Genomic DNA, 144179 nt, shown 5'->3' on the forward strand with positions numbered 1-144179 from the left:
AGGCTCAGTGCAACAGCTGGTGAGGAAATGCGCTCATTACCTTCTCCCAACATGTTCCAGTGTTAATGGGAGAGAAAACTTCCTCTGATTATTAGACATGATTTACAGCTGGCAGGAACAGACTTCCCTGTGATTTTCTCCTAATGGCCCTAGATTTTTCCTCTTCCCCTTAAAGGTCAGTCATATATTTGGAAGGTTTCACTTAGTTAAAACATCTACACTTTACTGAAATATTTCTCATAATGAGTTTTTAATGTCTTCTTTATCCTGGGCACTTTTCCTAGGTGGTACAGTTTTAAAATTGATCCTTAAATCAAAGTGCATTAAACTGGACACAATATTCTAAGCATGGTTGGACAAGAGCAACATGAAATAGGAGATATTTTCCTCTGAGCACCGTTACTTCTGTTAGTACAGTATTCCTTTCTAATATTTCTCATTAACATATTACATCAAAATTTGACACTTATTCTTGTCTATACTGCCACCTGGCAATACATCCAGGTATCTGATCACTTTTTCTCTACTTCTATTCCTTTTTGTATCCCTTTTCTTATCCTTTATATCATGTGTGATCTTCTTAATAAAATCTATGTAGCAGAGGATGAGCTTAACTAGAATAATTCTCCACTATGTGAGGAAGGAATGAGGACTTGAAAAGAATGGATCAGAGTCCTTTAATTATCTTTCTTTTTATCATTTATATTTTTCTTTCTATAGTCTTTATCCCCTTAAATAAATTCAAATTTCTTTTATTTAAAAAAATCAGCATAATCCTCTTTTTAACATAGGCACTTCTACCTGTGCATTCAGTTTTCCCTTCGTGTGAAGCTGTTTGCTGAAGTGAAGAATCTCTGACAAGGCAATCAGTCCTCCCTGTGTTTGTTCACTCCTGGCCAGCTGTCTCCTTGTCCTCCCACATTCTATTTCTTTCTTCACATGAAATTGTTTGCTAGGATCACGAATGATTACCTAATTGCCAGATGCAATGGATAATCTCTTTCTCACATTGCTGAAATTCTTTATGTGAGCATGTCTGTCCACTCCATTTGATTTTCAATTATGTCTCTGTTCATTCCTTTTCAGTTTCCTTGCAATCTCTTTACCTCTTCTGGTCCTAAGATTAAGGGTAGATGTTTCTTAGAATTTCATTATCATGCTTTATTTTAAATTTACATTTAATTAGGGTATGAAAGACTCAGAGATTGTCAGCTTCTCTCTTTGGTTATTCAAGAAAATTGGCATAAGCATCCCTTTTTTACAGGCTAAGACAGAGATTGGGCTCTCCGGAACCAAACAAAGTCAGAGATAATTCTTATTTGCAAAATTCCATTGGGTGAAAGTAAGGGCCACTATAATTTAATCTCTTGTTTTCATCAAATATGATCTTCTTTGTCCTCCGAAATATCTTTTGAATGTCAAATTGCAAATATTAGATGAACTAAAGCTTCAGTTGGGAAACAGATCTCTGCTAACTGTGGAGATGGATGATGTTTATGCAGCCACAAATCCAACCATAAGCCCAGCTAGAGACAGTCACCCTTGCTAGCCCTTGCTTTCACTCTATGGAATTTTGACCTGGAGGTTGTGCTTGCTTAGCTTCGTGAGAAAAGGTTTATAGTTACATGGTCTTCCCTAAGACAGTCTCATTAATTCTGGTCACACATCTGTTTGCACACACAAGAAAGAAAGTTTGGGTAGACTTTCAGCTTAAAAACATTCAAATGCAATTCTTAATCCTGAAGGTCCTGCATTAGTTGAATTTCACTTGATTTTCCATTTCTGGATGCTGCTGCCCTTTTCTTATCCTAAAATTTATTTTCATGACATATTTTAGATACGTTTTGGAGTCCCCAAATCATTCTGACCTCAGGTTCCTAGAGACGTATATTTTCTTTCATTGTGATGCATAGTCCTTCTAAGGTATGAAAGCTTCAGCTGTGAAATAGAACTCTATTTTATTTTATTTTTTTTAGACAGAGTTTCGCTCTGGTTGCCCACGCTGGAATGCAACGACCAGATCTCAGCCCACAACAACCTCTGCCTCCCGGGTTCAAGAGATTCTCCTGACTCAACCTCCTGAGTAGCTAAGATTACAGGCATGTGCCACCATGCCTGGCTAATTTTTGTAGTTTTAGTAGAGATGGGGTTTTACCATGTTGGCAGGCCGATCTAGAACTCCCAACCTCAGGTGGTCCACCCACCTCAGCCTCCTGAAGTGTTGGGATTACAGGCGTGAGCCACCGTGCCTGGCCTGATCTCTCTTGACTGTGGAGAAGGATGAGGCTTATGCAGCCACAAATCCAACCATGAACCCAGTGAGGAGAAAAGAGTTAGACTGTGCTTTGATCTGCTGGTATAGCATGATTTTATATACTCAAGAGGGACTTTAGCTGGTCAATATGAAGTAACAAGAACTAGATTACCCTGTCACTTGAAATAACTAGAAAACTGAACAAAATATGTGAAATAATGGTTCTGAAGGCATGGGACATCAGGCAATGGAGGACAGTGATCCCCAAGAGATAGGAAACAAAAAAGATGAGTCTTATTTACCGGAAAGTGATTGTTCCAATTATTAGGGAGAGATTCCAGGCTATATCAAAGGGAGGGCAAACTCAGCTGCAGCCTGGCAATCTTTCTGTGTCGAGGAGAAGGGGAAGCGAGTCCAAGGAAGCTAGAGTTCACAGGGCACAGTATTGAGGAAGAGAAAACTGCATCGAAAGAGAATCCCAAAGATTTATAAAAATTCCCCCTTGAGTGTTCAGCAATGTACTGATTAGCATATGCATGTGAGAGAACTTCATGAAGGGCTAGATATCTGAAATAAATTGGATATCTTCTATCAAGGAAGAAATGGAAAGGGGATGATAGTGAGATGGAAATGGGTGTTGGAAAGACAACTAACAGAGTCAAACATATAAGAAAACTGTAAAGTTCTGTATAATGTTCTGATTAACTTTTATGCCAATGAATTTGAAAAACTAAAATTGAAAAATCATCAGTAACTTCAGATAATAAAACTCAAATATATAAATAACCATTAAAAATTTGAAATATTAATCAAAGACTTTTTGCCAACAAAAGCTTCAGTACACTATGGGTTTATAGGTGAGTTATAAAATTTTAAGAAATAGATCATCTCTATCATGTATACATTCTTCAAGATAATAGAAAAAGATGGAAAATTTTTACCAACTTATTTTATGAAGCTAGAGTGACCTTGTCTCTAAAACTGGATAATGACAATTCAAGCTATACAGTGTTTCCACCATGCATTTCATTGCAAGGCAACCCACAGCCAATCAGTCTATTGTGTAATCAGCCCAATCCCCTGAGAGTCTCACCTCTCAGTAGGAGGTGTTTCCATATCTTCCAGGTGGCCAAGAGCAAGCTTCTCTGATCCAGGCATGTAAAGAGCCAAGTATCCCTCCATAGCTGCCATTAGTCATCCCTTAAAGTATATTGCCTACCTACTTATTACATACCAAGGCTAAAAGCTTTCCCATGACTCAAAGTAATTTTTGATACCCCCAAAATTCTAAACTGTCAGATAAAACAATGCAAAACAGTACAGTGTCTTAGATTTTTGAGAGGGATCTATTCTCTTTCCATTCTTGGGCTTCTGTGAGGAAAACAGAGGTTTTTCCTAGAATGGGGTCTGTGGTGCCTCCTCTGCTTTTCCCTAGGAGTCCCAGGCTGTTAGAATTTATCTTAGGTTCTCTCATGTGGGCATCAAGAGTGGGATGAAGACAAAATGGAGAAAAGCAATTCAGTCTACTGAGAAGAAAAAAACTTTCAGAAGAACAGATTCAAGAAGAGGAAAAAGATAAAGCCCTCTGAAATACATTTAACTTGGATATCTGTTTTTAACTAGGCTGATTTTAGCCATAGAGCTATTTTTTTCTTAAAAAAATTCATTTTAAATCTTCTATTACCAGACTCTAGTTAGGGCAGCCAATATTTCTTGCTTTTGAATTCTACCATAGGTAACTTCACACATGAAATCAATTAATAAATTTTAACTAAGGTTAACTTAGCTATGTATGCATAAGATATCTTAAAGAGATGGTAAGTAGTTTCTATTTTTACAAGATTTAGAATCTCCCCAAGGATAGTTCAGGTAAAGGAAAATTCAAGACAGGAAATCAGAGACTATCCATGGGGAAAAAAACCCTCAATAAATGGCAAAGTTACACAAATAACAAACCAGGAAGGAATACTTCTGGAAGCCAAGAATTGAATCCTTGCCACAACTGTCAAAAGATAAAGCCTTAGCTACTGAGCTACACAGCATTGAGCAGTTTCTATTGCTCTTTCCAGAAGTCTAGAGCAGCCAATTTCAAGCATGAAAATGCTTTTAACTGCTCAAGACAATTTTTAGGGCTAACTATAGTGTGAAGCCCCAAATTTCTGTCCTCTAGATAGTGGAGACCAAGAGAAAGTATCCCCACATAGTCCCAAGGTTAAGCTCTTAAGGACACAAAACAAGACAGAAATTTTATTTGGTATTGGTTTCAGGGACATGCAACAAAGTTTGTAGCTGATTAACTTGCTGGCTTGGTTTGAAAGCAGGCTTATAGGGATCTCAAACCTACATTCTATGCTGTGATACCCCTGTCTCCATTACAGAAAGAAAAATTCTTAGCAAAATGTGCACCAGATTTGCTATAGCCTAAGACTAGTCTCACAAATCCTTTTTTCTATCAATCAAACTCTTGCAGAGAAGAAATATAGTGACATTTACCATTTACACACACACAAACACACACAGAGAGAGAGAGAGTCAGAAAGAGAGTCAGAGAGAGAGATAGAGAGACAGAGACAGAAACAGAGACAGAGACAGAGAGAATGAATGAGTCGAGAAACTTGGCTGGTAAGAATTTCTTACCCTTTTTGCCAGCATACCAGGTTTCCGGGTTCCCTTTCTCTGTAGCTTCCAGAAGAATGGAGCAGCTTTTGATGATCCTGCTCTCTGTGCCATAGCTGTGGGGGTCAAGCCACTTTATAAAATAAAATTCTGTTAGATGAAGCCATGGGGAAAAGATTCTCACTTTTGCAAGATGTTCCCCAATGGGCTACATGGGGAAATGAATTAACGTCTTCCATTCCAGCAAAATACACATAACCAAACAGATGTTAAGCACCTCATTCAGCATCCAATATCAACCTGGCAAAGCTCAAACTTTCTCCTGATGGTCCCTGTGGTCTTTGATCCACTCCAAGTGAGAAGGGATGACCTCTGAATGGTAACTCACAATGGGTGGTCTCTGGGCAAGGCACAGAGCAAATAGTCACCCTAAGACAGGCCTGTTGAGCTTCCTTTAGGGCTCAGTGAATGTGACCAGAGGGTTCTCTGAGTTAGGCCTGCTGAACTTCCATCAGCAATTCCTTCTGAGGTCCCCTCCACATATGTACACATATACAAAGACAAGACTGACAGAAGGACTTCCAAATCAGATCCCTAACCAAGAACTCCAAGTGTATCCCTTCCAAACTATCCTGCTATTCTCTGTTTAAGAAATCTCTGCAAAATCTTCCTGAATAAGGAGAAGTCTCCCAAACCAAGACTCTTTTTACTAGTTAGGGAGATCCATCCAAACCCCCCCAGGTTCTGAATTGAGACAGACATCCAGCAATGGGACTACAGACAAACTGAGACCCCTGAAAGAGCCAAACCAAGACAGACACCCAGTGGTGGAGCTGGTGGAGCTACAAACAGACACCCCACCATGGTGCTACAGAACCAGGAGAAGGAAGGAGGCATTGGCAGCACGTAGGATACTCACCAACCCAGACACACTGCAACGGGGCTACATACACCCCACCATGGCGCTGCAGTCAGACACCCTGTGATAGGGCTACAGTTATGGGAAATCTCCCCAGGACTATTTTTCCATTGCAATTAAATCCATACACATTGGGTCAGCAGTACCCTGCTGGCAGAGATGGTACCAGAGTCAGCCTCTAGTCCAGGAGAACTAGGCAGCTGCTTGGGCTGGCCTCTAGATCTGTTGCCAGAGGGGAGACTATGGAACCACGGGCAGGTAGCCACAAGGAGTATCCCAGACAAGCCCTCAAATTTGTCACCACCCAGTGGGTTCACCTTGCCCACTGCTTAGAGCAGATTTATCAAGACAGGAGAATGGCAATGATAACAGGAAATGGGTAATTCCCACAGCCGGCTGTGGAGGAGACTGGAGTTTTGTTATCAGTCTCCATTATTTTAAAATTATGTTTAAAGTATTTAAGTGAAGATTGGTGGGATTTTGTTGGATATTAAATGATATACAATATTATATAATTTGCATTTTAGAATGTTGACATATTATTTTGTAATCAGAGAAAAAATTAAAAATTATTGATTGTGCTGTATTGTTCAGAGTGGTAGTTCGAAGGATGAGTATTGGACTGATGAGAGAAATGCATCAGTGTTTATAAGTAAACAAGTGTAAGAACTGAATGAATTCATGGAGACATTTAAAACTCTCTAACTTGGAACTTGTGGAAAACAGAAAAAAATAAGAATGGGAGGACTGATAACTATAAAGCAGCCCTTTCACTTTTTATTGGCTCGATTGTAGCCTCCCTTTTGAAATTTCAGTTTTGGTTATCAGTCTGTTCCAGCGCTATCTCTGCACAGCCCCATTATGTCCCAGAAACATACATCCCAGCAAAAAAGAATAGGGCTGTGCTACTAAGCTCTCTGCAGAAACAGCTCTTGCCCTGCTTGCCCACTGAGTTGTTATCACTGTTTTCCTCTCCGTATCTATTGTGCTCCTGCACAATAGAAAGGGACAGAGAGTTCCGCCGAAGCAGCAGGTGGCTACAATTACATCAATTACAAATGAATTTACAAAAGCCAGCAGGAGAATAATTTTCTTCCCATTTTCTAGTTCAGGTATCTTCCAGGTTATGATATCTATAGGTGGATCAGACGAGACAACAAAGACATTAAATAAATTATTACCTAACAAAATAATTTGTCTGAAGTCAGTGGGATATACTATAGACTAAGCATTAAAACACATCTAAAATTGTTTCTGAACATATTATTTGCTGAAGTTTAAACCACTTCCAAACTCCCATTAGATTTACCTTAAATTAAGTAATTTTACTGTATGTGGTTCCTCCTATAATTATAAATTAATTTATATGCATTTCTTTTTCTTTTTTTTCAACTTTTAGTTTCAGGAGTACATGTGCAGGTTTGTTATACAGGTAAATTACATGTCACAGGGGTTTGGTGTACAGATCATTTTGTTAACCAGATAATAAGCATTATACCCAATAGGTAGCTCAGTGATCTTCACCCTCGTCCCAACCTCCGCCATCAAGTAGGCCCTGAAGTCTGTTGTTCCCTTATTTGTATCCACGTGTGCTCAATGTTTAGCTCTCACTTATAAGTGAGAACATGTGGTGTTTGGTTTTCTGTTCCTGCATTAGTTTGCTCAGGATAATGACCTCTAGCTCCTTCCATCTTGCTACAAAAGACAGGACCTTGTTCTTTTTTATGGCTGTGTAGTATTCCATGGTGTATATGTACCATATTTTCTTTATCCAGTCTACCACTTATGCTCATCTAGGTTGATTCCATATCTTTGCTCTTGTGAATAGTGCTGCAATGAACATACAAATGCATGCGTCTTTATGGTAAAACTATATATATATATTCCTTTGGCTCTATACCCAGTAATGGGATTGCTGAGTCAAGTGGTAGTTCTGTTTTAAGTTCCTCGAAGATTTGCCAGACTGCTTTCCACAGTGGCTGAACTAATTTACATTCCCACTGATAGTGTATAAGCGTTCCATTTTTCTCCACAACCTTATCAGCATTTGTTATTTTTTGACTTTTTAATAATAGCCATTCTGACAGGTGTGAGATGGTATCTCATTGTGGTTTTTTTCTGCATTTCTTTAATTACTAGTGATATTGAGCATTTTTTCATATGCTGTTTAGTCACATCTTCTTTTGACAAGTATCTGTTCATGTCCTTTGCCTACTTGTTAATGGAGTTTTTGTTTTTTGCTTGTTAATTTGTTTAAGTTCCTTACAGATGCTGGATATTAGACCTGTGTCAGATGCATAGTTTGCAAATATTTTCTCTCGTTCTGTAGGTTGTCTATTTACCCTGTTGATAGTTTCTTTTGCTGTCCAGAAGCTCTTAAGTTTAATTAGGTCCCATTTGTCAATTTTCATTTCTCTAGTATGCATTTATTTTTCACCAGAATGTCATTTGATGAAATGAGAATGCAATTGGAGTACCATTGCTGGTAAAACTGGAAAATGTTTGTGTGCTTAGTTCAGTTCAGCCTGTACCCAAAACTTAACTTTTCTTGTTTATACTCCCAATCTTGCTTATCTCATCTTTGTGTTTAGTTCTCTCCAAAACTTAGATTTGAAACACTGTACACTTTCTAACTTCAGGCTCAATTTTTCAGAAATCCCTAGCAAAATTGCAATTGCTAAATGTCAAGACTACTAACTCATCCTTCTCTTGTCTTGAAGTTATTTCTTGCTTAGCTTAGATTGTATAGCCCACCATTTCATGACTCTCCTGGAAATAGCCTAACTTTTTTTTTTGCTCCCTCCACTGTATTATTTGAAAACATCCAAATTCTGTTTGAATACAAATACCTGTCTCCTCTGTGAGAGGAGTTTGAAACTTGTCAGAAAAAAATCCCTTAATAAAGTTACTAGTTTCACATTAAATATATCATCACGAACTTCAGATGTAAATTCAACACTATTCAGAAATCTTACTGTGTGATGTCATTAAGGTAAATGGGCCCATATCCACCAAGTTTCCCAAGACGGAATCTGAAGAATCATATTTGATTTCTACATTAATTTCTTTGTTTCTTCTTTACCAGTATATCTACTTGACTGTTCTCCCCCAATTTGTCTACTCCCTTTCATTTCCTTTGTCACCAACCTACTCCAGGCCATCTCTTGCCTGGATTAAATGACAGCCTTGCCCTGGCTGCCCTGCTTCTGCTCTTTTTTTTTTTTTTAAATTTATTTATTATTATTATACTTTAAGTTGTAGGGTACATGTGCATAACGTGCAGGTTTGTTACATATGTATACTTGTGCCATGTTGGTGTGCTGCATCCATCAACTCGTCATTTACATCAGGTATAACTCCCAGTGCAGTCCCTCCCCCCTCCCCCCTCCCCATGATAGGCCCCTGTGTGTGATGTTCCCCTTCCTGAGTCCAAATGATCTCATTGTTCAGTTCCCACCTATGAGTGAGAACATGCGGTGTTTGGTTTTCTGTTCTTGTGTTAGTTTGCTAAGAATGATGGTTTCCAGCTGCATCCATGTCCCTACAAAGGACACAAACTCATCCTTTCCATGTCTCTCTGTGTTAAGGCTTTTTTGACTCACTTGACCTGAAATGATCTTCCCATCAGGATTTTGTATATTTCCTTTTGTATGATTACCAAAGGTTTCTGAATTTAGGTGTTTTATATTTTATTTCTATTATCAAAATAGTAAAATCTAAAAAATAATTTAAAAATACATAGTATATGCACATGGTTCTAATTTTAAAAGCTGAAAATGTTATTTATTAAAAGTAATTCATTCTCTGTATTAGTTAGTATTATTTTTGACTGCACATAATAGAAAGCCCAAATAGTCATAGCTTAAACAAATTAAACTTTTCTTCTCCTTAATGTAAAGGACGTTCAGGGGTGGACATCTAGAGCCAAAATTAGATCATCACAAAGACATCAATGGCCCCAGTTTATCTGTTTCTTCTTCACTCTGTTTAGAAGATGGTGAGGCATATAATCTTCATTTCCCAGCTGAGTTAGTTCACATCAAAGAGTCTTCTTGGAGGCTCCATCACATGACATCAATTAACATCTGGAGTCTGGGAAGTGTCATACTTTTGCAGTATACCTGGGTACCCCAAGAAAATCATGATTTTTGTTACTAAGGAATAATAGGGAATATTGAGTAAACACCGATCTCTAATATACTGTTCTATTTCTGTCTTTGAAGCACACATTTGTCCTTCCCAGGGGCAACTACTATAAATTACTTGTGTCTCCTTCCAGAAGCAACTTGATTATACATAAGAATATATACACACATACTTAGGTATTGATATATTGAGTATATAAATATTTATATGTATTGGATGTATTTGTATCTATGGATAAATACACATATGAGTTCATTTGTACAGCATTACAATATAATTTTGTTAAGTTTTCTATGCTCTGTTTGTTCTTCTCGCATCTCCGCTGAACAATATATCTTAGAAATTATGCAAATATATTTAGAGGTACCTATTTTCTTTTAAAAATCACATAATTAGAATGAAATCTTATTGAAGGTAGGAGCCATGCTTGTCTTATCACCATTGTATACAATGTCTAAGTTTGAAGAGCTTAGTACATCATTTCAGAACTGGGATTCAAATTTGCATTCAAATTGAATGACTTTACTCCTATGCTTATCCACAACCTCAATATAATAAAAAAGTTTGGCAGATTTGTCTGTATTCAACTCTTTTCACATTCCTTAGGAGATAAAAATATTTGTTAGTTTAGAAAAGTTAATAGTTTACTGAACTTGATTTTCTAAAATCTTGTTTAGAATTGCAATACCTATAGCCATATTCATCAGTGTAAGTGGAGACTAGAGAGGAGTCATTTAGAACACAGACATTAGACCAGGTAGAGGAGGTTTGAATGTGGCTGGCTATGTGATTTGGGGCAAGGCTTTCTCTCTTTCTCCCCTATACAGTGGGGATAATAGTTTCTAACCTGAAGAATTGCTTTTTCATATCTAAGGGAGATGATTGAATGAGAAAAAAATACATAAAACTTCAGTAATTTAGGGCACTCAGAAAGCACCCAAAACATTGGAGTTATTATAAAGTTAATATAAATTATTGTCTCTTTTTCTGTATTTTCATCTATGTCTGTGTGTCAGACTTACATACCAGATTCCTGGATTCTGGGTTTTAGAAAATTTATTATCTTAGTTTCAAACCACTTCATCACTAACACCCCTACTTCCTACCTGTTGGGACACAATAAGACAGGCTTCCCCAGGGACTCAGTTCCTCCTCCTCCAAGTCTCTGCTTCCCAAGCCATGTTTTCCCATCTGTGTCTAAGAAGGCAGGTAAGAGAGGGTAAAGAGTTCATAAAACCCTCATGATTTATTCACCAAAATCCTAGCATGGCCACCCCTACAGCAGTTACAACACAAAGAGCTCATTCTTCTGCATCCTCTGTAAGTCCCAGGGCCAAGGGAGGGGAGCCTAAGTTATATTGGACCTAGACAGGAAGAGTGACGGGGAGGATACAGGCAGGCAGGGATCCTTTCCTTATAGGCAGAGAGGTGGGAAGTGTGGCAACTCGATCCATTATGATCCTGAAAGCTTCAGTAAACAGCCTCCTAGATTGCATTTCTTCCTTCTGCCTACAGATAGGAGAGTTTGATTTTCTTACTTGGGTAGGGTATGTAGTGCAGGTGAAAGACTGGGCTTCATCTTGCCTGGCCAGGAACAAAAGGTCTATAGATATCACAATGGGATAAAGGGCATAGAGATAGAGCAGAGCCAGGAATGCTGGGTTAAGTTTGTCACCACTGGTTACCTGGAACATGGGTTCAAAGAAAGTACTGATGAAGAAGCTGGTCAATATTTCCCTGAACTTTGTCTCAGAAGAACAGTTTAAAATAGAAAAATATAACTTTCTTTAGACTCTTAGAAAATTCTTCATATTTAATCAATATCTTTTTTCTGTGATTTCTCTCTGGTGGTCCTTATTTTGTCCTTTTCCCCTAAATAGCCATTTGTAAATTTTAATGTAATCATTGATATTCTTGTTTTCTGGAGGCCACACACATACAATTTGTAAAAATGACCCCCTCCTTCAGTAGAGAGCAATGCCTCTTATCATCCTGTAACTCTATGACTGTGTCTCAGTTTGACAAAAAACTTTTTAATGCGTAGTGCCCTGTCTTGGATAGTACAGTCTAGATGTACTCATAGGAACAGGATTGAGAAAGATTCTCAACTACTTTGCTCTTGGCATTGTACTTCTGAAATTAAATTAATACACATAAAATACTCAGAAGAGTGTCTGGTACATACTAGATACTTGGTTCATGTTGGTTAATATTGTCAATCAAGTTTTAGAAACAATAAATTAATTTTTACTCTATGGACCACATTATTGGCTTATGTTTATATATGTACTTCCACTTGCTGGAACATCTAGACATCTGTTCCCTTTTCTTTTCCTCCTGTTCCAGACTTTCTCACTCCTCCATGCCCATTTTCCAATTTTCGGTAGTGAAGAAATGGACTTTAACAGAGTTAGAGCCTAGGTGATAACACTGGATGGGTGGAGGCAAGTGTCCTGGGCTCATTCAGGCAGTAGAGCTTTGACTCTTCATGAGCAAACAGCTAAAGTATGATGAATGGAAGCAGATAGGAGGATTGATCCGCAGGTGTCATCTGAGGAGCAAGAAGAGATATGAAGATTATGTCAAACAATGCTAGAAAAGGACAGAGCATTAATGGGGATGTACATCAGGGATGGTAAAATAGAATGTTGAGGGATGAGGTTCAAACAGAAGGAAGACTCATGTAGGAAGATGAGATTCCTGCTTGGATAAATTGGTAATGATCTTGACAGGATGAAATTAAAACAATTCTTACCAACATTAGGAGCAAGTGGATCATTTTATGTATGTATTAGGAAAAAGAGAAGACCCATTAAGTCAGAAACCTAGCAAGGGCTTTTTCATCAAGCAAGTGGGTGAATCTCGGGGGGCACCAGTGAGCAGTGGCATAAATAGATCCCTGAGTTCCATCATGTATTCTGTGCCATGCCCTGCTTCCCTCTAGTCCACCACACAACCCTCCTGTGGCCGCCCTTTACAATATTGATCAGAACTTCCCTTTCCCCTCCTCGTGCACCTCTGCCCACTGAAATTGTGGTTAATTCTCCTTTCTCACTCTTCCTCCTTAAAATTTTCCATCTGTGTAAAACACCAAGGCCGATAATGCCAAAATGTTTTTCAGTGGACTTTTATTAAGAATCTGTGGGGTGTCAGAGCACGTAGTATGTGCAAATGGAAAAGTACCCTTTATCTATCCTCAGATATTTCACAGTAGAGTGGAGGGAGATAGGTACAAAAACAATGTGCTAAGGTTTACAGAGAAAATTTAATAATAGTAGAAGTGGCTTGCTCAGTGAAGTAGCTACCTCAATTATCTTACTTTCCTTCTGAATATTTAGTCTTTCCCTGAACATATAAATAAACATACTGCAGTATCTTTCATTTCTGCCTTGCTTTTTCCTCTATTATAAGCTTGAAATGAATTTCTTTAGTTACATAGTCAACTTTTCCTATCTACACTTCCTTACTTACTAGCTCTCCAGCTCCTTCATTCTGGTTTCCGTTGCTACCAGTCAAATGAATCTCTCTTGGCCAGGTTACCAATGACACACCTTTATTATAATATTTAATGAATATTCACTGTCCTTATGTTATTAAACTTCTACTTGACTAACAAGTTGGTAAAACCCTTCTTGAAATTTTCCTCTTGGTTTTTTTGTAGGGTATCTTATTCTTAAGATTTTCTTTATACCTTTCTAGCCCTTCCATTTATGTCTCCTTTTTCCAACCCTTCAATGTTGCTATTTTCTAGGGTTCCAATCTTAGCCTTGTGCTATTCCAACTCTACAGGCTATGTTCTAACGCTTTCTGAATTTATGTCCTAAACTATAATCCTTCCAATTTTCTCAAACTCTTCAGTTTGAAACAAACAAAAACAAATCTATGTGTGGCGATTATAAACACCTCAGTCTTGACATATCCCAGAACACGCTAATCTTACTCATTTACCTGTATTTTACATCTTGGTGATGCAACTTATATACTCAAGCCAGTAAATTGGGGGTCACTCTGGGCTTCTCACCTATTTTCTCCTTTACAACAAATCTGTCAATAAACTCTGTCTATGTGACTTCTGGAAGACGCCCCTTCTCCCTATCCTCAGTGCCTAAGCCTTTGTTCAGTTGCACATTATTTCTCACCTGGGCTATTGCAGCCACCATTCTTTCTATTTCTGCTCTCTTGCCTTACCCAAGTTCATGAATAATAATGTGTCCAGAGTGATCTTTCTGTATGAACCCTAAATCTGGTCATGTCTCTCTTCTAATGGCAATATTTTTTTTCCATTTCTCTTCATCCATATGACTAGTTCTAAAATCTTCAGTATAGAAAACATACTTAAGATCTGGCTTTTTCTTTTATCAACTCCATTTTTGGCTCTTTCTTTCAACTCCTCATCCTTTTGGCTCCAGTCCGATTAAATATTGCATAGAATTTCCTTCCAAAGTTATTCTCAGACTCATCTCCATACTTTCACATAATCCATTTTTTTGTATCTTCGGTACACTACACAGATTCAATGCATGTAAATCATCCACATCTATTTAAACAAAACTCAACTAAGTTGTTAGCAACTTTAGGAAAGCTTCTCTTTTCCTCTATGGTTGAGTTCAGAAATTTTCCTTTGTGCCTTCCTATTATTCTGCTCATATGCCTAATTAACTCATTCTACAAATATTTTTAGCCATTTCATGTCAAGCACTGTGCTAATTGATGTTATTTTCATGGCATGAAATGTCTAATTGGGCATTGGAAGAAGGAGTATGTAAGCAACTTATCATACAAATGTGTAACTACAAACGATGAGGATGGTTCAAAGTACTACAGAAACATAAAATAGGAGAACTTGATCTTGTGTGAAGGGGGTTAGAACAAACCTCTCGGAGAAGAGAGTATTTGAATTGAGATGTAAAGGATGAGTAGAAAGTGTTGTGTAGAAGCATAAGATGCACAGCCTTCCAAGAGAAGTGGGATCAGAAAGCTCACGTAATGTTTGAAGATCTGAAAGAAGGACGGTGTGGCTGAAGCTCAGGGAGCAAGGGAGATGGGGTGTTAGATGGAACTGAAAATGAGGAAGGAGGTAGATAATATACGGCATTGCCTGCTTTCTTTCCTTCCTTCCCTTCCTTCCTTCCTTCCTTCCTTCCTTCCTTCCTTCCTTCCTTCCTTCCTTCCTTCCTTCCATAATGATGTAGTCAGTTAACTATGTGTACTATCAAGCAATCTATCTATATCCTATATATATAGTGATGATAAAAGAAAAACCGCACATGGTTTCTTCCCTCGTGAACTTATGGTCTGATAAAGTTCAAGTAAAAAATTTCCTTTTTATAATATTAGCAATGAGAAGTCACTGAAATATTTTAATCATATGACTGGTAAGATTTATATTTAAAAACATTTATTTGATTTCAATGTAGAGAATGGTTTATAAGGAAACCTAGAGTGCATTAGCAGGCAATATCTACTTTTTTACTCGAGGTAATAGTACTTGGATGGTGAGAGTGGATATGGAGAAGTGGATGGATTCCAGGGCTAATTAAAAGGGAAAGTGACAGGTCTTAGTGGTTTCATCATGTACTTCGTGTCATTTTTAATGGGTAGAATAAATGTTCAAGATGTTTTCTGGGCGCTGGTTTCTAAAACTGACAAATATTTACACCAGTCACTGAAATGCTGGCAAAAGATCAGGTTTTTAAATTTTGGACTTGGTGAGCTTTGAATATCTTTGGGAAACTTAGGTTGATACATAAAGTAGGCTTCTGGAGAGGTCTAAGTGAGAAACGTATTTCAGTAATCATTTAATAACAGAGATGGTAATTGTCTAATGACATAGACAAGATAAAAGAAGTGGAAGAAAGGGGAAAACAGAGTATCAGAGAGGAAAGAAGAAAAGCAAAGAAAATGTAGGACTGAAGCTTTAAATTGACATCAATGTAGTGGATGAAGGATGTGTTCGAGAAAATGAGAGGGAGTGACCAGGAGGTATAAGGTAAACTAGAAGATTGTGATGTATAAATTAGGCCAAAGAGAGTGTTTCAAGGAAGAGGATTTGATCAACTGTTTCAACAAGAGTTAACAATAGGTAAGCTGTAGGTGATTTCTGAGAGCTGCTTTGTGGAACTAATGGAGATGGAAGCCAAATTGAAGTTAGTTGTGGAATGGATGTGAGGTGAGGGAAAGGAGACGGTGAGTGTAAATGCTTGTGAGAAGTTTATGCATGAAGGGAAGGGGAGAGTTAGAGAAAGAGCCAGAATTCAAAGCTGGGAGGGATGGGATCCATTTTTGAAGATGGGCAGATTATTTATTTTAATGAAAGGAAACAAGAAAAGGATGAGAGTATACACACATGATTTATAAGTCTTACAACATTTTATATAAATTTATAGGATCTAAGTGCAATTTTGTTCCATGCATAGATGGCATAGTAGTTAAGTCATGACTTTTACGGTATCCATCACCTGAATAATGTACATTATTCTCATTAAGTAATTTCTCATTATCCACCACCTCTTTTCCCCGTTACCCTTCCAAGTCTCCATTGTCAATCATTTCACTCTCTACATCCATATGTACACATTTTGAACACATACTTATGAGTGAGAACATGCAATATTTGTCTTTTTGTGTCTGGCTTATTTCATTTAAGATAATGGCCTCCAGTTCTATCTATGTTGCTGCAAAAGACACGATTTCATCCTTCTTAATAGCTGAGTAGTATTCCATTGGGTGTATGCCATATTTTCCTTATCCTATCATCTGTTGTTGAAATTTTGGGTAGATTCCATATCTTTGCTACTGTGAATAGTGCTGTGATAAACATACCAGTACAATTATCTTTTTGATATATCATTTTCTTTTCCTTTAGGTAGATACCTAGTAGTAGGACTTTTGGATCTAATGGTAGTTCTATTTTTATCTCTTTCAGGAATTTCCATACTGTTTTCCATTGAAGCTATACTAATTTACAATTCCCACCAATTGCATATAAAAGTTCCCTTATACATGTTAGCATCCTTGCGAACATCTGTTATTTTTTGTATTTTTGATAATAGCCATTCAGACTAGGATAATACGTATCTCACTATGATTTTTAGGTTTGTAGATTTTATTTTGAAAAGTTGAGGAAAACTTCACTGATCCCATTTTACTTTCTCCATGAGGTAGTAGTTGATGTCATCTTCTGAAAAAAGTAATGTTTGAGGTTTGAAAAAATGAAGACATTTGGAAAATATTTTTTTTTTCTAGAGAAGAAAGTTGATTAGGGAAGATTTGTAGGGTGTAATACTGAAGGCACATTTAAGGTTAATGATCACAAATTTATAGTAAAACCAGCCTTTTCTTTCTTTTTTTTTAAGTTTTATTCCAGGAGCACTAGGATGCTCAGGCTCAGGTTGTGGGAAATGAATAGTTATGTTCATATAGATTGAAATTTTAGCAAAGGGATGATTTAACCAAATTTACATTCTATTTTCTTCTAGTATACCATGAGTTTGGATAAGAGATGTAACAAAAATATCCATCTGAAATTATATTGGTGTATAGTAGAAAGCAAAGACCTAATTAAAGCTATTTTTCTCCAAAATGGTTTATTAAAAAACCTTCTCATCTACCATTGCTTTTCTTACACTGGTAACATACTGGCTTAATTTGTTGCGCGTTTATAATATGTTTTAATGTATACTGAGGTTACTGCATGTCAGTACCCTTTTTTCAAAACTTCATAGGTTTTTCATTCATTCATTTTTCTTCGTAGACCACACAATTATTTATCAAGTCTCACAATTCTACCTTTAGAATATTGGCTGAAATTTGCCTTACTTGGCAAAAGTGAACCACCTATCATTGGCTTCCTAAAGAGTAAGTGCAAGGGATAATTTTTAAAGCAATTTGTAAAAATAACCTCTTGTATCTGCCCATACACACAGTCATGAGAAGCCTACTCAGCTTACGATTCAGCCTATGGCATCACCCAGCAATGACTCCGCTGCTCCAGTCTCTGAATTCCTCCTCATCTGCTTCCCCGACTTCCAGAGTTGGCAGCACTGGCTGTCCCTGCCCCTCAGCCTTCTCTTCCTCCTGGCCATGGGGGCTAACACCACCCTCCTGATCACCATCCAGCTGGAGGCCTTGCTGTACCAGCCCCTGTACTACCTGCTCAGCCTCCTCTCCCTGCTGGACATCGTACTCTGCCTCACTGTCATCCCCAAGGTCCTGGCCATCTTCTGGTTTGACCTCAGGTTGATCAGTTTCCCTGCCTGCTTCTTCCAGATGTTCATCATGAACAGTTTCCTCCCCATAGAGTCCTGCACGTTTATGGTCATGGCCTATGACTGTTACGTGGCCATCTGCCACCCACTGCGGTACCCGTCCATTATCACTAATCAATTTGTGGCCAAAGCTAGTGTCTTCATTGTGGTGCAGAATGCCTTTCTTACTGTACCCATTCCTATCCTCACTTCCCTGCTCCATTACTGTGGGAAAAACGTCATTGAGAACTGCATCTGTGCCAACCTGTCTGTGTCCAGGCTCTCCTGTGATAATTTCACCCTTAACAGAATCTACCAATTTGTGGCTGGTTGGACCTTGCTGGGCTTGGATTTCATCCTCATCTTCCTCTCTTACACCTTCATTCTAAGAGCCATGCTTAGATTCAAAGCAGAGGGGGCAGCAGTGAAGGCCCTGAGCACATGTGGCTCCCACTTCATCCTCATTCTTTTCTTCAGCACCATACTGCTGGTTTTGGTGTTGATAAATGTGGCCAGAAAGAAGGTCCCCATGGACATCCTGATCCTGCTCAATGTCCTTCATCACCTTATTCCTCCTGCATTGAACCGTATTGTGTATGGGGTTCGGACCAAAGAGATAAAACAGGGAATTCAAAAACTACTGCAGAGAACGAGGTGAATACGTAAAACATTTCTGATACCTCCTGTTCTTCCTCTTCAGTGATTTTACTTATGCAGTGAAGTAGAGAAATGTCAGTGAGTATTTATTGCATGCACTGAGACTCCCTTCATTACTGAACCAGATTCCTTCTTTCACTTTCCTTGCCTGGTTCAGGTGGAGGTAGGCAAGGGGAAGAAAATTGTATTTATTGAGTGGCTGCTTTGAACCTCGACAATTACATTTAAGTAATTTAATCTTCAGCGCATCTTTGCAGGCATTGTTACTTTCATTTCACATAGTAGAAAAAAGAGATGCTTTTAGGAAGGGAAATGACCAAAGATCACATATGTGGGAAGCAAAAAGAATAAAACCTAGGCTCTTTCTACATAGTTGAAATGTCTCCTCAATTGCAATTGAAGCTGAAGACCAGCCTTTGCTTTCCTTTGACCTGTATTTTGTCTTTCTGGATGTCCACAGGTATTTTCTGACTATTCTTACTTCTTTGAGACCCAAGGGACTTCTCAGAGAAGGCCGAGTCTTGCCTGACAAAACTTCTGCTGGGCAACAAGAAAGGAGCTTGACAACAATATAAATCAATGCCAGCTTTCTATTCTATCCTACATAGCCTCATCACCTTAGAGAGAGTCTTGAAAGTGAGGATGGATGCAGACAGGGAGAAGGGACTCAAAGAGGGTAGAAAACAGGAAAGCTGACTAGGACGTTGTGTTAACCATTTTCCCTATATGTTTAAGCTACACATTTAGTGAACCGAATATCAGGTCTTATTTGATCTGTCGACTGCCCAAGTACTGTAGTTGAATGTGGGAAGATATGGCATAGTGTCAGGTTTCTGGATAATAATGGTTCCAGTTAGGTGAATAAAGAACCTACACTGTTTATTTACAGATAATTTAATGTAAACAATCATTTAAATGGTATTGGAGTCAATGATGGAAAAAAGGAGGCTCAAGTAGCAGAGAGATAGTATCTATGGGAAGAAAATTCCACTTGGAAAGAGGTTAGGTCATTAGAACCTAAAAGATTAGGAAGTGGCCCATAGAACTGGATCTCAGATATCTGAGGAAGGATGCTGTCTCTAATTGGTACTTGAGCCATAGGACCTCAGAGGATGTGGCCCTCAGAGCTGGGACTAAAATCTTTGAGGATGGGGCACTACCTTGATGTTGCTGGTATTTTTGAGGGAGTTCAATGAGGCTGATTTTGGGAGTTAAACAAAAACCAGAACCAACCAATCAACCAATCTGGAGACTAGAATCAATTTCACTTCAAGGATAAAGAGTTGCTGCTAAGGAAGACTGACAAGACAGGAAGAGACAGAAAGAGCAAGTGTCCCTCTCCGTGTTTCAACCTTCTAATGTTTTCATTGCTCTCTGTAGGTAGAAACTCAGAGACAGCTGGCAAAGAAGGATTTGACTCCCAGTGCCAGTATGACAGAGTACAGTATGGATGGCAGGCTTGGTACTGAGAGGTAAGTGTTATTAACAGGCACAGCTCCAATCTTCCTTGGGTCTGAAAGCTTGTGACTATGGAGGAGCACCAATAACATCACCCTGCAGTGCACTGTTCCTACCAGGGAACTAGAGTCAGAATCAAGTCTGCTAGTGTGGGTAGGTGGAGAAACATGACATCATGTTTAGAGTCAGCATTCATAGCTATGAAGGAATTGACGTGAAGCTGGTAAAAGGAGTAAGATCAACTGCCCCACGTTGTAGGGATTAGATAAAGTAACTCCAACCCAATGCCGGTGTGGGCTCTAGGGGGAGAGTTTCTTCCAGTCACTCAACAACAGCAGGAAAGAAAAATTATACCCATTGGCTTACAGGAAGGGGCTCTTAGTACCTTCAGGGTTGGCTCTCATTGTTTCAAGCCAGAGCCACAGGTGTAACTCAGTATCTGTCATTTTTTTTATTTAGAAGAGAATTCTCTAATAGAACTTCTCTCCATCTCACAGTTGCTAGGAGAGTTTTATCTCACTGCTTTCCTATTGTCCCTCAGAGGATATAAAGGCCAACTTCATTACTGATTTTCAAAAATAATGCTCATAATGAAAATCAAACTTCTTGTGTTTTGAGCACTTGCAATATACCAATGTCTATGAATAATAATATTTACTTTTCATAAGAGCCTTCTATACATGATTATAAAAGTGAGTTTTTAAAAAGGAATCTAATAGGATATAATTCATAGAAATATAATGTGTCTGTAATCAGGTGATATTTTCAAGCATTTGGTCAACTCCATTGGTCTTTCCAGGAATTCCTTCCCTGCATCTGCCATGATTTCACCCAGGAGCAAGCCCAGAATGAACACAAAGAGGAATCTATGCTATTTGGGCCAAAACTCAGATGTTAATTCCTAAACCAGGCTTCTGTAGATCAATGCAAATGGCCAACACAATTATGAGACGCTTGACTCAAACTGGGTGTACATAAGGATAGGAACTACCAACTTTGTTGTAGGGATTTGTAAAGGTTGGAGTGACCAAGAGAGCAGTGGGACAACAGTGGTCACTCCTCACAGTAACTAGCACAGCTCTCGCATATTGAGGGGCTCAGTAAACATTTCCTTACTTATGATATTGAATTAGCTAAGTGAAGAGTTGAAAAATCATGTCTAATTTTAACCTCTAGTTTCCCAGTAGTAGAGTCCTAAATGTAACAAATGGATAAGCCACATACTTCAAGTTGGCTCTCTGCTCTGGTTCTAAGTACAGAGGTTTAGAGTACCACAGATTTCTCATAAAATTGTCGCACTCACTGCAAGTGGTGAAGTAACTGGTCTCAAGGTCTTAGATAGGCTTTGAAGTAAAGCCTCATACAGATGATAAAGGAGCAAGATAACCAAAGAATCCGACTTTGAAGAGCAGACCCAACTCTGCTGTGAAGTTCCCATAGCAAAATGTTAAAACATGTCCTCTCTGTAAAGGTTTTCAACCACTGTCTTGAGTGGATATAATGAAGTAGTATAAATTAAAGGCATTTTAAATGGATGGGGTACAGATGTTTTGTCAATTTTTTAAACTGAGAAAATCTATGAAGATTTGGTTTGCTGGTACAATCTGAATATGTTCCAACTGCATTGGAAGAGGGTGCATTCAGAGCATGAGAAGAGAGACAGGAGTAGCTTTCCAAAGGTCACTCCCCTCACTCCCTGGTTTGCAGGTTAGTCACATTTGCATGAGGAACACAGCCTCTTGAGAAGGAAGATCTGATATCATTGAACATTGCTATTCAATACCATAGCTGACTTAAATCAAGGCCAGTGGAAAGAAAGAATAACAAGTCCTCTGGAATTAAGTTGGAGGAAGAAGGGACCCTATGTTGGTAGCCAAAGCTCAAAACAAAGACCTAAGTATTGCTGAGGGAACAATACTACATTTTCCATTTATCACAGAAAGGTTTTTAGTGCCTAGCCATCCTGATACTTTATTATGCTTTGGTGTATATTCTAGGCAGTGAGAGTTCTGAGATATCAGAGACCAAGTTTAGGGCATCAAGACTGTGCAACTGTAGAACCTAAACAGCAACCTCTGAAGTTAAGCAAACTCTTCATAGTTGGCAAGTCAACATTGCCCCTTTGTGGCTCTTTGTAGGAATAGCAGTACTGTAGTGAATGCCGGTTCTCAATCTCAGGTGTTTGAAAGAGGATGGGGAAGTCTGTTTAGAAAACTCCTGTACTTCCTGCTCATAGGGCACATAGGGACTTGAGAGATTAATTTAACAAATAAAAGAGACATACCAATTTATACGATGATTTTCTTTCCTTCAGCAACATTTAAAAGTCAATACCAAATCACTGACATGAGTCAGGTATTCATAAGGATAGTAAATATCCTTGGTGTTTCATACCATATTACATTATCAGCATTTGGCTGAGTACTGTATATAATAACAACATTTCTTCATGTATTCAACCAAAAATTAGTTATTGAGTTCTTTATGTGTGATTAGCACTATGAACATACAGGAAAACTATCTTTTAGAGAGATTATTGTCAAAATAGCCCATGAATTATAATTCCCATTTTTGCAGATGAGGCAACTGAGTAAAATGATAAATTATGCATAGTCGTTTAATGAATAGGGACCAGAGTCAAAATTGAGAGTTAAGGCATTTTGCTACATAAACCCATTTTTTCCTACTTCAGAGTCTAGGGATTGAGGTATATTTTTGATTTTTCACTGAATAGATTTGTAGTTTCCTAAGTTTTTCCTGCTCCAGATTATAGATATCAAAGGCAGAGTACACCAAAAACTCATCAAGCATTGAATTAGTCAATGCAAGTAAAGTTAGTTACTATAACAATGATAGCACAGTGGCCAACACAATAAAAGTTTACTTCTCATCCACATCTCATTCCCATGCATGAGGGCTTTGCTCCACATCAACATTTAGGGACCCATGCTTTTTTTATTACATGGATCCTCCATGTTCTGCATTCTTAGAGAACTTCACTGGTGCTTTTAAATCTGGCTGGCGAGCCAGAAAGAGAAAGAATATGCAGGATCTTGTAAGCTTTAGGGCCCCAAACTAGGAGGGACATCATTTTCTCTATCATTTCATAGGCCAGACTCCTCACATAGATCCAGCTGCTTGCAAAGCTGATCATAAATTTTCATTTCTATTTTTCCTACATATGCAATATGCTTACCTCCTTACCAAGGGAGACCACCCAAGCTCTCGTCTGATCACTCTATGAAGCAAAAAATCCAAGACCTACAGATGCGTGTGGCCTTCTCCATCAGATCCCATTGTGATTTCTCTTTCACCAATGATGTTCCATCTCTCTATTAATGGTGGAGCAGATGATTTCCAACTGAAAATGAAGCATAGAATTCAGTTAGCAGTAACTTAATAGTAATGTGAGACTACTTTAGGAGCAGATATTGCAATATTTCTACTTACTGAGAGTGGGACAAGTTTCTTGATTACACATTGTTTGTGTTCTCTAGGAGGAACTCTCCTGATCATTGTTTTCAATGTCCTGACAACTGCTTTTTATCGTTTCTTTAATGCCATCTGCCTTTGGGGGTTTGTGCCTTTATTAATATTCCCATTATCCCAAATGTGCCTTTATTAATGTTCCCATTATCTTAAATGAAGCAAGCATCAAACAATGTGACTTCTTTTGGAGTGACACTGCATTTGAACCTACTTTCTACTTACAAAATATTAGTATCAGTACTTTAAATAAATTTTTATTTAATTGTGCATTTTTAAATTGATACATAATAATTATACGTATTTATGAAGTTATATACAGCATGTAGTGAGCAGGTCAGGGTAATTAGCATATCCATCATCTCAAACACTTATCATTTCTTTGTGTTGGGTAGATGCGATATTCTTTCTTCTAGCTATTTGAAAATACACAATGTATTATTGTTGACTATTATCATCCTTTAGTGCTGTAAAACAATAGAACTTGTTTCTCCTTTCTAATTGTAATTTGCGTAGGATCAACATATTTTTAAATTCTAAATCAAAAACTTTCTTTAAAAGTCAAGTTCGTGTTTCTTTGGCAATAAACCTCCTCAAAGGCCTAATAGGTTCTTGATCTATCTGTATCAGGTCAGTTCAATGTGCTAGTGATCACACTCAAAGGATTTTCTTAGGCATAATTTCCATACTTTTCTTTTCTTTATTGTCTTCTCCCTTTCTCCATGCCACTCTTTTTCTACTTAATGATGCTTATCTTAAGGCCGTCAGACTTGAGAAGGACTGCTATACACATCATCTAACTTTTTATCAGGCTGGATTTCTATCAGTCTTCTTTACTCAAAGGAATTCTAAAATATTCTCTTAACTTTTGACCTCCAAAAATGGGTAAAAGATGGAAGCATTCTCCTAAAAAACTGGCACAAGGCAAGGATGACTTCTCTCACCACTTCTATTCAACATAGTATTAGAAGTCCTAGCCAGAGCAATCAGGCAAGAGAAAGAAATAAAGTCCATCCAAATAAGAAGACAGGAAGTCAAGCTATCTCTGTTTGCAGATGACATGATTCTATATATAGAAAACCTCATAGTCCAGGCCCAAAAGCTCCTTCAACTGATAAACAACATTAGTAAAGTTGTAGGATACAAAATTAATATACAAAAATCACTAGCATTCCTATATAACACCAACAACCAAACTGAGATCCAAATTAGAAAGGCAATCCCATTCACAAGTGCCACACAAAAAGCAAAATACCAAGGAATACAGCTATTCAGGGAGGTGAAAGAACTCTACAGTGAGAATTACCAAACACTGCTCAAATAAATCAGAGGAGACACAAACTAATGGACAGACATCCCATGCTCATGGATAGGAACAATCAATATCATTAAAATCACTATACTGCCCAAAGCAATTTACAGATTCAATGCTATTCCAGTCAAATTACCAATGACATTCTTTACAGAACTAGAAAAAACTATTTTAAAATTCATATGAAACAAAAAAAGAGCCTTAATAGCCAAATAATTTCAGTTCCTAGCTTAGGACTGTTCAAACATATATTTGAAATCTGCCTTGACATTCTGCTATGATTATGTCAAGATCCTGGTATTTGATTGGAAACAATGTATTTTCTGCTTAGCTTTTGAGTTTATGCAGAATTCTTGTGGTCTGTCAAGAGATGCTGTTGTTACTGTGTGGTGGGGAAGGAGACCTACATGAGTCAACACTCCTTGAAAAAATAAACCTTGATATATTTTCTGAAACAGTCACTAGATCTCTTATATTTACCAGTATACTTATGATAGAATTAAGACTGTGTCCTGTTTAAGAAAGAGGTTGAGAGACTTTCCTTAAACCTGTGCGTACTCCTGGAAAAGTAAATGCTAGTTTGCCTGTAGATAGAGCCAAGAGAGGGATCAAGGTCTCATTTCTCCTTGAATTCACAGAGTGATGAATTGAATAATGTGCCTAAATTCTTTGAGAAAAAGCCTTCTGATATTCACTTTTGGCATAATGAGACTTGAATTTTAAGTTTGGAAGTCAGGTTTAGTATCTTAGTTATGCTATTGCCTGACATATTGTCTTATTAAATTGGAAAGACAATTGGGAGGCAATTGAATTATGTGGGCGGGTCTTTCCTGCACCCATAATTCTCATGATAGTGAATGAGTCTCATAAGATCTGCTGGTTTAAAAAAACTGGAGTTTCCCTGCACAAGCTCCTCTCTTTTCCTGCCACCATCCATGCAAGATATAAATTGCTCCTTCTTGTCTTTTGCCATGATTGTGAGGCTTCCTCAGCCATGTGGAATTGTAAGTCCAATTAAACCTATTTTTTTTGTAAATTGCCCAGTTTCAGATATGTCTTTATCAGCAGCATGAGAAAATGGACTAATACATGATGTATCACATTTATTGATTTGCATGTGTTGAACCATTTTTGCATTCCTGGGATAAATCCCACTTGATGATGATGTATTATCTTTTTGGTGTATTGGTGGGTTTGATTTGCTAGTATTTTGTGGAGGATTTTTACAACTATGTTCATCAAGAGTATGGGCTTGTGTTTTATTTTCTGTTGTGTCCTTGTTTGTTTTTGGTGTCAGGGTAGTAGTAGCCTTTCAGAATGAGTTAGGAATAATTCCCTCCTCTTTAATTTTTTGGAATAGTTTCAGAAGAATTGGTGTTATTTCTTCTTTACAAATTTGGTAGTATAAGGCAGTAAAACTTTCTGGCCTTGTGCTTTTTTTTGTTGGCAGGCTTTTTATTACTGATTCAATCTCATTACTCGCTATTGGCATTTTCAGGTTTTCTATTTCTTCCTTATTAATCTCATTAGGTTGTATATGTCCAGGAATTTGTCTATTTCCTCTAGGTTTTCCAGTTTCTTAGTATGTAGTTCCCTGTAGTCATTGATAATATTTTGTATTTCTATGGTATCTATTGTACTATCTTCCTTTTTGTTTCTGATTTTATTTGCATCTTCTCTCTTTTTCTTTTGGTTAGTCTAGCTAGAAGTTTATCAATTTTGTTTATCTTTTCAAAAAATCAAATTTTCACTTTTTTTTGTCTTTTTGAGACTTTTTAAAGTTCTATTCTGATTTTTATTTTTTTCTTCTACTATTTTTGGATTTTGTTTGTTTTTGCTACTCTAATTTCTTGAGGTACATTATTAGGTTGTTTACATGAAATCGTTCTACTTTTTTGATATAGGCATTTATTGCTATAAACTTTTCTCCTAGCATTGCTTTTGCTGTAGCACATAGTTTTTGGTATATTCTGTTTTCATTTTTGTTTGTTTCAATAATTTAAAAAATTTTATTCTCAATTTCTTCATTAACTCAATGATCATTTAGGAGCTTGTTTAATTTCCATTTATTTGTACAGTTTCCAAAGTTTTAGTTTTATTCTACTGTGATCTGAGAAGATTTAAAAAATTTGTTAAGACTTGTTTTGTTGCCAAATACGTATTCTATTTTGGACAATGTTCTTTGTGCTGATGAGATGAATGTATATTCTATAGCTGTTGGATAAAATGTTTTGTGTTATTTCAATGTAGTCTAAAGTGGATTTTGAACTCAATTTTTCTTTGTTGACTTTCAGTCTAGATAATCTGTCTAATGCTATCTAATACTCTGCCTGTTATTGTATTGGCATTATATATATATGTGTATATATATATAATATATATAATTGTTATATTTGCTTGCTGAATTGATGATCTTCTCTCTCTTTAAAGTCTGTTTAATCTGACATAAGTATAGTTATTCCTGTCCACCTTTGGTTTCAATTTGCATGACATATCTTTTTCTATCTCTCCACTTTCAGTCTATATCTATTGTACAGGTGAAGTGAGTTTCTTGCAGGCAGCACATAGTAGGGTCATTAAAATATCTTATCAGCCAGTCTACGTCTTTTAAGTGGAAATTTAATTTGTTTACATTAAAAGTTATTACTGACATCTGAGAACTTATTCCTGCCATTTTGTTAACTGTTTCCTGGTTGTTTTGTATATCTTTTCCTCCTTTATTTCTCTTTTCATATTTATTACTGAGGCTTGATAGTTTTCTGTAGTGATGACATTTGAATTCTTTCTCTTTCTTATTTGTGTCTGTTCTGCTAGTGAGTTTTGTACTTTCATGTGTTTTCATAATGGTAGATAAGGTTCTTTCACTTTCGGATATAGGATTCCCTTAAGCATTTATTATAGGGTTAGTCTAGTGGTGGTGAATTCCATAAGCTTTTAATTGTGTGGGAAATACTTTATTTCTGCTTTATTTTTGAAGGATAGCCTTCCTGAATGTAGTATTCTTGGTTAGCAGATTTTTTGTTTCAACATTTTGAACATAGCATTCTATTCTCTCCTGACCTGTAAGATTCCTGCTCAGAAATCCACCCTTAATCTGATAGATGCTCCCTTAGATGTGACTTTATGTTTTCTCTTGCTATTTTTAGAAGTCTCTCTCTTTTTTTTTTTGAACTTTTAGTAGTTTAACTTGTAGTTTAACTTTTAGTAGCATACCTTGGAGAAAACTTTTTTGGCTTTTATTTATTTGAGGATATTTGAGCTTCCTATATCTGGATGTCTAAATCTTTTGTAAAACTTGGGGAGTTTTCGGCAATTATTTTGTTAAACAGGTTTTATTTCCATTTGCTTATGTCTTCTTTCTTTACTTTCTAGAACACCTAAAATTTGAATATTTGACCATTTACTGGTGTCACATGTATCACATAGTGTTTCTTCATCTTTCAGAGTATTTTTTTTTTTTTTTTTGCCTACAGCACCCAATATTCCCAGGAGGTCTCTCATCCAAGTACTAACCAGGCATGACCCTACTTATCTTCCAAGATCCAGTGAAATTGGGTGCATTCACGGTGGCATGGCCATAGACTAAATTTTTTTTTTTTTTTTGTCTGACGGAATTATTTTCAAAAGCCTGTCTTCAAGTTCTGAAGTTACTTCTTCTGCTTAACCTAGTCTATTGTTGAAACTCTATTGTGTTTTTTATTTATTTTATTGAATTATTCAGTTCCAATTTTTCTGTTTCTTTTTTTTAATGATATCTATCTTTTTGTTGAATTTCTCATTCAGGTTCTGAATTGCTTTTCTGGTTTCTTTGTATTATTTATCTGCATTCTCTTGTATCTCACTGAACTTCTTTAATAATATTTTTTTAAATTCTTTTTCAGGCATTTCATAAATTTGTTTTTCATTGGAATCCGTTGCTGTAGAATTACTGTATTACTTTGGAGTTGTCATGTTTTCTTGCTTTTTCACATTTCTTGCTGCCTTACATTGGTATCTGCACATTTGGTGTAACAGTCTCTGTTTTCATTTCTTTTTAAGATTCACTTTTGTAAGGAAAGACTTGTTTTTGTGTGTGTGTGCATGTATCTACAGTGTTAGTTGGGTAGGGAACTTTAGCTTTGATTTTGGGTGCTTACAGTAGTGTAGTCTACCTAGGAGTTCTTCAGTTGTAATCAGTGCTTAGTAGTCCATTCTTACACTGCTAGAAAGAAATGCCTAAGACTGGGTAATTTATTTTAAAAAGACTTTTAATTGGCTCATGGTTCCACAGGCTGTATAGGAAGCATGGCAACATCTGCTTCTGGTGAGGCTTCAGGGAGATTTTACTCATGGAGGAAGGCAAAACAGGAGCAGGCATCTTACATGGCAGGAGCAGGACTGAGAGAGAGTGGGAGTTGCTACACACTTTTAAACAACCTGATCTCATGATAATATTCACTATCATGAGAACAGCACCCAGGGGGATGGTGTTAAACCATTCATGAGAAACCACCCTCAAAATTCAATCACCTCTCACTAGGTCCCTCCTCCAACATTGGAGATTACAATTTGACATGAAATTTGGGTGAAGACACACATCCACACCATAGCATTCCATCCCTAGCCCCTTTCAAATCTCATGTCCTCATATGGCAAAATACAACTATGCCTTCCCAACAGTCCCCCAAAGTCTTTACTCCTTCCAGCATTAACTTGAAAGTCCAAAGTCACATATAAGACAAGGATAGTCCCTTCCATCTATGAACCTGTAAAATCAAAAATGAGTTACTTCCATCATACAACAGGGGTACAGGCATTAAGAAATTGGCCAAAAGAAAAGAGCTATAGGCCCCATGCAAGTCTGAAACCCAGCAGGGAAGTCATTAAGTCTTAAAGCTTCAGAATAATCTCCTTTGACTCCATGTTCCACATCCAGGGCACACTGATGCAAGAGGTGGGCTCCCAAGGTCTTGGACAGCTCTGCCCCTGTGGCTTTGGAGGGTTCAGCCCCCATTATTCTCACAGGCTAGCATTGAGTGCCTATGGCTTTTCCAGGCACAGGATGCAAGCTGCTGGTGGCCCTACAATACCAGAATCTGCAGGATGGTGGCCCTGTTCTCACAGCTCCACTAGGCAGTGTCCCAGTGGGAACTGTGTGAGGCTCCAACCCCATATTGCACTCTCTGAAGCAGTGGCCTAAGCTATACCTGAGTCACTTTGAACCAGGAATGGAGCTGGAGCAGCTGGGATGCAGAGAGCAGTGTTCCAAGGTTTGCAGGGCAGCAGGGCCCTGAGCCTGACTCACAAAACCATTCTTCCCTCCTAGGCTTCTGAACTTGTGATGGAAGGGGCTTCTGTGAAGGTCTCTGAAATGCCTTTGAGATTTTTTCCCCATTGTATTGGGTATTAGCACTTGGTTTATTTTTACTTATGCATATTTCTGCAGCCTGCTTGAACGTCTCCCTGAAAATGGGCTTTCCTTTTCTACCACATGGCCATGCTGCAAATTTTTCAAACTTTAATGCTTTGCTTCCCTTTTAGATATAAGTTCCAGTTTCAGGTGTTTTTTTTTTTTGCCCATGAATATGAGCGTAGGCTGCATCTTTGCTTTGCTGCTTAGAAATTTTTCTGCCACATACCTTAAGTCATCTCTCTCAAGACCAAATTTCCACAGATTGCTGGGCAGGAGCACAATCCAACAAAGCTCTTTGCCAGAGGGTAACAAAGGTGACCTTTACTCCAGTTCCCAATAAACTCCTGTTTTCCATCTGAGACCTCCTCAGCCTGGCCTTCATTATCCATAGCACTATCAGCATTTTGCTCACAAAAATTTAACAAATCTCTAGGAAGGTCCAAACTTTCCTCATCTTCTTGTCTCCTTGAGCCCTCCATACTCTTCCAACATCTGCCCATTACCCAGTTCCAATGTTGCTTCCACATTTTCAGGTATCTTTATCAAAAGGCCTCACTCTTTGGTACCAATTAGCTCATAGTTACACAGGCTGTACAGGAAGCATAGCAGCATCTGGTTCGGGTGAGGACTCAGGGAGCTTTTACTTATGGAGGAAGGCAAAGAAGGAGCAGGTATCTTGCATGACAGGAGCATGACCAAGAAAGAGGGAGAAGGTGCTACATACTTTTAAACAAACGGATCTTAAGATAACTATTGACTATCATGAGAACAGCACCCGAAGGATGGTGTTAAACCATTCATGGAAAGCACCCCCATGCGTCAATCACCTCCCACCAAGCCCTACCTTTAACATTAAGGATTACAATTCAACATGAGATTTGGGGCGGGTGGGGGACACAGATCCAAACTGTATCATAGTGTCATTAGTTTTTGTGGTTCTTCTTAGTGGCTTAGGCTGTGGTTGTTATTGTAGACTTCAGGCTTTGCTGAGGACAATGATGTCAGATGTGCTGGGCTTTGAACATCAGTGTTGGCAGTAGTGGGCTGAGTTTTCCTGTCTTTGGGCTAGTAGGCAGCATACACGGACTCTGGTGTTAGCAAGTTGAGATGGGCTGATTCTTAAACCTTCAGGCAGCTTGTTTTGGTACTGATAGTCGCAGTGCTGTGCTGATGTTTGTGCTGATCCAGTTGTTTGTGCTGATCCTTGGGCTTCTGGGTAGCATACATTGTGTTGGCAGTGGTAGCAGTGATTGCAGGGCATCCCTCTGCTTCCAGGTGGCATGCACAGGGTGCTGGGAGTGTTGGTGAGAGGCTGGGAAGGCAAGTCCTCAGGTCCCCAGGTAGCACATATAGGTGGGTGCCAGTGGTGACAGACAATGCTGGCCTGTCTTTAGGCTCTCTGATGGTGCACATGGGCACAAGCTATGATGAGTGGGGAGGAGTGATTTCCAAACTCCCAGACAATGTGCTTGGGCATCAGCCACAGGTGTTTTGTTTCATTATTACGCTCTCTGATGGTGCACACATGTGCCAGAAGCAGAAGACAAAATGAGTTGATCCCTAGGTTCCTGGACTGCACAGCCAAGTGGGCCCAAGCAAAACATGGGGTGCCATGCCCACCCTGCTGAGGGCACTGGGTTCCTGCACCTCAGGAAGAGGCTCTATGCAGGGCCACCTGGGGCAGTGTCCCCAGATTCCACCCCATGTCAGGGTGACTGCCAGGTCTGACACTCCCAACAGCTGGGCCTGGGGCCCATGATCTGCTCCTGGAGAATCCCCCCACAACTCCCTCTCCCTGCAGGGCCATGAGCTTGACAAGAGGGAGTTCTGGGCTGCCCATGACCACCAGGACCACAGCAGGAGCTTGTGGAGGTGTCACCCCTGCCTCCAATGCCAGTCTGAGCCCAGCAAGGACCTGGAGCCCCTGCCACAGGCTGTGAGGGGATGTGGCTGGGGCTGCATTCTCCACAGAGCTGATGGAAGCCAGAAGCAGGCAGTAGCCCCACCCTCCCAGGTGTGGCTGCAGTCACCCAAATCAGGGTTGTGGACTTGGACCTCCCTGTTCTCTTGGGCAGGAGTCCCACACCCCCGGGCACAGATGCAGTCACCCAAGTTGGGGCTGTAGACCTGGGCCTCTCTGCACTCTTGGGGGTTGAGGAAGGTTACCCTCTGCCCTTGCAGGCTCAGAGGTGCCTGCTCCTGCTGCATGGCCTCTCCATACTCCCAGCACCCACTCAGATCTCAGAGCAGAGTTAGGGCTGAGCTTGGGTGCTATCACAGCCCAGCTGGTGTGTGCATGCACAGGCCCTGCCACCTTGGCTCCCCTGGACTTTGGGCACTGAGAAGTGTTGGGGGAAAGCTGAAGGAGATGCTGAGGGTTGCTCGGCACAGGCCTGAAGGTGCCCCTTGGTGCAATCAGCCTGAGTGTCATGGACAGTGGCAGGAGGCAGATGGACTGGAGTGAGGACTTGCAGTGCCTTTTCTGGGCTTGCCCCTAGCTGCCCATGGACCAGTCATGCACACTTCCTCTCCTCTAAGGCCCATAAAAGTCCCTGGTTCAGCCAGAGCAGAGAAGAGGATCGAGAGATGATGGGATGACCAGCTGCAGGGAGGAGCTACCCACTCCCCTAAGAACGGCAGACAATGGGATGACCTGCCTGCAGAGGGGAGCCACCCACTCTAGGGCCTCCTCTCTGCTGACAGCTGCAGACAACAAGATGACCAGCTGAGGAGCTACCCTCTCTGCTGATAGCTGAACACTTGCTGGTACAACCAGCTGCAGAGAGGAACTACTTTCTCTGCTGACAACTGACAATTTGTTGGCATGACCTGTGTGCAGAAAGGAGCTACCCTGTCTGCTAGGAGCTAAACACCTGTGAGGACACCCTGGTTACAGACAGGAACTACCCAGGTCTTCTCTGAGCTGTTCTGTTGCTCAATAAAGCTCCTCTTCCTTTTGCTCACCCTCCACTTGTCTGTATACTTCATTCTTCCTTGTCACAGGACAAGATCTCGGGACCTGCTGAATGGCAAGACTAAAAGAGTTGCTGTAACAGAAGCAGGGCTGAAACATGCTCCTTGCTCACCACATTGCAGGTGAAGAGAAGAGCTATAGCCCTTTGGGGAGCCCAGACCTCGGAGCTCCTTGGGCAGGGCTGTGACTCCCTCTTTGGGACCCTGTGGTTGCTGGTATCTCCAAGCTTCTGGGCACCACCACGTTCTTTGGTGCCAGCCAGGGAAACTGCTTGCAGTGTGCCTAGTCCAGCTGCAGCCACACAGAGAGCTGGTGCCCATCCTGGCACCTAGATCTGTCTGCCCGTGGCAGCAGTCAGCATGTCTGAATGCCGTGGCCAGACCCCGCACTCGTTCACACCCACCCCTCACTGCTCCATGCCTGACTCCAGTCTCCCTTGGAGGTGTGGGATCCAGGCCAGTAGCATGAGTTGAGTGTAACCTGCCAGGCCAAATGGGCAGAACGAGCCGAGTGGGTGCAAGCAAAACTCAGACAAAGACACCACTGGTCACAAGTTTCTAGCCGTAAAAGCAACATCCCAAAGATCCCATAACGTTGTCATTGATTAAAATGCCATCATGTGTCATTTGCCACATGATTGTACTTTCAGGATAAACTGAATGCTCTGGATAATCTCAGGACATGTTTTGAACTAAGGCAGATAAAGTACAGGTATCTAGATTCATTGCCTGTCCAGCTTGATTCAGAGAAAGAGAGAAAAATTACATGAACAGAGCTAACAAGGATGTAAAATGCAAAAATTTATTACTTATGAACATTTTCTAATGTCTCAAACTGAAGGTTTATTCCATCCATCACATTAGTATATGACTGCTGTTCTCCATATAAAGAGCATTCCTGACTTCCTTTTCATGGCAGACTAAGGAGCATGAAAAATTCCCCAGCTGTTAAAAAAATATATATACACATATATATGTATATATATAAAATATATATATATATAAAATCTCTCAGAAACACAATTATGTTTGCAAGAAAGTAATTTTCTAGTCAGTGATCAAAAATTGATGAGAGATGTAATAAGACTGATAGACTTTGAATTTATGGCAGTGATAGGAGCATTTATTGGTTTCTACACAAAGGGGTTTGCATTTTGACTTTTTGAATCTTTTATAGTAACACAGCTTAAAACACAAACACATTTTAAGTGGTTATACACATACAGAAAATAAGAATTTGAATACTCACAAGGGGAGGAGATGAAATTAAGGCACCCAGATACTCATAGTACCAGGGATCTTGAAGGTCTGTACTTTTAGTGAAGGGGAGACAAAAGAAACCACACACACATTCACACGCACACACACAAACACACATTTCTGTCTTGAACTAGGCATTAGAAAGAATAAAAAAATCCCTCAGGTAGGTATGATTTGGTATTTATAATATATGGTCTGGGGAATCCCAAGGGGAGAAATTAATATGAAATGCCTGTCTTAGATTGTTCATGCTGCTATAACAAACTACCTGAGGCTGGGTAATCTACAAAGAATAAAAATTTCTTTCTCTCACTTCTGAAGGGTGGGAAGTCCAAGATCCAGATACTGGCAAATTCAATGTCTAATGAGAGCCTGGTCTCTGCTTTTAAGACAATAATTTTATCACTGTTCTAACATGGTGAAACTGCAAAAGGAGGCAAAAAGGACCTAGCTAGTCTCCTCTAGCTCTTTTGTAAAAACACAAATCCTAATGAGGGAATATCTCTCATGCCCTAATCACCTCCCAAAGGCTATACCTCTTATACTATTGTATTAGGTAAGGATTAAGTTTCAATGTACATTTGAAGAGGACCCAAATGTTCAAACCATAGCAGTGTATTTAGGGTGATCCTAAGAGACCTAACAGAAATAGCTTTGTTGATCATGAACTAGCATTTCAAAATTACAGTCAGCATGAGCAAGAGTCAGTAGAATTAGATATCAGAATTTTGGAAGACAGGATTATCAGTCACAAGTTATAACATAGCTATGTTTAAAATGGTTAAATAAATTTAAGATGGAGTAAAAAAGCATGAGAAAGAAGTCCTAATTTATTCGAAAACCAGGTATTTTTGAAAAAAAAAAAAAAGCAACTATGCCTTCTAGAATACCTAAAAAAATGTAGGCACTGACATTAAGACAAATTACAAAAGATTGGTATAGTTTAGTTTAGAACCGATAAAATAGAGCTAAAGTTGAAGAACTTAATCTGAAACCAATACAGCTTGGAAGAGAATGAAATGTGAAATGGAGATTAAAAGATAAAGAGAATTTAAAAAGAAGATTCAATATAGATGGAACTGGATTTGCATAGAATAATGTAGAAAATAGGGAGGAGGAGAAACATTCAAAGGGATAATGGCTGAATTATCTTCAGATTCAGAGAGCTTAATCAATCATAAAGAGAATAACTTTTAAAATAAATCTAGACTCATTTACTAGCATTCAAAACCCCAAAGACAAAAAGTTCTGAATAGAGCCGGATAAATAATACATTAACTACAGAGAAGCGGCAATTTGACAGACAATATACTTCTTAACAGCAGAAGACATCAGAAGTCTGTGGAAATATATAATGTATTTTGTGTGTGTGTGTGTGTGTGTGTGTGTGTGTATAAACTATGTGTCAATAATCAGATTTTTATCCAGCTAAATTGTCACTAAAAAGGTGCTTGAATTAATCAAGCATAAACATATTTGTAAAAGCACTGAAGAGTTAAGAAGCAAAAAATCAAAATTTAGAAGCAGGTAAAAACCGAGAGAGAGAAACCCTGGATTTATAGCTTCATTTGTTCTGAAGACTTTTGCCAATCTAGAAGAAATTAGTCTGAAATGGAGCAAAAATTTGGCAATTTCCTGGCATGAGGAAAGAAAAATCAAAGGTAGAGTCTGATAGGATCTTGGTATGTACTCTCAAGATGTGGTTGAACTGGAAATGTATCAGTCTTTGTGTTAACTGGTGACTTTCAACTTTATTACATCTGCAAAGACCCTGTTTCCAAATAAGGTTACATTAACAGATACTAAGGGTTAGGACTTCAACATATCTTTATTAGGAGTACAATTCAACTCACAGCATGCCTTACTTAGATTCTACGTCAGTAAATTGTGGATTATAATAATATATCTCTCATTTGGTTAATATTAGGATTAGATGAAATAACAGGTAATAATCAGAATAACATGACCCATCAATATCTCAATGAAGATTTATGATCATAAATACATACAGGATATATACAGGATATAAATACAGGATAATGCAATCCTTGGTGTAATTATATGTTACCTTTTGGTCTCCCTCTCTAAGATGGCAGGAATGATTCTTTGTTGTACTGCATTTATAACATGTAGTATAGGGCTTAGTGGATTATAGAGTCAAGATTAATGTTTGTTAAATGAAAAAGTAAATTTAATTTTATCCTTGCAACTACCACGTATTGGAAGATTCATTATCCCCATATTTCAGATGAGGAAATTGTGGTTCTTAGAGTCTCTAACATTGCCCGAGCAGAAGCGGCCAGAAAGTGGTAAAACAAGTGTAAAACAAACATTCAAACAAAACCGTCACATTTTCTCTTCCCAACATTCCCATGATCTGAGAGAAGAGGGGAATTATTTATTTATAAGAAATTCTGAGGATAAGAATATTTTGCACAGTTTAAACTGCATGCTCTTAGCAATATATATTTCCTTGAGTGGTTATTCACTCATGAAATAGTTTTCTTCATTTCGCATGTCTACTAACTTTATTTGATGCTTCCATTGTCCTTGTAGCTTTACCTCAGACATCTACATAGCAAGATAGAAATGGGGCCAGTTACTGTATGTAAGGAGTGGGATTATATTCCATCTACATTTCTGCCTGAATGTCTCCTTTTCAGCAGTTGTGGGGAGGAAACCGTGAGTCCTAGAAAAAGACTTTACTTATTCTTCTCTCTCCAAGATTCTTGTGCCCAAAGCCCACATGACCCTAAATATTCTTCAGGAGAGCCTATATTCTAGGTCCTATTGTGCATGAGTGGTGACTGTTCTTGTGACCATTCCATTTGTTTCTTCAAGGAAGCAATGCTAGGCATTGCTCTATGGAAAGTGAGTATTGTTAACAATTGCATTGTCTGAAACCACACTTAGGAAACAAAAAATTTAGACACAGAAAAGCCATGAAGATAAAATCTTGGACATGACACCATGAGCATGAAGAGGGCCACTCCCAGGGATTTGTGGGGTCCAGACCACTGATGCTCCCACTGCATGAGAAAGGTTCACAGGAAAAGCACTCTCTGTTCCCCTCAATTGGCCATGGTTCATGCTCCTTTCATTGGTGGGAATGTTCCTCTAGTACTTCCCTCTAGAGTTATAGTGCTGACAATAGCCTGATTCAGTTTCTTTGTTACTGGTGTATTCAGAGAAGAATTCCCATCACTCAGTTACCTTACGTTTTTCTTTTCCTAGGATTTCTTTTTCTTTTTCTTTCTCTTCCCTCCTTTCTTCCTATCTTTCCTGTCTTATTTTTAAAATAAAATTATATATAAAGTGTACAAAGTGATGTTTTGATACACATAGAGTGTATCACACTGAATACTACAGTTACACTAATTAACACATCCATTGCTTCACATGGTTACCTTTTTTGTGGTGGGAACTCTTAAGATCTATTGTCTTAGCAAATTTTAAGCATATGATAAAATATTATTCCCATCCCCACACTTCACATTAGATCTCTAGAACTTATTCATACTTTTAACAGAAATTTTATACCCTTTGACAGACATCTCTCCATTTCCCTCTCTCCCTGCCCCTTGGAAACCACCAATCTACTCTTTGCTTCTATGAATTTGACTTTTTAAGATTTCACACATAATGTGAGATTATGCAATATTTTTCTTTCTGTGTCTGGCTTATTTTACCTAGATAATGCCATTTTCGTTAATTAGACTTCCCAAGTGCCTTTGAACTCTTTCATCCTCACTCTACTCCCAATGCTGAACACCTTTCACAACATACTCTCCTGGGACATGGACCATAGGGCCCTAGGACCCAGGCGCCTAATAATGGCACTAACTCTTGTGAGCAGTGTGGAGGGAAGGGACTAGTGGAGTCAGGGTCCATAAAATCAGCCTCTGCAGCTCTTGTAGAAAACAGCAAGAAATAGCAGCAGTACAGCCTTCTGAAACTGGTGAGTCTCAAGGTGAGGCCAAGGAAATTATGAGGAAGAGGAAGCTGATGAGTGGAGGGGGAATCCAGAAGCCTGGTATGAAAATGAGATAGAACTCTTTCAATAAGGCCTAGTGTAGTAGATGACAACCTTGCCACAGTACTTAAGTTCTGGCACAAGCGTTACAGACCAAAGGCTGTGATTTCCCTCAGAACTGAGGCTAAGTCATTTTATGGCTTGTAGAATCAAAACTTCTGTAGGCTCAAAGACCCCTAAGTACATCATAGCTATGAGGCCAAGCCTCTTGCCTAGCTAGGTCATAATATTTTTTTTCTTCCCTAGTCTGAATTCATCTATGAACCTAGGTGACTGCTCCTTCTAGGCAATCATAGCTGGGCTCAAATCTTCCATTACCATTTTGGTTAGTTCAGAATCTGTCTGACTTTTCCAAACTGTTAATGACTCATGGTCAGAGACCATGTTTTGCTCATTGACACCTAGAATGAATAACCACAATGACCACTCCTTTGTGAATAATCAGTCTATGAGTTTGGACTGATTGAGTTGGCATACTGAAGAGCCAAAACAATGCCCCAGATGGCCAACAATTCTTCATTTCTCAGATTAGGAGTTCTCAGTTTCACTGAGGAAAATTCAGAGGGAGGAAAAATCATTCCAGCTATTAAGGAATTACAAAGTAACTATGAAAGCTAAAAGTACATTATTACCTGGAAGAATCTATCAGTGCTACAAGAAGCTCAAAAAGAACATATGTCTTCCTGTATTTGTTTAAAAATCTGGGAGGCATACCTGACTCCAGCCTTTCTCTGTCCCCTTAACCTTTCTTACATTAAATTTTCTTGTAGCACTCCTCACCCCTCAAAATTATCCTTTCTTCTCCATTTACATGGTTATTACTTTTGTTCAGATCTTAATCACTTGTCCTTTGAACTATTTGGGACTCTCCAAAAAGCCTCCCTACCTTCTGTGATTCCCCTTTGACCTATCTGCTATGGTCTCAATGTTTGTGTCCTCAGAAAATTCTTGTGTTGAAATCCTAACCTCCCTCCCACCTCCAAGGTGATGGTATTAGAAATTGGAACCTTTGTGAGGTAATTAGGTTATGAGGGCTCATGGTTGAGAATGGTACCTCTATAAAAGAGATGGTAAAGAGCTAACTAGCCCCTTCCACCATGTTGGGACACAATGAGAAGGTGCCACCTCTGAACTAAGAAATGAGCTCTAGCCAGACACTGAATCTGCTGGCACTTTGATCTTATGCTTCTTAGCTTCCAGAACTATGAGGTTTGAATGCTAGTTGTTTATAAGCCACCCAGTTTATGGTATTTTGTTTTAGCAGTTAAAGTGGTCTAAGACACCATCTATTGCATATCACGTTCCTTTTCAAATATTCTGATTCCCTACAGTGTACGTGACAATGCCTACTATCAGACAGACTTCTAAGGATCCTCTCAAGGCTGCCACTGCTTCCCTTTAAACATCTTTTGATACTCTACTCTCCTGCCTCCTTTTCCCCAAAGAACTTGGGATCCAGCAGCCCCTAGTGCCTCATTACTAGTCATTACTTAACATCTATGGAGGCAGGATTTTCTTGTTTTTACCTTTGCCTAAAAGGACAGTCCTTATTCTCACCCAGGAAATGTTACCTCATTTTATTTTTTTGTCCTTTGATGCTCTTAGCTTGTTGCATCTTTAGACCTAACAGAACTTCAGAATATGACAGCCCCTTTTCCTTCCCACAATAGCACCTAAAGTTACATATCATTTATTCTATTTCATTTGTGAGAAAACAATATGGAATTGAAATAGCTTTTAGGTTTACACAATCAGTATAAGAGCCAGAATTGTCATTTTTTTCTGCTTGAGGCTAACTTTCAGACCATATTACCCTGCTTCATTATCTGAAATATTGCCTCCTTATTTTATGATTGTCATTATTAGAGCCACAACTGTACTGCATTATAAATGTTTGCAAGTCAATTTTCTCTATTAATTAGGTAAGTTCTCAAAAGATAATGATTTTTGCTTAATCTATGTGATGTACTGCTGTCTTTAGCATTCTGACCAGGAACTAAGAAAACACTATTTTCTCACTTGTTCAAATAGATCAAGCCATTCAGAGTAACTATACTTGAGATTATTGGAAAGGAGAAGGCTTTACAGATAAGGTGAATTAGTTCAATCTTATTTCTCAAATTCACACTGAGTCATTTTCCTAATCAGATATTGAAATGCAGGGCAGATCTGATACATAATTTTGCCTACTCCAGTTTTAACTCCTGAATTCTTGGTTTGTTTCAAAGCCCTACAATGGGTAGATTTTTAAAAATATATATTGTATAATTTATGTTTAGAAAATCTGGAATATTCAAGGTGAAAGTTCTTGGATTAAATGAATACTTCCATTATCTTCTCTGGCAGCTACAGTCTTCTAATATCTTCTCATGGACACCTCAATCCTCTTAGAGAAGACCTATCAAATGGGACAGGGGTGAAAGATCAGTCATTGTAGCTATGCTGATTACATGCTTCCTAGGCTCCCTCTCGTTTTTCTTTTTTCTCTTTTTTTGAGACGGAGCCTCGCTCTGTCTCTGGGCTGGAGTACAGTGGGCTCACTGCAACCTCCACCCACCAGGTCTGGTTCAAGCAATTCTGCCTCAGCCTCCCAACTAGCTAGGATTACAGGCATGCACCACCACACCCAGCTAATTTCTGTATTTTTAGTAGAGACAGGGTTTCACGGTGTTGGCCAGGCTGGTCTTGAACTCCTGACCTCATGATCTGCCTGCCTTGGCCTTCCAAAGCTAGGCTCCCTCTCTTATCCTGCCATGACTCCCTGGCTACTTTCGATCTCTTTGGCTGTGACAGTCATTGCTGTTACTCTTCTTAGTACCTGGACTCTTTCTCTTTGCTTAGTAGTCAGGGAAAGCAAATGATACCCCACAAAAGAAACAGCTATAATCAAAGTAGATGAGTTTACAGAATGTAAATTACATATGCTAAGGATAATTGGATCCTGGTCACAAGGAAGAACAGGTAATTTTACTTACCAGGTAAGTGGATTCCTGTATAAATTTACTTGCCTAAAACTCACTCCCTGACTTCTATTCCATCTTTGGTGAACTTCAGCTCATTTGATGAGAGCAGGTCCTCATGTAATGTCATTTCACACAACGTTGTGTCATTATAACATTGATAAGAAAAAAAATGGGTTTCCGGCAGGGGCCGCTGTCTGTGTGGTGTTTGCATATTCTCTCCATGTCAGACTGGACTTTTTCCAGGGACCCAAATAGTTTCCTTCTACATCCCAGTGATGTACAGCTGAAGTCTAAATTGTCCCAGTGTGACTGAATGGTTGTGTGTGTGAGTGCTCCCTGTAATGCAATGGCGTTCTGGTTCCCTGAGCTTTTGGGAACCAACCCAAAGCTGCCAGGATAAGCTTGGACCACCTGTAACCCTGAACTGGAATAAGTGGGTTGGGAAATGTATGAATGAATGAATGAAAATCATTGTAAAGTAAAAATTAGTAAAGTGTACTGAAATCATATAAATGCATGACAATAGATGATACTTGTGATTGCTGGTTTTTAAACTGTGTGGTGGTAGAAGATTCTTCTTACAATTTTCCTTTATCTCTATTTTGTTACCTGTAACATTAAGATAACAATATTAATTACTCCTTAGTATTTTTTAAAAGGATGAAATGAGATAAAGAATATAAAACATTGTGGCTGATTAAGAATTAAGAATATAAAACATATGATTAATTAAGATTAAGAATATAAAACATATGATACATACTTGGTTAAATATAAGGGAAGATGAAGACAGTGATTTTAAAAACTTTATTGGGACAGATACAGGGCCTCAGTGGAAACCCACACTCTACTATGTTTAGAACACATACTTTTTATGTTTCTGTACTTCTCTCCTACATTTTAAGGTACCCTGGGTCTCCAGATTGATCAGGAAACTTTACATGGCATCACCCAGCAATGACTCCGCTGCTCCAGTCTCTGAATTCCTCCTCATCTGCTTCCCCGACTTCCAGAGTTGGCAGCACTGGCTGTCCCTGCCCCTCAGCCTTCTCTTCCTCCTGGCCATGGGGGCTAACACCACCCTCCAGATCACCATCCAGCTGGAGTCCTCTCTGCACCAGCCCCTGTACTACCTGCTCAGCCTCTTCTCCCTGCTGGACATAGTGCTCTGCCTCACTGTCATCCCCAAGGTCCTGGCCATCTTCTGGTTTGACCTCAGGTCAATCAGCTTTCCAGCCTGCTTCCTCCAGATGTTCATCATAAACAGTTTTTTGACCATGGAGTCCTGCACATTCATGGTCATGGCCTATGACCATTATGTGGCCATCTGCCATCCACTGAGATACCCATCTATCATCACTGACCAGTTTGTGGCTAGGGCTGTGGTCTTTGTTATAGCCCGGAATGCCTTTGTTTCTCTTCCTGTTCCCATGCTTTCTGCCAGGCTCAGATACTCTGTGGGAAACATAATCAAGAACTGCATCTGCACTAACCTGTCTGTGTCCAAACTCTCTTGTGATGACATCACTTTCAATCAGCTCTACCAGTTTGTGGCAGGCTGGACTCTGTTGGGCTCTGACCTTATCCTTATTATTATCTCCTATTCTTTTATATTGAAAGTTGTGCTGAGGATCAAGGCCGAGGGTGCTGTGGCCAAGGCCTTGAGCACGTGTGGTTCCCACTTCATCCTCATCTTCTTCTTCAGCACAGTCCTGCTGGTTCTGGTCATCACTAACCTGGCCAGGAAGACAATTCCTCCGGATGTCCCCATCCTGCTCAATATCCTGCACCACCTCATCCCCCCAGCTCTGAAACCCCATTGTTTATGGTATGAGAACCAAGGAGATCAAGCAGGGAATCCAGAACCTGCTGAAGAGGTTATAAGAGTAAAAAGGATTAGATCCACCTTTAGAGTTGTTAATTAAAATTGGGAAATGAGGAATTATTTTTATGTTGGAAAGGAAATTTCACTTTTAAATCCTGGCCTGAGTTCTGATTCTTCTGTTCTCAATATCTCAGGCAACAATGAACACATTTATTTGTGAATCTTTGTTTTCTGTTACTTGAAAGGAAACCTCCCTTTTCTGGATTCTATGGTTACTTCGGAATTTTTCCTGAACTAATCCGCAATGAAGAATCTTGCCAAGACTTTGACAAATGGAGCTGTATTAGAATGGAAGTGTTTGACCACTAAAGAAACAAACTTTATAAAATGCCCTTAAAAAGATCAGCCTGTCTTCTGAACTGCAAATGACACGGATTCCTTTCCTGTCTCTGATTCAGCCTGGCAGACGGCTGCCTGGCTTGGGTGCCATGAAGGCATGGCTTGGGTTAAGTACAGATGTTGACCCTGGAACAACTTGGGGTTGAGTGCCTTGCCCTGAACACCCCGACTCTCTTCCATGGCGCCTGAGACAGATGTGCTATTCCCTGGCTCCTAAAATTCTCCCATACCTCTCTGAGGGCAGCATTTCCATTCTTTCTCTCTACTTAGATTTTCTCTCTTCAGTTTTTGGTTTGTAAATGAGGTTGACAAAGTTTTAGGATTTTTAGGTTGGGGGCGGGGGAGTTGTATTGTTTGAAGTGCTTTATGTTCTTGTATTCATCATCTTCATCTTCATGTCGTTATAATCATAGTTCCTATCTCACCTTGAACTGCCCATCATAGGCGCGAATGAGCCATCCTGTTCATTCCCTCTGTTGCTGTTTGCTGCAGCCTCCCTCCTGAGCTGTGGCTGGCAAAGCTGCCAACAGTTTCCCAGACCTGAAAGTTCTAGGGTTTGTTTTTCACAGAATAGTGTATTCTACTATTTTGGCATTTCCTTCTTAATGATGCCACACAGTTCAGTATATTCAAGGAATATTAAACAGTTTTAATCTGTCTGTTTTGGGGATGTAAGTTAAGATTTCAAGTTCGTCATTTGTCCAAGCATTGTTTGACAACTGTCCCAACTGGACTATCCTACTTTCATTTGTACTGAAGCTTATCTTTGCTGAATGACTTGTATTAAAATTAATATCTCTACAGTGTTTAAAAAATTTTATGTTACAGCACTTCTTTTATTACAGGCCTCCTATACAATAGCCCTAACATACTTTTGACTTATCTTAAACTTTGTTTTCTCTGCCACTGTAGCCCAAATGAACTGCTCATTATTTCTTGAAAACTACTTATTCCCATTTTGCTCTCTCTCTTTTCAATCATTTGATGCTTCTCAGATAAGCCTTCTTTTACCATTATCACCATTTGCCAAACCCCATCTTTCCTACCAGGTTTAATTCAAATGCCACCTCCCACAGTAGGTCTTCCTTTCCTGATCCTCCTGACTGGAATCATTATTCTTGCATCTTGTGTGGCTGTATTTCTTTCTCTGACACTGTCATAAGCTTCTTTTAGGTTGAGAGTATTTTATTCATCTTTAAAATTCGGCATGGCTACTTTTACTGTCCCTTATACAGATAAATTTAAAATAAAAATATATTGAACAAAATGTGTAGAACATTTTATAAATGATCTCTTATCTCTCATTTTCTTTGATAACTAATTGGAAACAGCAATAAAATCTTATACTATTATGTGTCCTTATAGTACCCAACACAGAGCCTTATTTTGAGCCAGCACAAAATGAACCTCTATACAGTGAAGACCATTAGGATTGAGACAGTCTGGACAATGGAAATTGTATTCTCAGATAAAATAATTTGGCTAAATTTGTGTACTCAGATTTCATGAACTTTGGCTAAACTCATAGATTCTGGCTTTATTACCTTGAAAATGGTGTTAATTTATTTTTTATTGTTTTTTCGAAGAGCGAATTAACTAATAAAAGTTTTTGTATAATGAGTATATACACATTAAATTATATGCGTTGAATTATTTATTATTATTATTTCCCCAAGCATGCTGCTTCCCCTGCTGCGCTCTGAATAATAGGCTGGCCATTATTGCATACCTTATTTACCTTGGTGTATAAGGTATCCATGGAATTTGAGTCCTCCTCTGTCTCTCTAGTTGTTTTTGTCACTAGTTTATTTTCTTGAGAAGTTCTATTGCTTACATGAGGGTTATCATGTAGGAACTCCAAGCAATTGGGTGCCCCATAGGACTTTTAGTTTAACATAGCCGATTTATATCCATTTCAGTCTGGGTGCACCACGAGGCTCTCCACAAGCTTTCCTTCTGAAACACGTAGGGACGGCCATTGAAGATACGTGGCTATACCACTCCAGTGATCACATTCTTTAAGGTTACCAGGCTTCCAATGCCACTTGTCCCTCCAAATTGTAGCAACAATCCCATCTGGTATGTTTGAGAGAGACGACACAATAATTATAAACTAGGAAACTTTTCACCATGTCCAAGCAACTGTCTTGGTAAATTATCTTCGTGATTCATGACCACACAGTGTGCAGAGGCTTCACTGCTTTGCAATCCCTGCTCAAAGCAGTGTGAAGAATCCTCATTCTCAGTTTACCTATAAAATATCAAATGAAATAAACAGAGTCCACAAATTCTGTATTACAAATTTTCTCCAGAGTGTCCTATTGGGTTCTTATTTTAGTACAACTTTTCTTCTTGGGGTAGAACAACTTCTGCAACTTCTCTCAAAATCAGGTATCACTTGGCACTTCATCTGAGAAAAGTTGTTTGGTTATTACTCGCTGCTTCTGAAGCATTTTTAATAGAAAAGAGTGATAGTCTCTTTCCTTGGTGTTATCACTTTCGTCTGCCACTCTCCTTTCTATCATAATTTCCCCTTTCTTTGCTTTATTATCCTTCCTAATTCAGACTCTTCCCAAATGAGGGCCTCTGGTTCAGGCACACAGACAATACACAAATCAGACCGCAGCAGGAATCTCCCTGGGATCTTTTCTTTTCTCTAGGAAGAGGAGTAGGGTTGGAAGGTAATAGGTAGTGTGTAACGAAACCATCTCTATCCTCAGGCATTATTTATGGTCAGTCCTAGCTTGGCCAGAGGAGGTGAGGCTGATACCCAACCCAAGGTTTCCTTTGGAGGACAGAGAGAGAAGTTCAAAGTGACATAGGTAAAATCTCACCCAGTTATGCACCATTGTCTGCAACACAATTGTCTTCCCACCATCTCATTCTTGGAGCCCAGCCTTGTGAGGTGAGAAAGAGAAAGGATTATGTCTCGGCATCCTCTCCAGCTTCCTCACTCCTACTGCTGGTACCAAGAGGCTTTCCAAGGCATTTTTCCTTCACTGTCACACATATTTGGACAAATCTTATACCTGTCCAGTGAGTGAGTTGGATTTTCATGCTCTTATTAATAACAAATATTCCACTTGCCCATTCCAATTTTGAAGCCACTGTGATGTAGGTATTAGGGAAATGATATGTCTGCAATATGTTATGCTTTATAGCCCATTCTTATATACTGGCTATAATAAAATGGCCCCGGTTTATGGATACTATGTAATTCTCATTTAAACATAATTTTTCTAAGAGTATACCTAAAGTCTGAAATGAAGTTCTCTCTCTCCTAAGTCTAGAAATATTTGTTTTTCAAATATATATGGTTTTTATTTATAATGCCTCAAGTCTCCTGGATGTTCCCTCAACTTTCTTTCTGTTCACCACTATCCCAATATTGGATTTTATCTTCTGGGTTTTCTGCCCATGCCTCCCTGAAGAATAGGCCTATGCTCTGGGATCAGATGCCTAAAATAGCCTTAGCCCTGGTGGGCTGTGGGGAGAGAAGTGGCAGAGTGGAGCTCTGGACAGGAAAATAGCTTCTGGAACCTCAGAGTGGGGAGGTCTGATGGTGCATTAAACAGTCACAAGTAGTACTTACAGTACAGCATCCTTGAGCTGCTAGGTCTGCTTTGGAACCAGGAAAATTATAAGGATGAGAGTCTTGTAGGGACCCAGGTGTTCCATATAAGCATGAAGAAGTAATTCTTCTGGTAGAAATGCAGCAGATCTGGGGCTGAAGATTCAGATTCTGCCAATATCGCCAATATCCCAAAATCTGCTGTATCCCTGCTTTTCCATGGGGAAAAGTTTTTGTTAATGTGAACTGTACACTACCCATTTAAACAAAACTGAGATTTCCAGAATGAAGGTTCTTGAATTACATCTATACCTTCATTATTGTCTATGACAGCTGTAGACTAGGAGACTCAGTGAGTTTATGTTATCAACTATAATTCACCCCTCCTAGAGAAGATTGCCATGGAAGCACCAGAAAAGATAGGGCCATTAATCCCAACTGCCTTGATTTCTCCCTGCTGGGCTTCCCATCTCAGTGCCCTTGCTCTCAGTGTTCTTTCCTGCTTCTCTGTCTGGGACAGAAAACCTTTTCCATTGCTCAAGCCACAATACTCCTCAGAAAACTTCAGACTGGGCATGGGGTCAATTTTAATCTTTTGTTCGTTGCCCCAGCAAAAAGAATATAATATCTAACAGGAAACAAAGCCAATGCCTCTAGAGAAATAGACTTATTTCTTTGGAATCTGGCCACAAGTATGTATAGTCTGACTAACAGAATAAATAGGCTTTTATTTGGATGTATATCTGAAGCTGTAGTTGTTTCTAATTCCAATTCTACCTTTCGTCATCCTTTGTTAACAACATCTAGTTGTAGTTTCCAAATAAATCTTATATGAAAGAATGGTGCTCCTATTACCACATTTGGAAGTATCTAGAAATTTTGGAGTTCTTTACTGAATAGCCACATTGGTTCTTAAAAAAAAAAAAAATAAAAACTTCACTGGTTTAAGGTAGAGGTAGGGGAAGAGTAATGTCTACTTTAAGACAAAGAAGCTGGGTTATAGGTTGCTGAAAAGTCCTAATCCCTGGTAGAGATTCTGTGAGGAGCTAAGCTAAGCTAACTGTGGATTTGTTGATCACCCCTGTTCTAAATGAGGTCTTCCCATTGTGAAATCAGAAAGACCAGTCTAATATATATATACACACACATATATATATATATATATGTGTGTGTGTGTGTGTGTGTATGTATATAGAATATATATATATATTCTTTCTCCCATTCATCTATTGATAGCATTAGGTTGATTCCATATGTTGCTATTGGAAACAGTGCTGCAGTAAACATGGGAGTATAGTTATCTCTTTGACATACTGATTTAATTTTCTGCTATAAAGGGAAACAAAATCCTGTCATGTGGTATGGTATGGATGAGTCTGGAGGACATTATATTAAGTGAAATATTAAGACAAAAAAAAAAAAACAAATACCACATGATCTCACTCAAATGAAGAATATGAAAAAGTTTTCTATAAAGTCTTAAACAGTAGAATGGTGGTTACCAGAGTCTGGATAGTTAAGTGGGAGGGAGGGATTGAGAGATGTTTGTCAAAAGATAAATAATTACAGTTAGATTAGAGGAGGCTGTTCGAGAAATCTATTGCACAGCATGGTGACTATAGTTAATGATGACATATTGTATTCTTGAAAAATGAAAAGATAGTGAACATTTAGTGGTGTTCTCCCTACACAAATGATAGCTATGTGAGGTAGTGCATATGCTAATTAGCTAGATTTAACTATTCCACACTGTATATATACTTTAAAACATGTTGTACACAATAAACACTTGAAATTTAATCTGTCAATTAAAAACATAATAAAAGAAATCCCCAAAAACTTTGATGGGTAGTATTGCAAAAGAAAATGAAAACTGTAATTTTGACCTGACCCAGAGATTGAACAAATTAAAAAAATTCCTGCATCCAATCCAACTCAAGAGACATGGTGCCATGTGACCAACACCAAGATTAAACTTGTATCCTAAGGAAAATAAAAGGAGAGTTTAGTTTCCCATAACTCTAGACCTCTGCTGTTCAATACAGTAGTTAAGAGCCATATGTGGCTATTGAGGCCTTGAGAAGTGGCCAGTTCAAATTGCAACATACTATAATTGTAAAGTGCACAACTGATTTTGAAGGCTTAGTACAAAAAGAATGAATAATACAAAATAGCTCTTTCATACTTTAAAATATTGACTACATGTTAAAGTGGTTGTCAGCAAAGCCTGAGTCCTGTTCTCTCACTCTCCTACCTGCATAGCAGGAGTTTCACCTCTCACTCCACCTTCTCCACCAACTACCGGTCCCTGGGGTGAGTCCAACTGCCCAGCTACAGCACCCGGCAGATCAGCAGTGCAGCCAGCATCTATGCAGGTGCTGGGGGCGGGGGTGGGGGGGCTCGGGTTCCCTGATCTCTACGTTCTGGTTCATCAGCTTCTAGGTGGCTTGAAGTCTGGGGGCCTGGCCACAGGGATGGCCAGGGGTCTGGCAGGAATGGGAGGCATCCAAGATGAGAAGGAGACCATGCAAGGCCTGAATGACTGCCGGGCCTCCTAGGTGGACAGAGTGAGGAGCCTGGAGACTGAGAATTGGAAGCTGGAGAGCAAAATCCAGGAGCATCTGGAGAGGAAGGGACCCTGGGTCAGAGACTGGGGGTGTTACTTCAAGACCTTTGAGTACCTAAGGGCTCAGATCTTCGCAAATACTGTGGACTATGCCCGCATCATTCTGCAGATCAAAAATGCCCATCTTGCGGCTGCTGACTTTAGAATCAAGTATGAGACAGAGCTGGTCATGTGCCAGTCTGCGGAGAGTGACTTCCATGGGCTCCACAAGGTCGTTGATAACACCAATGTCACTCAGCTGCAGTTGGAGACAGAGATCGAGGCTGTCAAGGAGGAGCTGCTCTTCATGAAGAACCATGAAGAGGAAGTAAAAGGCCTACAAGCCCAGATTGCCAGATCTGGGTTGACCATGGAGATAGATGCCCCCAAATCTCAGGACCGCGCCAAGATCATGGCAGACATTAGGTGCAATACGACGAGCTGGCTGGGAAGAACTGAGAGAAGCTGGACAAGTACTGGTTTCGCAGGTTGAGGGGAGCACCACAGTGGTCACACGCAGTCCGCTAAGGTCGGAGCTGCTGAGATGATGCTCATGGAACTGAGACATACAGTCCAGTCTTTGGAGATAGACCTGGACTGGATGAGAAATCTGAAAGCCAGCTTAGAGAACAGCCTGAGGGAGTTGGAGGCCCGGTATGCCCTGCAGATGGAGCAGCTCAACGGGATCCTGCTGCACCTGGAGTCAGAGCTGGCACAGACCTGAGCAGAGAGGCAGCGCTAGGCCCAGGAGTAGTAAGCCCTGCTGAACATCAAGGTCAAGCTGGAGGCTGAGATGGCCACCTACCGCCACCTGCTGGAAGACAATGAAGACTTCAATCTTGGTTGTTGCCTTGGACAGCCCCAACTCCATGCAAACCATTCAAAAGACTACCACCCGCCAGATAGTGGACGGCAAAGTGGTGTCTGAGACCAATGACACCAAAGTTCTGAGACATTAAGCCAGCAGAGGCAGAGTACCATTTAGGGAGCAGGAGGCCAATAAAAAGTTCAGAGTTTAAAAAAAATATTGGTTACATGTTAAAGTGATACTATTTCAGATATGCTAAGTAAAATAACATATTAAATTCAATTTTACATGTTTTCTTTCACTTTTTAAAGATGGCTACTAAAAATTTAAAATGACATGTGGTTTGCATTATATTAATATTTCTCTTATAGTCATTATAGGGCTGCTATAGAGTATAGGGCAAGTTATAACATATTAGGCAAAATGGAAGGGCCAGTTTGTGTCTTCCAACTTATAAATGTACCTTCATATATTTACACTTAATTCTCACCTTTGGGAAACAGGTTTTTACTTTCTCAGAAAACAGAGGAAAGCTGAGTCTAGGAAGGTCCAACACTCTTTAGGACAACTACCATTGTTGATGAAAAAAATGGGTGAGGGTGGACTTCCTCAGAGTGTAAAAAAGAGTATCATCTTTCCAGAGATGGCTGCATTTGCTTTTTAACAGGTCTCCCACCGTCTACTCTTGACCTCTTCTCATCCATTCTCATAGGATGATATTTTGTTAATGAGATTTTGATCATGTGTCAATCCTCTGCTTAAAATTCTTTATGGTGTTCCATGGCCTTTTAACACGGCCTAAAAGACCCAGCATGCTCCGGTTCCTGCTTAAACTCTAGGCTCAGTTCCTGAGTACTAAAATTGCAAATTTTAACAATCCTTTCAGGTCTTCAAAAATACCAGGGTGCCTTTCCTCCTGCTTCACAGGTTTGTATCCTCAGCCTATCCCCACACCTCCCTTCACTTTTAACCAATTCTTATGGGCACTAACTTGAATAGGGTGGGCTTTTCTGAACTCCCCAGACTGGGGAGGTCCTATGTACTTAATATATGTCATCCCATGACTAGTGAAAACCATTTTATCATATAGATATTTATAAACATCTAATAGACTATCTGGAATTGGTAGATACCTAATCTACCAATCTGCCATCTACTTATTTATTCCCAAGGAGAATGTGGCTACTAGGTGGAGTGGGAAGCATCGCTCCACGTAGTGGAGAAGCTCTGTTACTTCAGTGGGAAGCTGTTACTGGTTAACAGAGATGGGACCAAGGAAAAGATCTGCTTGGTGATGGAAAAATAAGATCGAGAAGGCCTCAGCCCATCTCATTGGGAACTTCCTGGGATGGACTGTTGGAGAAGCCCTATTTGTCCCACAGGCACCATGGCAATGGGGTTGAGGCCCCTGGGTTTGTCACAATCCTACAGAAGAGAGGCAAAATTCTCAACTCACCTGAGGCAGGCAGCATTTGTCTTTTTTCAGAAGCAGACTCTGAAGCAGAGATTTGCATGCAGGAAGTTTATCGAGAAACATACAGGAGAACAATGATTGTCAGGGAGTGAGAGGAGCAAAATGGGGCAGAAGAAGAAATTAAACTATGATTTAGTTGTCTCAAATGACTCAGTCAACCCAATGGGACCTCTCAAGCTAGGATGACTCTTCAGTGTTGTTTAAGATTAAAGAAAGAGAGTCAAGATTTTGTATTCTTATATCAGCCGTCACTGGGTGTGAACTGAGCTGGAGAAGGAAAAGTAACCTTTGGCGAAGGCTCTCTCTTTGGCCAAAGGGGAGTGACTTAGTTATGAACTTCCAGTAGCTGACACCCCCAGCATCTGAAAGAATGAGCACTTTGAACAACAGCATCCTCTAAATAATTTACTGGGATCCAAGATTGTTCTGTGAGAATGAGAAGTCTGAGCTCACAGAGCAATGTGAAATTTCCCAGCTCACTGCATGAGGTTTCCTAGCACACTGTCAGGATGTACAGGCTTACGGGTAATGACCAACACTGCACAGACATGATCCATGTGGTTACGTGCAGGAGCCACTCCCTACTTGGCCTCTCTGCCCAAACACCCATCCCTGTGAGCTGTATGTATCCTTAGCTCTGTGCCTTTCCAGCCAATCTGGGGACTAACTTGGGCTTTGTCCAGGTTGTCTATGAGTCCTCTGGGACCTGCCAATTGGTAATAACATCCTGCTTGCCCAGTGGTGCTCACAGTCACCATCACAGCCCTGGGAAAATATCAAGAATAAACTTTCTTTTCAGATGAAGATGACAGAAACAGTGACAAGTTGGTTCACAGGAATTCAGCAGTGGAAAATGAGGTCAGTTTCTGGGTCTATAGTTGGGGGAAGACTATTGCCAGCTGAATTCTGCCCTTCTCAGAGCCCTTGTGACAGGGGTTATTTCTCGGCTTGTCTAGTGTGGCTCTCCCAATACCTCTGGTCTGACACGTCTTAGTAGTCTTAAGCTTATTTCCCTCTGACTTAGAATAGTTGTTCTCTCCCAGCCTGACTCCTCAAATAAACTTTCTCCTCTTGGCTTCTACCATTTAGATGCTAGTGGATATGGAGGCTTTTCTGTGAAATGTGACCTGTCCCTTTCTCTTTAATCTCCTTCTTAACAGTGGTCTGGACTCTATGAGAGTGGGGGAAAGGGAGAGAAAAGAATATAGATGGAAAAGGATTAGGGGAGGGTTGAGAGTTAATCTGTGAGCCTACAGACACCTACCAATGTCTTTAAGCCTTCATGGTCAGCCTGAGGCATTCACAGGGCCATTTGGAATGGTCCTAGGTGGCATCCTCACCATATGTATTGTGCATGTAGATACAGCTGATTTGCTACCTCTACCCAAGTCTTGCCCCAGCCAGTACTCACGTTTCATAACTTTGGAAAATTTTAGCTGCACAGACCTCAAGGGATGCATTTGATGTCCCTTTGACATTCAGAGACCGCTGTACAGCCATTCTGAATAGAAAATCCTCTTCATCATTGTTACCCACAAACTAGGGCAGGAGGTCGTCATGGTGATTGAACTGGAGACTTAGGGAGTTCCTGGGGCTGAGCAGGGAGGGCTGTAGTGGAACCTTCTTGAATTTTCCAGAAAACTCTTCATGAAAATTCCCAGACCTTCCAGAGTCTGAAAATTTTCTCCCTTTCCTAGTTCTTTCTGTGTTGTGGAGTCTCCCTCCAGGCTGATCCAAGACTTTAAAGGGCACATCATCAAAGAGAGCCCAGAGACCAGGAGGACACTGCCCTGTGCCAGGCTTACTTTATTATCCATGTTGTGAGTGGAGCTCTGCCTCCTAGTGTTTGATTTCTGTATCTTCCTCTTTTATTAGGTCATTATCATGGACCCACTCTTTCTGTGCCCTCCCTCCCCTACAGTTTCTGTAAGTTCTTGCCTCGTTTTTCTCCCACTATCATAGAGTTCAGGACACTGTTAAGAAGGAGATTGAGGAGAGAGGGCCTGATCATATCCCATAGATGGAGATTCTCTTCCTGCTAGAAGCAGTGCAGAGTGATTACTAGGGACCAAAGGAACCCTCTTATTACTGAACACATCCAGGATTTCACCACCTTCTCTTATGGCAGAGATTCAGCAGATCTCTTTCTGCCATGAAGCACCCAGAGCATCACTTAAGGTGAGGAATATTGAGGCTCAATCAGTGACCCCCTCAAAAGACACGCCACTGTTTGCTACATGATTCCTATGCTTACATTTAGCCTCTGCCTTATCACCTTCCTGTATTTCTCAGTCTTTTAAGACACTAATACACTTATTTATTTTTTAATCTAATCATATGAGTGTTTACTTATTCAGCCAACATTACTGATTACCGACTAGATTCAGGGTGCTTCTGGAGCTCACCCTGGGGTTGCTGAAATAAGTAATGCAGAGTCCCTGCTCTTTAAAGACTGACATGATGCCTGGCTTAGAGTGTGAGGTCTTAATGCAGGGACAAAGTGGTAAAGGCGTTATGATAGGAAAGAAAAGGAGATATGTCATACTACCTTACAGAATCTGAGCACAACTTCACAAAAGAAAGTTTGCTTGGATTGAATTAGATGAATAAGTACCAATTGAACAACATCTACTCTTTGGTAATTGTCCTCTGCTTTGTGGTTGAAGAACTAAATACAGCTTTGCCTTTAGGTTCCTGGGAATAAAGTCCTTTCCGCTTTTCCTCTAAGAATCATAGAGGGACCTCCTGTTTAATAATAATTAATTACAATTTATTTTAAAAAAATTCAAGAGCTTTAAGAGTACAAGTGGTTTTGGTTACATGGATGAATTGTATAGTGATGAAGTCTGGGCTTTTAGTGTACCCATCACCTGAATAGTGTACATTGTGCTCAATAGGTGATTTTTTTTATGCCTTATCCACCTCCCATCCCCCCCTACTCTGAGTCAGAAATCAAGTTAAAATAAGTAAAAAAAATTAACATTTACTAAGCAGTTGTAGACTTTTACGCTAGGCTTACGAGTCATACAACACAAAGTAGAAGCAGGTTATACTCAGTTCCATGTGTCTCTGCTTCTCTGCTTCACCCTCTGTAGTTTGGTTTTAGCCTCACTGCTCTGCTCACACTACTACTATTCATGTCTTGAGTGCCTTCCAGAAATGCACAACTGTTCTCTGACTTCTTAGCTAAAAAATGAGAAATGGGCTGAAGTGTGCAACAGAAGGAGGTAGGCAAAAAAGACAATGGACTTTCTACGTGGAATGTTAAGCACTGAAAGGTGAATTTTTGTAAGATAATGAGATTCCCCTGGATGTCTCAATAAAAATGTCGTTGTTATTTCAAGTTGACTCTAGAAGAAAAACAGAAAAGCCTGGGAGATATATGCCCACGTGGCATTTCAGACTTTATAGCTATCATATTCAGAGTTTTGGGGCAATATGATTGTCATCATTAATTTGTACAAAAAGCACTCTGAGTAATCTATAGATGCATTATCCACAAGAACTAAGTCATTCTTGACTTTTTAATCTTTACACGCACATGTGCACCACCATCCCAATAGAGAAAAATACAGTTATTTCAGACGACTACTGTCCTTTAAGGACAAACATACAGACACACACGTATCCAGTTTCAAGTTTTTTTCTTTTAGTATTTCAAGGGTGAATCCCATGGACAAGGTTAAACACAACATCTTGCTACTTCATGTTAACATGGGGTTGTCAAAGACACTGAATTGTTATCATGATGAGAGGTAAACATATCAAAAGTTTGAAAAAGAGAAGATGGCCGAATAGGAGCAGCTCCAGTCTCCAACTCCCAGCGCGAGCAACACAGAAGACCGGTGATTTCTGCATTTTCAACTGAGGTACTGGGTTCATCTCACTGGGGAGTGCCGGACGATCGGTGCTGGTCAGCTGCTGCAGCCCGACCAGCGAGAGCTGAAGCAGGGCGAGGCATTGCCTCACCTGGGAAGCGCAAGGGGGAAGGGAGTCCCTTTTCCTAGCCAGGGGAACTGAGACACACAACACCTGGAAAATCGGGTAACTCCCACCCCAATACTGCGCTTTAAGCAACAGGCACACCAGGAGATCATATCCCACACCTGGCCGGGAGGGTCCCACACCCACGGAGACTCCCTCATTGCTAGCGCAGCAGTCTGTGATCTACCGGCAAGGCAGCAGCAAGGCTGGGGGAGGGGCGCCCGCCATTGCTGAGGCTTAAGTAGGTAAACAAAGCTGCTGGGAAGCTCGAACTGGGTGGAGCTCACAGCAGCTCAAGGAAACCTGCCTGTCTCTGTAGACTCCACCTCTGGGGACCAGGCACAGTAAACTAAACAAACGCAGCAGACACCTCTGCAGACGCAAAGAACTCTGTCTGACAGCTTTGAAGAGAGCAGTGGATCTCCCAGCACGGAGGTTGAGATCTGAGAAGGGACAGACTCCCTGCTCAAGTGGGTCCCTGACCCCTGAGTAGCCTAACTGGGAGACATCCCCCACTAGGGGCAGTCTGACACCCCACACCTCACAGGGAGGAGTACACCCCTGAGAGGAAGCTTCCAAAGCAAGAATCAGACAGGTACACTCGCTGTTCAGAAATATTCTATCTTCTGCAGCCTCTGCTGCTGATACCCAGGCAAACAGGGTCTGGAGTGGACCTCAAGCAATCTCCAACAGACCTACAGCTGAGGGTCCTGACTGTTAGAAGGAAAACTATCAAACAGGAAGGACACCTACACCTAAACCCCATCAGTACATCACCATCATCAAAGACCAGAGGCAGATAAAACCACAAAGATGGGGAAAAAGCAGGGCAGAAAAGCTGGAAATTCAAAAAATAAGAGCGCATCTCCCCCGGCAAAGGAGCGCAGCTCATCGCCAGCAACGGATCAAAGCTGGACGGAGAATGACTTTGACGAGATGAGAGAAGAAGGCTTCAGTCCATCAAATTTCTCAGAGCTAAAGGAGGAATTACGTACCCAGCGCAAAGAAACTAAAAATCTTGAAAAAAAAGTGGAAGAATTGATGGCTAGAGTAATTAATGCAGAAAAGGTCCTAAACGAAATGAAAGAGATGAAAACCATGACACGAGAAATACGTGACAAATGCACAAGCTTCAGTAACCGACTCGATCAACTGGAAGAAAGAGTATCAGCGATGGAGGATCAAATGAATGAAATGAAGCGAGAAGAGAAACCAAAAGAAAACAGAAGAAAAAGAAATGAACAAAGCCTGCAAGAAGTATGGGATTATGTAAAAAGACCAAATCTACGTCTGATTGGGGTGCCTGAAAGTGAGGGGGAAAATGGAACCAAGTTGGAAAACACTCTTCAGGATATCATCCAGGAGAACTTCCCCAACCTAGTAGGGCAGGCCAACATTCAAATCCAGGAAATACAGAGAACGCCACAAAGATACTCCTCGAGAAGAGCAACTCCAAGACACATAATTGCCAGATTCACCAAAGTTGAAATGAAGGAAAAAATCTTAAGGGCAGCCAGAGAGAAAGGTCGGGTTACCCACAAAGGGAAGCCCATCAGACTAACAGCAGATCTCTCAGCAGAAACTCTCCAAGCCAGAAGAGAGTGGGGGCCAATATTCAACATTCTTAAAGAAAAGAATTTTAAACCCAGAATTTCATATCCAGCCAAACTAAGTTTCATAAGTGAAGGAGAAATAAAATCCTTTACAGATAAGCAAATGCTTAGAGATTTTGTCACCACTAGGCCTGCCTTACAAGAGACCCTGAAGGAAGCACTCAACATGGAAAGGAACAACCGGTACCAGCCATTGCAAAAACATGCCAAAATGTAAAGACCATCGAGGCTAGGAAGAAACTGCATCAACTAACGAGCAAAATAACCAGTTAATATCATAATGGCAGGATCAAGTTCACACATAACAATATTAACCTTAAATGTAAATGGACTAAATGCTCCAATTAAAAGACACAGACTGGCAAACTGGATAAAGAGTCAAGAACCATCAGTCTGCTGTATTCAGGAGACCCATCTCACACGCAGAGACATACATAGGCTCAAAATAAAGGGATGGAGGAAGATTTACCAAGCAAATGGAGAACAAAAAAAAGCGGGGGTTGCAATACTAGTCTCTGATAAAACAGACTTTCAACCATCAAAGATCAAAAGAGACAAAGAAGGCCATTACATAATGGTAAAGGGATCCATTCAACAGGAAGAGCTAACTATCCTAAATATATATGCACCCAATACAGGAGCACCCAGATTCATAAAGCAAGTCCTTAGAGACTTACAAAGAGACTTAGACTCCCATACAATAATAGTGGGAGACTTCAACACTCCACTGTCAACATTAGACAGATCAACGAGACAGAAAGTTAACAAGGATATCCAGGAATTGAACTCATCTCTGCAGCAAGCAGACCTAATAGACATCTATGGAACTCTCCACCCCAAATCAACAGAATATACATTCTTCTCAGCACCACATCATACTTACTCCAAAATTGACCACGTAATTGGAAGTAAAGCACTCCTCAGCAAATGTACAAGAACAGAAATTATAACAAACTGTCTCTCAGACCACAGTGCAATCAAACTAGAACTCAGGACTAAGAAACTCAATCAAAACCGCTCAACTACATGGAAACTGAACAACCTGCTCTTGAATGACTACTGGGTACATAACGAAATGAAGGCAGAAATAAAGATGTTCTTTGAAACCAATGAGTACAAAGATACAACATACCAGAATCTCTGGGACACATTTAAAGCAGTGTGTAGAGGGAAATTTATAGCACTAAATGCCCACAAGAGAAAGCAGGAAAGATCTAAAATTGACACTCTAACATCGCAATTAAAATAACTAGAGAAGCAAGAGCAAACACATTCGAAAGCTAGCAGAAGGCAAGAAATAACTAAGATCAGAGCAGAACTGAAGGAGATAGAGACACAAAAAACCCTCCAAAAAATCAATGAATCCAGGAGTTGGTTTTTTGAAAAGATCAACAAAATTGACAGACCACTAGCCAGACTAATAAAGAAGAAAAGAGAGAAGAATCAAATCGATGCAATTAAAAATGATAAAGGGGATATCACCACCGACCCCACAGAAATACAAACTACCATCAGAGAATACTATAAACACCTCTACGCAAATAAACTGGAAAATCTAGAAGAAATGGATAATTTCCTGGACACTTACACTCTTCCAAGACTAAACCAGGAAGAAGTTGAATCCCTGAATAGACCAATAGCAGGCTCTGAAATTGAGGCAACAATTAATAGTCTACCAACCAAAAAAAGTCCAGGACCAGATGGATTCACAGCTGAATTCTACCAGAGGTACAAGGAAGAGTTGGTACCATTCCTTCTGAAACTATTCCAATCAATAGAAAAAGAGGGAATCCTCCCTAACTCATTTTATGAGGCCAACATCATCCTGATACCAAAGCCTGGCAGAGACACAACAAAAAAAGAGAATTTTAGACCAATATCCCTGATGAACATCGATGCAAAAATCCTCAATAAAATACTGGCAAACCGGATTCAGCAACACATCAAAAAGCTTATCCACCATGATCAAGTGGGCTTCATCCCTGGGATGCAAGGCTGGTTCAACATTCGCAAATCAATAAACATAATCCAGCATATAAACAGAACCAAAGACAAGAACCACATGATTATCTCAATTGATGCAGAAAAGGCTTTTGACAAAATTCAACAGCCCTTCATGCTAAAAACGCTCAATGAATTCGGTATTGATGGAACGTACCTCAAAATAATAAGAGCTATTTATGACAAACCCACAGACAATATCATACTGAATGGGCAAAAACTGGAAAAATTCCCTTTGAAAACTGGCACAAGACAGGGATGCCCTCTCTCACCACTCCTATTCAACATAGTGTTGGAAGTTCTGGCTAGGGCAATCAGGCAAGAGAAAGAAATCAAGGGTATTCAGTTAGGAAAAGAAGAAGTCAAATTGTCCCTGTTTGCAGATGACATGATTGTATATTTAGAAAACCCCATCATCTCAGCCCAAAATCTCCTTAAGCTGATAAGCAACTTCAGCAAAGTCTCAGGATACAAAATTAATGTGCAAAAATCACAAGCATTCTTATACACCAGTACCAGACAAACAGAGAGCCAAATCAGGAATGAACTTCCATTCACAATTGCTTCAAAGAGAATCAAATACCTAGGAATCCAACTGACAAGGGATGTAAAGGACCTCTTCAAGGAGAACTACAAACCACTGCTCAGTGAAATCAAAGAGGACACAAACAAATGGAAGAACATACCATGCTCATGGATAGGAAGAATCAATATCGTGAAAATGGCCATACTGCCCAAGGTAATTTATAGATTCAATGCCATCCCCATCAAGCTACCAATGAGTTTCTTCACAGAATTGGAAAAAACTGCTTTAAAGTTCATATGGAACCAAAAAAGAGCCCGCATCTCCAAGACAATACTAAGTCAAAAGAACAAAGCTGGAGGCATCACGCTACCTGACTTCAAACTATACTACAAGGCTACAGTAACCAAAACAGCATGGTACTGGTACCAAAACAGAGATATAGACCAATGGAACAGAACAGAGTCCTCAGAAATAATACCACACATCTACAGCCATTTGATCTTTGACAAACCTGAGAGAAACAAGAAATGGGGAAAGGATTCCCTATTTAATAAATGGTGCTGGGAAAATTGGCTAGCCATAAGTAGAAAGCTGAAACTGGATCCTTTCCTTACTCCTTATACGAAAATTAATTCAAGATGGATTAGAGACTTAAATGTTAGACCTAATACCATAAAAATCCTAGAGGAAAACCTAGGTAGTACCATTCAGGACATAGGCACGGGCAAAGACTTCATGTCTAAAACACCAAAAGCAACGGCAGCAAAAGCCAAAATTGACAAATGGGATCTCATTAAACTAAAGAGCTTCTGCACAGCAAAAGAAACTACCATCAGAGTGAACAGGCAACCTACAGAATGGGAGAAAATTTTTGCAATCTACTCATCTGACAAAGGGCTAATATCCAGAACCTACAAAGAACTCAAACAAATTTACAAGAAAAAAACAAACAACCCCATCAAAAAGTGGGCAAAGGATATGAACAGACATTTCTCAAAAGAAGACATACATACAGCCAACAGACACATGAAAAAATGCTCATCATCACTGGCCATCAGAGAAATGCAAATCAAAACCACAATGAGATATCATCTCACACCAGTTAGAATGGCGATCATTAAAAAGTCAGGAAACAACAGGTGCTGGAGAGGATGTGGAGAAATAGGAACACTTTTACACTGTTGGTGGGATTGTAAACTAGTTCAACCATTATGGAAAACAGTATGGCGATTCCTCAAGGATCTAGAACTAGATGTACCATATGACCCAGCCATCCCATTACTGGGTATATACCCAAAGGATTATAAATTATGCTGCTATAAAGACACATGCACACGTATGTTTATTGCGGCACTATTCACAATAGCAAAGACTTGGAATCAACCCAAATGTCCATCAGTGACAGATTGGATTAAGAAAATGTGGCACATATACACCATGGAATACTATGCAGCCATCAAAAAGGATGAGTTTGAGTCCTTTGTAGGGACTTGGATGCAGCTGGAATCCATCATTCTTAGCAAACTATCACAAGAACAGACAACCAAACACTGCATGTTCTCACTCATAGGTGGGAACTGAACAATGAGATCACTCGGACTCAGGAAGGGGAACATCACACACCGGGGCCTATCATGGGGAGGGGGGAGGGGGGAGGGATTGCACTGGGAGTTATACCTGATGTAAATGACGAGTTGATGGGTGCAGCACAGCAACATGGCACAAGTATACATATGTAACAAACCTGCACGTTATGCACATGTACCCTCCAACTTAAAGTATAATAATAATAAATAAATTAAAAAAAAAAAAAAAAAAAAAAGAAACATAAAAAAAAAAAAAAAAGTTTGAAAAAGAGAAGGAGAGTCATGGAGACAAAGAAGAAAAGAAAGAAGCCTGTGATCTAATTCTCAGTCATCTTCTATTGCTATCATTAAAATAATTATAACTATAATTTGTAGACTAATTTACATATCAAGACTTTACATACATTACTTAATTAATATTTACAATAAACCTGTAAGATTGATGTTATTTATAACATAAGGAAATCAAGACTGAGAGAGTTTTAGTATCCTGCCAAGGTTTTATTCCTAGAATATGAAATGGACAAAATTTAAACTAAGTCTGTTTTCCTCCAGTGCCTTTATTTATCTCACTACATTGTGAAATGTTCACCATGCTGTCTTATAATAATAAAGTATAATAAGATATGTTTCTTTAAGAAAACAAACCGTTAAGACAATGATAGAATTTCTAGAGATATGTCAGAAAGTTATGGATAATAAAGGAAGATTACAAAGTGCTCTGAACATAATCAGTATTCATCTGACACAGGCAATGAGTCCTTTTAAGGGGCGACAGTGCACTTTGAATTTTGAAGGACCAATTCAGATAAAGGAATTTGAAGACAGATTCCACAAAAGGCATAAGTAAGCCTAGTGTATACATATAACTCCAAGAATGCAGGGATGATTAGTAAAATATATATGTAGAAATATATTAACTGTAAGACAAAAGTAATGCACAAAAGATAACTTTTGATAACCTTTTATGCCAGTCTCAAAGTATGATTTTATTCCATGCATTAAATTCACCAAAGGATTTTAATCTTAGGAGTAATATGTGAGATCTGCATTTTAGAAAAAATCCATGACTTCAGAGTTGAGAGTGAATTGGGAAGGTATTTATGGCAAAGGCAGAGAGATGTTATGAAATAGTCCAGGTGAGAGAAGTTGGGTGTGAACTAAGGCAGTGATATTGAGGGTTGAGAAGAAGGAGTGGATATAAGAGGGGTTAAAATAAAGTCAATGCGAATTGGTGAATGAATGAAAGGGGATGAGGATTATGAGCAAAGACAGGTTTCAAGTTTTTGGCTAGGGTTGTGTAGGTAGCTAGGGATGTAATTCAAAATTATTGCCAAAAAGTAAGTAAAACAAATTTGGGAAAAATAGGTGAATTAATCCAATGTTGAATACATTGAGGATGTGGTGTACAGATATTCATAAAGCAAATGGAAAAATGAATTTATATTTCAGAAGGATATTTGGGTAAAGAAACATAAATTTGGAAGAAATAAAAGTATATAAACAGTTAAAACCATGGGAATAAATGAAGTCAATTAAGAGATAATTACAGAATAGGGAAGAAAGGAGAGGATGGATCCCTGGAATCAATGACATAATAACATAGAGAAAATGGTGGGACTGAGGCTACGGGGGGAATAACTCTAGAGTGCCATGTCATGGAAACAGAGGAAGACTATTTCAAAAACAACAGATTGATTTACAGTGGTCGTTAATGCCAAGAGGCTAATAAAAATAACTCTTTGAAGTTGACAGTTCCAAAATATAAGCAACTGATTAGTAGAGTTTAAGTATCTCTCCAAAAGCAACTTATGTTTACTCTTATCTCTAAACAAAACTAAGCTTGTATTAATTCAGACATGTGGATATCTCACCTGTAAAACAATCATCTCCACCAAAGGAGATTTTCTTCCCTGTAGCTAACTTTATTCCCTTCGGTTGCAGGTAAAGTCACTTTATTCTTCTCATGATGGTGGCTGCCCAATTTGGACAATGTGATAATGTAGCAGGAATGCAGAAATCATGACTTTGGTTTCTTTTTTCTCTTTCCTCTCCAAGCCGTTGAAAATACTCCTTATCAATTCAAGCTGGAGGCTACCCCAGCCTTCTTTTTTCCTGGTAGGGATTCCGGGTTTAGAGGAAAGCCAGCACTGGATCACACTGCCCCTGGGCATCTTTTACCTCCTTGCTCTAGTGGGCAATGTTACCATTCTCTTCATCATCTTGATGGACCCATCCTTACAGCAACCTATGTACCTCTTCCTGTCTATGCTAGCTGCCATTGACCTGGTTCTGGCCTCCTCCACTGCACCCAAAGCCCTTGCAGTGCTCCTAGTTCATGCCCATGAGATTGTGTACACTGTCTGCCTGATCCAGATGTTCTTCATCCATGCATTCTCCTCCATGGAGTCAGGGGTACTTGTGGCCATGGCTCTGGATCACTATGTAGCCATTTGTCACCCCTTGCACCATTCCACGATCCTGCATCCAGGAGTCATAGGGTGCATCGGAATGGCGGTGCTGGTGCGGGGATTACTAGTCCTCATCCCCTTCCCCATTCTGTTGCAAAAACTTATCTTCTGCCAAACCACCGTCATAGGCCATGCTTATTGTGAACATATGGCTATTGTAAAACTTGCCTGCTCAGAAACCACAGTCAACCGAGCTTATGGGCTGACTGTGGCCTTGCTTGTGATTGGGCTGGATGTCCTGGCCATTGGTGTTTCCTATGCCCACATCCTCCAGGCAGTGCTGAAGGTACCAGGGAGTGAGGCCCGCCTTAAGGCCTTTAGCACATGTGGATCTCATGTTTGTGTCATCCTGGTCTTCTATGTCCCTGGAATTTTCTCCTTCCTCACTCACCACTTTGGTCACCATGTACCCCATCATGTCCATGTTCTTCTGGCCACACCTCATGCCACCTGCACTCAGTCCTCTTGTCTATGGGGTGAAGACTCAGCAGATCCACCAGTGAGTGCTCAGGGTGTTTACACAAAAGGATTGATCTGAACATATTCTCATTGTGTCCTTCAGAGGCTCCTTCTGAGGACATAGCCGGGAGCCTACGACTTGTGTAGATTACATGAATACAGACCATTTGCAGTGAGTAGTCCTTCTAGTCTTACTAGTGCCATGCTAAAGAACACCTACAGATACTTGGCTTATTGGGATGTACCTGGACACCTGGATTTGTGAATATTTTTGCTGTGTTTTCTTTTGTTCTCAATTTCAACATTTCTCTACTCCTTGTGTCAGTAGGACTTGGGGATAGGAGAAATAGATGATAGCTCTGAATGTGTCATCTTTCTCACCTTTGCCCAGTGGTAGGCTGTGGTACACTGTCTGGAATTGTGCAGTTCCACCCTTTGGTTGTTTTTAGGTTTAGAGTTTCTTCAAAACCTCTAAGTTAGTGCTGGGACTCCCAGATCATTGGCTCCTGTTTACCAATAGGGTCTCTTCAAAGCAGCTGAGAAGGTCACAATGTAAGAAAATAGCATTTATTGCAATATGGATATTACTTATTTATTTAAAATAAACATAAGTGGAGAAGTTATGGTAATAGGTTCTAGGAATAATAAAATACAATTTCCATTTTCAAGGAAGAAATCTGTCTAGTAAATTTATTTTAAAAGATGTCTCTTTGTATTTTGTATTTTTAACTTATTTATATCAGTGCTTTGGATAAAGAAGGAATGAGACCAAGTACTGCATATATGTTTGTTTTATAAATATTCATTTAAAACCCCAAAAATAACCATATAATTATTAGCATCTAATAATTATAAAATGTGCTGGATTCCAGTGTAGGTAAACATAGCTATAATAAATAAAGCAATAAGTACAGTAGCAGTTATGGACACTTAAAAATTAGTTTCGCTTTTGGAAATAGGGCATGTGGAGTAGTGTCAATTAGATCTTCCATTTCTGTTAATAGGAACTGGGTGAAAAGTTAAAAGACGACTGCTACAATTGATATATTGCAACCTGTTTGTTGATGTTTCCCTAAGATCTAGCTTAATTATTTCTGTTCCTAGAAGGTGACACATTTTGTTTAGTCATGGAAGAAGTCAAGTCATTGCTACCTTGAGGTAAGATGCTCAGGTGATAAGATTTATTTTGGGATTTCATATTGGTAGGAGGGATAGAGTTAATAGTTGGTTTTTCTAGTTTCTCTTTTCATAGTAAATTTTACTCATAACTAATACTCTGTCTTAGAGGCTTAGTATTAGGCCTTTAACTTGGCCGTTGCAAGTAGATGAATTAGGGAGGACTGGTATGAGCTGTTTTTATTGCAGGAGGAATTACGCATTCTAATCAGCTTGATTCCCAGTGTAGGGCTGAAACTCTGGTAAATTGTCCTAGAGAAACTCAGGCTATGATGTGTGACATCTATTGTACAAACTCTCTTAACCCTAGAGAGTCTAAGCTTCATTTTGGTAGGCTATAATAGGAAGTCATTTGCTTATCTTTCCATTTAGACCACTTGCTGATGCTTGCGGAGTGGATATGATAATAGGATCTCAGGCAGCTTTCTTGGATCACAAGACAGAAATGTGAACTGAAGATGGAAGGATAACAATACAGAAGAGCTTTGTTCCTGACACTGTCTGGGCCACCAACCGTGACTTGAACCTGAAACGGAAATAAACCTGTATCTGGGTTAACCTACCATATGGGAATCTTTGTTGCAACAGACCAACCTACAGCCTAAAAAGTATACATTTTTCATCTCAGATCTTCCAAGTGGGATATGTATTCTTTTGCCTGAAGTATATCTTTTAGAATTCCTCTTGTAAAGGTTTGCAGGTTTTTTTTGTTTTAAAATGTCTTTAATGCAGGGTTCTCTGGTACGTCATAATTAGGAAATATAAGGGGAACCAGAGGACAAAGAAGAGACTCTTAATTACCTTCTGTTAATTCTAAATCTTTGCAACTCTTCCTACTACCTTATTTCACCTGGACATGAGGCAATTTAATTTGAAAATTAAACTCCAAGCACAATTATCCAGCCATCTGAAAGACATCACAAAATCTCATAAATGGAACGTTTGTGGAATATAAAATGCAAAAAGAATGAGTGACTGTTTTCCAGGTTTCTCTCTAAAAAGCAGGTCATAGTCTCTTATACAGGTTAGGCTATGGTATTTAAATACAAAAAAAGAGAGCATTTACTACCATCCTTACATATCCATGAGGCAGGTCCTGAAACAGATTAGAACATGTTTTCTACTTTTGAAACACAATAACCCCATCCATTGCATCCATTGCTCCCAACAATCTCTGCCTAACTGTATTAGTGACCCTTCTTCCCATATGGAAAAGCAAAGCAAAGGAGAGGAGAAACCGTAGAGAAGAGAGATGTATTTACTCCCGTATGTCCCCCGTGTGGTGAGAGGAAGAAGAGCCTTCCTCTGTGGAAGTATAAAGTGCAGGGAATGAATTTTGTTCTAACAGGCGGTATGAGGGAGGCTTCTTATCTTTTGAGTGAGGGAACTTTAGGCTTATTGCTAATGTCACATGGGGGCAAAAAGTCATGGGGAGCAGGGACAGGAAATTTTTTTTTTTTTTTTTTGGTGTGTGTGCAGGGTCATAGTCTCTTATCAATACAGAATTAAATTGGAAAACATTAACAATAAGATAGCATGAAAATAGTTAAATAATTGGAAACTAAACTAAATACATCTCAATAACCCATGGATCAAGTAGGAAATCACAGAGGAAGTTAGAAAATATTTCAAACTGATGGAAAAGTACGTATGGCAAAAGTTATGAGATGCAACCAAAGAGAAAACAGAGAAAAATTTATACTTTAAATGCCTATATTAGAAAAGAGTAAAGTTGTAAAATCAACTACCTAAGTTGACAACTTAAGAATTTAGAAAAGGAACAATAAATTAATTCCAAGGTAAACAAGAGTAAGGTATTCATAGTGATGAGGGCAGAATAGAGAAGGGCCAAAATGGCCGACTAGACAGCCAGAAAGAGCTTCTCCCACCAAGAGACAAAACCATCAAGAATACTCACAACACTGTGAGCAGATCTTTGGAATGGAGAAATTGAGAGCAGACTGAGGGAGGACACAGACGCTGGGCTGAAAGAGGAGGAAGCTGGAAATCCTGCACCAGGTCTCATTTCTGGCCTTGAGTGGCTCCTGGGGAAGGGGTGAATTGAATAGGCATGATGTGGACCACTCTCCATGTACCTCTGGAATCCTAGCTGCAAGGGACCCCACAACTCCCATGAGTATTTGAACTATCAGGGAGAACTGTTTGGAGACATGGAAGGAACAGGACTCCAGTCCATGTGGAGACCAGAGGGTTTGGCATGGGACTGGCTGCAGTAGAGCACAGTCAGAGACACCCATCCCCCAAGACTTGCCATGCTCCTCTAGGTGGCTTCGACCTTGTTGACTGTTGGACCTGTACAGAACAGGGATATCTTGCCTGTGGGACCAGGCAAGTCTGGTCTGAGTGCTGTGCTGTCTGCCAGCCTCTTTCAGGGTCCCAGCATGGCTGCATGTGCTTGCATCACAGCCTCAGTTGCCAAACCAAGGAGCTTCCCAGTGGCAACTGCCATAGCTCCTTCACTAGCAGACTCCACCTAATTGTCAGAGAGCTTTGGCAGAAGCCCCCCCACCCCTGCTGGCATGCACTCACCTGCCCCCTGCCCCCACTGCTTTGCTAGAGTCATAAAGACATTGACACCCTACCATCACCAATGCACACACATATACACAAACCTCAATGTCACCCTACCCCTGCCAATGCACACGTATGCATGGACCCCACCATGCCATTAAACTACCACTGTCATTACATTGTCACTGCCACCATGCCACCACTCTGCCACTGCCAGCACATGTGCTGCCCTGACACTGCCTTAGCAAACATGCAAGTGAGAACTCTCCTGCCTCTTCCCTGATGAAGCACTTTTGGCAGCACCCTCCATTGGACTGTGAACACTTTGGGTCCTCTAGTGCAGTAGGTGCTTAACTTAGAGGGGCCAGAGAACAAAGCCATGGGCCTTGTTGCAGCCCCTCTGGGTTACAGCACACAACCCAGGAGTGCTGAGTTGAGCTGTGGCCCCCTGAAAATATCTATACATGAAGACAGTTGATTGAATCCAGTTTGCACCACAGTGAAGCCCTTAGGGGCACCAAAGAATATAAAAGCAAAAAGCCTCATCCTAAGGACAAATTCAAATATTAAAGGAACATCGCCAACACAGATGAGGAAAAACCAGCATAAGAACTCTGTCAACTCAAAAAGACAGAGTATCTTCTTACCTCCAAATGACCACCTGGTTCCCAGCAATGGTTCTCAACCAGGCTGAGATGGCTGAAATCTCAGACATAGAATTCAGAATCTGGATGGCAACAAAAATGATAGAGATTCGGGAGGAAGTTGAAACCCACTCCAAGGAATCTAAGGAATCCAGTAAAATGATAGAAGAGCTGAAAGACAAATAGCCATTTTAAGAAATAACCAAACTGTTTTGATAGAGCTGAAAAACTCACTACAGGAATTTTGTAATACAATTAGAAATACTATTGAGATAATCATGTGGTTCTTGTCTTTGGTTCTGTTTATATGCTGGATTATGTTTATTGATTTGCGAATGTTGAACCAGCCTTGCATCCCAGGGATGAAGCCCACTTGATCATGGTGGATAAGCTTTTTGATGTGCTGCTGAATCTGGTTTGCTAGTATTTTATTGAGGATTTTTGCATCGATGTTCATCAGGGATATTGGTCTAAAATTCTCTTTTTTTGTTGTGTCCTTGCCAGGCTTTGGTATCAGGATGATGTTGGCCTCATAAAATGAGTTAGGGAGGATTCCCTCTTTTTCTATTGATTGGAATAGTTTCAGAAGGAATGGTACCAACTCCTCCTTGTACCTCTGGTAGAATTCAGCTGTGAATCCATCTGGTCCTGGACTTTTTTTGGTTGGTAGGCTATTAATTATTGCCTCAATTTCAGAGCCTGCTATTGGTCTATTCAGGGATTCAACTTCTTCCTGGTTTAGTCTTGGAAGAGTGTAAGTGTCCAGGAAATTATCCATTATTTCTAGATTTTGTAGTTTATTTGCATAGAGGTGTTTCTGGCTAGGGCAATCAGGCAAGAGAAAGAAATCAAGGGTACTCAGTTAGGAAAAGAAGAAGTCAAATTGTCCCTCTTTGCAGATGACATGATTGTATATTTAGAAAACCCCATTGTCTCAGCCCAAAATCTCCTTAAGCTGATAAGCAACTTCAGCAAAGTCTCAGGATACAAAATTAATGTGCAAAAATCACAAGCATTCTTATACACCAGTAACAGACAAACAGAGAGCCAAATCATGAATTAACTTCCATTCACAATAGCTTCAAAGAGAATAAAATATCTAGGAATCCAACTTACAAGGGATGTAAAGGACCTCTTCAAGGAGAACTACAAACCACTGCTCAGTGAAATAAAAGAGGACACAAACAAATGGAAGAACATACCATGCTCATGGATAGGAAGAATCAATATCGTGAAAATGGCCATACTGCCCAAGGTTAGTTATAGATTCAATGCCATCCCCATCAAGCTACCAATGAGTTTCTTCACAGAATTGGAAAAACTGCTTTAAAGTTCATATGGAACCAAAAAAGAGCCTACATCTCCAAGACAATCCTAAGTCAAAAGAACAAAGCTGGAGGCATCATGCTACCTGACTTCAAACTATACTACAAGGCTACAGTAACCAAAACAGCATGGTACTGGTACCAAAACAGAGATATAGACCAATGGAACAGAACAGAGTCCTCAGAAATAATACCACACATCTACAGCCATCTGATCTTTGACAAACCTGAGAGAAAGAAGAAATGGGGAAAGGATTCCCTATTTAATAAATGGTGCTGGGAAAATTGGTTAGCCATAAGTAGAAAGCTGAAACTGGATCCTTTCCTTACTCCTTGTATGAAAATTAATTCAAGATGGATTAGAGACTTAAATGTTAGACCTAATACCATAAAAATCCTAGAAGAAAACCTAGGTAGTACCATTCAGGACATAGGCATGGGCAAAGACTTCATGTCTAAAACACCAAAAGCAACAGCAGCAAAAGCCAAAATTGACAAATGGGATCTAATTAAACTAAAGAGCTTCTGCACAGCAAAAGAAACTACCATCAGAGTGAACACGCAAACTACAGTATGGGAGAAAATTTTTGCAACCTACTCATCTGACAAAGGGCTAAATATCCAGAACCTACAAATAACTCAAACAAATTTACAAGAAAAAAACAAACAACCCCATCAAAAAGTGGGCAAAGGATATGAACAGACATTTCTCAAAAGAAGACATTCATACAGCCAACAGACACATGAAAAAATGCTCATCATCACTGGCCATCAGAGAAATGCAAATCAAAACCACAATGAGATACCATCTCACACCAGTTAGAATGGCAATCATTAAAAAGTCAGGAAACAACAGGTGCTGGAGAGGATGTGGAGAAATAGGAACACTTTTACACTGTTGGTGGGATTGTAAACTAGTTCAACCATTATGGAAAACAGTATGGCGATTCCTCAAGGATCTAGAACTAGATGTACCATATGACCCAGCCATCCCATTACTGGGTATATACCCAAAGGATTATAAATCATGCTGCTATAAAGACACATGCACACGTATGTTTATTGCGGCACTATTCACAATAGCAAAGACTTGGAATCAACCCAAATGTCCATCAGTGACAGACTGGATGAAGAAAATGTGGCACATATACACCATGGAATACTATGCAGCCATCAAAAAGGATGAGTTTGTGTCCTTTGTAGGGACATGGATGCAGCTGGAAACCATCATTCTCAGCAAACTATCACAAGAACAGAAAACCAAACACCGCATGTTCTCACTCATAGGTGGGAACTGAACAATGAGATCACTTGGACTCAGGAAGGGGAACATCACACACCGGGGCCTATCATGGGGAGGGGGGAGGGGAGAGGGATTGCACTGGGAGTTATACCTGATGTAAATGACGAGTTGATGGGTGCTGACGAGTTGATGGGTGCAGCACACCAACATGGCACAAGTATACATATGTAACAATCCTGCACGTTATGCACATGTACCCTAGAACTTAAAGTATTATAATAATAAATAAAAAATAAAAAACAAAAATATGTTGATTCTACCACATTGTAAACACTATACTAGACGTCATATTAATAAGGAACAAAATTAACATGAATTTAGTCCTCATGAAGCTTACAGTCCAGTTCATACGTATTTCTCAGTAGTCCATATTAGGAAAGTTGGTTTTATTTTATGAACGATGGGAAGCTACTGATACTATAATGTAATGCAATAACCATAATAAAATTTTGATGAGAGCAAGGACCGTAATCTCTTATCCCTGTGACTAATCTCATTCTGGACATATAGTTGATAATTATAAATAAATATTTATTAATGATTGAGATTACGTACAGTAAATTAGCTGTGAAAATTCATACAGATATCAAATAGTGGAGTTGAATTTCAGTTACCATAAAAAGAAAAAAATTGTATGTTTGTTAGGAAATTCTGAAACGTTTCAGTACAAGGAAATCTGTCAATACAACATCTTATGATGTTGAATGTAGCATAAGAGAATGTTTAGGAGGATGGTCTGTGTAGTTAAGTAGACAGATGCAGAATTGAATTCTCACTCATATTTAAATACTGTTCCCTGCTGGGCATGGTGGCTCACGCCTGTAATCCCAGCATTTTCAGAGGCAGGGGCAGGTGGGTCACTTGACATAAAACCCTGTCTCTACTAAAAATACAAAAATTAGCCAGGAGTGGTGGCAGGTGCCTGTAATCCCACCTACTCGGGAGGCTGAGGCAGGAGAATCGCTTGAACCTGGGAGGCAGAGATGGCAGTGAGCTGAGATTGTGCCACCCCAGCCTGGCTCCCATGGGAGCCTTTAACTTAACTACTGGAACCCAGTATCCCAAACTACTGCTCCCAGCTGGCTTGGAGAAGGGGATGGGACAGTGTGAGGAAGTGACTGTAGATCATAAAACCCTCTAGATTCGGAAGCAGTTTCAGCTCTGGTTACTGGATGCAGGCAGTCAATTCCTCAAGCAGGACCTACTCTATTGTATCCTCTGTGAGTTTCAGGGATAAGGGAGGGGAGCAATGCTGTGTTGGGCCAGGAGACCCTGGGTCATCAGAGGACTCAACAGTAGACTTTCTCCTCATGCTTATATTGATCCCCATGAAAAAAGAAGAAAAAGTCCATGGGCTCTGATACAGATTGCATGAAGATTTAGGAATCCCGTTGCTTCATGGAAGGCTCTTCTATAGTCTCAGCAATCTCATATTATTCCATACAAGGGATCCCATGTGTTCTGTGCCTGAGAACTTCATGCATGTGTGCCCAGAAATAGCAATCTAGGGAATTAAAAGAGGAAAAGAATGGTTCTGGGACAGCATTTTGAGTTAAATATGACACAAGTCCAAGAGGCTCAGGGCAAGAGCTGGTAAGGAAATATGCTCATTGCCTTCTCCCAACATGTTCCAGTGTTAATGAGAGAAAAAGGTTCCTCTCATTATTAGACATGATTTATAGCCAGCAGAAACAGACTTCATTGTGATTTTTTTCCTAATAGCCCTAGTTTTCTCTTCTTCCCCTTGAAGGTCAGTCATATGTTTTGGAAGACTGCACTTAGTTAAAATATCTATTTCTTAAAATGAGTTTTTAGTATTTTCTTTATCCTGAGTACTTTTTTCTGTGTGGTACAGTTTCAGAAGTGGTTCCTAAATCAGGGTGCATTGAATTGGACACAATATTCAAAGCATAGTTGAACAAAAGCAAAGCAGAATAAAAGTTATCCACTTCTCTCTGATCACTGTTACTTCTGTTAGTGCAGTGTTCCTTTATAATAGTTATTAACAGAATATATCAAAAATCTGATTCATATTTATGTCTATAACTCCATCTGACAGTATGTTCATGTATCTAGCCACTTTTTCTCTACTGCCATTCCTTTTCATACTCTCCTCTCTTATCCTTTATACTAAGTACAGTCTTCTTAGTAAAATCCAGGTAGCAGAGGAGGAATTCAGTTAGAATAATTCTCCACAATGTGAGAGAGGAATGAGGACTTGAAGAGGATGAATCAGAGTCTGGGAACTGTAAAGCACAATTGTAAATGGGGACTACACATAAGAGGCGGGAAAAAGCACAAGTTAAGGAAAGGATTCAGAGACAGTGGACTAAGGAAGAGAGAATGAGCAGAGGGCGAGAAATGAGAACATTTTAAGGTGATGGGATATTTTCTGCAGTGGTGGATTGCAAGATCTCTCAGACATTCTCTTCATTTGGAGGAACTACCAGGTAGTTTGGTGGCACTGTAGGTATGAAGGTAATGACCTAGTAGGTCAGTGGGGTGAATCAGGGGTATCCCCCCACCAACTGTCAGGCTTTCGGGGCCAGAGAGCACTAAAATTGAATGACTTGTTTAAGATCCCCCAAGCTTCCACAAGAGATTTGTGCTGTCACTGTCCCTACCTCTGGCCCACAGCTCACTCAGCTCCTATTATCCTGAGCTTCTCCCCGTGGCTTGCCTCAGTTTCCACAAAGAAACTAGGTCCCTTGGTTTCTTTGGTTAATATTTTCCTTTTTTTTTTCTCCTTATTTCAGTCTTTAAAAGTCAACACCCTTCCCACAATTAAGACATTTACCTCACAAGCATTTGTTAACAATTTATTAAGTTCTGGGTGCTGTAAAAACAACATGAAATAAAAAAAGAGAAAATACGTTCTATGTACTTCAGAGATTTTACGGTGGATTGGGGAGAAGAGAGAAAGCTGGCAGTGGTGTGTTTTGTGCAGTATTTAAATGGAAATAGTAGTTGTCTCCCCAAAGCTGTGGCTTTATCTTTTTTTCCCCATTTTTATCACCAATATTTTTCTTCCTAGTCTTTTGCCCCTCAGTTTAAATGTATTCACATTGTTTTTTGTTAAAAAAAAGTGTATGTATTAATACATGCTGTTCTACCTGTGCATTCAGTTTTGCCTCCTTGTGAAACTGTTTGTTGAAGTGAAGATCTCCGATGAGGTGATCAGTCCTCTCTGTGTCCATTCACTCCAGCCCTGCTGTCTCTCTGTTTTCCCGCATTCTATTTCTCTCTTCAAATGAAACTGTTTGCTTGGACCACCAATGATTACCTAATTGCCAAATACAATGGATAATCTCTTTCTCACATTACTGAAATTCTTCATGTGAGCATATCTGTTCACTCCATTTGATTTTCAATTATGTCTCTGTTCACTCCTTTTAGGTCTCCTTGCAATCTCTTTACCTCTTTTGGTCCTAAGATTAAGGGTAGGCATTTCTTAGGGTTCTATTTTATGCTCTTTTTGTCTTTAATTTATATATTCTCCATAAGTATATCTATTTAAGTCCTATGGTTTGAGCTATATGTTATGTGTTGATGATTTCCAATTCTTTAACCTTCAAGTGAATTTAAACTGCTTTCTCTAACATTTCATTTCATATATATTTTGATAGTTTACAGATCCAATAAACTCAACAAATCAAAATTGGATCCATAATCTGCCTCCACAACATATATGAAATCTTTTGAGAGCCTATATTTTTGTTTTGTGAAACTTTCTTAGTCATTTGAGTCAGAAAAGACAGTGCAGTCTTAGAATTCTACCTTTTCTTCTATGCAACTAGTCTAATCACTGTCTTTATATCACTATCATTATATTTATACCTCTAAAACATGCCCATTTTCCTCATCCTCAAAGCCATTTATTCACCCACTGACTACTTCTCAATTGGACTACTGAAGCCAACAGTTGCTTTTCTGCTTTTTCATGTCCTTTGCCTCCTTTGGTCCTTTAAGTTTGGGTGTGAAATAGGAAGAAGAAAGAGATTGGTATTTTTCTCAAAAAAATGAAATCATGGTCTTTATCCAAATGAGGATGTGAGATAGATGAAGAAAATAATTAAGATACGAGAGACTTGAACATTTTGAATATCCATGGGAAGGATTTAGGAAGAGTTGAATACATAGTGAATGGGCTGGATAATTCGTAAGTCAGGGTTCCTAAGAAGGTCAAGGTGAATAGAACCAAATTGTGAGGTCAAGGATTGCCATTCAGAGGAAGGCTAGATCCTTGATTCTGCTGGTGCAATAAGAAGAGCAAGGATGTAGATGTTGATGAGTTTATGAGTCTATCATGGGAAGTAGAGGACTTGCATCTGATGTTTCTACTGCCTTTACGAAGCAGTTAGAGAGATTATCTGAGAGAAGAGGAGATTTAGTATTTGAAAATAACAGAAAATATGAAAAATTGCTTGAAGTGGGTAGAGGAATGAATTAACCAGAGAAAGTTATTGTCATCAATACATGTACTAAGTTCTCATTTTAGGTTAGTGGTTATAAATGTTAATGAAAACAGCATAACCTTTGAGTCTAACTTTCTATAGGAACATTGAATTGCACCTATGCAGGCTTGGATTAAGTATGTCTAGGATGGGTTGTGACACAGTACAATATGTCAGAGTGATAGGGAGCTTGGGAGTTCCTCTATATATTTAATCAATATTTACTTTTATTTTCCTCTAGTTTATAATAGGGTTGGGAGTATATCATACATCTTTTCCATCTCAAATGTACTTTGGTGTATAATAAAAAGAGAGGAATAATTATTTTCCCCCTATCTAACAAATTATGCATTACTTACTGAAAGGACCCTGTAATTAAATTATTTTATGACATATTTATTAATTCTAGATTACTCTGTAAACTTTTGGGTGTTTCTAGCCCGCGGGATATATAAACTATTCAGTTTGCTTTGCCAGTATAATTTTGATTTTTTTTTGTATTTTACAGCATGTTTTAATGACTTTTTAAAAATCATTTTCCTTCTAAACCTTTATCTAGTCTGTTTTATTTGCTTTTTCTAAATTAACTTCAGAAATAATTTACTAAACCTTTCACTACTTATGTTAATATTTACTAAAGTTTGCCTTCATTTGGGATTGGTCGTCTGTATCTCATACATTTTATAAATTAGAAAGTGTTAGCAAATATTTTAACAGCTTTGTTTTCTATTTCTAATTCCTGTGTCTTATCAAACACAATTTCAGGTGAAATTTTCTCAGCTGAGAATTTATTTCATGACATTACCCAGCAACAACTCCACTTCCCCAGTCTTTGAATTCTTCCTCATTTGTTTCCGCAGTTTCCAGATCTGGCAGCACTGGCTGTCTCTGCCCCTCAGCCTCCTCTTCCGCCTGGCCATGGGGGCCAATACCACCCTTCTGACCACTATCTGTATGGAAACCTCTCTGCACCAGCCCCTATACTACCTGCTCAACCTCCTCTCCCTGCTGGACATTGTACTCTGCCTCACCGTCATCCCCAAGGTCCTGGCCATCTTCTGGTTTGACCTCAGGTCAATCAGCTTCCCTGCCTGCTTCCTTCAGAAGTTCATCATGAACAATTTTCTGACTATGGAGTCCTGTACATTCATAATCATGGCCTATGACTGCTATGTGTCCATCTGCAAGCCCCTACAGTACTCATCCATCATCACTGATCAATTTGTCGCTAGGGCTGCCATCTTTGTTGTGGTCAGGAATGGCCTTCTTACTTTGCCTATCCCCATACTTTCTTCTCGATTCAGATACTGTGCAGGACACATCATCAAGAACTGCGTCTGTACTAACGTGTCTGTTTCTAAACTCTCTTGTGATTGCATCAACTTGAATCAGCGCTACCAGTTTGTTACATGTTGGACCCTCCTGGGCTCTGACCTCATCCTTATTGTTCTCTTATTTTTTTTATCTTGAAAACTGTGCTAAGTATCAAGGCCGAGGGTGCTATGGCCAAGGCCTTGAGCACGTGTGGTTCCCACTTCATCCTAATCCTCTTCTTCAGCACAGTCCTGCTGGTTCTGGTCATCACTAACCTGGCCAGGAAGACAATTCCTCTGGATGTCCCCATCCTGCTCAACATCCTGCACCACCTCATTCCCCCAGCTCTGAACCCCATTGTTTATGGTGTGAGAACGAAGGAGATCAAGCAGGGAATCCAGAACCTACTGAGGAGGTTATAAAAAATAAAATGAATGCGACCTGATCTTGAAAACAGAAATTGATATTGGAGAATAATTGTTATGATACATAGAAAATTTAAATTGTTACTGTAAGAGTAAGTTTAGAGTTGACTTTCTTTAGTGTTTCAATTGATTATAGGGCTATCTACTCATTGGCTCCTGCTTTCTGTTTCACTGACTGGAATCTTAGTGTTTTGGCATTCTAGAATTGTTTGGAAGTTTTTCCTGACTTCATCTATGTGAGTACAAATTGACAAGCCATAATCACTGGAGCATAGAATGGTATGGTTTTCAAATAAATGAGAAATATAATTCTAATTATTTTAAATGTTTCTCAATTCCTATATTGTTTAATACATATATATGTGTTAGATGTCTTGGTTTTCCCTGACTCAGCTCAACATGAATAATTTTTTTTTTTGCCATGAATGGATCTCTCATGGACATATAGATGTTGACTCAAGAACTTTGATTCTTATGTAGAGTGAATAACATGTGACATTCACTGCCTCCTCTATCCTTGACAGATCTTGTCGATACTTTTATCTAATGCTACTTATTTGGAGTGCGAATTTCTTATTTTTTTTTCCTAGTGATTTTTACATCTTAAGATGACTCATATTTATGTGTGTGTGTGTGTGTGTGTGTGTGTGTTTTAAGTGAATCTGTGTGACCTTTTTTTAAGATATGTTTTACCAACTTCTGACTTCATACTATCCTACCTGATTTTCCATCATATTTCTGACACCATCTGTATTCCTACCCTTTCCTACTTGTCTTAGACATACAGTTAAACTGTCTTTCTCATCCTACTTTCAGTCCTCTTGTCTCAATCTTCATGTCCTGTCCCTGGGCCAGCATAGCTTCCCATAGGATCCAGACATCTGAATTAGTGAGCTTTTAGAACAAGGATAAGTATGTTTTACACTTTGCAATTTTTATCCTCATCATGCTCTGAAAATGGTGGGACCTATATACTGACCAGTATTTCCTGGGATTAATTGACATTTAGTAGCTAGTCCCCTTTTTGTTTAGTAATATAGCACTTCATAGATATTATTTTTGAATCATTTCAGAGTGTCTCCTAATCTATAATAATCAAATTATTCTTGGAAGACTTATAAGTCAGTTTATCTTTTCTTTTCTTTTTTCTTTTTTTGATGTAGGGAGATAGGGTCTTACTCTATAGCGCAGGCTGGAGTGCAGTGCCACAATATTGGCTCACTGCAACCTCTGTCTCCCAGGTTTAAGTGATTCTCCCACCTCAGCCTCCCAAGTAGCTGGGACTACAGGTGTGCACTACTATGCCTGGTTAGTTTTTTTTTTTTTTTTTTTAGAGACGGGGTTTCACCATGTTGCTGAGGTTGGTCTTGAACTCCTGGGATCAAGACATCCACCCTCCTCAGCCTCCCAGAATGCTGTGATTACAGGTGTGAGTCACCATGCCTGGCCCAATTTATTATTTCTATAGTATTGTATTTCACCAAAACAATAGTTTTGATTTCTATCTTCCCTCCTTCTGAACTTCAAAGACTGATCCCAATCAAAATACAATTGTTTTCACTCTTCTATTTACCTATCATGCAAGTCAGCTCCTAGCTCATTTTTTTCACATTATGCCCCTCCTATATGTTTTTCTTAAAGTCTGTATTCCAGTATCCTCTTCCACATAAAAAACAACACCACTCTTTTCATTTGAAAAACTATGTCCATCTTGTGAGTCTCAGTTTAAACTCTACCTACTCCACAAACCCTTCCTTTATTTACCCCAGTGGAATTAATATGACTTTCTTGAGTCATGTGTATATCTCCCTTTGGTAGTAGATTACAAACTCCTCTGAGTCTGGTGAAGAGTTTTATTCATCTTTTCAACTTTATATATTCTATAGCTTTAATATAATGCTTTACATATTTAGTTGTTTTGGTGAATAAAAGTGAATATTATGTGCACATTATGATTCTTATTTTTTTCTTATTTTCCCTTCTTAGGGAAAGAATCAAATTATTAATATAATGTATTCTCCAAATATACCTACAAAAAACCTTATATAACTCACAGTTCAATGCAATCTTATCTACCATAGAACTTAAGCCTGCTTATTGGGATGAGACTGATTTTTATTTATGTTCCAGGCACACTAATTTGGCCACTGATAAGATGTGTGACTTTTGACTCACCAATCTCAGTATGAGTTCTAATTTTCTCATTTAAGATGAGTAATAATTAATTACCCTCTTACTATTTGATTTTTCTGTTTGCTGGATAAACTGGATGACTTAATTTATAAAACATTTTTTAACCAGAGCCTAAAACATGCTATTAACTTACAAGTGGAAACTCATTTTATTATTTTCTTATGTACATTGATTTCTCAAATGTCTTCTTTTTATTTGGGAGGAAAGTGGAGCAAAATATTGGAATAGGATTCTCCAGTGACCGTTCTCCCATAAGAACATGGGAAATGGATAATTTTTTCCTCCCATAGGAAATGGATAATTTGAATAATTATCTGTGCATTAAATATCTTTACAAGAGCTAAGAAAACCAGGTGAGTGATCACAGCCTCTGGTTATAACATAATGATAAGAAAAGAGACATTGAAGGGGGTAGGAAGGACAATTTTACCTTAAACATGTTATCCATCCCCCAACATCAGGGAACAGTGCAAAGAGAGAGATACTATCTTAGGGAAAGACAGAGAAGTAAGCATTGGACTTTGCTTGGACCTCAATCCTGGGCCATGCCATAGTAAAACCCAGCACCAGACAGACCTACATGCCAATATCTCTAAACTGAACCTCTAGATCTGCCTCAGTGCCAGATGGAAACTCATAGACAAGTATGAGATGGACTTGAATTCTGGCCTGCATCACCACTGGCTGACTATAGCAGCTTTGGACTCCAAATAACCCATAACTACATGCAGATCTCAATGGCCATGAGCTTTGGGTGCACCCCACTGCTGTGCCAGCCTCAGAAGGGATCACTGAATTCTAGCCTGGCCCTATACCAGTCTCAGAAGCCATAGAATTCCAACCCACTGCTGCACTGGCCACAGAAGTCATAGGCTTAGAGTACCCCCAGGTCTTCAATGACTGCAGGGGTTAGGAAACCCCTAAAAACGACAGGTTTAGGAAACACACCAGATGACTGGTTCAAAATTTCTGGACAGGATTATTGTTGAAAAATATTCCCAGACAAAGCAATACTGTGAAGACTGATATAAGTACCTACCTTTTCAATGGGCAGACGTCAACTTATAACCATAAAGGTCAAGAACAATCAGGGAAGCATGACATCACCAAGTGGACAAAGTAAGGTGCTGGCAATTGCCCCTGAAGCGATGGAGATGTATAAATTGAGTGATAGCAAATACAAAACAACTATTTTAAAGAAGCTTAACAAACTTTAATAAAATGCGCAGAAACAATTCAAGTAAATAAGGAAAATAATAACTAACCAAAATAAAAACTATTACAAAGAAATTGAAAGAATAATATAAAAATCAAACAGAAATGCTGAGCTGAATATTACAATGAATAAAATGAAAAATATAATAGAGCATCCACAGCAGAATTGCTGAAGCAGAAGAAAGAATATGTAGACAGAAAGACAGGTTATTGAAAAATACATAGACAGAGGAGAAAAAAAGAACTAAATAGAATAGAGAAAGCTTATGGGATTTAGGGGATAGCATCAAAAGATAAAATGTACAATGCACAAGTTATTGGCATTCAAGAGTGAGTAGAGAAAGATAAGGGAGTAGAAATATTATTTAAAGAAATAATAGCAAAATACTTTCCAAACCCAGGGAAAGATATAAATATCTAGGTTAAAGAAGATCAAGATCACCAATGAGATTCAATACACCTAAGACTACTCCAAGACATATTATAATAAAACTGTCAAAGCTCAGACAAAAAGGGGATCTTGAAAGCAGCAAGAGAAAATAAATAAACAAATAACATATAAAGAAGCTCCAATATGTTTAGCAAGACTTCTCAGCAAAAATCTTACAGGCCAGGAGAAAGCAGAATAATATACTCAGGAGGTGGCACCTAAAATGGCCGAATAGGAACAGCTCCAGCCTCCATCTCCCAGTGTGAGTGACACAGAAGACGGGTGATTTCTGCATTTTCAACTGAGGTACCAGGTTCATCTCACTGGGGAGTGCTGGACAATCGGTACTGGTCAGCTGGTGCAGCCCGACCAGGGAGAGCTAAAGCAGGGTGAGGCATCACCTCACCTGGGAAGCACAAGGGGGAAGGGAATCCCTTTTCCTAGCCAAGGGAAACTGAGACACACAACACCTGGAAAATTGCGTAACTCCCACCCTAATACTGTGTTTTACCAAGGGTCTTAGCAAATGGCACACAAGGAGATTATATCCCACACCAGGCCCAAAGGGCCCTGCCCATGGAGCCTCCCTCATTGCTAGCACAGCTGTCAGAGATCTAACTGCAAGGCGGCAGCGAGGCTGGGGGGGGGGGTGCCCACCATTGCTGAGGCTAATGTAGGTAAACAAAGCCACTGGGGAAGCTCAAACTGGGTGGAGCCCACCGGAGCTCAGGCAGACCTGCCTCCCTCTGTAGACTATTCCTCTGGGGACAGGGCATAGCTAAACAAAAAGCAGCAGAAACCTCAGCAGAGGTAAATGCCCCTGTCTGATAGCTTTGAGGAGAGCAGTGGATCTCCCAGCATGAAGGTTGAGATCTAAGAATGGACAGACTGCCTGCTTAAGTGAGTCCCTGACCCCTGAGTAGCCTAACTGGGAGATACCCTCCACTAGATGCAGACTGACACCTCACATCTCACACGGCAGGGTACACCCCTGAGACGAAGCTTCCAGAGCAAGAATCAGAGAGAGCAACACTCTCTGTTCAACAATATTCTATCTTCTGCAGCCTCCGCTGCTGATACTCAGGCAAACAGGGTCTGGAGTGAACCTCAAGCAAACCCTAACAGACCTACAGCTGAGGGTCCTGACTGTTAGAAGGAAAACTAACAAACAGAAAGGACACCCACACCAAAACCCCATCAATACATCACCATCATCAAAGACCAAAGGCAGATAAAACCACGAAGATGGGGGAAAAAGCAGTGCAGAAAAGCTGGAAATTCAAAAAATCAGAGTGCATCTCCCCCGAAATTAAGGCAATAATTAATAAGTCTACCAACCAAAAAAAGTCCATGACCAGACGAATTCACAGCTGAATTCTACCAGAGGTACAAGGAGGAGTTGGTACCATTCCTTCTGAAACTATTCCAATCAATAGGAAAAGAGGGAATCCTCCCTAACTCATTTTATGAGGCCAACATCATCCTGATACCAAAGCCTGGCAGAGACACAACAAAAAAAGAGAATTTTAGACCAATATCCCTGATGAACATCGATGCAAAAATCCTCAATAAAATACTAGCAAACCGGATTCAGCAGCACATCAAAAAGCTTATCCACCATGATCAAGTGGGCTTCATCCCTGGGATGCAAGGCTGGTTCAACATTCACAAATCAATAAACATAATCCAGCATATAAACAGAACCAAAGACAAAAACCACGTGATTATCTCAATAGATGCAGAAAAGACTTTTGACAAAATTCAACAGCCTTCATGCTAAAAACGCTCAATAAATTTGGTATTGATGGAACATACCTCAAAATAATAAGAGCTATTTATGACAAACCCACAGACAATATCATACTGAATGGGCAAAAACTGGAAAAATTCCCTTTGAAAACTGGCACAAGACAGGGATGCCCTCTCTCAGCACTCCTATTCAACATAGTGTCGGAAGTTCTGGCTAGGGCAATCAGGCAAGAGAAAGAAATCAAGGGTACTCAGTTAGGAAAAGAAGAAGTCAAATTGTCCCTCTTTGCAGATGACATGATTGTATATTTAGAAAACCCCATTGTCTCAGCCCAAAATCTCCTTAAGCTGATAAGCAACTTCAGCGAAGTCTCAGGATACAAAATTAATGTGCAAAAATCACAAGCATTCTTATACACCAGTAACAGACAAACAGAGAGCCAAATCATGAATTAACTTCCATTCACAATCACTTCAAAGAGAATAAAATAACTAGGAATCCAACTTACAAGGGATGTAAAGGACCTCTTCAAGGAGAACTACAAACCACTGCTCAGTGAAATAAAAGAGGACACAAACAAATGGAAGAACATACCATGCTCATGGATAGGAAAAATCAATATCATGAAAATGGCCATACTGCCCAAGGTAATTTATAGATTCAATGCCATCCCCATCAGGCTACCAATGAGTTTCTTCACAGAATTGGAAAAAACTGCTTTAAAGTTCATATGGAACCAAAAAAGAGCCCGCATCGCCAAGACAATCCTAAGTCAAAAGAACAAAGCTGGAGGCATCACGCTACCTGACTTCAAACTATACTACAAGGCTACAGTAACCAAAACAGCATGGTACTGGTACCAAAACAGAGATATAGACCAATGGAACAGAACAGAGTCCTCAGAAATAATACCACACATCTACAGCCATCTGATCTTTGACAAACCTGAGAGAAACAAGAAATGGAGAAAGGATTCCCTATTTAATAAATGGTGCTGGGAAAATTGGTTAGCCATAAGTAGAAAGCTGAAACTGGATCCTTTCCTTACTCCTTATACGAAAATTAATTCAAGATGGATTAGAGACTTAAATGTTAGACCTAATACCATAAAAATCCTAGAAGAAAACCTAGGTAGTACCATTCAGGACATAGGCATGGGCAAAGACTTCATGTCTAAAACACCAAAAGCAACAGCAGCAAAAGCCAAAATTGACAAATGGGATCTCTTTAAACTAAAGAGCTTCTGCACAGCAAAAGAAACTCCCATCAGAGTGAACAGGCAACCTACAGAATGGGAGAAAATTTTTGCAATCTACTCATCTGACAAAGGGCTAATATCCATTATCATTTAACCCTTTTCCCTGGCATTTTGTTAGGTACCAGTATCACAAAATTTAATAAGAAACTGTCCTTACTTTTACAAAAATAAACCTATAACCACTCTGGGAGATGTTGGGTGTAGTAAGAATGAAAGATATTAGCAATGTCAGAGATATACACAAATTATTAGGAGGCTGCAGAGGAGAGTTGACTGTGACACAGGAGATAGGCTGGAAAAAAACTATTATAAATAGAGTGATGTGGTACCCACATTTACATTAAAGGTAAAGGATTCTAAGATTCCCCTCCCCTGCATTGTGAAAGACAGCCCATAGATAGAACATATGTAGCTTGGCAAAGGTGAAGGTCAGGTCTTTTGGGGGCTCTTCAAATCATGCAGTTTTATTGTGCATATTTCTGTTTACTGGGACAGAGGTTTCTGTTCAGATGTTATTTTGTGAGTTTAAAAATTTAAAAATTCCTTTTCGTCGCTTCTTGGCCTTTTGGCTAAGATCAAGTGTGTGAAATTCCTGTTCATCAAATGTTTAAGAAATGTCCTGTTTCTCCCACTTTGGCTCACTAATATAACAAAATTACATGGTTATTTTTGCAATTCTTTCTACTTACTGGGAATTGTGCTCTAATGTTTTAGCACTTCTTTCCATTTAGTTATTCAACGTTCTGTAAAATATGTTTCATTATCACCACTTACAAACAAGAGAAGTGATATCTCAAAATCCAGGTTCTTAACCACCCATAATCTTACCTAATATAGAGGTTGGGTTGGCTTAATTTCTAGGGTTCATTCAGACCCAATAAATAATTCTTTGTTTTGTTTTGTTTTGTCTTTTAGATGGAGTCTAGCTCTGTTGCCAGGCTGGAGTGCAGTGGTGCAATCTCTGCTCACTGCAACCTCCGCCTCCCAGGTTCAAGTGATTCTCCTGCCTCAGCCTCCAGAGTAGCTGGGATTGCAGGCATCCGCCACCACACCTAGTTAATTTTGTTTGTTTTTGTGGTTTTAGTAGAGATAGGATTTCACCATATTGGCCAGGATGGTCTCGATCTCCTGACCTGGTGACCTGCCTACCTCAGCCTCCTAAAGTGCTGGGATTACAGGCGTGAGCCACCGTGCCCGGCCAAACCCAATAAATAGTTCTATGTTACATATTTGCCCCATCGATCCTATAAAAAGTAAACAAACTTTACCCAAAATACAATTGATAGTTTTAAGAACTGAATCTGTCAGAGGAGAAAAGGTTTGGGGGTGGGGACAGGGTGACAAAGAAGGAAGTTACAATAAAACTGTGAACTCTAAACTGTATGATATTTTCCTATTGATGGAAACATATTTTTGGAAGAGGTTCAGATAGTATTTTTGTTTTCAGTTGTCCTTCCTATTCCCCAAATGCAGTTCCAGTCCTTGCTCAACTGGGTCCTGTCAGATTCTCCTCATCAGAAAGACCGTGTTAGTAACTGCGGCTGCTGTCAGTGGAGGGAGGACAGGCATTCCCTCCAGGGATCCTCTCTTCACTCCTCTTGATCCTCTGATTCCCCATGTAGTCTGCCAGACATGGCCCTTCACTTTATATACAGAAGAGATTTAGATATTCTTCCAATTCTTTTCTCCTACAAATAATAGGGTATATTAGTAATGACCTTGGTAACTTCAAAATGAATTTTAAACGTACAGTTTTATCTGTGACTCATAATACTTTGAAGTAGGTAAGGTAAGTTGATTATTTTAGCAATTTATCTGTCACATAGGCAAATCAAATTTTGTGGTTTTACATGTCTTCCTACAGTTTGTCAGGGTTCAACTGTGGAGAAATTAAAAGTCTAAATAATTCATTCAGGTCTAAGCCAGTGAAAATAGGAATATGCCTGTGCCCTGTGTCACCATAGTGATGCATAAATTGTCTATGTTATTTGGGATTTTGTTTTATATATTTTGTAGGTTTTTCTTATCCACCCACACTCTCATGCATACACATGCTCTCCTAAGGGCTGTTTTTCAGCAGTCTGGAGCTTCTCCCTCTTCCTTCCTCTTGCAACTCTGACTCCTGCTTCCCAGAGCTCTTAGGCTCCAATTCCCTCCTTATTCCCATTCTGTATTGTGTCTTTTATTGTATTCCTGGTTTTGACTCCTAAGGAACAACCCCTTCACAGTTAAATAAAGATTATAAATTCATTCTCTATGCACTTCATACCTGCCACCCTCCAATCTTACTTTCGCTTTTCTAATATTTTTGCCATTTTCCTTGATAGACTGGCTCAGTGAGAATAAGACATACTGGAATTACAGGAGGTCCTCAAGATAATAACCCTTAGAACAAAACTTCCAGCCTTGAGTTGGTGACTAACGACCCTTCTTCATGCCCTGGGCACTATCTTCATTCACTTCTGCCTTTCCTTCTCTCTTTGCCTTTGAATACATTAGCTTGTAAGTGTGGAACAAAAGCTAGTAAGACCTGCTAAGCCTAGAATTTGGCACAATTGGCCCAACCCTAATTAACTTTACACCCATAGCAAGTACAACTACAGGCTATTAAATTCCACATATTCCCTTTAAACACTATTTTCTGCATTACTTTCTTGTTATTTATTCCTTTGCTTATTGCATCCTCTGATCTTACCTTCTGCAAAATTTTTTCAGGAAAAAATCACAGCCTCTTGATTAGTTGTATTCTCAGGTATTTTATTCTTTTTGTGGCACTTGTAACTGGAATTGCCTCCTTGATTTGGCTCTTAGCTTGAACTTTATTGGTGTGCAGAAATGCTACTCCGTTTTGTACATTGATTTTATATCCTGGATCTTTACTGAAGTCCTTTATCTGTTCTAGGAGCCTTTTGCAGAGTATGAAGGGGACTTAAACTTCAGTAATGTCTTATTTTATTTTTAAAAACCTGAAGCAAATAAGGTGTTTTTTTTTTTTTTAAAGAAAAACCACAGCCCCAAATCTCACCTTTCCAAGTAGCTTTTCTTCTCCGGGGATCACAAAGGACTCCTATAGGGAATTAAATGTTTTGTGCTTGGAAGCAGAAAAAATCTCGAAATGACCTTCGCAGGGTAGAGCCAAATGGAAGATCTGGTGACTCAGGCATGAGTATCGTAGAGAAGCCTAGAGGAAAAAGTACATTTTCTGTTTCTTTAAGAGCTTTGGGATAATTATTTTTACCCTTAAGATGAAATTTCTGAGGATCACATAGGAGGATTATTTTTTTTCCTAACTCACTGACTCTTCCCTTTTCCTTCTATTTTCTCTAACATTTCTGCATGTTTTTCAATCATTCAACAAGCATCGATAAAGTACTCATCCCTAGAAGTAAAGCATCTGGGAACACACTTGCTCCTTTTCTCCTTTCATCATTCTATCTTGGTTTGTAATCAAAACTTGCCAGTGGCACACTAGGGCTTAGGAACTGGAGCTAATGGTCTCCAGTTCCAGCCAGGAATGAGATGAGAAAGCCAGAGAACTTGAAGCTCAAATACTAAAGGAGAGACCATCAGCCTAGGCTTTCCCAGGTTGCAAGATAGGCCCACAGAATAGTACCAAAGAAGCCCTGTTTTAAAAAGTAAAAGAGTTGCCAGGGTTCTATCTTGATAAAATTCAGGCAAGCCTGTAAGATACCTCTCTCAGGTGTAGTTTCAGATATTATTCAGTGCATCCAGTGACAGATAGCTAGCTGCTCTTCTGGGCATAGTTTTCTGTTCTCATCAGAAGTAGATTTTAGCAATTTTGATCAGAAATCTTTTAGACTACTTCCTGACTTCCACTGGTCCTGAGCTGTGGTCTTTGTCTTCAACCTCTGAAGTTACAGAAACTAATGTCATTCTTACTTTATAATTCAGGCATTGTAGGCATATTCTTTGTTTTAAAGTCACTAAATTTCTGTATTCAGAGTTGAAAACTCCAAATTTTCTTAACTTGGCTCCAAAATATGCACTTTTTAGCTCTCATACTTCCTGCTAATATTCTACAGACAAATTGCAACTTTCCTGCATTTCTGCTACCACCAAGCACCCAGAGGATGGCAAAAGAGAGAAGGTCCCAGAGCATATAAGCCTCTTTACCTGAGACAGGTTGCAGTTGTTACCTATTCCCTTTACAGACTACTTCAGCAGTATTGACCCAGGAATGGAAAAGAGCACAGATAGGGACTGAAGACAGAGATCTCTCCAGTCTTCTGGCTAATCTTGGTATAGCCACCTTTAACATCCTCTAGCCAGACTCACAGAAAATGTGAAGCATGGGGTTTGACTCCATTAATATTGGAGCTCTTGTTAGTTCCAGAAGTATCTGGGGCAGTTATAATTGTAGTGCCTCAGAAACTCTGACCTCTGGGAACTTCTTAATCCCTTTTCCCTTGGGACCAAAAGGTCCTCCTGGGATAAACAGGCAGTTAGATGGGAGAAGAAAACGATTTTCTTTCTTCCCATGACAAAGAACCCCTGGTAATCCAGTGCTATATTGACTGCATGTCCTGTAGGCAGTAAGTACATCTCCTGGGTACAGGGATCTGATGTCCACATCCGTCTGTGTTCATATTCACTTGCCTATGCACACTGAACACCTTCTGTGGATCCAATAAGTGAATAGAAATTTTAGTGGGCTTCCTGCTTGTTTTGTTTGATAGGCATTGCCCAAACCATGCTATTGAATGGATTGGTGTTAATCTATCATGGCTTTTATCAAGGTATTATGATAAAAATGCAAGAGAAAACTGAACAAAATCTTACTGAGAAAATGCAATGTGATATTCAGAGAGAAAAGATCTATAATAATTTTTGTTGTGGTGAGAGGTTTAAAAATGGAATTTATAAATAATCCGATGTTAGTTAGGAACCATGTTTTTCCTTTAGGCTTTATTCTCATTTTGAACCTTATATGAATTATTCACACTTATCAACTAATGGAAACAAACATCATAAATTTCTTCAAGGCCGTTCTTTTGTTTTATTTTTTTTTCCTGTATTTTCCAACATTCTTCCTATTTCTCTTCCCTTTAGAAAAGTGAAAACTCCAGTGGATTTAAAATATATCTTTCTAATTAATTTTTGGTATGCTTATACAGGGCTATATTTATTTATGGAAAAATTCATTTAAAACTGAATTTATACAAATGTCACTGGGTTATAAATCTAATGTTATTCTTTTTTATCAATGCTGTATCTTAAAATTTATACATGTTGCTCTGTATAAGTTAACTTTATTATTTTTGACTGCTGTTCACTACTGAGGAAAGATCATTTGAGAATTTTACCCAATGCCTGTGAATTATGATGCTTTCCTTTCTGGACAGTGGAAACAGATACTATTTCAGGCCCTGTGAGATGATTGGATACTGCTCTCACTAATTCTTTTAGGTGCCCTCCTCCCTTCCTCCACCTTGGGTAGTGTCCTCATCTGCATATATTCTTTCATTACTTGAGGAAGATCGTCTGTAGGTTTTCAGGCTTCTGTCTGTGTGCAGCTTTCTTTTCTCCAGTATTCTTTCTTGAGAGCTTTAGCAGCTTTTGTCTTTGTGTACTCCAATTACATCTCCTCAACTTAGGGACCGCACTGAGTTTCATTTGGTCTATCTTTCTTCCCTGCACTGCAGCCTGAAAACTCTTTCAAGACAGAAAACTGGGGCAGTTGTAGGGCCTGCCTCATTTGTTTCACATATTTCAGGGATTACTGTCCTTACTTTCCTGATATCTAGTGTCTTGAAACTCGTTGTTTACTATATTTTATTCCAATTTTGGTTTGTTTCATCTTAGGTCAGTTAAGAAAGCAAATTCAGTCCCTTTCATCACATCTTGGCTAGAAGCTGAATAATATGATAATTTTTAGAGTAATTTGATTCACCTCTCATCAGTATTTGTTGTAGCTGATCTCAAAAGATGCCCACCCCCAATGCAGCATGCTAGTGAAGAATCAATACTTTGTATGAGCCCCTTATTTTCAATCTGAGATGAGTGTTAGATTCACTTTTGATTGAAAGAATGTGTTGGAAGTGAAACTGCTTGAATTCTGAGACAATATATTAAGAGGCCTTGTAGCTGCTACCAGGATCTCACAGTTAAGTTGTTTATGGGAATAACTGACTGCACTGAGACAGTTTTGCTGTGATGAAGCCCACATTAGCTATATGGAAAAAACTCATAAACAGAGGCCTATGCTCAGTCATGCTCTGATGTTTGAACCATCTCAACACAGGGGACAGGCATGTGAATAAAAAAGTCATATTAGACATCCCAGCTGCAATACATGTCACACGAGGAAGAACCAAGAAATTCAGCTAACAGCTACATGGTACAGCCTAGCTGTCATGGTCACATCCAATTACTCAATCCATCCCAGTTCATGATCCAGTCATTGTTGTGCGGAAAAGATTACCCCACTGTTTCCTGTCTGAATTCGCAATGCAAAAATTCATTAGCATAATAAATGCTTATTTAGATGACACTAATAGATAACCAGAATAGAAATCAACAGTCAATCCCTCTTAGACCTGGGAAAGTAGGGCCCTGGCCCTGGTGTCTGACACATTATGGGACCCAAGAGTTGGAGGATTTAGCTTATCAGAGAAGCAAGAAATTATTAAGACTGAAATGGAAACATATGGAATGAAAATAGTTATGAAAGACTTGCACGAAGAAGTTGCATAATTTCTATTGAATAGGATTTGACAATGTTGGAGTATACCTAAATTAAGCCAATTGGTTGTCTTGGATTTGATGGAATCGTTCTGAAATCGAACAGCCCTCATTCCTACTATATGATATGGGCATCTGACCCAGAGAAGACCGGGTCTCCTAGGCTGTGAAGGAAAGAGCAGGTGTGTAAGACTGTGAGCCAGGGGACCCAGAGAATCCCAAGAACACCTGAGCAGGGAAAGGAATAGGATATAGCCTTCTCACAGTGACCACTTCAAGTTAGATGCTGAAAGGGCCAAATGCCACTTAGTGGTGTGCAGTGAAGTGTAAATCTGTCTTGTTCTCCAAATGAGTCATTGGGACTAGGCCAAGACTGCCTCCCAAGAGAGGCAGGACCATGTACCTAAGTTCCAGTCATGTGAGATATCTCAGGGATACCTGGGGCCACGTAGATATCAGGTCTGGAATGGTGGGATCAGCAGCCCAGGTGATCTCAACCTGACCTCATCACCCTCATTTCATCCACCTCCCACGCAATCTGGTCTAAGGCACTCAGAAATGTATTTCTGAAGCTCGTTCCCACAACCTGCCTGCATGATTAAGACATGGTCTGACCCCGTCCCTGTTTGATGTTGCTCTCAGTCTATACCTTGGACACATTCCTTAACCACAATGCATTCATAAAATTTGATCAGAGAGACCATACCTCATAAGTGTGTCCTGTGTCTAGAATGGAATATGCTATCAATCAATGCGGCCAGTAATTATTCATCACCAGGAGAAAGAAATTCCTGGCCTTCACTCTGTTGGACTCCAGCCCCGTGTACCAAGACATCACCTGTGCACTGTGGCTGGTCTCTGTGCTGAAGGCACCTGAATCACAGGAACTAAAGGTAGGGAGAAAGAGAAGGAAAGATGGACAAAATCTGTGCAATTGAAGAAGAAACCTAAGACCGCCGAAGATGAGAACAGCGTTGTTAGACTCCTGGCAGACTCGAGAGCCCGAGAATAACAAACCGGTCACCAGGGCCCAGCGGCGTAGGCTCGGGGCTGTTCTCCTTCGCTGCAACTGAGGTCCAGGGCAGGACAGGGCGCTCGCTGGTTACCATGGACACGGCGAGCGGATGCACACCAATCAGAAGACAGCGTTCCTCGCTCCTTTAAATACGCCTCACCCAAAGCAACCTCCTCCATTCTGCTGGAACACAAACGCGCTTCTACGTTTCTGTGGAGGAACTTGATTGGTCCTGTAAACCTTGTCCCGCTGGACAAAGACTTGCGAAGGAAAACGAAGTGCCACCAGGACTCCGTGGCCCTCCCTGCCTCCCTCTCCTTTTTCCCTCCATGGCAGTGAAGCTGTGGACGCTTCTCTTCAGGACGGTGAGGTCCAGATGAGTGAGACGCCACATACCGGCAGAGTCCCGGAAGGGTCACCCCAGTAAAAGAGTGGGAAATCCAAGGAAAAGGAATGCAATGGAAGAAACTAAAGAGACTAGGATTAAGAGGATCAAAAGGCAAAAGAGAATAGGGAGACATGAAGGCGAAATGAGGAGAGAGCCCACTGCGAGCAATGCCTCCAATCCCCTCTGCAGCAGCAAAAGCAGAGGGAGAGCTGGAGGAGTCTTGAACCCCTAAATCCATAGTCCGTGTTGCTTTGAAGGAACCTCCAGGGCCATCTTGGAAGAATGTGTGCAGAGCAGCAGGCTCGTTTCAAAGCAGGACTCCACCCCGTTGAGCACACAGCCTTTCAGCAAACTGTTTCACCTATAGGACTCTCCCTTCCGCTCCAGGTGCTCTTTTAGGATGCAAACCTTTCCCATTCCAAATTTGGAATAAATTAGCAACACACTGCTATTTTCAGTTTTCTGTACAAACTTGAAAATTCTGAATGCAGAAAAACTTAAGAAATGAATTAAGGAATGAAAATAATTACAATTTAATTGGTGGACTTTGATAAAATTAAGATAATCTGCCATTGTTGTATGCAACATCATTGCAATATTTAGATATGATATGTAAAGTTCATTTATTTCCAAATTACAGTAATTGGTTTAAGATTTTAGTGACAATTCTAGTTACTACTACTTCAGCGGAATGAAGTTTTCTAAATTTAAGTCAAGAAAAAAATTCTACCTTAAGACTAAAATGATTCAAGAAGAGCTTATCTAATTTGGCATTAATGTCAACAGAATATTTAGCATGTAAAAATCAGGATTTCAGTAACAATGATTTTGTGGAAATAAAAGTAGTAAAACTACATTTTTCTGAATAAACATAATTAATGATTTTATATGTCTTTTTTGGGCAGTTTTTACATTTATTTAAACAGAAAACGTGCACACGAGCTGTCTACTCATTTTCTTCACTGCGCAGCCTGGCATTGGGATTGGCGACTCTGATGGCCAGTTGGGCAGCTCTTTCCACGAAGGCTTTGCGGTTCTTGGAGGAAACATTGTGAGCAATCTTGGCACAGTAAGATTTATTGCACATCAGCAGCACTTCCAGCTCCTTGACGTTGTGGACGAGGAACTCCCGGAAGCCAATGGGCAGCATGTGCTTTGTTTTTTTGTTGCTCCCATAACCAATGTTGGGCATCAAGATCTGGCCCTTGAGTCTTCTACCAACCCTGTTGTCAACACCTCTGGGTTTCCACCAGTTATGCTTAATTTTGACATATCGGTCTGACTGGTGCTGGATGAACTTCTTGGTTCTCTTTTTGACGATCTTGGGCTTCACAAGGGGTCTCAGGGCGGCCATGATGCCGAGGAGGAGATGGCTGCCACCTCCGTAGGCAGCGCCGAGGAAATTATATCTCATTTTATGTGTTGGATCCACTGTTTATGAATAGAACCTCCTGACATACGTAATCTTACATATAAAATAAATATTCTGTTTTGTAATTCAAATTTTAGCCTTACCACTCGAGTATTTTATATTAATGAGTTTATCCTAACATGGTACATTGCAACACGGCCTATTGCCATGAAATTCACAAGTTTTCTATTTTGAATCCAAGAACAAATGAAAATGTCTTTTCAGACATTTGTTTTATTGTCGACTGTTATGGAAGATACCGGTGAGCATGCTATTGTATGAATCTTTAGAGAGACTGTGATCAACATTCAAAGACTTTGGGAATGCAGTGATTATGGACTAAAGAGTATATGTGGTCAAGTGAAAAGTAAATTTAGCATGTCCAGAAAATGAATTATTGTTCACATTTTCCTGCATATTCTGATCAAGAATTGCATTTGAGTTCACCATCAACTGAGAAGGGTAAGAATCTTGGAGGGTGAAGAGAAGCCAGCATCTGTGGGCAACGGATATAATGGATATGGATGGATGGATATAATGCGCTGTCATGAGTAATGCTGAAGTTAGTATTAAATAAATGCTACTAAGGAATTGTGGAGGCAAGATCTGTATAATTTCCTCAAAACATGTTCCAAAGGGTCATAGTATTGTGAGTAATAGCAGCATTGCTTCAATTTTCTTGAGGTGGAAAATATAGAATTAACTAGGAATGGCACATTTGACAATATAAAAGAATGAACAAATGCTACCTGTATTGAACTGGAAGAAATGGCACCTTGAGACTGCAAAGAATCTTTATGTAAACTGATTGGACAATATATACATATATAAGGACTTTTCTCTAACTGTTATTCTAACTTTTTAATGATAAGCCTATATACATTTTATAATAGGCTTATAAATATTAAAATGCATTTTAAACATTATTTATATTGACAAGGATTTTTCAAACTCCATAAGTGGCCTTTAATGCAGTTGAACGTGCCCTCTTAATACATCATAGTGCATTTTGAACTGATTTGTTCTGTGACTCTTTTGTTTCTGCCTCTCTTCCCCTGACCACTACTTCTGTTGTTTTCTCTCCATGCTACTCTCCCTACACCAGAAGTTAAGGATAATGTAGGGGCTCCTCAGGGGTTTTTGGTAGGTTTCCTTCTCTTCTTACTCTGTTCTTTTCCTGGGCCATCCCTTCTACTTCCATTGCTTCACTTATAATCCGTAATCAATTCCCATATTCATATCTTATTTGAGGGCCAAATCTGTAAGTCCAAAAATCAATAACCATGATAAAATTAGCCTACACCATTTTGTTATAAGACCAACAGGTTTGTATGTCCACTGTTTAGTAACAGAACCATTACACTCAGATAGCAGGAATGCAGCAGAGATAGGATTTATTGATCATAGAGTGTCAAGCAAGGATATGGGAGAAGACGCTGAAATCCATCTCCCTGAGGGGTTCTGGGGAAGAATTTTTAAGGGGATGGAGGGTGACGGGATGGAAAATCAGAGTTGTTTACGTTCAGGGCAAGGAGAATGAAGTCATCTGGATGAGGAAACTGCAGACAACAAACAACTATGAGGCAGCAGGTCAGAGAGCAATCTGACTTAATAATCAATGCTGAAAGTGCTGCAAGCTTGGTTTATTTTTGTTTATCTATCTCCCGTCTTCCCTGATTAATTTTATACAGTTTATAGAAGTGATTCTCATTTCTTTTATCAAATTTTCAACTTTGCCACATTATATACTCATTTTTTTTTCATGCTTTAATGCCTTTAGTTTTCCGCCCCCCTTAATATTTATAGATGTTATCTTCAGGAGTATCAGGTCTGTCTGGATGTTACTTAACCATGCCAGAAATGGAAAACTGTCTGATACTAGTACAAGCACTCGAGGTTTCTTATGATTTAGTTTGCTTTGTATACTTTTTTCCATTCTTATAGTTTTTATTCTGTGTTATATTTATATATATTCTGTGTTATATTTAAAGTGAATTTCTTCTGAACAGCATATAGGACAGACTTGCTTTTTTTTGAAAAAAAAATTCATCTATTTCTTCCATTCATTTAGACTTAGGTTTCTCAGCCAGAGCACTGTAAACATTTGGACTAGACACTTCTTTGTTGCTGCAGCTGGGAGTAGAGTGCTATTCTGTACATTGTAGGATTCATTTTTTTTAATTATTATACCTTAAGTTCTAGGGTACATGTGCACAACGTGCAGGTTTGTTACATAGGTATACATGTGCCATGTTGGTTTGCTGCACCCATCAACTCATCATTTATGTTAGGTATTTCTCCTAATGCTATCCCTCCCCTAGCCCCCCACCCTCCAACTGGCCCCAGTGTGTGATGTTCCCCACCCTTTGTCCAAGTGTTCTCATTGTTCAGTTCCCACTTATGAGTGAGAACATGCGGTGTTTGGGTTTCTATCCTTGTGATAGTTTACTGAGAATGATGGTTTCCAGCTTCATCCATGTCCCTACAAAGGACATGAACTCATCCTTTTTATGGCTTCATAGTATTCCATGGTGTATATGTGTCTCATTTTCTAGTCCAGTCTATCATTGATGGACATTTGGGTTGGTTCCAAGTCTTTGCTATTGTGAATAGTGCTGCAATAAACATATGTGTACGTGTGTCTTTATAGTAGTATGATTTCTAATCCTTGAGTATATACTCAGTAATGGGATCGCTGGGTGAAAGGGTATTTCTAGTTCTAGATCCTTGAGGAATCTCCACACTGTCTTCCACAATGCTTAAACTAATTTACACTCCCACCAACAGTGTAAAAGCATTCCTATTTCTCCACATCCTCTCCAGCATCTGTTGTTTCTTGACTTTTTGATGATCACCACAGTAACTGGTGTGAGATGGTATCTCATTGTGGTTTTGATTTGCATTTCTCTGATGATCAGTGATGATGAGCATTTTTTCATGTGTCTGCTGACTGCATACATGTCATCTTTTGAGAAGTGTCTGTTCATATTCTTTGCCCACTTTTTGGTGGGACTGTTTGCTTTTTTTTCTTGTAAATTTGTTTAAGTTCTTTGTAGATTCTTGATATTAGCCCTTTGTCAGATGCAAAAATTTTCTCCCATTCTGTAGATTGCCTGTTCACTCTGATGCTAGTTTATTTTGCTGTGCAGAAGCTCTTTAGTTTAATTAGATCCCATTTGTCAATTTTTGCTTTTGTTGCCATTGCTTTTGGTGTTTTAGTCATGAAGTCTTTACTCATGCCTATGTGCTGAGTGGTGTTGCCTAGGTTTTCTTCCAGGGTTTTTATGGTTTTAGGTCTTACGTTTAAGTCTTTAATTCACCTTGAGTTAATTTTTGCATAAGGCATAGGGAGGAGTTCAGTTTCAGTTTTCTGGTTATGGCTAGCCAGTTTTCCCAATACCATTTATTCAATATGGCATCCTTTCCCCATTGCTTGTTTTTGTCAGGTTTGTCAAAGATCAGATGGTTGTAGATGTGTAGTGTTATTTCTGAGGCCTCTGTACTGTTCTATTGGTCTATATATCTGTTTTGGTATCAGTATCATGCTGTTTTAATTACTGTAGCCTTGTAGTATAGTTTAAAGTCAGTTAGCATGATTCCTCCAGCTTCACTCTTTTTGCTTAGAACTGTCTTGTCTATACAGGCTCTTTTCTTGGCTCCATATGAAATTTAAAGTAGATTTTTCTAATTCTGTGAAGAAAGTCAATGGTAGCTTGATGGGGATAGCATTGAATCTATAAATTACTTAGGGCAGTATGGCCATTTTCACAATGTTGATTCTTCCTATCCATGAGTATGGAATATTTTTCCATTTGTTTGTGTCCTCTCTTATTTCCTTGAGCAGTGGTTTGTAGTTGTCCTTGAAGAGGTCCTTTACATCCCTTATAAGTTGTATTCTTAGGCATTTTATTCTCTTTGTTGCAGTTGTGATTGAGACTTCACTCATGATTTGGCTCTCTGTTTGTCTATTCTTGGTATATAGGAATGCTTGTGATTTTTGCACATTAATTTTGTATCCTGAGATTTGCTGAAGTTGCTTATCAGCTTAAGGAGATTTTGGGCTGAGATGATGGGGTTTTGTAAATACACAATCATGTCACCTGCAAACAGAGAAAATTTGACTTCCTCTCTTCGTATATGAATTCCCTTTATTTCTTTCTCTTGCCTGATTGCCCTGGCCGGAACATCCAATACTATGTTGAATAAAAGTGGTGAGAGAGAGCATCCTTATCTTTTGAAAGTTTTAAAAGGGAATGCTTCCAGATTTTGCCCATTCAGTATGATATTGGCTGTGGGTTTGTCAGAAATAGTTCTTATTATTTTGAGATGCATTCCATCAACACCTAGTTTATTGACTGTTTTTAGCATGAAGGGTTGTTGAATTTTATTGAAGGCCTTTTCTGCATCTATTGACATACTCATGTGGTTTTTGTCATTGGTTCTGTTTATGTGATGGATTGTGTTTATTAATTTGCGTATGTTGAACCAGCCTTGCATCCCAGAAATGAAGCTGAATTGATCGTGGTGGAGAAGGTTTTTGATTGCTGCTGGATTCAGTTTGCCAGTATTTTTATTTTATTTTATTTTATTTTTCATTATTATACTTTAAGATATAGGGTACATGTGCACAACGTGCGGATTTGTTACATATGTATACATGTGCCATGTTGGTGTGCTGTACCCATTAACTCGTCATTTACATTAGGTATATCTCCTAATGCTATCCCTACGCCCTGTCCCCTCCCCACAATAGGCCCCAGTGTGTGATGTTCCCCTTCCTGTGTCCAGGTGATCTCATTGTTCAATTCCCACCTATGAGTGAGAACATACAGTGTTTGGTTTTCTGTTCTTGTGATAGTTTGCTGAGAATGATGGTTTCCAGCTACATCCATGTCCCTACAAAGTACACAAATTCATCCTTTTTTCTGGCTGCATAGTATTCCATGGTGTATATGTGCCACATTTTCTTAATCCAATCTGTCACTGATGGACATTTGGGTTGATTCCAAGTCTTTGCTATTGTGAATAGTGCCGCAATAAACATATGTGTGCATGTGTCTTTATAGCAGAATGATTTATAATCCTTTGGGTCTATCCCCAGTAATGGGATGGCTGGGTCAAATGGTATTTCTAGTTCTAGATCCTTGAGGAATCCCCACACTGTCTTCCAAAATGGTTGAAGTAGTTTACAGTCCCACCAACAGTGTAAAAGTGTTCCTATTTCTCCATATCCTCTCCAGCACCTGTTGTTTCCTGACTTTTTAATGATTGCCATTCTAACTGGTGTGAGATGGTATCTCATTGTGGTTTTGATATGCATTTCTCTGATGACGAGGGATGATGAGCATTTTTTCATGTGTCTGTTGGCTGTATGATGTCTTCTTTTGAGAAGTGTGTCTTCATATTCTTTGCCCACTTTTTGATGGGGTTGTTTGTTTTTTACTTGTAAATTTGATTGAGTTTTTTGTAGGTTCCGGATATTAGCCCTTTGTCAGATGAGTAGATTGCAAAAATTTTCTCCCAATCTGATGGTAGTTTCTTTTGCTGTGCAGAAGCTCTTTAGTTTAATTAGATACTGTTTGTCAATTTTGGCTTTTGTTGCCATTGCTTTTGGTGTTTTAGACATGAAGTCCTTGCCCATGCCTAGGTCCTGAATGGTATTACCTAGGTTTTCTTCTAGGAGTTTTATGGTATTAGGTCTAACATTTAATCCATCTTGAATTAATTTTCACATAAAGAGTAAGGAAAGGATCCAGTTTCAGCTTTCTACTTATGGCTAGCCAATTTTCCCAGCACCATTTATTAAATAGGGAATCCTTTCCCCATTTCTTGTTTTTGTCAGGTTTGTCAAAGATCAGATGACTGTAGATGTGTGGTATTATTTCTGAAGACTCTGTTCTGTTCCATTGGTCTATATCTCTGTTTTGGTATCAGTACCATGCTGTTTTGGTTACTGTAGCCTTGTAGTATAGTTTGAAGTCAGGTAGCATGATGCCTCCAGCTTTGTTCTTTTGGCTTAGGGCTTTCTTGGCAATGCAGGCTCTTTTTTGGTTCCATATGAACTTCAAAGTAGTTTTTTCCAATTCTGTGAAGAAAGTCATTGGTAGCTTAATGGGGATGGCATTGAATCTATAAATAACCTTGGGCAGTATGGCCATTTTCACGATATTGATTCTTCCTATCCATGAGCATGGTATATTCTTCCATTTGTTTGTGTCCTCTTTTATTTCATTGAGCAGTGGTTTGTAGTTCTCCTTGAAGAGGTCCTTTACATCCCTTGTAAGTTGGATTCCTAGGTATTTTATTCTCTTTGAAGCAATTGTGAATGGGAGTTCATTCATGATTTGGCTCTCTGTTTGCCTGTTACTGGTGTATAAGTATGCTTGTGATTTTTGCACATTGATTTTGTATCCTGAGACTTTGCTGAAGTTGCTTATCAGCTTAAGGAGATTTTGGGCTGAGATGATGGGGTTTTCTAAATATACAATCTTGTCATCTGCAAACAGGGACAATTTGACTTCTTCTTTTCCTAACTGAATACCCTTTATTTCTTTCTCTTGCCTGATTGCCCTAGCCAGAACTTCCAATACTATGTTGAATAGGAGTGGTGAAAGAGGGCATCCCTGTCTTGTGCCAATTTTCAAAGGGAAAGCTTCCCGTTTTTGCCCATTCAGTACAATATTGGCTGTGGGTTTGTCATAAATAGCTCTTATGATTTTGAGATACGTTGCATCAATACCGAATTTATTGAGAGTTTTTATCATGAAGGGCTGTTGAATTTTGTCGAAAACCTTTTCTGCATCTATTGAGATAATCATGTGGTTTTTGTCTTTGGTTCTGTTTATATGCTGGATTATGTTTATTGATTTGCATATGTTGAACCAGTCTTGCATCCCAGGGATGAAACCCATTTGATCATGGTGGGTAAGCTTTTTGATGTGCTGCTGGATTTGGTTTGCCAGTATTTTATTGAGGATTTTTGCATCGATGTTCATCAGGGATATTGGTCTGAACTTCTCTTTTTTTGTTGTGTCTCTGCCAGGCTTTGGTATCAGGATGATGTTGGCCTCATAAAATGAGTTAGGGAGGATTCCCTCTTTTTCTATTGATTGGAATAGTTTCAGAAGGAATGGTACCAGCTCCTCCTTGCACCTCTGGTAGAATTCAGCTGTGAATCCGTCTGGTCCTGTACTTTTATTGGTTGGTAGACTATTAATTATTGCCTCAATTTCAGAGCCTGCTATTGGTCTATTCAGGGATTCAACTTCTTCCTTGTTTAGTCTTGGGAGAGTGTAACTGTCCAGGAAATTATCCATTTCTTCTAGCTTCTCTAGTTTATTTGCATAGAGGTGTTTATAGTATTCTCTGATGGTAGTTTGTATTTCTGTGGGGTCGGTGTTGATATCCCCTTTATTATTTTTTATTGCATCTATTTGATTCTTCTCTCTTTTCTTCCTTTTTAGTCTTGCTAGTGATCTATCAATTTTGTTGATCTTTTCAAAAAACCAGCTCCTGGATTCATTGATTTTTTAGAGAGTTTTTTCTGTCTCTATCTCCTTCAGTTTTGCTCTGATCTTAGTTATTTCTTGCCTTCTACTAGCTTTTGAATGTGTTTGCTCTTGCTTCTTTAGTTCTTTTAATTGTGATGCTAGGGTGTCAATTTTAGATATTTCCTGCTTTCTCTTGTGGGCATTTAGTGCTATAAATTTCCCTCTACACACTGCTTTAAATGTGTTCCAGAGATTCTGGTATGTTGTATCTTTGTTCTCACTGGTTTCAAAGAACATCTTTATTTCTGCCTTCATTTCGTTATGTACCCAGTAGTCATTCAGGAGCAGGTTGTTCAGTTTCCATGTAGTTGAGCGATTTTGATTAAGTTTCTTAGTCCTGAGTTCTAGTTTGATTGCACTGTGGTCTGAGAGATAGTTTGTTATAATTTCTGTTCTTTTACATTTGCTGAGGAGTGCTTTACTTCCATCTATGTGGTCAATTTTGGAATAAGTGCAATGTGGTGCTGAGAAGAATGTATATTCTGTTGATTTGGGGAGGAGAGTTCTGTAGATGTCTATTAGGTCCACTTTGTGCAGAGTTGAGTTCACGTCCTGGATATCCTTGTTAACTTTCTGTCTCATTGATCTCTCTAACGTTGACAGTGGGGTGTTGAAGTCTCCCATTATTATTGTATGGGAATCTAAGTCTCTTTGTAAGTCTCTAAGGACTTGCTTTATGAATCTGGGGTGTAATGGTAAGCACTCTGGACTCTGAAAGTTTCTTTCTTTGAAATAACTGACCACAACTGTACTGAAGGGAGGTTCAATGCTTACTTTTTTATAATTCTTATTAATGGGGACAGATAATATTTACAAAGTACCATATATCAGGCACTATGATTAGTATTATTCATGTTATATCATTTAATAAATGCAATTAACATGAGATAGATGCTAAGTTTATGACTGTTTTCCAGGGGAAGAAATAGGTGCACAAAGACATAACAGCAGCTTGACAAATGCTTCACATACAGCAAGTAGTGAAACAAAACTTGAACCCAGGAAGTATAATTCCAGTGTCAAGGTATTAACTACCACTTCACCCTCATTTATGAAAGTATGAAACAATGTAGTTCGTCTTTGTTAAATAAGCTCAATATTTATTACATGAAATATCCATCACACATCTTTAATTGCTATTTCAATCAGAATTCTTACTTTCAAGCAACCAAACATAATTCTAGATGTTTTAAGCAAAGGAGAAATTTTGAAAAGATGACAGATACCTCAGGGAATCACTAGGAAAGCAAAAATAATAAAAGAAAAGAAAAAAAAATACAAACCAGGTAATACCCAGGACCTCTGTAAAATTAATCCAGAGAAGTAATTCTGTGCTCAAGTGTTATTGCAACCACTGCTGAACTTCAGATGACATAGTTTACACAAATAGCTCTTTTGTGTTTATTTCAGATGGTTTTCAGTGATCAAATAACTATATATGATATAATAGTGACCATTGTGGAAAATCATTTTGTTTTAAAATTTTATTATAATTATTATAATTATTATTATTATACTTTAAGTTCTAGGGTACATGTGCATAACGTGCAGGTTTGTTACATATGTATACTTGTGCCATGTTGGTGTGTTGCAATCCCTTCCCCCTCCCCCCTCCCCATGATAGGCCCCGGTGTGTGATGTTCCCCTTCCTGAGTCCAAGTGATCTCGTTGTTCAGTTCCCACCTATGAGTGAGAACATGTGGTGTTTGGTTTTCTGTTCTTGTGATAGTTTGCTGAGAATGATGGTTTCCAGCTGCATCCATGTCCCTACAAAGGACACAAACTCATCCTTTTTTATGGCTGCATAGTATTCCATGGTGTATATGTGCCACATTTTCTTACTCCAGTCTGTCACTGATGGACATTTGGGTTGATTCAAAGTCTTTAGTAGTTAATAGTTAATACACATGATTCAGTTATAACTTTAGTAATTTTTGAGGATTTATGTCTTCAGAAACTTCTCTAAAGTTCAATTTACAGTTAAAAGCATCATAAAAGCCATGCTAAGTGAACATTTTATAGTGTATTTTAATATAGTAGACATTATATTAGCAATATGTTTCAATAGAATAATCAATGAAAATAATTTTTATCTCCTTTGGCTACACCCTCACAGACACACCCAGGAACAACACTTTGCATCCTTCGATCAAATCAAGTTGATATGTTTGCCTGTGTGCCCACCCAAATCCCATCTTGAATTGTACTCCTGTAATTTCCACATGTTGTGGGAGAGACCTGGCGGGAGATAATTTGAATCATGGGGGTGGTTTTCCCTATACTGTTCTCATGGTAGTGAATAAGTCTCACGAGATCTGATGGTTTTATCACGGGTTTCTTCTTTTGTATCTTACTCATTTTCTCTTGCCACTGCCATGTAAGAAGTGCCTTTCACCTCCCGCCATGATTCTGAGGCCTCCCCAGCCATGTGGAACCATAAGTCCCATTAAACCTCTTTTTCTCCCAGTCTCAGTATGTCTTCATCAGCAGCATTAAAATTGACTAATGCAGTAAATTGGTACCAGTAGAGTGGGGTGTTCCTTAAAAGATACCCAAAAATGTGAAAGTGACTTTGGAACTGGGTAACAGTCAGAGTTTGGAACAGTTTGGAAGGCTTAGAAGAAGATAGAAAAATGTGGGAAAGTTTGGAACTTCCTAGAGACTTGTTGAATGGCTTTAACCAAAAGCCTGAAAGCAATATGGACTACAAGGTCCAGGCTGAAGTGCTCTTGGATGGAGATGAGGAACTTGATGGGAACTGAAGCATAGGTGACTCTTATTATATTTTAGCAAAGAGACTGGTGGCATTTTGCCCTTGCCATAGATATCTGTGAAATATGAATCTGAGAGAGATGATTTAGAGTATCTGGTGGAAGAAATTCCATTATTATTATTATTATTATACTTTAAGTTCTGGGATACATAAGCAGAGTGTGCAGGTTTGTTACCTAGGTATTCATGTGCCACAGTGCAACCATCAACCCCTCATCTGCATTAGGTATTTCTCCTGATGCTTACCCTCCCCTTGACCCCCACTTCCAACAGGCCCCAGTGTGTGATATTCCACTCCCTCTATCCCTTTTATCTCATTGTTCAATTCCCACTTATGTGTGGGAACATGTGATGTTTGGTTTCCTATTCCTGTATTAGATTGCTGAGAATGATGGTTTCCAGTTTCATCCACATCCCTGCAAAGGACATGAACTCATTCTTTTTTCATGGCTGCATAGTATTCCATGGTGTATATGTGCCACCTCTTCTTTATCCAGTCTATCATTGATGGGGATTTGGTTGCTTCCAAGTCTTCGTTATCGTGACTAGTGCTGCAATAAACATACATGTGCATATGTCTTTAGAGCAGCATGATTTACAATCTTTTGGATATATACCCAGGATAGGGATTGCTGGGTCAAATGATATTTCTAGTTCTAGATTCTTGAGGAATCAGCACAGTGTCTTCCACAATGGTTAGACTAATTTACAATCCCACCAACACTGTAAAAGCGTTCCTATTTCTCCACATCCTCTCCAGCATCTGTTGTTTCCTGACTTTTTAATGATCACAGTGCTACTGTCATGAGATGGTATGTCATTGTGGTTTTGATTTGCATTTCTCTAATGACCAGTGATGATGAATTTTTTTTTTTCATATATTTGTTGGCTGCATACATGTCTTCTTTTGAGAAACATCTGTTCATATCCTTCACCCACTTTTTGATGTTCTTTGTTTTTCATAAGTTTGTTTAAGTTCCTTGTAGTCTAGATATTAGCCCTTTGTCAGATGGATAGATTGCAAAAATTTTCTCTCATTCTATAGGTTGCCTGTTCACTCTGATGATAGTTTCTTTTGCTTTTCAGAAGCTGTTTAGTTTAATTAGATCCCAGTTGTCAATTTCGGCTTTTGTTGCCATTGCTTTTGGTGTTTTAGCCGTGAAGTCCTTGCGCATGCCTATGTCCTGAATGGTATTGCCTAGGTTTTCTTCTAGGGTTTTTATGATTTCAGGCTTTGTAGTTAAGTCTTTAAGACATTTTGAGTTAATTTTTGTATAAGGTGTAAGGAAGCAGTCCAGTTTCAGTTTTCTGCATATGGCTAGCCAGTTTTCCCAACACCATTTATTTGTCAAGTTTGCCAAAGATCAGATGGTTGTAGATGTGTGGCATTATTTGTCCTCTATTCTGTTTCATTGGTCTATGTATCTGTTTTAGTACCAGTACCGTGCTGTTTTGATTACTGTAGCCTTGTAGTATAGTTTGAAGTCAAGTAGTGTGATGCCTCCAGCTTTGTTCTTTTTGCTTACAATTGTCTTGGCTATATGGGCTTTTCTTTGGTTCCATATGAAATTTAAAGTAGGTTTTCTAATTCTGTGAAGAAAGTCAATGGTAGCTCAATGGGAATAGCATTGAATCTATAAATTACTTTGGGCATTATGGCCATTTTCACAATATTGATTCTTCCTATCCATGAGCATGGAATATTTTTCCATTTGATTGTTTCCTTTCTTACTTCCTTGAGCAGTGGTTTGTAGTTGTCCTTGAAAAGGTCCTTTGCATCACTTATAAGTTGTATTCCTAGGTATTTTATTCTCTTAGTAACAATTGTGAATGGGAGTTCACTGATTATTTGGCTCTCTGTTTGTCTATGATTGGTGCATAGGAATGCTTGTGATTTTTGCACATTGATTTTGTATCCTGAGACTTTGTTGAAATTGTTTATCAGCTTAAGGAGATAATGGGGTTTTCTAAAAATACAATCATGTCATCTGCAAACAGACAATTTGACTTCCTCTTTTCCTATTTGAGTACCCTTTATTTCCTTTTCTTGTCTGATTGCCCTGGCCAGAACTTCCAATACTATGTTGAATAGGAATGGTGAGAGAGGGCATCCTTGTCTTGTGCTGGTTTTCAAAGGGAAGGCTTCCTGCTTTTGCCCATTCAGTATGATATTGGCTGTGGGTTTGTCATAAATAGCTTTTATCATTTTGAGGTATGTTCCATCAACACCTAGTTTATTCAGTTTTTTTAGCATGAAGAGGTGTTGAATTTTTTCAAAGGCCTTTTTTTGCATCCATCAAAATAATCATGTGGTTTTTGTCATTTGTTCTGTTTATGTGACGGACTACATTTACTGATTTGCGTATGTTGAACAAGCCTTGTATCCCAGGGATTAAGCCAACTTATCGTGGTGGATAAGCTTTTTGATGTGCTGCTGGATTGAGTTTCCTAGTATTCTATTGAGGATTTTTGCATCGATGTTCATCAGGGATATTGGTAGAATTCAGCTGTGAATCCGTCTGAAATTTTCTTTCCCTCTTTTTTTTTTTTTTCTCTCTGCCTGTTTTTGGCATCAGAATGATGCTGGTCTCATAAAATGAATTAGAGAGGAGTCCCTCGTTTTATTTTGTTTGGAATCATTTCAGACGGAATGGTACCAGCTCCTCTTTGTATCTCTGGTAGAAGTCCTTGAATCTGTCTGGTCCTGGGCTTTTTTTAGTTGGTAGGCTATTAATTACTGCCTCAATTTCAGAATTTGTTATTGGTCTATTTAGGGATTCCACTGCTTCCTGGTTTAGTCTTGGGAGGGTGTGTGTGTCCAGCAATTTATCCATTTTCCCTAGATTTTCTAGTTTATTGGCATAGAGGTGTTTATAGTATTCTCTGATGGTAGTTTGTATTTCTGTGGGGGTGGTGATATCTCCTTTATCAGTTTTTATTGTGTCTATTTGATTATTCTCTCTTTTTTTCTTTATTAGTTTGACTAGTGGTCTATCTATTTTGTTAATCTTTTTAAAAACCAGCTCCTGGATTTATTGATTTTTTGAAGGGGTTTTCGTGTCTCTATCTCATTCAGTTTTGCTCTGATCTTCATTTTTTCTTGTCTTCTGCTAGCTTTTGAATTTGTTTGCTCTTGCTTGTCTAGTTATTCTAATTATGATGTTAGGTTTTTGATTTCAGATCTTTCCTACTTTCTCCTGTGGGCATTTAGTGCTGTAAAGTGCCCTCTACACACTGCTTTAAATGTGTCCCAGAAATCCTGGTACTTTGTGTCTTTGTTCTCATTGGTTTCAAAGAACATCTTTATTTCTGCCTTCATTTAATTATTTACCCAGTAGTCATTCAGGAGCAGGTTGTTCAGTTTCCATATAGTTGTGCAGTTTTGAGTGAGTTTCTTAATCCTGAGTTCTAATTTGATTGCACTGTGGTCTGAGAGACTGCTTGTTATGAATTCTGTTCTTTTGCACGTGACGAGGAGTGTTTTACTTTCAATTATGTGGTGAATTTTAGAATTAGTGTAATGTGGTGCTGAGAAGAATGTATATTCTGTTGATTTGGGGTGGAGAGTTCTGTAGATGTCTATTAGGTCTACTAGGGCCAGAGCTGAGTTCAAGTCCTGAATGTCCTTGTTACTTTTTGTCTCATTTATCTGCCTAATGTTAATAGTGGGATGTTAAAGTCTCCCACTATTTTTGTGTGAGAGTCTTAGTCTCTTTGCAGGTCTCTAAGAACTTGCTTTATGAATATGGGTGCTCCTGTATTGGATGCATATATATTTAGGATATTGAGCTCTTCTTGTTGCATTGATCCCTTTACCATTATGTAAGCCCTTATTTGTCTTTTCTGATCTTTGTTGGTTTAAAGTCTCTTTATCAGAGACTAGGATTGCAATCCCTGCTTTTTTTTCTTTCCATTTGCTTGGTAAACCTTCTTCCATCCCTTTATTTTGAGCCTATTATTGAGCACACCAATGGGCCTTGACTCTTTATCCAATTTTCCAGTCTGTGTCTTTTCTTTAGGGTCTTTAGTCCATTTACATTTAAGATTAATATTGTTTTGTGTGAATTTGATCCTGTCATCATGATGTTAGCTAGTTATTTTGCACATTATTTGCAGTTTCTTCATAGTGTTGATGGTCTTTACATTTTGGCATCTTTCTGCAGTGGCTGGTACCAGTTTTTCCTTTACAGATTTAGTGTTTCCTTCAGGAGCTCTCATAAGGCAGACCTGGTGGTGACAAAATTCCTCAGCATTTACTTGTCTGTACAGGATTTTATTTCTCCTTTGCTTATAAAGTTTAGTTTAGCTAGATATGAAGTTCTGGGTTGAAAATTCTTTTCTTTAAGAATGTTGAATATTGGCCCCAATCTCTTCTGGCTTGTAGGTTTTCTGAAGAGAAATTCTGTGGTAGTCTGATGGGCTTCCTTTTGTGGGTAACCTGTCCTTTCTCTCTGGCTACCCTTAACATTTTTTCCTTCATTTCATCCTTGGAGAATCTGATGATTATGTGTTTTGGAGTTGCTCTTCTCCAGGAGTATCTTTGTGGTGTTGCTTGTATTTCCTGAATTTGAATGTTGACCTGTCTTTCTAGGCTCGGGAAGTTACCCTGGATTATATCCTGAAGAGTGTTTTCCAACTTGGTTCCATACTCCCCATCATTTTCAGGTATGCCAATCAAATGTAGGTTTGATCTTTTCACATAGTCCCATATTTCTTAGAGGCTTTGTTTGTTACTTTTCATTTTTTTCTCTAATCTTCTCTTCACACTTTATTTCATTAAATTGATCTTCAGTATCTGATATCCTCTCTTCTTCTTGATTGATTCAACTATTGATACTTGTGTATGATTCACGATGTTCTTGTGCTGTATTTTTCAGGTTCATCAGGTCATTTATGTTCTTCTCTAATCTGATTATTCTAGTAAATAATTCCAGTAACCTTTTGTCAAGGTTTTTATCTTCCTTGAATTGTATTAGACCTTGCTCCTTTAGCTTGAAGGAGTTTGTTATTACCCATCTTCTGAAGCTTATTTCTGTCAATTCATCCAACTCGGTCTCCATCCAGTTTTGTTCCTTTTCTGGCGAGGAGTTGTGATCTTATGGATGAGAAGAAGTATTCTGGTTTTGGGAATTTTCAGCATTTTTGTGCTGGTTTTCTAGTGGAAGAAACTTCTAAGCAGCAAAGCATTCAAGAATTGACTTGGGTGCTGTTAAAGACATTCGGTTTTATAAGGGAAGCAGAACATAAAAGTTGGGAAAATTTGCAGCCTGACAATGTGACAGAAAAGAAAAAACCATTTCTTGAGGAGAAATTCAAACCCACTGCAGAAATTTGCATAAGTAACAAGGAGAGGGTTGAATGTTAACAACCAAGACAATGGGGAAAATGTCTCCAGGGCATGTCAGAAGTCTTCACTGCAGCCCTTCCCATCACAGGCCCAGAGGCCTAGGAGAAAAATGGTTTCTTGGACCTGGCTCAGGTTCCTTGTGCCATATGTAGTCTGTGGAGTTGGTACCCTGTGTCCCACCCACTCCAGTCATGGCTGAAATGGGCCATAGAGCTCAGGCTATGGCTTCAGATGGTGCAAGCCCCAAGCCTTGGCAGCTTCCACGTGGTGTTGTGCTGTCAAGGGCACAGAAGTTTAAAATTGGAGTTTGAGAACCTCCACCTACATTTCAGAAGATGTGTGGAAATGCCTGGATGCCCAGGCAGAAGTTTGTGGCAGGGGTGGGGTTCTCATGGAGAATCTCTGCTAGGGCAGTGAAGAAGGGAAATGTGGAATCAGAGCCCCCACACAGAGTCTCTACTGGGGCACTATCTAAAGGAGCTGTGAGAAGAGGGCCACCATCTTCCAGACCCCAGAATCCACAGCTCTTGGAAAAGTCACAGATGCTCGACACCAGCCCATGAAAGCAACTGGGAGGCAGGCTTTACCCTGCAGAGCCACAGGGGCAGAGCTGCCCAAGACTATTGGAACCAACCTCTTGCATTAATGTGACCTGGATGTGACACCTGGAGTCAAAGGAGATCATTCTGGAGCTTTAAAATTTGACTGCCTTGCTGGATTTCAGACTTGCATGGACCCTGTAACCTCTTTGTTATGGCTAGTTTCTCCCAGTTGAAATGACTGTATTTACTCAATAACTGTACCCCCATTGTATCTAGGAAGTAACTAGCTTGCTTTTGATTTTGCAGGCTGATAGGTGGAAGAGACTTGCCTTGTCTCAGATGAGACTTTGAACTGTGGATTTTGCGGTTAATGCTGAAATGAATTAAGAGTTTGGGAGACCATTGGGAAGGCAGTATTGGTTTTGAAATGTGAGGACATGAGATTTGGAATGGCCAGGGATGGAATGATATGGTTTGACTGTGTCCCCACCCAAATCTCATCTTAAATTGTACTCCCATAATTCCCAGGTGTTGTGGGAGGGACCTGGTGGGAGATAATTTGAATCATGGGGGCAGTTTTCCCCATACTGTTCTTGTGGTAGTAAACAAGTCTCATGAGATCTGATGGTTTTATCAGGGGTTTCTGCTTTTGCATTTTCCTCATTTTCTCTTGCTGCCACTCTGTAAGAAGTGCCTTTCACCTCCTGCCATAATTCTGAGGCCTCCCTAGTCATGTGGAACTATAAGTCCAATTAAACCTCTTTTTCTTCCCAGTCTCAGGTACATCTTTATCAGCAGCATGAGAATGGACTAATACATAAGTTGACACTCAATATTAACCATCACATTGCCGTAAGGAGAAATCCTCTGTTATCTGTTTACTCACTGGTCCCACAGTAGGATTGGCTCAGAATATTGCAATCTCCAGATGACAAGCATTGCCTCTCTACATCTGAGGTTGAATATTCACTTGTAGCCACTATCTGTTTCCCCATCCTATATCACAGTTTATTCAAGAGGACTTCTTCATCTACTACTTTTCTTAACCCTATCAAAAACTTTATCTTTAGCCTTATGACTGTAATAGCTGTTTCTTAACCCAGAACTCTCCATTACTTATTAAACTCCTTAGTTTATTTGATCAAGTATTTTGTGGAGATGAGGTTAGATGTATAAGAGCAGTAAAATGTGCAATATCTAATTATAGTTCTTGAAGCCTGGGAAAATAAATGTATTACATTGAAGAATACAGACATACATATTTAAGGCAGTCCTGGCAAGGTTTGAATGGGAACCCAAGAATTTGCACATCTGAAATCTAAAGTAATCTGTGAGCTGGGTGAAGGACAGCCACCCTCTGTTGTTGAAGAGAAGTCCCCAGGTTATTATGGGGTTTTATCCCACACTATTCAATGAATAACAAGTTCTGTCATGGAAGGGTCATTGGCCTTGTGCAGAAGACTGGACTCCAGTATTGAATTGACTTCTATAAAAGCAATAAATAAGGAACAAATCACTTAGCAGCCTCATGGGCCTCTGATTCTAACATTAGAGTCTTCTGCAAAGTATGACAAGGCCAATACAGCAGGTTTCATGCTGAGAATAAGCTCTAGAGAACACTCAAAATAACTGTCTTTTATAAGTAAGTACCAACGATAAATTTCGATTAGATCACAGAAAATTTGCAACTGGATTTGTATTAGAAAGAGCATGAAATAAAGGAAATAATGAATTACAAAAACAGATTCTAATCACCCAAATATCCATTTGTGGTCCTGAGGCTGACCTTGATAAAGAGTTATTGGTGTGAAATTTGCTCCACCTCCCAACCACATCAACATGAATTAATCTTATAAAATAAAAAAGGGACTTAGCTAGCTTAATAAGTATTAAATTAAGATTATCTTCATCAGCACACCAAATGAACATAGTTGGACCAATTTTGAAATGTCTTTCTTAAAAAGTTATCTATATGACCTCTACAAAATAAACCATGAGGGAGATGAGAGATAGGCACAATACATGTGCATGAGTTTCAATTAGAGACCCAAAGACATCTATATTTACTAAGATGCTATAAACAAAGAAAATCATTTTCTAAAATGAGCACAAAACCAACAATAATGAAACCAACAATGTCACTTATTTGAGATCAAGGTGTCTTTGGCATGTTAATTCTATGTAACAGGCTCCTGGTGAATAGAAGCAAGCATTTAGTAAATTATTGTTGACATCCTTTTTCCCCAAAACTGGTGGGAGATGAAATCTTATAGTAATCACAATAACAGTATAAGAACCACCAAGTTCTTTTCTAATATAATCACATTTTTTCCTCACAACAACTATACAAATTAGAAATATGAAACTCAGATAACATATATAACTTGTCAAGTGGCAGACCTGGGAGTTGATTACAGTTCTGTCTAAGCTCTAGCTTTGGGCTCTTGGTCACGAGGGTGGGGAATGGTTGGGAAAAACTTATCACAAGATTAACCATCCATTTTACCTCCCAGGAAATAACAAACTAAATTATAAAGTTAGGTATGGATTTTTGTACTTTTGATTACCTGTAGGACTAGTTACTTGTAGGGCTGAGGCAAGAGGATCACTTAAGCTTGGGAGGTCAAGGCTACAGTAAGCCATGTTTATGCCACTGCATTCCAGCCTAGGTAACAAAGTTAGACCTTGTCCTAAAAAAAATAGAGAAATTAATTCTTTTGCAGCAACATAGCGCAGCTGTTGAACTACTGCATTACCTTAAGTGAATTAATGCAAGGACAGAAAACCAAATACCACATCTTCTTATAAGTGGGAGCTAAACACTAAGTAAAAATGGACAAAAAGAAGGGAACAATAGACACAGGGGCTGACCTGAGGGTGGAGGGTGGGAAGAGGATGAGGATAAAAAAACTATCACTTATTATGATCACTATCTGGGTGATGAAATAATCTGTATATCAAACACCAACAACATGCAATTTATCCATGTATCAAACTGCACATGTACCCCCTGAATAAAAACGTTGGAAAGGAAAACAGAAGAAAGGTCTTGAAGAAACTGATGATGTTTGTGCCCATTACATGAGAAGTATGAATAATTCACATGAGGCTCAAAATGAAAATTAAACATAAAAGACAATCTCATGATTCTTAACTAAAATCCAGTTATATATAAATGTCATTTTTAAATATCTCTCTACAGCAAAATTTATTATGGGACTTTCCTCTCTGAAGAAAGTTTTCTCTGTAAGATGGCATTTTCTCTGTAAGATTACATTTTCTCTGTAAGATTTTATTCAATTTTCTCATGTATTTTTATCATTATAATGCCATGATAAAAGTTATGATGTTAACACGAGTCCATTCAACAGTATGGTTTGGGCTGTACTTATCTAACAAGCATGTGCAAAACACCTGCAAAAATTTCCGAGTTTGCTTATTGGATCCACGAAAGGCCCTACTGAGTATGCACAGGCAACTGAATGTGAATACATACAGATGTGTACATAAGAGTCCTGTACCCAGGAGACTGACTTCCTACCTACAGGACATGCAGTCTGTGTATGGATGGATTGGCAGGAGTCCTTTCTTTCAGAGAGAAAGAAAAATCCTTTTCTTCTACCATATATCTGTCTGTCCCAGGAGAGCTTTTTGTCCCAAAGATCGAAGAATTGATAAGTTCCCAAAGGGCAGGGTTATTGATACACTAGAGTTATAACTGCCCCAGGTACTTCTGGAACTAACCAGACTTCATTATCAGTGAAGCAAGAGTCCATGCTTTACATTTTCTGAGTCTGGATAGAGGTGGCTATACCAAGATTAGCCAGAAGACTGGAGAGAACTATGTCTTCAATTCCTACTTGTGCTCTTTTCCATTCGTGGGCCAGTACTACTGAAGTAGTCTGAAAAGAGAGTAAGTAGAGGCTGCGTCCTCTCTCAGGTTGGGAGGCATATGTGCTCTGGAAACTCTTCTCTCTGGAAACCCTCCTCTGGGTGTTTGGTGGTGCCAGAAATGCAGAGAAACTGCAGTTAATGGGTGCAGCACACAAACATGGCACAAGTATACATATGTAACAAACCTGCACGTTGTGCACATGTACCCTAGAACTTAAAGTATAATAAAAAAAAAAAAAAGAAAGAAACTTTCCTGGTGCTACAGTAGAAGTCTGCGATAGTGGAGCCTAATAGCCTAACACAATATTGAAGGTCAGGTAAGGTCATTGTAAGTAAACCTAAGTAGGTTGAACAAGAAAGACAAATAGGAATGACCTAAGCAAAGAAAAATGAAAAGATTATTTTAGGCAATGAAAACTATACACATGCAGAGGCTCTGTACTAAGAGAGAAAACATACTGAGTTTTAGTAGCAAAGAGAAGAACAATAAAGCTTTGGATAAAAACTTAGGTACTTTTCATCATTTAATGACAATATGCTCAACTGTCAATATGAAGCTTCATCCATCAGTATAAAGGTATATTAAATGTGTGTTATGATTGCTTCTCTGACCCAATTGGTCTTCCCAACTGCCCTCCCTTATATAATCCCAGATTTATTCAAATATTCCAATATTTTGTGAAAAAGCAGACACTTGGGAGGTTCCAGTGGTCAAGAACTCCTGCAGTTACTGAGCAGCATTTTTTCCCTTGCAAGATTATAACTTCAAGTCAGAAAATTCATGTCTTCCCCTTTCTTCTGTCTTTTTGTTTGCGGAGAGGAAGTATAAATTTTTCTTTTCCAACTCAAATACAGTGCATTTTCTTATTTCTATTCTCTATTTAGCATTAACTTTTCAAAGGACATATATTTTCTCAAAATACCAGAAGATACCTTGTCTTTCTGTTCTCAATGAATTCTCAAAGTCAATGAGCAACAAAGGATCTGGTTGCTTATTTGGAAACAAAATAATGGAGGGTGACATTGGCTCCATAATCAGGAGAAATAGGACGCTAAAGACATTCAGTTCTGCCAGTTTGGGACCTGACAAAACAGTTCTGGAGAAACTTGAAGGCCTCAATATAACAGTTGTTGCTAAGCAATAACAAGGCACTGATCATGTCATCAACTAACTGACCAAAGAGGAAAATTTTCATAAACAAATCATTTAAATATGTAGGAAATCATGTAAGAAGGTTTGTGGAATGTATTAGTGTATCAAACTAGTTTTTAAAAGTTTTAAATAACAGAGTAATCTGCTCAGTCAGATTAAGTGACAATCACTGTGTTTGGTCTTGTGAGAAAAGATAAAATATTATTCATCTCTACTTTTGGGGAATTAACTTTATAAAGAGGGCACAATAACTTAAAGTAGAATGATGGCAGTATAATATGGCTGCTATGTTTTGAATGTCCCTCAAGGTTCATGTGTTGGAAGCTTAAACTCCAATGCAATAGTATTGGGAGGTATGACCTTTAAGAGGTGATTAGGTCACATTTAGTGCTGCTATCATGGGAGTGAGTTTGTTATAAAAGCTGACTCAGCTCTCCATTTCTAACTCCCTCTCTTCTCTCTTTCTCATGCTCATACTCTCTTGCCCTTCTACCTTCCGCCATGTGATGACCCAGTGACAAGGCCTTCACCAGAAGCTGATCCCTTGACCTTGGACTTTTCAGCTTCCAGAGCTGTGAGCCAAATAAAGTTCTATTGTTTATAAATTATCCAGTCTCTGATATCCTGTTATAGTAACACAAAACAGTACCAGGAAAATTGATATTGGGAGTAGAGTTGTTGCTACAACAAATACCTGAAAATGTGGAAATGGTTTTTGAACTGAGTAATAGATAGAAGCTTGAAGAATTTGGAGGTGCGAGGTAGAAAAAGCCTAGATTGCTGTGAATGGAACATTAAGCACATTAATTATTTTTATTGGGGAAAAAATGAGCATTTGAAATCAGTTCTATAAACTTCTGCCTTAAAAATCTATGAGAAAAAGATGAGAAAAACATATTCAAAAATGGAAAGAAGGAAATAATAAAAATAAGAGCCAAACTCAATAAGATAGAAAATGAACAGAAAAAGGAAAAAAAAGTGCTACTTTGAAAAAAATCATAGTGTGATATATTTCTTTATACACTATTCAGTCAAGAAAGACAAAAATACACAGAATCAAGACTCAGATTAAGATGGCAAATAGGAGGCAAGACTAGCTTGCAGCTCCTGCTCAGAGAGACAGAGCAGCATGTAGAGACTCACATCATGAACTTTTGCTCCAAGAACTACTGCAGGATCATGCCAGGAAAGCTGAGATAATCCATAGACCCTTTGAAGGAACTAGATTGCTTCCACAGACTTCCAGAGATACTGAAAAACTGTGAGTCAGCTTGCTTTCTCAGTGGGGAATCTGGTGGTCTGGAGCAAGTTCTCAAAACTGGTCACCAGCTGCCTTGAAACACTTGGTGCTGTTGTGGGGGCACGATGGAAGTGACACCAGCATTTATGACTGTGACTGCATAGGAACAGGGTGAGGCCTGTGACTGCTGGCTTTTGCCCACTTCCCTGGTGACCTGTGTGACTCAGCAGAGGCAACCACAATGTACCATGAAACATAACTCCATTGGACTGGGAATCACACCGCTATCCCCCACAACACTGCAGCAGGTTCCATTCAAGGAGAGTCTGAGCTCAGCCCCCACGTGGTGGTCTTTCCCTACCCACTCTGGTTGCCAAAGACAAAGGAAATAATATCTTGAGAGCTCTATGGCCCTGCCCACCACCTGAGAAACCTGAATACTTAACCAGGTGACCCTAGGGCAAGTGTACATCCTCCCTCTAGTACTGCAGTTGATGTGCTCTTGAATGTGCCACCTCCTGGCTGCAGGCCAACCAACATAAAACCAGTGCACTAAACAAAAATACAACGGAGGACCCTCACAGACTCCACTTAACTCCCCTGCTACCTCCACCCAAGCAGGCGCTGGTATCTGTGGCAGAAAGACCTGAAGACAGATCACATCACAGAACTCTTCGCAGACACTCTCCAGTATTAACCCAGAGCCCTATAGCTACACTGGGTGGCTAGACCAAGAAGAGCAAAATCAGTCATTGCAGTTCTGGTCTCAGGAAGCCTCATCCCTAGGGGAAATGGGAGAACACCAAATCAAGGGAGCACCCCCATGGGACAAAAGAATGTGAACAGCAGCCCTTAATTCCCAGATCTTCCCTCTGACTTAGTCTACCCAAATGAGAAGGAGCCAGAGAAACAATTCTGGTAATATTACAAAACAAGGTTCTTTAATACCTCCAAAGGATCAAATCAGCTCACCAGCAATGGATCAAAACCAAGATGAAATCTCTGAATTACCAGAAAAATAATTCAGAAGATCAATTATTGAGCTGATCAAAGAGACACCAGAGAAATGTGAAATCCAACTTAAAGAAATAAAAAACATAATACAGGATGTGAAAGGAAAAATCTTCAGTGAAATAGATAGCATAAATAAAAAATAAGCACAACTTCTGGAAATGAAGGAAATACTTGGAGAAATGCAAAATGCACTGGAAAGTCTCAGCAATAGAATCGAACAAGCAGAAAAAAATAACTTCAGAGCTCAAAGACAAGGTTTTCAAATTAATCCAATCCATCAAAGACAAAGAAAAAAGGATTAAAAAAATGAAGAGTCTCCAAGAAGTTTGGGACCATGTTAAGCATCCAAACCTAAGAATAATTGGTGTTCCTGAGGAAGAAGAGAAATCTCAAAGTTTGGAAAATATATTTGAGGGAATAATCAAGGAAAACTTCCCCAGCCTGGCCAGAGAGCTAGACATCCAAATACAAGAAGTTCAAAAAACACCTGGAAAATTCATTGAAAACAGATCATCACCTAGGCACGTAGTCATCAGGTTATCTAAAGTCAAGACAAAAGAAAAAATCTTAAGAACTGTGAGGCAAGGCTGGGAGTGGTGGCTCACACCTGTAATCCCAGTACTTTGGGAGGCCTAGGCAGGTGGATGACTTGAGGTCAGGAGTCCAAGACCAGTCTGGCTAACATGGTGAAACCCTGTCTCTACTAAAAATACAAAAGTTAGCTGGGTGTGGTGGCATGTGCCTTGTAGTTCCAGCTACTGGGAAGGCTGAGGCAGGAGAATTGCTTGAAACCTGGAGGCAGAGGAGCCGAGATTGCACCATTACACTCCACTCTGGGTGACAAAACAAGACTCCATCTAAAAAATAAAACAAATAAATAAATAAAAATAGAGCTATGAGACAAAAGCATCAGGCAACATATAAAGGAAAACCTATCAGAATAACAGCAGATTTCTCAGCACAAACCCTGTAAGTTAGAAGAAATTGGGTTCCTATATCTAGCATCCTTAAACAAAACAATTATCAGTCAAGAATTTTGTACCCAGTGGAACTAAGCATCATAAATGAAGGAAAGATACGGTCTTCCGTAGACAAACAAATGCTAAGAGAATTTGCTACTACCAAGCCAGAATTACAAAAACTGCAAAAAAGAGCTCTAAATCTTGAAACAAATCCTCAAAATACACCAAAATAGAACCTCCTTAAAGCATAAATCTCACAGGACCTATATAATAAAAACACAATGAAAACAACAACAACAACAACAAGGCATTCAGTCAATGAATAGCATAATGAATAGATGAGTACTTGACATCTCAATACTAAAATTGAATGTAAATGGCCTAAATGCTCCACCTAGAAGATACAGAATGGCGGAATGAAAAAGAATTCACCAACCAAGTTTCTGCTGTATTTAGGAGACTCACCTAACACATCAACACTCAAATAAAGTTAAGGTAAAGGAGTGGAAAAAGATATTCCATGCAAATGGACACCAAAAGCAAGCAGTAGTAGTTATTCAGACAAAACAAACATTAAAGCACCAACAGTTTAAAAAGACAAAGAAGGACATTATATAATGAAAAAAGGATTAGTCCAACAGGAAAACCTCACAATCCTATATATATGCATCTAACACTGGAGCTCCCAAATTTATAAAACAATTACTACTAGACCTAAGAAATGAGATAGATGGCAACCCAATAATAGTGGGTTATTTTAGTCCTCCAATGTCAGCACTAGACAGGTCATCAAGACAGAAAGTAAACAAAAAAACAGTGGACTTAAACTATACCCTACAACAAATGAACTTAATGGATATTTACAGAATATTCTACTCAACTACTGCAGAATATACATTCTATTCATCAGCACATGGAACATTCTACAAGATAGACCATATGATAGGCTACAAAACAAGTCAGTAAATTTAAGAAAATTAAAACTATATCAAGTACTCTGTCATACCCTGGGGAAGTCAAATTGGAAATCAACACCAAAAGGAACCCTCAAAACCATGCAAATGCATGGAAATTAAATAACCTGCTTCTGAATGATCACTGGGTTAACTATGAAATCAAGATGGAAATTAAAAAATTCTCTGAACTGAATGATAATAGAGATACAACTTATCAAACCCTCTGGGATACAGCAAAGACAATGCTAAAGGAAAGTTCATAGCCTTAAATGTCTGCACCAAAAAGTCTGAAAGAGCACAAATAGACAATCTAAGGTCACACCTCAAGAAACTAGAGAAACAAGAACAAACCAAACCCCAAATCAACAGAAGAAAAGAAATAACCAAGATTGGAGCATAACTAAATAAAATAGAAACAAACGAACAAACAATATAAAAGATACATAAAACAGTAAGCTGCTCCTTTGAAAAGATATATAAAATTGATGGATCATTGGTGAGATTAACCAAGGAAAGAAGAGAGAAGATCCAAATAAGCTCAATTAGAAACAAAACAGGAGATATTACTGCTGATATGACAGAAATACAAAAGATTACTCAAAGCTCCTATGAACACCTTTATGTGGATAAACTAGAAAATCTAGAGTAGATGGATAAAATCCTGGAAATATACAACCCTCCCAGATAAAACCTGAAAGATACAGAAACTGTAATCAGATCAATAACAAGCAGTGAGGTTGAAATGGTAATTTAAAAATTGCCAACAATAAAAAGTCCAGGCCCAGGCAGATTCACAGTTGAAATCTCAGATATTGAAAGAAGATTTTTTACCAATCCTATTGACACTATTCCACAGGATAGAAAAACAGGGAATCCTCTCCAAATCATTCTATGAAGCTAGTATCAGCCTAATATCAAAACCATGGAAAGACATAACAAAAAGAGAAAATTACTGACCACTATTCCTGATTAACATAGATGCAAAAATCCTCAACAAAATACTAGCCAGACAAATCCAACAGCATATCAAAAAGGTAATCCACCATGGTCAAGTGGGTTTTATACCAGGGATGCAGGGATGGTTTAACATCTGCAAGTCGATAAATGTGATACACCACGTAAACAGAATTGCAAGTAAAAATCACGTGATCATCTCAATATATGCGAAAAAAAATTCAACAAAATCCAGCTTCACTTTATGATTAAAACTCTCAGCAACATCAGCATACAAGGGACATATCTCAATGTAGTAAAAGCCGTCTGTGACAAACCCACAGCCAACATTATACTGAATGGAGAAAAGTTGAAAGCATTCCCTCTGAGAAATGGAACAAGACAAGGATGCCCTTTCTCATCACTTCTATTCAACATAGTACTGGAAGTCCTAGTCAGAGCAATCAGACAAGAGAAAGAAATCGCAGGCATCCAGATTGGTAAAGAGGAAGTCAAACTGTCACTGTTTGCTGATAACATGATTGTATACCTGCAAAACCCTAAAGACTCATCCAAAATCTCCTAGAACTGGTACACAAATTCACCAGTTTCTGGGTACAAAATTAATGTACACAAATCAGTAGCTATGCTATACACCAACAACAACCAAGCTGAGAATTAAATCAAGAACTCAGTCTCTTTTACAATTTACAAAAATTACATATAAAGTACGCAGGAAAATACCTAGCCAAGGAGGTGAAACACCTCTACAAAGAAAACTGCAAAACACTGTTGAAAGAAATCATAGACAACACAAAAAATGGAAACTCATCCCATGCTCAGGATGGGTAGAATCAAATTGTGAAAATGACCATACTGCCAAAAACAGTCTACAAATTCAATGCAATTCCCATCAAAATACCACCATCATTCTTCATAAAACTAGAAAAACTATCCTAAAATTCATATGGAATCAAAAAAGAGCCCACACACCCAAAGCAAGACTAAGCAAAAAATAACAAATCTGAAGGTATCACATTACCCGACTTCAAACTATACTATACAACCACAGTTAGCAAAGGAGCATGATATCAGTATAAAAACAGGCACATAGACCAATGGAACAGAATAGCGAACCCAGAAATAAACCCAAATACTTACAGCAAACTCATCTTCAAAAAGCAAGCAAAAACATAAAGTGGGGAAAGGGCACCCCTTTCAACAAATGGTTCTAGGATAACTGGCAAGTCATATGTATAAAAGTGAAACTGGATCCTCATCTCTCACCTGATACAAAAATCAACCCCAGATGGATCGAAGACTTAAATCTAAGATCTGAAACCATAAAGATTCTAGACGATAACATTGGAAAAACCCTTTTAGACATTGGCTTAGGCAAAGACTTCATGACCAAGAACCCAAAAGCAAATGCAACAAAAACAAAGATAAATAGGTGTGACTTAATTAAACTAAAAATCTTCTGTGTAACAGAAGAAACAATCAGCAGAGCAAACAGACCAACTCCAGAGTGGGAAAAATTCTTCACAATCTATACACTCGACAAAGGACTGATATACAGATCTACAAAGAACTCAAACAAATCAGCAAGAAATAAAACAATCCCATCAGCAAATGGGATAAGGTCATGAATAGATAATTCTCAAAAGAAGATATACAAGTGGCCAACAAGCATGTGAAAAAATACTCAACATCACTAATTACCAGAGAAATGCAAATCAAAACAAGAACGTGATACCATCTTACTCTTGCAAGAATGGCCATAATCAAAAAATAAAAAAAAAATTATAGATGTTGGTGTGGTTGCAGTAAAAAGAGAACACTTGTACACTGTTGGTGGGAATGTAAACTAATAAAACCATTATGGAAAACTGCGTGGAGATTCCTTAAAGAACTAAAAGTAGATGTACTGTTTGATCCAGCAGTCCCACTTCTGTGTATCTATTCAGAGAAAAAGAAGTCATTATACAAAAAAGGATACTTGCACACTCATATTTATAGCAGCACAATTTACAATTGCAAAAAATATGGAACCAGCCCAAATGCCCATCAATTGAGTGGATGAAGAAAATGCGTTATATACATATACCATGGAATACTGCTCAGCCATAAAAAGGAAAGAAATAATAGTATTTGCAACAACCTGGATGGAATTGCAGACTATTATTCTAAATGAAGTAACTCTGGAATGGAAAATCAAACTTTGCATGTTTTCACTCATATGTGGGAGCTAAGCTATGAAGGCACAAAGGCATAAGAGTGATACAATGGACTTTGGGGACTGAGGTGAAAGGGTGGGAAGAGGGCAAGGGATAAAAGACTATACATTGGGTACAGTGTACACTGCTCGGGTAATGAGTGCAGCAAAATCTCAAAAATCGCCACTAAAGAACTTATTCATATAACCAAACACCACCTGTTGCCCCAAAACCTATTGAAATAAAAAAAGAAAAAAATACAAACACAAATATATACATACACACATATATAATCACACACATATATGTGTATATATATTTACATATATATCCCAATACATATATCATGACTAGCAGTGGCTGATCATCAAATGTCTTTGGGTCTACAACCTAGTCTGGGATCAAACACACATATATAGTCACACACATATATGTCCCAATACATATATCATCATGACTAGAAGTGGCTGATCATCAAATGTCTTTAGGTCTATAACCTAGTCTGGGATCTGTTTTTTCCTGATCCCATAGATAACAGGGTTGAATACAGGTAGAACAACCATATATAGATTGACCAGAAATATACAAATATAACCAGGGATGCTTTCAGCAAGCAGTGCATCAGAAAAAAAATACTGGGATGTAGAAGATGAGCATGACAGACATGGGAACCACAGGTACTGAGAGCCTCGAACTGGCCAGTCCATGGTGGTAAGTGAAACACTGTGTAGTTTCTTTACATAAAAGGAACCAATTGCAATAAGATCAATAAATCCCACAAAAAGGCAACCATCCCAAACAAATTATTGGCTCTGATACTGGCATGGGAAAGATGGGCAATGCTCATGTGCTCACAGTTCATGTGGGGGATGATATGGGCAGCACAGAATGACAACAACAAGATGAGAAACTCAAAAGGGATGATGAAGATTAAAGATCTCATTATCATGACTTCATAGGATGGCTACCACCTTGTTCGTGAGAATCATGGTATATCTCAGTGGACTGTGAAATACAACATAGTGGTCTATGGCCAGGATAGTTAGTACCCCAAATTCCACGCTAGTGCATAGATAAATCGTAAGCATCTGTATGTAAACAAGGAAGGCACCAAAAACTATTTCTCTGAAGTTGAACTGGAAGATACTAAGCATCTTGGAGATAGTAACAATGGACAGGCTTAGGTTAGTGGAGGTCAACATTTTCGTCAGTGGCCCCTGATGAAAATATTCAGCTAACAAATAGAGTGACTGTGTGTAAAGACCTACCTTTCAGCAGCCTTGGAATTTTGAAATAATAAGCAAAGTTGAATCCTTTTAGATTGGCTTGAAACATGCCAATGTTTCACAGATGTGGACTCAGCCAAGATGACCAATATTCAGTGCTTTCCATAACATTTGTCATAGCCCAGCCGAACTGCTCCAAGACTCGCAGTATTGATGGCTTTGTACAAAATGAGTTTAAAAAAAGACTCGCAGTATTGATGGCTTTGTACAAAATGAGTTTAAAAAAACTCAAGAGCTTGATAAACTCCCTAGACAACTTTCCTTCTTGGGAATTCTATGTGCACACAGTGCTATTTTCAAACATGCTCCTGGCTCCCCCATGTTACAGTCCCTGTAACATGCACTTGGTGATGAATGGGGTTTTCTCTTTTGTATTAGCTTCTATGCTCCTTAGAAATTACGGTTTTCTATTACCCATTTCCATTCAGATTACTCACTTTCTGGAGCAAGCAACATTTAGCAAAGTCTCAGAAATGATACAGGAAAACTCTTAAATAGTAGAAATTCTTAACGTATGACACCAAAATTAAGTGGTCTGGTGGTTAAACATATTTTGGGTAGAGTGAACAAAATTGAACATATTAGAGCCTTTAAATATACAAATGTAAATATTCAGACTCTAAAATGAGATTTTCATAATTAAAATATTAAATAATAACATTAAATAAACTATAATTGAAAAGTGGTATTTTACTTAGAAGATAATCCACAATGAATTTTTTCTCATCTTTATTCCTTGTTAAATGATCTGTTTAGTTTTTCTTTATTTCTTTGTCAATTTCAAAATATCTACTTAGAAAATGATTACTTCATTTCTTTTTCTTTACATATTTATATGACGTATCACTTCAGTTTACTTCCACTTGTCAATTTATACTGCCATTTATTGTTATTACTTTTGCACTATTCTCTGTACATTCCTACTCACTCTACCTTGAGTTTCAGTCAGGGCTCCATTTCCAATTAGAAACCAGCTTCACATTTTTGCAGCTCCTAGAATACTCAAATAAATAAATTGTCCTATTTATCTTCTATACCTTATTAAGAATGACTTCATATTATTTTAGCAGCCACACTATTACAGTCTGCCCTAAAACCCACTCTAGCAAAGACTGTGAAGGATGGGATTTCTCTGAGTCCTTAAGCCCAAGATAGATCCCTGTTAACTCTTCAGGCTTCATAGTCTCCTGACTGAAAGTCTCTTTCATGAAGGTAAAAACTGAGAGGTACATGAAGAGCCCCATGCATTGGAATAACCTGGATCTGGAGAGCTGACCTCAAACCAGGGATTGTATACTGGAGCTGGATTAGTAAATGAAATCTGCATACATTAGAAATAACAGTTACACTATAATTATGTTTGGTAAGCACTCACTTTATTTGCTTCCAAATCTTTTAATGCTTTACAAGCTTCACAGGTTTTCACAACATTCCCTTTAAGCTTCAGTATCCCTGCTCATAAAATGTTATAAATCAGTATGAATTTAGTGCTGTGAACTCAAAGAGTCTAAGTGAAATTCTCACGTCAAAATTTTAGGTAAGGCCATAATCTGTATTTAAATCTAGATCTTATGACTCCCAGTTAATTTCTCTTGCCACTGTATCCTGCTTGGTTTTGATGAAATACCACATCATTTTAATCATCATGAACTTCAGCTTCGGATATTAAATACAGAGAATCTACAATTACTGGGCAATAACTTTTACAAAACCTTTGTCTCTCTTTAAGCATTTTGTAGTATCGTGGGGTTTAAATGTGGGTATTTTTTGTACTTTTAATGGGTGAAACAGAGAGATTGTTTTGGAATCTTTGAGCTATACTTTCCAATGGACCGTACTGAAATCACGCGACGTTGTAGGGGATATAATGCTATTGGCTCATGTGGGGCTGCAAGAGAAGTAGTAAAAAAAAAAGTTTCCAGTGTTTATTTTGTTATGACTTCATTATCTTCTAACTGAATTGTTGTGGAGGATCCACTTGGGGGCAAAATGCCAAAAGCTTTTAGGATTAAGTATCCTAAGCACCTGCTCTCATATATGTTTTGTCTTGACCCCATAGATAACAGGGTTAAGAGCAGGAGGAAAAACCACATATATATTGGCCAGAAGAATGTGGATGTAATGAGGGATGTTGTGGCCAAAGCAGTGTATCATGAAGGAAAAGAGGACTGGCAGGTAGAAAACCAACATAACACAGACGTGAGAGCTACATGTGCTGAGTGCCTTAAGCCGGCATGCCAGGATGGGAGATGGAAGACAGCTCGGAGGATTTGGACACAGGAAAATCCAATCACAGAAAGGTCAATGTATCCCACTGAGAAGGCAATCAATTCATATATAACATTAACTCTAATACTGGCACAAGCTAACTTTGCCAAGCCCATGTGTTCACAATAGGTATGAAGGATAATCCGGACACTACAGAAGGGCAATCTCAGGATGAGAAATACGAATGGAGTCACAAACACCAAAGTCCTGACAATGATGACTATGACCAGAATGGCTATTACCTTGTTAGTAAGGATCATGCTATATCTCAGGGGGTTGCAGATGGCAATATAACGATCTATGGCCATGACTGTCAGTACTACAGACTCCAGGCCAGTGCATATATGAATGCTATACATCTGTGTGATGCAGGCACCAAACACAATCTCTCCAAGATTAAACCAGAAAATTCCCAGCATCTTGGAATGGTTGTTTGAGACAAGCCCAGTTCAGTGCAGGCCAACATGGCTAGGAAGTAAAACATGGGTTGGTGGAGGCTCTGTTCAGTCTGTATCACAAACAAGATAGTGATATTCCCTAGAAGGGCTATTAGATACACTGCAAAGAAGGGGAAGCCAATCCATACATGCATATCCTTCCAGCCCTGGGACCCCCACTAGGAGGAAGGTGGAAGGGTGAAACTGCGTGTTGTTTATATGAAGCATATTGGTGGCAATCCCCTACAGACACATTTCTTGCATGAGTTTTCTTGCTTCCAGTGAGAAACGATAACGTCTTTCACAGTATGGTGTCTATTTCTTGGAGAAACAGAAAATCCATTCTTTAACTCCATAATACAGCATAAGAGACCTAAAGAGGGAATATGAAATATAGTTAAAAAGACACTCTCACTTTCAAATATTTGCCCCACTTACACAGAAAACCATGCAGAAAGTTTCCAAAATATAGCAATCCTGCACTTCCCATGTTTTTCATCCCTTCAGTCTCTAAGAAAAACTTCCATATGGCATTAAATTAGCATATACTTATTGCTAATTATACTTGTTAATCAGGATGTAAAGAGTAGCCAAGATGAAGTGTGTGTGTGTGTGTGTGTGTGTGTGTGTGTGTGGGTGGGTGGGTGTAAAATATCACTGGACTGAGATTGAGGAGGAAATGATAAGAGGAATGATACATTCTTGCAAAGTACATCTGAGAAATTAAGAATATTCTATGTGAGAGGAGCCTCAGTAAAGTTGGAGGATTGGTTAGTAGGTGTTTGGATTTGAGATAATCAATAAAATTTTAAAATTTAGACACATAAGGTAACTATTGCATAATTCCAGAAAAACAATGCTCTCTCTTAGAACTTCAAAGGCCCTTCACTCACTATGTTATGTTATGTTTCCTTTCCTGAATAGAAAACACTGGATGCTCTCAGATACTTTGTGGAGCCTTTTATGATTTATGATCTTCTTTTCTGTCTTCTCCATTTTGCATTATATAAACGGACAATCGCTTCACAATACCACCTAGATAGTGGCAATGTAATTGTCTCTATCTTTTTAAAAGATACTGAGGTCAGATACTTGCCTCAGACTGGGGAGAGTCTAGTTTGCATTAATGCTGTAATAGTTTCCCTGGTATACTGATGGACAGTAATATATTTAAGTTGGCAGCAGGCTAGTTCACTGTCATAGTTGAGTCTGTCTGGTGTGCCTTGTGGTTGAGTCTGGGTTGTAACTGGCCGTGTGCTATTCTATCTGCAACATAACAGACCTGTGGGGTGCTTGGGTGTGTGCAAATGAGACTAGGACTTAATTAGAAACTTTGCTGCTACAGGGTGTATTCTGTGGTAGGCTCTGGGCCATGGATGGAATATATTGAGTGATTGGGTTTGTCAGATTCGGGGAGTGCCATATCCAGAGCAGTGCCATGGCTTAAGTTACTTTGATGCTCATTTCAATGCAATGAGTTCTAATATGGTGCTACTAATCTTAAAGAAAAAATATTCCTGTGACTTGGCTATAATGCAGGCCTAAAGAACTGTTTTGGAATTATAGTGGTATGTGTATTGGGGTTTGTATATTCCCAGATTCTGTCCAATTTCATGGTGTGGAATTGCTTCCCAAGATATGTCATGATTCTGCTGAAGGGAGGGAAGATACTTTATGATATGATGTTTTCCTGAGTTGTATTAGAAATCTTTTCTACTTATGGGATTTGATTACAGGAAAGTCAGTGTCACAAAATCAACATACAAAGATCAGTAGCATTTCTATATACCAGTATTCTTCAAGCTGAGAACCAAATCAAGAACTCAAATCCATTTAAAATAGCCACACAAAACTAACATATGTAGAAATACATTTAACCAAGGAGGTAAAAGATCTCTACAAGGAGAACTAAAAAACTTTGATGAAATAAATCACAGATAACACAAACTAATGGAAAGACATTTCACACTTTTGTTCTGGAATTTTTTTCTAGTTTTTATCTGAGGATATTTCCTTTGTCACTATAGGCTTCAAAGCAATCCAAAATATCCCCTCACATATTCCACAAGAACAGTGCTAGCAAACTGCTCCATGAAAGAGTGGTGTAACTCCATGAGATGAATTCACACAGCACAAAGCAGTTTCTCAGAAAGCTTGTTTCTAGTTTGTATCTGAGGATATTTCCTTTTTCAACATACTCCCAATGCCCTCCCAAATATCCCACTGCAGATTCCGCAAAAACAGCAAACTGCTCAATAAAAGAGTGGTGTCACTCTGTGAGATGAATTTACATCTCACAAACAGTTTTTCCAAAGGCTTCTCTCCAGTTTTTACCTGAGATTAATTCCTTTTTCACTATAGTACTCAATGCGCTCACAATATCCCATTGCAGATTCCATGACAACAGTGTTAGGAAACCACTCTATGAAAAGAAAGGTGTAACTCTGAGAGATGAATTGACACAGCACAAAGTCGTTTCTCAGAAAGCTTCCTTCTAGCTTTATCTGACTATAGTGCCTTTGTCACCATAGGCTTCAAAGTCATCCAAAATATCCCTTCTCAGATTCCACAAAAAAAGTGCTAGCAAACTGCTCTATGAAAGAGTGATGTAACTCTGTGAGATGAATTCACATTCACAAAGCAGTTTCTGAGAAAGCTTCTTTCTACTTTTCATCAGATTATATTTCCATTTTCACCATACTCCTCAATGCGCTCCAGAATATCCCACTGTAGATTCTGCGAAATCAGTGTTAGCAAACTGCTCAGTGAAAGAGTGGTGTGACTCTGTGAGAAGAATTCACATATCACAAAGCGGTTTCTCAGAAAACCTGTTTCTAGTTTTTATCTGAGGATATTTCCTTTGTCACCATAGGCTCCAAGTCATCCAAAATATATCCCCTCTCAGATTCCACAAAAACAGTGCTGGCAATTTGCTCCATGAAAGAGTAGTGTAACTCTTTGACATGAATTTGCACATCACAAAGCAGTTTTTCAGAAAGCTTCTTTCTAGTTTTTATCTGACGCTATTTCCTTTTTCACCATGGGCTTCAATGCAATCCAAAGTATCCCTTCTCAGATTCCACAGAAGCAGTGCTAACAAACTCCTCCAGTAAAAGAATGGTGTAGCTCTGTGGGATGAATTCACACATCACAAAGCCGTATCTCAGAAAGCTCTTTTCTAGTTTTTATCTGAGGATATTTCCTTTGTCATCATGGCCCTCAAAACAATAAAAAATATCCTTTCTCAGATTCCAAAAGAAGTGCTAGCACACAGCTCCATGAAAGAGTGATGTAACTCTGTGTGATGAAATCCTACATCACAAAGCAGTTTCTCAGAAAGCTTGTTTCCAGTTTTTAATCTGAGGATATTTCCTTTGTCAAAATTGGATTCAAAGCGATGAGAAATGTCCCTTCTCAGATTCCACAAAAACTGTGCTAGCAAACGGCTCCATGAAAGATTGATGTAATTTTGTGAGATGAATTCACACAGCACAAAGCAGTTTCTCAGAAAGCTTCTTTCAAATTTTTATCTGAGGACATTTCCCTTTTCACCATTGGCCTCAATGCCCTGCCAAATATCCCATTGCAGATTCCACTAAAATAGTGTTAGCAGACTGCTCAATGAAAGAGAGGTGTAACTCTCTGAGATGAATTTACACATCACACAGCAGTTTCTCCGAAGTCTTCTCTCCATTTTTTATCCGATGATATTTCCTTTTTCACCATAGTACTCAATGCACTTGCAATATCCCATTGCAGATTAAACGAAAACAGTGTTAGTAAACTGTTCCATGAAATATGGTTTCACTTTGTGAGATGAATTCACACATCACAAAGCAGTTTCTCAGAAAGCTTCTTTCCTGTTTTTAATCTGAGGATATTTCCTACTTAAACACAGGCCTCAATGTGCTCCCGTATATTTCATCGCAGATTCCGCAAACACATGTTAGCAAACTTCTCAATGAAAACCACTGTGTAACTCTGTGAGATAAATTCACACTTCACAAAGCTGTCTCTCAGAAAGTTTCTTTCTAGTTTTCATCTGAGGTTATTTCCTTTGTCACCATAGGCTTCAAAGCGATCCAAAACATCCCTTCACATATTCCACAAGAACAGTGCTAGCAAACTGCTCCATGAAAGAGCCATGTAACTCTGTGAGATGAATTCATACAGCACAAAGCAGTTTCTCAGAAAGCTTGTTTCTAGTTTGTATCCGAGGATGTTTCCTTTTTCAACATAGTCCTCAATGCCTTCCCAAATATCCCACTGCAGATTCCACGAAAACAGTGTTAGCAAACTGCTCAATAGAAGAGTGGTGTAACCCTGTGAGATTAATTTATGCCTCACAAAACAGTTTCTCTGAAGACTTCTCTCCAGTTTTTATCTGAGTATATTTCCTTTTTCACCATAGCACTCAACGCGCTCGCAATATTCTATTGCAGATTCCATGACAACAGTGTTAGGAAACTGCTCCATGAAAAGAAAGGTGTAACTCTGAGGGATGAATTCATACAGTATAAAGCAGTTTCTCAGAAAGCTTCTTTCTAGCTTTATCTGATTATATTGCCTTTGTCACCATAGGCTTCAATGTGATCCAAAATACCTCTTCTCAGATTCCACAAAAAACAGTGCTAGCAAACTGCTCCATGAAAGAGTGATGTAACTCTGTGAGATGAATTCACACTCACAAAGCAGTTTCTGAGAAAGCTTCTTTCTACTTTTCATCAGATGATATTTCCATTTTCACCATACTCCTCAATGTGCTCCAGAATATCCCACTGCAGATTCTGCAAAATCAGTGTTAGCAAACTGCTCAGTGAAAGAGTGGTGTGACTCTGTGAGAAGAATTCATATGTCACAAAACAGTTTCTCAGAAAGCTTGTTTCTAGTTTTTATCTGAGGATATTTCCTTTGTCACCATAGGCTCCAAGGCATCCAAAATATCCCTTCTCAGATTCCACAAAAACTGTGCTGGCAATCTGCTCCATGAAAGAGTAGAATTAATCCAGGTGTCCATCAATGGTAGATTGGATTTTAAAAAGTGGTACATATATACACCATTGAATACTATGCAGCCATGAAAAGAATGAAATCATATTCTTTGCAGCAATAGAGATGGAGCCAAACGTCATAATTCTAAGCAAATTAACACAGGAAAAGAAAATCAAATATTGCATGTTCTCAGTTATAAATGGAAGCTAAACAACACATGGACATAAATATGGGAACAATAGACACTGTGGACTATTAGAGGCTGGAGGGAGAAAGTAGGTTGAAAAACTGCCTTTTGGGTACTATGTTCACTATCTGAGTGATGGAATTCACACCCCAAACCTTAACATCCTGCAACAGTCCCATGTAACAAACCTGCACAAGTATCCCCTGTATCTGAAATAAGAGTTGAAATTTATTGTGTATTTCAAAATAGCTAAAAGAGAGGATTTTCAATGTTGTCACCACAAAGAATCAAGAAACATTTGGGTGACAGATATGCTAATTATCATGATTTGATAATTCTATAATGTACATATATATCAAAACATCACAATTCACCCCATAATATATATCATTATTATTTGTCAACTAAAAATTTAATAAAACTTTTAAATTTTGTGCCACGACAACAGGATATGCACATGATAAAAGAGGGAAGTTTTATGTGTGCAGGTGCTCACACTTGTAATCCCAGCACTTTGTGAGGCCGAAGTGGGGAGATCACGAGGTCAGGAGATTGAGACCATCTTGGCCAACATGGTGAAACTTTGTCTCTACTAAAATACAAAAAATTAGCCAGGTGTGGTGGCACGTGCCTGTAATACCAGCTACTTGGGAGGCTGAGGAAGGGAAATCACTTGAATCCAGGAGGTGGAGGTTGCAGTGAGCTGAGATCATGCCGCTGCACTCCAGTCTGGCAACAGAGCAAGGATCTGTCTCAAAAAAAAAAAAGTAAACTTAACACTATATATATATACACTATATATATACAAAAATTAAATTTAAATGAATCAAAAACTTAAATATAACTAAAACAATGAAACTCTTAGAATAAAACATAGGGTAAGTCATGACTTCAGACTTGATTTCTTATATAGGGCAACAAAAACAGAGCAATGAATTATAAATTAATGAATGAAGTATTAAGATTAAAAACTTTTGTGAATTAAATAACACTATAAGGAGAGTAAAAAGACAACCTATACAATGGGAGAAAATATTTCCTGAATTAAATGTTTTTAAACCATTTCTATTATTTTTTTAAAATCTCTTAAGCTAAGCATGAAAGGGTCTCCCTTAATGTGCAGACCAACAGAATGAAGGAGTATGCATACTGTGGCAATATGTATTTACCTGAGACCAGAAACATGACAAAGATTCAGTCTTGTCCCCATATAACTAGAAGCTCTTTTTAGTGTATAATACAAGAAAAATAAATAAAAATACAAAAATTTTTAGAAAGTAAAAAATAAAACTGTCATCATTCACAGAGGACATGATTAGGTTTACATAAAATTTAAAATATTCATGGAAAAACTATTAGAATTAACAAATAAATTTATAAAGGATACTTGATACAAAGCCAATATAAAAAAATTTGGTCAGGCATGGTTGCTCATGCCTGTAATCCCAACACTTCGGGAGGCCGAGACAGGAGGGTTACTTAAGCCCAGGATTTTGAGACCAGCCTAGGCAACTTAGGGAGACTCTGTTTCTATAAAAAATAATAATAATTTAAAAATTAATTACATTTTTCTATACTACTAACAAAAAATTGATAAATTAAAATCTTGAAAATTGTATATTTTTAAATGGCATCACAAAACATCAGATGCTTTGGTTTGACCTAACTCTAACAAACTGATATGCAAAACTTCTAAATAAAAGCATAATAATCCTGCAAAGGAACTTTTTAAATACATAAATACATGAAAAGATATACCTAGTTTATGATTTGGAATAGTCAGTAACCTTTTAAAAACATTCTCTATAATTGAACTATATATTCAATGCAATAAATATTTCAATGAACTTGTTTGCTTATTTGTCCTCTTGTTTTTGTTTTCACAGTGTGTGTGTGTATATATATATGTGTGTGTGTGTGTATATATATATATATATATATATTTTTTTTTTTTTTTTTTTTTGAGACAGAGTCTCACTCTGGTGCCCAGGCTGGAATGCAGTGGTGCCATCTCAGTTCACTGCAAGCTCCACTTCCTGGGTTCATGCCCTTCTCCTGCCTCAGCCTCCTCAGTAGCTGGGACTACAGGTGCCCGCCACCTTGCCCAGCTAATTTTTCGTATTTTTAGTAAAGATGGGGTTTCACCATGTTAGACAGGATGGTCTCAATCTCCTGACCTCATGATCCGCCCTCCTCGGCCTCCCAAAGTGCTGGGATGACAAGCATGAGTCACCACATCCGGCCTGTATATTTTAAAAGAAATTGGCTTGACAATGCTGAAGAACAAAATTTTAGGATTTATATTACTATATTCTGTAATTTATTTTATAGCACAAACAGCACCACAAAACACTGGAAAATTCATAGGCTTTTTAATAAATGAAGCAAGATCAAATGAATAGCAAATGTAAATCAATTATATACCGAAAACTAATTGCCTCTATGTCACTGCCCTACAATGTGATAGTTAATATCCTCTCAAGGGGTTAATCTTGACAACGTGAGCAAGATGGACTACCAAAATGTTCCAGCTCTTAGTTGCCTCACACAGATAGCCAGAACAATGAATAAACAACTACATTTTAATGAAAGTAACTGAAGGAGAGTGCTAGTTTGTGAGACCCAGAGCCTTGAACCCTGACTCCACAGCCACTCCAAGCCACTGCAATTCGAGCCCAGCGCTACTGCAGCAGCTTACAGGTTATGTCAAATTGGAGGGATACCGTCAGCTGAGTCCCCTCATTGTGGGAAAAATTAAAAATAGGAAGACCCCAAAAGCCCTTGACACTAAGGACGTAAACAAACTATGTCATCACTACTGCTGTGCAACTACAAACTTCTACAGTCTAAGCCACTGAGGCACCTGCAATTATTGCAGACATATTAAACTCAGCTCAGGAAGCTGCACAGAGACTATACTACACCTATCTGGAAACAGAGTCACCACACTCTTCCCAACTGGCACACTAAAATCCAACTGCAGGTGATAGTTGTCCTCTACGAAAACCACTTTGGAAAGTTTGGAGATAAGTGTTCCACCAGATACACAGGCATCAATACAGAGACACAAGAAACATGAAAAGGCAAAGAAATATGATACCACCAAAGGAACAAAACACTGTAGCAATGGACTCCAGTAAAAAGAAAATCAACAAATTGCCAAATAATAAAATAACAAATTGCCAAAAAATAAAAATAAAAATAACGATGCTGAGAAGACTCAGAAAAATACAAGAAAATACAGCATAGACAATTCAGTAGAATCAGGAAAATAATTCATGAAACAAATGAGAAATTCAACAGAAGATAAAAATCATAAAAATCAAATAGAAATCCTGTAGCTGAAGAATTCAGTGAATAAGTTTTCAAATTACAATAGAGAGATTCAATAGCAGACTTGGTCAAGCAGAAGAAAGAATCTGTTGACAGGTTGTTTGAACTAAGTCAGAGAAAAACAAAAGAAGGATTTTAAAAAAAGTACAGAAATAATGGGACCCTTAATGGGACACCATTAAGTAAACAAATATTTATATTATGAGGATTCTAGAAGGAGAAGAGAAAGAAAAGGGCAGAGGAAACCTACTTAATAAAATAATAGCTGAAAACTTTCGAAATGTGAAGAGAGATACAGATACCCAGATCCAAAAGCTCAAAATCCCCCAAGTAAATTCAACTCAAGAAGATCTTCCCTGAGGCATTATAATGTCAAATTGTCAAAAGTCCAAGACAAAAAGTCTCTAGGTCTTTAGACTATTTGGCATGAGGAAATGGTGAAAATTATGGGAAAATACATACAATCCCTCAACACTTTTCAGGAGAAGTAAAGTCCTTAGGGAACAACTGGGATTCTGTTTCAAAAGGAAGAGAAACCAAACATCAGAAGTGGTTTAAGGCCAAAAATAATATCACTGCTAATAAAAAAATTGATTCCAGAAGTCACAGTGAAATAATCTTGGGAATAGGAGGGGGCAGATACAGTGACCGATTAGGAGATATATGATTATTGACATTATGACCCTAACAGAAATAGAATTTTCATGTTTTAAAAATAATGTAATTCAATAATGCCAGAGCACCTCTTATAGTCAAAGCACTATACTAGGTGAACTGAAGGATAAAGTTGACTTAAACATCATGCTAATATCAATCCGTAAAATAATGGAAGAGAGAAAACACAAAAACAACACAAAAGAAAATTTGCCTGTTATAATTGTGGCACACACTGATATTGAGAATACAAAAGACAAAGATTCTATCAGATTGATTCATATGAAAGATCATTAAGAAGTATAGGACACTTGAGAAAGTGCTGAAGCAAAGTAGAAATGAGAGGTAGTTATTTTATATGGAGAACTTTTGATTATCAAAGACAGGATGTGTGTTTGGGAGTCATGTAGTACAATGAAAGTATAAAAGGTTGATTGGATATTGAGTGAAGGAATTTGGTAACAATGGTGTTTGCTCTTTATTACATAAAGTCTGCAGTATACAATGGAGAATGTATGGGTCATGGGAAGAAATTTTAAGCAGAAATTGGATAGAGTCAGACTTGACTTGGGAAGATAAATATGGATACAATAACGAAGATGGACACAATGAGGGAGAAACAGGAACCTAGGGAGTTACTTTCTCATTAATCAAAAGAGAAGTAATGAATGCAAGAACATGGCAGATCAAACCAGAATCTCTCTTGGACCATAGACAGCATTACTATTTCTGTGCTAACAACTCAAAATAGTCTGAACTTAGAAGGCAAAAAGTACCAACTAATTGTCTTTGTACTCATTTTTCCCTCAGTCAATTTCTTTTTGTGTGTGTGTGTTTATAAAAGTTTTTATTTTTTCTTCACGTTTTTTTGCTTGCATTTTTTATTGTGGTAAAAATCACATAATAAACTAACAATCTTAGCCATTTTTAAGTGTATAGTTCAATAGTGTTAAGTATATTTATATTATTGTGCAACCGAACTCTAGAATTTTTTTTATCGTATAACACCAAGACTCTGTACCCACTAAACACTAATAATTTCCTCTTTCTCTTCTCTCCAGCCCTTGCTAACCACATTTCTGCTGTTTCCTTTCTACAATTTGACTACTTTAAATACTTCATAAAACCTACTATAAAAATGAGAAAATGACTTTAATAGAAAATTCTCCAAAGAAGATATATGAATAGCCAATAAATACTTAAAAAGATGCTCATCTTCACTAATCATCAGGAAAATGCAAATCAAAACAATGAGACATCAACTCATACTCACTAGAATGGCCACTATCAAAAAAGAAGGATGTAAGTGTTGAGTATGTGGAGAGCCCTTGTGCACTGGTGATGGGAATGCAAAATGGTGCAGGTAGTACAGAGAGCAAGCAGTAAGGAGATACTACTAAAATTAAAAATACAATTAGAATATGATTCAGTAACCCTACTTCTGGATATATATCCAAACAGAATTCAAAGCAGGATCTTAAAGATGAATTTTCACCCATGTTCATGAAAGCATCATTTATAATGGACAAGGGGTAGAGTGGAAACAATCCAAATGTCTATTGACAATGAACGGAAAAGGAAAAACGGTATATACAAAATGGAGTATTATTAAATCTTTTTTTTTTTTTAAAAAGAATATTGTGTCACATGCCACAACACAGGTGAGCCATTAGGGAATTATGCTAAGCAAAATATGCCAGTTGCAAAAGGACAAATACTGTATGAGTCCCCTCAGTCTATTTCTAACTATAGTCAGGAAAACCAGGCTCTGTAGCACGTCCTAGTAGTACTATCAGGTCGACTTTATCATCATTAAGGAAGGGATCCTCTCAGGAAACACTACTGCTCTGGCTAGAAGGGAAAATATAATACGTTTTATAAGGAAAACATAGAATTTTCTTCACCCTCTGCCAAAAGAGCTGAAACACATGCAAGTCTCTCTTCACAGACTGTATCTGTTCACCATTAGTTATAGACTGAGAAGGAGAATCTTGGTGGGTAGGAAGAAAGTTGCTGCCATTATCTATAGGCATGCACACTGCCAATAAACAGAGTTGTACCACAGAGTCTAATTTGTCTATTTGAGATGTCTTCTCCTTCATCTTTTGAAGCCTCAATTGTAACAGTTGTGAAACTACATCAGGATTTACACAAACATATTAAAACAGAAAAGTTGCTGAGAACAGTTTCATGGTCACATGTGAAGACTTAATGGTATAAAATCAATGCTTTCATGGCTCCTGAGGGAAGCAGAATTAACATCAGCCCCAAAACAGGTTCCTCTATGTTCAGGATATTTTCCTTCCCATCCTTTCATAACACATCTGCTCCCCTGAGCTAAGGAGTTAAGATGTTTCTCTGCAGATGCAGTAAAGAGGAATAAAGACTTACTAAGACTTAATGACCCTCGAGTCCATGTTTCCGCTCACAGGATTCTGAAGACTAGGCTCAGGGATTCTGGGACATGCCTGGTCATAGGGATGCTCTCACTCAGTATAAAGTTTTCTCCACGTTACCAGGCAGGCTTGTTCAGAGGCTTGAAGGGGAACCTAATTGCCATATTCAAGAACCTGGACTCATGCTGCAATTCTGCTCCAAGTGAGGTCTGGGAGAAGAAATATTAGAGAGGTAAGAACGCTTGTGCAGGAGAAGTGAGAAGATACAGAGGAGAGGAGAGCAAATGACGATAGAAGAAGCCAGATTTTTCCACTTTTCTGAGGAATTATCCCAAGCACCATTGCACTATTCTCTTCACAGAGGAACACAACAGAGCACATGGGATTGGAACAGAGATCCATAAGTGAGGGCAATGGTGTACCAATTAGTAATGCACAGAATTTCTGTCTCTGTTTCTCTCTCTCTCTCTCTCTCCCCTCACTCTCCACTCCCTTCTCTTACAAACACACACATACACACACACTCTCACAGAGTACACTGTTCACAGACAAAACACCACAAATCCAGTCATATAGTAGCATGGCAATACTTGTTGTCAATAAGACAAAAAGATGTTATTGCAGACTTCATTTGTATGTGTGTATTTAAGGTGGTGGGGGGTATCACTTATGTCAATATTCAAATAAAATTACATAGGTATTAACATATTTGGTCTGTACAGTTTTATTCTCTATTTCCCTCATTGTCTGAGTGAATTTAATATTGCCAATTTTAACTTGGTTCCCTGTATCCCTCCTACTTTATGGAACCATACCCAAGCCATTTTTATTGTAAGCACAGTACCCCTCCTAGATCAGATAGATCAGTTGGACTGAACCGTCAATGGCACAGTTATGGAAGAGCCTGAATGAAGGTCTTTATCCACTTTGTCCATTCATCAACTGCTTTGGTCTCACCAAGCTTGGGAAAGCTGTAAGAATAAGGGGAGAAAATTGTTTCCTTTCTAAATGGTAGTATTGGGTAATATTTGTATCCATAAAAATCTAGAGATAAATATTAATGTCTGACTCCATGCCATTTCTTTACTTTGGCCCCTTCTGATCCATCCATCCTTTATCTAATCTTATGTCCAACTGTGACATAATTTGGACTTATTACAATGAAATAACTTATTTCTGCTAACAGGTGAATTAGTTTAGCTATCTTGCATTAAATAAAGAAAATATTTGGGAGCGTTGATAAAATAAGTAAGTATAATTTGTTGAGGATACACTATGCACTAGCACCTATACAAACATTGGTCTTATTTATCATTAAAATAAACCACATTAGTTATAATTTATCATGTCATTTTTACAGGAGAAAAAAATTAATCTATCTGGTTAAAGAATCTGTCCAAGGATCTCAAACAAGTAAATGGTTAAGCAGGTTTTCAAGCCATGTCTGAATAGTTTTAAGGTCCACAGAAGACCTCTATAATATTCTACTACAGTCAGAAAAAAAAAAATCCAACAAAGTAAAAAAATAATCTCAAGTTCAAAATGTGAACTTTGGTGAGCACAATAAGAGAGAAATTGCTAATTATTATGAATTTGTCTTTTCAGATGGACTCCAGTGGGGATCTTCGTCAATGTGCATATCTAGAGAAGAATAAACTTAATAATTTGCCCTCAAAAAATGATCTTGAGGTTATTGGCCATACATTGTCTGCTACTGTGGCATAAAGTTATGACAGAAAGAAGGCAAGAATTCAGGTAAAACTGTGAGAGGGTGGATGTGGTGGCAGCTTTGAATTGTACTGTCAGAGAAGTGTCCCCTTTGCCACCTCCCTGGGAATGTTTTTCTCAGTTGGCAAAGTATCATGTTGAGACACAACCACCCTTAAGATTGGGCTGACTCTGGATTGTAAATCTCACAACACAATATCCTAGCTATTTCCTCAGACTCTTCCAGGTGAAATCACAAAAACCACAGCCCTCTGGTTTTTCAGCCTGGCATCTTTTCCTCAATACTGGCAAACATTATGTTCTTTTTTCAGTTTTCTCTCAGCTCCTCAGGGACCAAGAGATGCTCTTGTTCTTCTCATATAGAATGGGGAATTATTAACCCCTTTGCCTGTGTGCCTCTGCTGTAAAATAGCTACCTGGCAAAGTTATAGGACAACTGGTGTATGCAGCCACATACATAATAAAACATGATTTCTCTCTCTACTCCTATCTCTCCAAACTTCTCTCTCTCTTTCTCTCTCTCTGTCACACACACTCACACACAAACAAAAGCACACTTATTACAAACCCCAACTCTGATTCAGTTGAATACTGAACAACTGGGAACCAACATTCATGTGGCAGTTTTGAGCATATTACAATGATTACCCCTGGTTCTCAACTCTTAGTTGCAGCTATTTTCTTCATAGAAATAAGGCCAGTACATGCAGAAATATAAAATCCAGGTTACATTAGTTGTTACAGAGTTGTACAGTGTCTTTAGGGACACAAAGATAGAATAAGGAAATTTTCCTTGTTATTGTCAAGGAAGCAATGAAAAGTCCTTAAAAACATTTTAATTTCAATATTAAAATATGCTAAATATTTATCTGTTTACACCTGAAGTGAGACACAATTTTGGGACATGGGATTTTTTTTTTTTAATATTACTCATCGATGTTATAGATTGTAAGGAAGATAAACATAATTTGACAGATACATGCAAGGCATTTTATTGGAAGGATATCAGGGAATCAGAATGACAGGATCTTGGAGAAACCAGATTGTTCATGAAGATTTAGAAACATCAAAACTAGCAATTAATCCATAAGAGAAACGCACTGATCAGTTTAGCTGAGTTATAACCAGGAAAGTTCTAACAGAGACTGATTAACTACACTTAATGTGATGTCACTGTATAAGATCCTTACGCTTATATTATAACAAAACACAGAAAGTGGCAGACAGTAGTACTTCTCCTTTGTACTAAGAATCTGTCACTTCTAGAAATTATTAAGATACTCAAAGAGTTTTAGTTTCTCTGAATTGTATCCATAATATTTATATTATTAGACATTAGAGTAAAATTTAAATGTTTAATATTAAAATAATATTAACAAACTATTATACAAAAACATATTTGATACTTTTTGTTAAAATCACTATTTTTCAAAGAATTAGTTGTAAGAATGGCATCATTTTCCTTTGCAAATATTTTTATTGTCTAAGTTAAGATAACAGAGCTGAAATCTCATAAATCATTTACAATTTCATTTAATCTATTATGGTAACATCTCATAAAACCTCTGGAAAATTTCACTATGTACTTATGAGAGAATAAGAGTGAGAATGGCTAAAAATTTTCTATCATAAATATAGTTTTGAGCTTTTGAGCTTCTGGAAAGGTACTTAGAAAACTCCAAAGATCTCAAGACCACACTTTGAAGAACGCATGGGATGGTGATTTCCCAAAAAGTAAAGAAGGGTTACTTAGGGAAGTAATGGAAGGTAATGCCTTAATATAAATATGCATTGCATTATGAAGTTTTTCCAGTTCTTTCAAATATCTCAAAGATTACAAAACATAAAGCCATGAGCAATATTGCCTATGATGGATCTCAGAACAATAATCTGTGTTGAGAGGCTTCCTCCATTACCCTCTGGAAAGAAGTGAATCTCAAGTGTTTGTAAATTAACCACCTATACCATTACCTCTACCACACTGATAAGAGTTTTTCTGTAGCTTCAGGAGCTTGACAAGGGAGGACCTTAAAGAAATTGAGATCCTTCTTTCTTAGGAATTCAGTGACACTTGCTGGGAGAATGCCTTCTATCAATGACACACACTTCTATCCCCGCTTCTTTCTCCTGCTAGGAATACCAGGACTGGAAACTTTACATATGTGGATTGCTTTCCCATTCTGTATTGTGTACCTGATTGCCATTGTGGGGAATATGACCATTCTCTTTGTGATCAAAACCGAACACAGTCTACATCAGCCCATGTTCTACTTCCTGGCCATGTTGTCTGTGATTGATCTGGGTCTGTCCACATCCACTATTCCCAAAATGCTAGGAATCTTCTGGTTCAACCTCCAAGAGATCAGCTTTGGGAGCTGCCTTCTTCGGATGTTCTCTATTCACATGTTTACAGGCATGGAGACTGTTCTGTTGGTGGTCATGGCTTACAACCGCTTTGTTGTCATTTGCAACCCTCTCCAGTACACCATGATCCTCACTAATAAAACCATCAGTATTCTAGCTTCTGTGGTTGTTGGAAGAAATTTAGTTCTTGTAACCCCATTTGTGTTTCTCATTCTGCGTCTGCCTTTCTGTGGGCATAACATCATACCTCACACATACTGTGAGCACATAGGTCTGGCCCGGTTGGCCTGTGGACCTATCAAGATCAACATAATCTATGGGCTCATGGTGATTTCCTATATTATTGTGGATGTGATCCTAATTTCTTCTTCCTATGTGTTTATCCTTCGAGCTGTTTTTCGCCTTCCCTCTCAAGATGCCCGACTAAAGGCCTGCCATACCTGTGGTTCTCATATCTGTGTTATGCTGTGCTTTTACATACCAGCATTTTTTTCTTTTATGACACATCATTTTGGCCAAAACATTCCCCGCTATACCCATATTCTTTTGGCTAACCTGTATGTGATTGTCCCACCTGCCCTTAACCCTGTCATTTATGGAGTCAGGACCAAGCAGATCCGAGAGCAAGTTGTGAAAATATTTGTACAGAAAGAATAATTATGCAATAAAGTTGGGATAAGTATATCTATATACCACCCAAATTATGATAATCTGAGCTTCCTTTTTAATCTTCTGTAACTGTTGGTCATGCTTGTCAGATTTTTTCATTTTGACTGGAAGTGCTTTAGTGTTGACAGATAATGCAAACTTAAACTTTGCTGCCTGTTTCCCCCACTTCTCTCCAGGTACCTGGAAAAAGGCTAATTAATGGAGATGTTAACTATGCTGAAGGTTGAGGTGGCTTTGGAGTAAAACTGCTTGTAAACAAGGGTGATAGATAGCTCCATTTTTTCCATATGTCTTCTCTCTAGGTAAATTTAGATCCTGAAGGACACTGATCAAATAAATCTCATTTTATAGATGAACAAAATAAGCTGTAATCCAGCAGTAGTGTCTGTTACATATTTTTCTATTCTTTACAGAATCCAAAATTTTGTCTTCTCCAAAATCTTTGACTCCCATGTTTATTTCAATGCTCTCTCAGTCTTGCTGTTACTACCATTTTTGCTCTTCTTCTTCTTTCACATTCCTGCTCTGTCTCTTTTTGTGATGGTTAATACTGAGTGTCAACTTGATTTGATTGAAGGATACAAAGTGTTGATCCTGGTTGTGTCTGTGAGGGTGTTGTCAAAAGAGATTAACATTTGAGTCAGTGGGCTGGGAAAGGCAGACCCACCTTCAATCTGGGTGGGAAACATCTAATCAGCTGCCAATGCAGCTAGA

At 38.8% G+C, this 144179-nt stretch overlaps 6 protein-coding genes, 1 long non-coding RNA gene and 1 pseudogene across 8 annotated transcripts; 5 read left to right on the forward strand and 3 right to left on the reverse strand.

Moving 5' to 3' along the window:
• The first annotated feature begins 11200 nt into the window (after nt 1-11200).
• LOC105488673 (olfactory receptor family 56 subfamily A member 1) lies at nt 11201-66761 on the forward strand. Its single transcript, XM_071073946.1, has 3 exons — nt 11201-11255; nt 17861-20310; nt 66586-66761. Exon 2 carries the CDS (start codon nt 17895-17897, stop codon nt 18837-18839), a length of 945 nt encoding a protein of 314 aa, XP_070930047.1. The 5' UTR covers nt 11201-11255; nt 17861-17894; the 3' UTR covers nt 18840-20310; nt 66586-66761.
• LOC105488671 (olfactory receptor 56A4) lies at nt 42642-43599 on the forward strand. Its single transcript, XM_011752948.3, is given in 2 exon segments — nt 42642-43526; nt 43528-43599. Coding segments are annotated over 2 exon segments (942 nt in total). The 5' UTR covers nt 42642-42656.
• On the forward strand, nt 64077-65111 carry LOC112427867 (olfactory receptor 52L1). Its single transcript, XM_024795042.2, is given in 2 exon segments — nt 64077-65016; nt 65018-65111. Coding segments are annotated over 2 exon segments (981 nt in total). The 5' UTR covers nt 64077-64129.
• A 10505-nt stretch (nt 66762-77266) lies between the features above and the next one.
• On the forward strand, nt 77267-78207 carry LOC105488670 (olfactory receptor 56A5). Its single transcript, XM_011752947.1, is given in 2 exon segments — nt 77267-77927; nt 77930-78207. Coding segments are annotated over 2 exon segments (939 nt in total).
• An 8144-nt stretch (nt 78208-86351) lies between these two features.
• LOC105488669 (uncharacterized) lies at nt 86352-92829 on the reverse strand. 2 transcript variants are annotated; one of them, XR_011610326.1, is made up of 3 exons: nt 92597-92829; nt 88082-88237; nt 86352-86744 (listed from the first exon to the last, which is right to left on the reverse strand). It is a non-coding gene; the product is annotated as an uncharacterized lncRNA (long non-coding RNA). The 2 variants fall into 2 exon arrangements; XR_011610325.1 differs by having other exon boundaries at nt 92465-92829.
• A 1278-nt stretch (nt 92830-94107) lies between these two features.
• Nucleotides 94108-94742, reverse strand: LOC105488668 (large ribosomal subunit protein eL32-like). Its single transcript, XM_071073948.1, has one exon. It carries the CDS (start codon nt 94573-94575, stop codon nt 94108-94110), a length of 468 nt encoding a protein of 155 aa, XP_070930049.1. The 5' UTR covers nt 94576-94742.
• Nucleotides 94743-126381: 31639 nt separating this feature from the next.
• LOC112427866 (olfactory receptor 52E5-like) lies at nt 126382-127370 on the reverse strand (annotated as a pseudogene).
• Nucleotides 127371-142514: 15144 nt separating this feature from the next.
• On the forward strand, nt 142515-143453 carry LOC105488667 (olfactory receptor 52E4). Its single transcript, XM_011752946.2, has one exon. It carries the CDS (start codon nt 142515-142517, stop codon nt 143451-143453), a length of 939 nt encoding a protein of 312 aa, XP_011751248.2.
• Nucleotides 143454-144179: the final 726 nt, after the last annotated feature.

This window comes from Macaca nemestrina, chromosome 12, assembly GCF_043159975.1.
Source record: "Macaca nemestrina isolate mMacNem1 chromosome 12, mMacNem.hap1, whole genome shotgun sequence".
Classification (NCBI taxonomy): Eukaryota; Metazoa; Chordata; class Mammalia; order Primates; family Cercopithecidae; genus Macaca; species Macaca nemestrina.

Coding starts and splice junctions, on each gene's coding strand:
- LOC105488673 (XM_071073946.1), top strand. CDS start 17,895: ATGGCATCACCCAGCAATGACTCCGCTGCTCCAGTCTCTGAATTCCTC.
- LOC105488668 (XM_071073948.1), bottom strand. CDS start 94,575: ATGAGATATAATTTCCTCGGCGCTGCCTACGGAGGTGGCAGCCATCTC.
- LOC105488667 (XM_011752946.2), top strand. CDS start 142,515: ATGCCTTCTATCAATGACACACACTTCTATCCCCGCTTCTTTCTCCTG.